Here is a 140,478-nt window from a genome sequence, read left to right on the forward strand (position 1 = left end):
CCCCAATCATATCCCCCTAGACCCATGTAATCAAGCAGTTGTTTTTCTTCGGTGTTTCTACTGCCACAGTTTTTCCTCCTCCCCAAATTAATTTACTTATTTAGTGCTATACCCATCGAACTACCAAAAAACTTTTTTACTGAATTAGAAAAAAAACATAACAAAGTTCATTTGGAAAAACAAAAGATCAAGGATATCCAGGGAAATAATGAAAAAAATGTGAAGGAAGGTGGACTTATAGTACCAGATCTCTAACTATACTATAAAGTAGTGGTCATCAAAACAATATGGTACTGGCTAAGAGACAGAAAAGAGTATCAGTGAAATAGGCTTGGGGTAAGTGACCTCAGCAAGACAGTATATGATAATCCCCCAAATCCCAGCTTTTGGGACAAAAAATCTATGAAAATTTAAGAAAGGAAGAGGCAGTATTTTTGTTGATGATTCTCCATTACATAGCACAGTCACATAATTGACTAAAATTTACAGAGAAAACAAAATCTTGCTAAGTGTAAAAGAGAAATAAAAGCTAAAGGTTCTACTCCAATGAAATGCCTTCCATGCCCATATAATAAGTCACCTTGTCATTAATTAGAGCTCAACCACATAGTTTCAAGTACCCATGGTCATGGGTTTAGGAGCAGTTAATGAAAGATCTTCTTTAAAGAAGACTTCTTTAAAACTTTGTTTGGACTTGTAATCTATCAGATGAATTGAACTGATAAGTTAAAAACATGTTACCAAAACCATAGGAATGAGTAGGAATGGTTGGTGCAGCTACAGATTGTAGTAAGAATTTGAGTAGGAGTGAGGAGAGTGGTTGGAGGGATGTCAAGAAAATCAACATGGAGTTGATTTCATGAGATCTCTGACTCTAGAACTGAATTGAGAAACTTCAGCAATTTCCAGCTGTCCTGAATAATGAGAAGATCTTCATGCAGGTTTCTAAGAGTATTCTGAGAGGAGACAAGGTAGTTAGTTGCTACTCATATCACACATATGTTCAAATTTTATAAGCTCATTTATATACTTATTTTCATTATTAGTCAAAGGTTAATCAGGTTAACCAAGGGTAATGTTTGTTATTCAAGTCCCTTTCCCTTGTGTGACCAAAGATGCCTTGTGTAGAGTCCAAATAGAAGATGAAAATGGTGAAATCCTTCAGCTGTTCCTATTTGCAGATGATTTTATATTGATGTAGGGACTCCTATGAAATCTATAATCACTCAAAAGAAAAAATCTTAGTGATACTCACAGGAAAAATCAAATAGATCAAGCCCTTATACTGCCCATATTGCTACATGTGGTTATATGAGCATCCCATTGAGTTAGTTCATCAAATGAACTACAAATAAACAATGATCAAGGCCTAAAATTTAGAAAGAAGAGACAGAAGACAGAATTTTATTGGGGAATTTTTAAAGCATTTTAAAAGTATTGGGGGATTTTTTACACAAAAACATATTTTTTGAAAACTAATATTCTCCTGGTTATTATATGAATCACAAATAATAGAACATCATGATTTTAAAAAATAAAAATAGAACATTACCAAAAGGTCAATTGAGATACTTATGATAAGTAAAAATATATAACAGCATAATCATTAGCATGATTTGTATGTAAGAAATTACAGAAAGAATATCATTAATGAATATATATGTATGAAACATATAAACATAATGAAATGTATGTACAGAAAAAGAACCAGGCCAAGAGTAGCACAATAAAGGGATAACAAAGAGTCCAAGTCCGCATTGGTTTCTCTGAAATATTAGTCCATAAGAAGGCCTCTATCATGTTGAGTAAGGTTATCTAGGGAAGATTTAAGGGAGACCATGGACAAGCATTGCATGGGATCAGAAGCTGTGAATGGGTTACAATCTCTAAGATGCGCTGAAATATCAGAATAAATTGCATGGGCTAAAGAATATCTACAAGTTTCTGGTTTACCCAGGTAAATGACTAAATACTGTAAAAACTAACCTTAAAAGAAGATGAGTGAGGAGAAATACTAAAGAGAAACAAAAGAAAGGTGCCTTTACCAGAAATGGGCTTATCTTTCAAAGAGCAAAAAGTAGGAGGACATTTCATGAATTTCTTTAAAGGGCATTGATTTTAAGCTTATACTATAATATCTAGGAAAAAGAATAGAACCACAACTGGATTTTGTGCTTAACATTTTCTAATAATCTGTACAATGGAGTTTATAAGATGTTTTGATACTGGAAGATGACCTTATAGTCATTTTAATAGTCAGTGGTCATAAATTAATACACCATCCAATGAGATTTATAGCAAGAATTAAATCAGATTTCAACTGAAAGACAAACAGTAGGCATTAAACACTTACTGTTGTAAAATTGTACTAGGCCTGAGAATACAGATGAAAAGAAAAAAACATCTTTTCCATCTAAAGAATAATGTGTTAATTTAATTCATTTTATTATATATATATTTTTAATTTGCCAGTGAAAATGGCTTGAGCTGACAAAAAAATGTAAATGCATCTGTCCATAATTCTAAGGGGAAGTTTTATTTTGCTTTAATTTATCTAGGAACAAAAATCATCAAAATCCTATCAATGTGAAAGTAATTTTCATGCCAGATAGTTCTCCACAATGGTAAAATTACAAATAAATAAAACTATTGGAATAATAGCATTAATATCAATTACTAGCCTTGCATTTAATTAATATTACATAAAGTCCTTCAATCCATTTACAGATATTTTTTGAGAGGAATTCAATCTTTTTAACATTCTTGTCAGGCATGTTGTAATTCGAAAGAGTTTGAGGATTATTTTTTTTCCCTTGCAAGGCTATTTTTAGACACAAACCAACTGCCAAGATAATCAGGGATCATAAGTAGTTCCTTACATCCATCCTTTGAAAGTCAACATTCTTGTGGAACATCATAATCTGTAAAGAATAAAAAAATTGAGAGGGATGAAAACCACAACAGAAATTCATGATTATTGCAAATGAGCTACAATATATCTACCACAAGCATGATTTTTGTGCAAAAAAGATAGAAAATTATTAATAAAATTTTAATAGAGCAGGAGATGGACTAAGAGTAACAAGAGAAGGATAATAAGTAGTCAGTTCAAGTCTGCAATATGCCTAGAGGAAGACCACCAGCATATTTGGGTTTTGCTTAACTCTACTATTTTTTTTTTTTTTGGTAAGGAAGAGTTCCATAGAGCTAGAAGAGATCTTAGAGTAAGAGAGAGAAAATTCAAACCTAGATTTTCAGACTTTGAATTCAGTATTCTTTCCACAACATCTCTCTCAAATTCCATTATTATATCTTATTTATTTCCTATCAACCAAAATGTTTTGTTCTTATTCTGCCTAAGAGAAAGAGACCTTACATCATTAAAGGAGATAAATTTATTCATAGCCATTATCTTAAACTGATCATTTTCAAGAGACTTTCAAATGGATTTCTATTGAGGCACCCTTACTTCTTCAAAACTGTCTTATTTTCTATTCTACTTTTTTCCATGTCAGGCAATTAGCTCAAGTGATGGCAAAAAAAAAAAGCAAAAATAAGACTGTGTTCCAAGGATAGGAGGTATTTTTAGATCCTGAGGAAGAAACTTTTTTATTTAACTGAAGTAAAGGATGTCAATGCCATTCAAAGTCCCAGAAATGCAAGGGAGCAAATACCTGGCACAGCTTGAGAAGCATACTTCTAATGTAATGTGAACCAAATGTCAGAGTGGCTGTGAAGTCAAATGCTATGCATGTTAAAGTCATTCTTCTAATCTACAAGAAAAATTAGAGGACAAATCTAAGGATGAAAGTTATTATTTTTCTATTCCTTTTGCCTTGCTTTCCTTACAGTTCCAGATTGCATTCAGACTATTTGATTCCTATGCCATGTCCCTTCAGTTAGAAAGGGTGAATAAAATAAGTTTAAAACCATAAATTATTATGTAATTTTGTAAAAATGAGGTTGTCTGGCAAATATTGAACAAAAGACAAAGATTCATATGTAGAAATACTTGGATTTCAATACTAAAAAATCCAGCATTGAAATTCAACTTGAAGGGAAGTCAAAAGGATTTGAAGGGACCTCATCTTACCTGGTATCCCTGCTTTACAAATAAAGGAAATTGAGAACCAGAGATATTAAGTAACTTGTCCAAGGGTCAACAATAGCAAAATATATCTGTGTTACATATATCAACAAATAATTGTTTATTGAGACTGCAAAAAAATTTTAAAGTATCTAGATTTTGATAGGCAAATTAAATTTCAACACCATTATAAATATTTTTACTAAAAATATAATCATGAAACATCTATCTATAAATTACTATATGGACAAAAAATCAAAATAACTCTTGAAAATTCATTAATAAAATTTTCCAATTAATTATTTATTTTAAATATTCTATTTTTAAACCCTTACCTTCAATTCTATTTTTTCTTTTATTTCTTTTTTTAAATTTTTATTTAGTCAATTTAGCCCATTTTTCCTTGATTACAAGAATCATATTCTTTCCCTCCCCTCTGACACCTCTTTCCCATAGCCAATGTGCAATTCCACTGGGTTTTACATGTGTCCTTGATCAAAACCCATTTCCATGTTGTTGATGTTGGCACTAGGGTGATCATTTAGAGTCTACATTCCCAATTGTATCCCCCTTGTCCCATGAAATCAAGCAGTTGTTTTTCTTCTATGTTTCTACTCCCACAGTTTTTCCTTTAAATGTGGGTAGTGTTCTTTCTTGTAAATCCCTCTGAGATGTTCTGGAAAAATGCATTGCCACTAATGAAGAAGTCCATTACATTTGATTGTACCACAGTGTATTGGTCTCTGATTATAATGTTCTCCTGGTTCTGCTCCTTTCACTCTACCTTAATTCCTGGAGGTCATTACAGTTCACATGGAATTCCTCTAGTTCATTATTGCTTGGGCACAAGCAATATTCCATCACCAACATCTACCACAATTTCTTCAGCCATTCCCCAACTAGAGGGCATCCCCTCATTTTACAATTTTTTGCTACCACAAAGAGCACAACTATGAATATTCTTGTACAAGTCTTTTTCCTTATTACCTCTTTGAGGTACAAACCCAGCAGTACTATGGCTGGATCAAAAGGCAGACAGTCTTTTAGGCACCCTTTGGGTATAGTTCCAAATTGCCCTCCAGAATGGTTGGATCAATTCACAACTCCATCAACAATGCATTAATGTCCCAACTTTGCCACATTCCCTCCAACATTCATAACTTTCTTTGCTGTCCTGTTAGTCAATCTGCTAGGTGTAAGGTGATACCTCAGAGTTGTTTTGATTTCCATCTCTCCAATTATTAGAAATTTAAAACACTATTTTCATGTGATTATTAATAGTTTTGATTTCTTTATCTGAAAAATTGCCTATTCATGTCCATTGCCCATTTATCAATTGGGGAAGGGCTTGATTTTATTGTACAATTGATTTAGATTCTTATAAATTTGAGTAAATAGACCTTTGTCAGAGGTTTTTGTTATGAAGATAATTTCTCAATTTGTAGCTTCCCTTCTAATTTTGGTTGCATTGGTTTTGTTTGTACAAAAGAACATTTTAATTTAATGTAATCATAATTATTTATTTTACATATTGTAATTTTTTCTAACTCTTGCTTGGTCTTAAAATATTTCCTTTACCAAAAATCTGACAAGTATACTATTCTGTGTTCACCTAATTTACTTACATTTCCTTCTTTATATTCAAGTCATTTACCCATTCTGAGTTTATCTTGGTGTAGGGTGTGAGATGTTGATCCAAACCCAACCTCTCCCATACTGTCTTCCAATTTTCCCAGCAGTTTTTATTAAATACTGAATTTTTACCCTCAAAGCTGGGACCTTTGGGTTTATCATAGACTGTTTTGCTGAGGTCACTTACCACAAGTCTATTCCACTGATCTTCCTTTCTATCTCTTACCAGTACCATATTGTTTTGATGACTATTCTAATTCATATAGTATAGTGTGAGATCTGGTACTGTTAGGCCCCCTTCTTTCACATTTTTTTTCATTATTTCCCTAGATATCCTTGATCTTTTGTCATTCCAAATAAACTTTGTTACGGTTTTATCTAATTCAGTAAAAAGTTTTTTGGTAGTTTGATGGACATGGCACTAAATAAGAAAATTAGTTTGGGTAGGAATGATTTTTATTATGTTAGCTGGTCCCACGCATGAGCACTTAATATTTTTCCAATTATTTAGATCTAGGTTTAATTGGGAGGAAAGTGTTTTATAGTTGTACTCATATACTTCCTGCATTTGTCTAGGCAGATAGATTCCTAAGTATTTTATATTGTCTAGGGTAATTTTAAATGGAATTTCTCTTTCTATTTCTTTTCTTTTCTTTTTTTTAATAATATTTTATTTGATCATTTCCAAGCATTATTCATTAAAGACAAAGATCATTTTCTTTTCTTCCCCCCCCAACCCCCCATAGCTGACGCGTGATTCCACTGGGTATCACATGTGTTCTTGATTCAAACCCATTGTCATGTTCTTAGTATTTGCATTAGAGTGTTCGTTTAGAGTCTCTCTTCTGTCATGTCCCCTCAACCACTGTAGTTGGGCAGTTGCTTTTCCTTGGTGTTTTTACTCCGACAGTTTGTCCTCTGCTTATGAATAGTGTTTTTTCTCCTAGATCCCTGCAGATTGTTCAGGGACATTACACCGCTACTAATGGAGAAGTCCATTACGTTCGATTATACCACAGTGTATTAGTCTCTGTGTACAATGTTCTCCTGGTTCTGCTCCTCTCGCTCTGCATCACTTCCTGGAGGTCATTCCAGTCTCCATGGAATTCCTTCACTTTATTATTCCTTTTTGCACAATAGTATTCCATCACCAACATATACCACAATTTGTTCAGCCATTCCCCAATTGAAGGGCATCCCCTCGTTTTCCAATTTTTGGCAACCACAAAGAGCGCAGCTATGAATATTTTTGTACAAGTCTTTTTGTCCATTATCTCTTTGGGGTACAAACCCAGCCATGTTATGGCTGGATCAAAGGGTAGACATTCTTTTATTGTCCTTTGGGCAGAGTTCCAAATTGCCCTCCAGAATGGTTGGATCAGTTCACAACTCCACCAGCAATGAATTAATATCCCTACTTTGCCACATCCCCTCCAGCATTCATTACTTTCCTTTGCTATCATGATAGCCAATCTGCTAGGTGTGAGGTGATACCTCAGAGTTGTTTTGATTTACATCTCTCTGATTATAAGAGATTTGGAACACTTCTTCATGTGCTTATTGATAGTTTTGATTTCTTCATCTGAAAACTGCCTATCCATGTCCCTTGCCCATTTATCAATTGGAGAATGGTTTGAATTTTTGTACAATAGATTTAGCTCTTTATAAATTTGAGTAATTAAACCTTTGTCAGGGGTTTTTATGAAGATTTTTTCCCAATTTGTTGTTTCCCTTCTGATTTTAGTTACATTGGCTTTGTTTGTATAAAAGCTTTTTAATTTGATGTAATCAAAATTATTTATTTTACATTTTGTGACTCTTTCTATGTCTTGCTTGGTTTTAAAGTCTTTCCCCTCCCAAAGGTCTGACATGTATACTATTCTGTGTTTACCCAATTTACTTATGGTTTCCTTCTTTATGTTTAAGTCATTCACCCATTTTGAATTTATCTTGGTGTAGGGTGTGGGGCTTTTGTGCTTTTGTAGAGTTTGCCATCTCTATCTGAGTGGGGAGGACTAGTTTTTCTTATCTCTGTCTGGTGTTCAGAGGTTTTAGCCCTAGGCAGATTGTCCATTCTATGCAGTTGTTGTTCTGTCTTCCCAGGGAATTCAGGAATTGTTGGTGTTTCCCTGTTACTGCCCTTCTCAGTTCCCTCCCGATGCTTCTCTGTTGCCTTACTTCCATGCTCTGAGCCTGGCTTGGCCCTTTCCTCGGGGTGTTTGTTTCTGTGCCTTAGCTGGCCAGGAGAGCCACCACTCTGAGGGGGGGAGGGGCTGCAGCTTCCCGGAGCTCAGAGGGCTCCTGATAAGATTAGCTTTCTCTGGATTGAACTGAGTATGGTTTGAGGTAGGGACCTTGAGACTCGGATGGAAGGATCCAGCCAGGGGGCTGCAGGCTCCCCCATCTCTTTCTGTTTCCCTGCTGTCTGGGTGCCCCCTTGACTGGGTCAGGTTGTTTTCAGGATGTGGCCTTCAGAATAGCCGGCTCCTGAGGCCCTTTTGCCCGCCCTGAGGGTTACTGTTGTTTCAGAGGACCCTGCTCTCTGAGGGGGGAGGGGCCATGGCTTCCTGGAGCTCTGAGGGCTGGTGATAGGATTAACCTCAGACTGAGTATGCCCTGAGGCAGGAACCTTCAGTGAGACTCAGATGGAAGGATCTGGTCAGGAGGTTACAGGCTCCCCTGTCTCTCTCTGTTTCCCTGCTGTCTGGGTGCCCCCTGGACTGGGTCAGATTGTTTTAAGGAAGTGGCCTTCAGGATAGCCAGCCCTGAGGCTCTGAGGTTCCCTCTGCTGCCTCGGACTCAGAGCTCTGGGTTGGGGGGATGGGTCCTGGGACCTTCCTTCTGCCTACCCCTTAGGTCCAAGTGATCTCGTGTTCTGGCTTTTGGGGGGGGGTGTACCTTTTGATCCAGGTCCAGGCCCAGGAGGAGGATTCCTGGGGTCTATGTTGTTGTTTGTTTTGAATTTTGGTGCCTTAGGAGCATATAGTTTGAGTTCGGTAGGGAAGGGTTTCTGGAGATCTGAACTTTAGCTTTCTCTAAGCTGCCATCTTGACCGGAAGTCTCCGGAATTTTTTTTTCTAATTCTTGCTCCTAAAATGTGTTGGAGATATATAGAAATGCTGATGAGTTATGTGGGTTTATTTTGTATCCTGCAACTTTGCTAAAGTTGCTGATTGTTTCAACTAGCTTTTTAGTTGATTCTCTAGGATTCTTTAAGTAGATGATCATATCATCTGCAAAGAGGGATAGCTCAGTCTCTTCATTGCCTATTTTAATATCTTCAATTCCTTTTTCTTCTCTAATTGCTACTGCTAGTGTTTCTAGTACAATGTTGAATAATAGAGGTGATAATGGGAATCCTTGCTTCACTCCTGATCTTATTGGGAATGCTTCTAGTTTATCCCCACTGCAGATGATGTTTGCTGATGGTTTTAGATATATACTGTTTATTATTTTTAGAAAAGGCCCTTCTATTCCTATGCTTTCAAGTGTTTTCAATAGGAATGAATATTGTATTATGTCAAAGGCTTTTTCTGCATCTATTGAGATAATCATGTAATTTTTGTTGGTTTCCTTGCTAATAGGGTCAATTATGTCAATGATTTTCCTAATATTGAACCCTCCTTGTATTCCTGATATAAATCCCACCTGGTCTTAGGTAATAACCCTCGTAATTTCTTGCTGAAGTCTTTTTGCTAGTATCCTATTTAAGATTTTTGCATCTATATTGTGAATCTTAAAAACTGCTCAGACTGTACCTTAGAAGATTTGGTTAAGCTATACCCTTATTGTAACAAATGGAGGTACTTGATCAGGAATGTAGTGAGAACTTTAAAATTACTCCATCCTGCTCAGACAGTGCCTATGGGGAAGATAATGTTGCAAATTCCGGATTGAACAATGAAAAGTCCCCAACTCATACTTATAGTGAAGCAAAAACCCTAAGCTAGGTGGTCTATTTTTAGATCTAATACAAAAGGGTGCTAAGTATCTATAAAGGTTAAATTAATCACTAAAAGGTCAAGCAACTTACTAAGGGCAAGCTTAGCAAAGAGATGTGAAATACTTAAAAGATATAATCTAATCAGAGAAGGTGATAACAAAATAAGATGTGAACTAAAAATGGACAATCCTGGGGAAAACCATCTACTGTGATTGGTAGATGTGAAAATTTAGGGGAGATGACATAAGAGATAATTCTCTTTAAAAGAGATCAGGAGTTCAGAGCTGGCTCTCTGAACTTAGTTGGAGTTTGGAGTTAGTTTGGAGGAGCTAGGTCTCTGAACTGAGTTCAAGAGTTGAGGATTTCAGGGAAGGACTGGAGTTTTGCTTTAGGATGATCTTGTGGTGAGTGATAAAAGACTAACTAGTCTCTCTTAAGGCTCAGTCCTTGGCCATTTGGCCTAGGCCCTTCCTATTATTTTCTCTTTCTCTCTCTCTCTCCCTTCCCTTAATTCCTTAATTTGTATTAATTAAAATCTCCATAAAACCCAGGTGACTTGGGTATTTTCATATTTGGGAATTTTTTCCCATGGCGACCACTTATTTTTTTATTTAAATCAAGACACTAAAAATTATCTTTACAGTTTTGGCAATTCAAAGTCTTGAAACCCACATTTTGACAGTTACAATATTCATTAAGGAGATTGGTCTGTAGTTTTCTTTCTCAGAAAGGTGGGGGGAGACAATATAGAGTGTCTCTGCTGTGATTGGGCTACCTTCTTTGAGGTTCTCCTCCAGCTTCCTCCATGCCGCCTGTATTCAAACCCCTGAGCCTGGCACAGCTTTGCCCACAAGGTACTCCCTCTAGACTAGTGCTCTTGCCTGGATTCCAGCCGCTGCTGGAGGCTCGGTACTATAGATGAGAAAAGGGGTCCTGGGACCTTCTTTCTTCCTTCCCCTTAAACTTGAGTGTTCTCAAATTCAGGCTTTTGGTGGGGCATACCTTTTAAGTTAGTCCAGAAGGAGGGCTCCTTAGCTCTGTCCTGTTGTTAAATTTGGTTTTCAGTCCCCTAGGAGCATTTGGTTTTTAATTGGTAAGGAAGGGTTTTCAGATGTCTGAATTTTTGCTGCCTCTAAGCCACCATCTTGACTCTGCCTCCTAGTTTCACATTTTTAATTACTTATTAGATATCTCAAACTAGATATAACTTAGTTATGTCCAAAACGGAACTCATTATATTTTCCTAAACCTTTCTCTCTTCCTAATTTCCCAATCACTGACAAGTTCATTATCATCCTCTTAGTCCCCCAACCTAGGTGTCACTTTTGGCTCCTCATTCCCTCTCACCTTCCATGTCCAATCAATTGCCAAGTCTTATTGTTTCTATCTTTGTATACCTCTTGTATACTCCCCCTTCTCTCTTATGTCACTGCTACTACTTTGGGTAGTACTTCATTACTTCATGCTTAGACTATTGCAATAGTATTCTGGTTGATCTCCTAAGCCTCAGTTCTGGTTCCATGCCACTCCATCCTCCACTGAACAGTCAATGTGATCCTTCCCAAAGTGCAGGTAAAACCATGCAATATTTTGCTCCCACCCCTGTCCATCCCCATTCAAATGGGTCACTATAACCTCCATGATCAAATGTAAAATCCTCTGTTTGCCTTTTAGAGTCCATAATAACTGGATCTCTTCCTTATTTTCCCTACTCTTTCATTATTTATTCTTTTACTTACTTACTCTCTTGTTATTTTTGTTTTGTTTTGTTTTACTTCCCCTTCCTTTCTCATAATACTCCATCTCTGTACTCCAGACATTTTTCCTCTCTATCTCCAATGCTAAGAATTCTCTCCCTGTTCATCTCTGTCTCCTGGCTTACTTCAAGTCTTAGTTAAAATCCTAAATTTGACAAGATGCCTATCCTAATCTCTTTAGTTTTAGTGCCTTCAATTTAAGAATCACTTCAATTTATCCTGCATATATTCTATTTATACATAATTTTTTGCATGTTATGTCTTCAGTTGTATTGTAAGCTCATTCAGAACAGGGATTAGTTTTTGTTGTTTGCCTTTCTTTGTATCTTCTGTACTTGGCATGCACACAGTAGGTACTTAATAAATGTTGATTCGAGTTACCTAAAATTCTGCTTATCAGTGTAGGATACCTTATTGAAATTTAGATTCAGCCCTTTATTGATTGGTTATATTACTTCAGAATTTTAGGTGACTCAAATTTTACTTATTGTTTTCTGGGCCTATATGTTCTATGTGGTAGGAATGGAGTTTGGAGGCTGGCTAGAGGATTGGTAATTCTAGAAGTATGAATATTTGTCAACAGCCACTATATGTAGAACTTTTGCATCTGACTTATAGTGGTATAATCATAAAGATTATGCTATTTGGTCACTGCCAGAAACCATCATTTTGAGACTATGTGACTATATGCTTTTTCTTTGATAGTTTCAAAATGTTTGAGGAAATGACTTTATTCACGCAAAAAAAGTTTATTGGAAAGGTTTTATTTCTATTGAGTTTAGCTACAAATGCAAGCAACTTAGTCTATACATTTATCTTTGTCAGGCAGCAGAGTGGTATGGTGCAAAGGGAGCTGGATTTAGGACCAGAGAATATGGGTTTGAGTTTCAGCTCCGCTTCTTGTTAGGTGTGACCTTAGGCAAGTGATACATAATCTTTCTGTATCTGAGTATCCATATCTGTAAAATAAAACACAAGGATGTCCTTTCATATTGCTTTACTTAGACCTAAAAAGCAACAAATAATAATCAGTTAAAATTGCAAAATGGCAAATTTTTATGTGATTTAAAGGAAAATTTCCTAATAATTAGAGCTATTCAAAAGATGAATTTCAAAAATTACTTAATTTCTGCATGGTTTCCATTATTTGAATTACATCATTTCACCTAGCCTTCCTGAGGTGAATGAATTTTGCATGATACCTATAGAAAAAAATGAATAAGCTCTAAAAGTAGTCTGAAAACCTTGATCCTAGTGTTGAATCTATTATTGCCAACATATGTCACCTTGAAGAAAACTGAGACTCAGTTTGCTCATTTATAAATTGGATATTATAATTCTTACACAGTTTGTTTCAGAGAAAATACTATTAAATTTATCAGCCGTTTATCAAGTGCTTCCTGCATGCAAGTCTCTGCCCTTTCTTTTCAACTCTGGCTAGGTCAGCTCCCTGTCAGACTATCATTTGGAGAAAATTATTTGTGTGTGTGTGTGTGTGTGTGTGTGTGTTTATGTGTCCACAGTCACATATACATATATATTATGACTAAAGGCAAAATATTTGCCAAAGTTGACATTCGGTCAGTGAATATCTATAAAAAACAAAATGATCTAGTTAATGACATATTCTAATTCCACAACAAATCATAGAATAAATTTTAGAGTTAGAGGAATATAAGATAACTAGTGCAATCTCTTTTTTTTCTTCTTTTTTATCAGTAAGGAAATTGAAATCTAGATAGAGGTAATTTGACTAAAGTCCTGTACGTGGTACATAGCAGATGAGAATTCAAACTTTGGTGTTTTGATTAACAATCCAAACCTCTTTCTTGCATATTAAATTGTAGGTAAAAATCACTAGTTTCTATTGAAGAACTACATGGAAAGTGAGAAGAGACACCAAGAGAAAAATTGAGGAGGGAAAAATAGGTGGAAAAGGTGTGATTGAAATGAAAGGAAGAGGGAAGAGTTGTAGGGGAAATGGGCAAGGTGGATGGATATTTACCCATTAAAGTTTCTGAAATGCTATTCATTTATTAATTCCAAATGCCTCAGATGGTTTTCTTTTCTTTCTTGGAGGTAGGCTAGCATAGCACCTAAGAAACTGACAGGTTGGTGGTAGCATAGCAATGTGCTTCGTGCTAAGCAGTAGTCTATTACTTTGGACCTAAGCATATAGCCCTGGGAATAACATATCTAGAAGATTATCTGGTATTTGGCAGATCCCTTAGCAAATTTCTAAGTCACCACACTACTAGCCTCAGTGTTCTAGATATGGTTATTCAGTTGAAGGAACCTACTGGTTCTTAAAGGGCATACTGTTACGTAGTTTACATATGTATAAGAACATAGATCGAACAACAAGAATTTATACTATGTCCCAGGAACCATTTTAGACTGATTTAAATTTAGATGAAGGTAAAAATTAGAGAATCTTTTCTTTCAAAGAGACTGCACTCTATTGTAAGGGTTAAAAATTAAGGTTGGACTAAATATATAAGAATGTGGTCACTGAAATTAATATATCTCAAGTCAAAATGACTTTATAGTAGTTTATTTATAAAATAGACAGAAAGAGTGAAAGTAGAGAAATGAGAAAGAGGGCGGAGTAAAAAATCTAGCTTAATGAGATAGATTAGTTACTCTGGCCCTGGCTTTACTCTTAGCCTTTACTCTTTACTCTTTACTCTTAGCCCTGGCAGGGCTCCAGAAGCCCCAGCCAGAGGGTCTAAGGGTAAATTAAGCAAGGGCTCCAGCCATGCAGCCTCCTCCTCCAAGAAGGGGTATGGGGCCCTCTCTAGACACTATTCCCTCCAGGAGCCAGGAAAGGAGTCAGCCTTTTCACTTATCCACGTGGTAGTCCTAAAGGAAGATCCAAGAGCAGTCCAAGGTCCCGAGCCAGTGTTCCTCAAAGGTCAAGTTTGAAAGAGAAATAGATGGTCACAGGAAGTTGTAACTATTTTTAAAGACTTCTTTGCATCATTTCCTGTGTCTTCCTTCCATTTTACATGGACCAATCACAGTTTTAGGATTTTCTTAGGACTGCCCAAGAGGAAGTCAGTAGTTTCTAAGTTGTCACCTAGGTTAGCATGTGGGTTGCAGACCTCCCCTCACTTAAGGAAATGTTTGGGTGTATATACTTCTGGTAATTAAATATAAACATGGGCAAGGGAGAGTTAATCCCATCTTCACAATCCTCCCTATGATCCTTTCAGAGACTAGTCTCCCCAATGGATCTTGTATCCCTAAAAATCTTTAACTACAGGAACATACAATATTGCACCTTCTAAGAGGAAAATACAATAGTTAGAGATAAGAGGGAAATAGAAGAGAGAGAAAGAAAACCTATTGTTTGCTAGGTACATTGACCCTTTGGCATAAAAGTTTACATTCAAAATAAATGTGTTCAACCCCCTTCAGTTCAGTCAATTTCACCCCAGAGTTCATTCTGGTTCTTCTGATACAATGTAGGTTTCTGCAGGCATCTTTCTCCAAACAGTTCATTTTCTGGATTCAAGGAGTTGGCAAGCTTCTTTTCCTGAAATTTTTCTCAAATAAAATTTTAAATCTTGGATTTTATGAAAAATACACTATCAGTGAAGAAAACATATGTATAGATGTTTTCTTTTATGTTTATATAAAAACAGACTAAATACAAATCACACACAAGTCTTTTTTCCATTTTCCAAAATATATACAATGCTCAAGATAATGATGATAATCTAGAAAAGAAATTGATATTAGGTATGTAGTAACACAATATTCATAGATCACCCATTTAACCCACATTGCCTCTGGCAGGTTGGGTCCCAGAAGAATAACAGTTATTACTCTCAAGGTACTCTTAGTAGCTTTGTAAATGACTATCCTTTAAAATCTTTCTCATGAGCCCCCTTGTGTGTTTCACCTGCAAGTCATTCAGAAGACTCAGTTCTTTAACAAAGGCATTAATTACTCAAATAGCATAGCAAAACCACAGTTATAAAATATTTTCCCCACCTAATGCCCATCATCCAAGGAAGAAAAGTGGCCATGAACTTAAAGTATATTGGTAGTGACATACACATGTAGGGGAAACATGTAGCCAAGGAAACTCATTCAGGACATTCAGGACACGGTGTCCTATTGTGAATCTTAAAACTGCTCAGACTCTACTTCAGAAGATTTGATTAAGCTATTCCCCATTCTCTACAATGGAGGTACTTGGTCAGGAATGTAGTGAGAACTTTAAAATTACTCCATCCTGCTCAGACAGTGCCTATGGGGAAGATAATGTTGCAAATTCCGGATTGAACAATGGAAAGTCTCTAACTCATACTTATAGTGAAGCCAAAGCCTTAAACTAGGTGGTCTATTTTTAGATCTAATACAAAAGGATGCTAAGTACCTATAAAGATTAAATTAATTACTAAAAGGTCAAGCAACTTGCAAAAGGCAAGCTTAACAAAAGAGGTGTGAAGTTTTAGTCTACCCAGAGAAGGTGAGAACTAAAAAATGGTGAGAACTAAGAATGGACAGTCCTGGGAAAAAGCATCTACTGTGATTGGTAGATGTGAAAGTTTGGGGGAGGTGACATAAGAGAAAAATCTCTTTAAAAGGAAGCGAAGGAACAAGTTCAGGGCAATTGAATTCGGTTACAATTTGAATTCAGTTTGGAGGCTAATTTCAGTTCGGAGTGGAAGAACCCAGTTTGGAGACGGTCTTGTGGTGAGTGATAAAGACTGACTTGCTCTCCCTTAGGCTCAGGCTAAATGGCCTAGGCCCTTTCCTACTACTTGGCTTCTATTTTCTCTTTTCTTTCTCTCTCTCTCTTCCCTTAATTCCTTCATTTATATTAATTAAAATCCCCATAAAACCCAACTGACTTGGGTATTTTCATATTTTGGAATGTTCCCATGGCTACCACTTATTTTTTATTTAAATTAAGACACTAAAAATTATCTTTAGAGTTTGGCTGAACCTTTACAGTTTGGGCAATTCACAGTCTTAGTAACCACATTTTCATGGTTACACTTTTTTTCTCCAGAGGACCCGCACAAAGTTTGTTACAAGTTGATAATGTGACTGCTGTCTTCTTACTAGGCTCAGCTATTGCTAGACTGAACAGGATTGATAATTCAGTGACTCCTCACGAGGCTTCACTACTTACTGTTGGCCTCTGCATGACAATGAAACAATTCTCCTTCTGAGTAGTGGCTACCAGTCTAGGCTAAGCTTGAACACTGGACTTTTCTCAAAAATGATCTGAATGGATCAAACCATTGGTTTCCCAAGCTTGCACTTTGATGGAAAGTTGCAGTCCTTTTTTTTTTTTTACTCCACATTCACTCACTATTTGGATTAGATGGCACTGAGCTCTTTTCGCTAAGGCTGAAATTACCCTTAGCTTGGGCTTGGCAGGAACTTCTTTTCCTTTGAATTCCTCAGAGTTGAAGCTCTGAGGTTGTTTGTCACTTCCTGCCATGGAATTGAAGAAAGCTTGCCCCTCATTAACAAATTCTTCATAATGTTCAAAAGCCTCAGAAAGTCACTTCTTATTTTGTAAAAGTGATCAATTTCACTTTGGTCTTTTTTAACTCCCCAGTGCCTTTGGGAATCTTGTATGGATGAATATTGTGAATCTTAAAATTTCTCAGACTAGTGAATCTTAAAAATTCTCAGACTCTACCTTAGAACATTTGGTTAGGACCATTCCCCATTTTAAAACAATGAAGGGACTTTGGTCAGGGATGTATTGGGAACTTTAAAATTACTCCACCCATACTTAGACATACTTTAGGGGAAGATAAAGTTGTAAACTCCTTACTGAACAATGAAAAAGTACTTAACCCATACTTACAGTGAGGCAAAAGCCCTTAAGCTAGGTATATTTTTAGATCTAATACAAAAGGGTGCTAAGTACCTATGAAGGTCAAATTAATCATTAAAAGGTCAGGCAACTTGCAAACTTGCAAGGGGCAAAGAGGTGTGCACTTACTCAGAAGTTTTAGTCTACCCAGAGAAGTTGAGAACTAAAGAAGATGTGAATTAAGAATGATCAGTCCTGTGAAAATGTCTACTGTGATTGGTAGATGTGAGAATTTAGGGGAGGTGACATAGGAGAAAATACTCTTTAAAAGGAGGTCAGAAAGGCCGCTGAAGGAATTCGGCCTTGGAGCTGAATTGGAGGCTGGTCTCTCTCTTGGTGGCTGAACTTAAGTTCAGCTTCCTGAGCTGGAGGGTCTCTCTGAACACTAGAATCTTGCTTGGGACAAATCTTGTGGTGAGTGGATTAAAGACTGACTGGTCTCTTTTAAAACTCAGGCCTAGGCCAATGGCCTAGGTCCCTTTCCCATTATTTCCTCTTACTCTGTCTCTCTCCCTTTCCTTAATTCCTTAATTTATATTAATTAAAATCTCCATAAAACCCAGCTGATTTGGGTATTTGATATTTGGGAATTTTTCCCATGGTGACCACTTATTTTTTATATAAATTCAAGACACTAAAATTATCTTTACAGTTTTGGCAATTCAAAGTCTTGAACCCATATTTTCATGGTCACAGTTTATGGCAACCACTCTTTTAACTGTAACAATATACAAAAGTGTGAATATAATCTATGTTTTTAATGTGCATTCATTTTCTTGCTGACCTCTTTCTATGAAATTAAGGTATTCACAGCATCTACTCTTTTCCTTTTCCTTTCAAAGTCTGCCTTTGCAGACTTTCAGTTTCTTTTAAGTCTCACTGTGGCACTCCCTCCTTTACACATACACACATATAAATAATCAATAATGTACATGTGTACATAAAAACATATTTTGAGTACATATGCATATTGTGTATGTAAATATATATTTACATGCATATATAATACATTGTGGGTGTATGTACATGTGTATACATTGCATAAATGCACACAAAACCCACCTTAGGGAGCATGAAAAACATTTGAAATTAGAGTACCTGAGTTACATTCCTGGCTCTACCACATATCTGACCCTAGGCAGATGATTTCACCCAGCTAAATTTCAGTTTCCTAATCTATAAAACCAATGGGTTAGACTAGATTATTTCCCAAATCCCTTCTAGTTCTAAATCTATAACACTATGATTTTTAAAGAGGGTAAGCATAAGAGGTTGGACTAAGATGACCCTAGAATTCCTTCCTAAATTTCTAAATCAACATCTTAGAGATTCTGCTTACATCTTGATATTTTCATACATGATAAATGCTATTAGTAATATATTTTGGGAATTGTGCTTTGCTGATTGACCACAAAAAAGAAAATAAAAACAAAAGCAGTAGTGTAATATATCCTCTTCAGATAGATAGAAAACATAGACTTGCCACCATGACTGCTAAGACAAAGTAGTTTAATGGGTCACATTGAAAGATGGGTGGTGATCCCGTTTTGAGAAAGAGTTTTAGAAGCAGAACTAACAGTAAATATCTAAATTTGTAGAGGGGAACTCAAATTTGTACAAAAGGAAGTATCTATATTACCTTGAACAAATGACAAACCTCTGGAGTCCTCAGATTCCTCCTCTGAAAAATGAGGAGGTTAATCTGCATGACGATTAAGGTTTCTTCCAGCTCTCAGTCTATCATTTTATGAATTTAACTTGACAAACATTTTTTATTGCCTACTTTCTGCAAAGTATCATTCAAAGTGTTGGTGATACAAAGGAGAAAAATAAAAAAGCTCCTGCTGCCTTAGACATGAAAATCTGATGACTTAGAAGAGTCAGAGTTTCATATCAGTGTCATGTAGAGTGTTAAGGAATGTGCTTCTGCTCATGGAAAAGTGGAGGGGCTGACTGGTGAACGGAAAGCAATTAAAAAACAGGGAGGAGTTAAGGCAACAGTCTTTAGATAACACAGACTAAAAGGCAGCCTCCATGGGATATTACTTAGATGAAATGAGTTAAGTATTAAATAATGGGTGTATAGCATGTGGAAAGTGTAAAGGGAGAATAAGAAGCATGAACCAGAAAAGCTGTGAGATAGATTCTGAAACAAGATAGAAGAGGAGAAAATTAACAGTATTTTTCAAAGTTATAACAAGCAATATATGAACATGGAATAAAAACAGCTATGAGAGGAATATTAGTGTGGCAGGGAATAGTCTAATTGTAGGTTCAGTTGTGCTAGAAGAGGAGGCAATCCAACCTCAGACCTTACTAGGAGTAAGGAGGTAGATCGAGTCCTGAAAAAATGGGGTCACCTTGGAGGTGGGTAACCCAGAGGCAGTTATGTCTTAATGATGGGAGAGGACTCTAAGGAAAGGTGCAGGGATGCCTCTCATTGTGGGAAAAGAAATGCACCCTCTGAGGGAAGAAACATTCTCCTCTTGCATGGATTTTGGTATTCTGGACAAAGCCTCATTTATCTCATATTAGTTGAAATTCTGTTATTTTATTTTCAGATATATAAAGAAATCAAATGCCAACTTAGGGGATTGAAGGAAGAGAACTGAAATATCTGCTTTCAGGATATTCTATTCAATACTTTAAGTGTAGAATTTAATCTTCAAATAGTTTCTGACAACTTAATCAGCTTTTTTTTCCCCCACTAGTCTCAAGGATAGGGTGAAAGGCTAGTTTTCTAACTGATAGTTAAAGAGTTATTTTAATAATATTCTCTTTCCCATTTCCACTTGGCTGTAAGTTTGAGAGTTAAAGGTATCACATTTCAGTCATATCTTAAGTCAGAGTGAATCCTTAAAGCAAACTTAATTTGGACACTATCCTTATTAATTTACATAGATTTTTGGCACTCATCAATTCAGTAACAACATGTAATAATAATTGTAACTATCATTTATATACACTTTAATGTTTGCAAAACTCTGTACATGTTACTTTATTTGCATAATAAGCATCATGCTGCTTTTTAAATAAATGACTATCATGTTAGTAGGCAATAACCTTGAATGAAACAGCATTGTATTATCTTTTTCATTAAACTACCTCATTTGAAGAGTTGATTGCTACCTCATTTCACTGCTATGTGTCTTGTTCCACTAAGCTGATCTAGGCTCCTATGAAAGAGAGGAAGAACTCATAGCAAGGAATGAAAAATATATCTTCCAACATTATAGAAAAAAGAATTATCTTATTTCTTTCTGGTTTTTCAGAGCCCCTTCACCACAAACAGGCATACTCTGGGCACAGATACATAAAGAGAAAAACTGCTTTAAAGAGGTGTGTGATGAAGTTCAGAACTTGTGATGAAATGCAAACCACCTTAATCTGGAGCTCATAACTACAAGCCAGGGACACATTTATTACATTGTGACCTTCAATTGTCTCTGCCTAATTTTCTCTCTGAGATAAAAGTTTCACTTGAGACTAGTTGAGGCTGAGGTGCCCAATAACTCTAACATTCTCTCATTTAAAAATTCCTTTTCCCAAAATATACTCATTATTTTATGACATTTCCCCTTAATTATATAATTTTTCCCCTTAAATCTGAAAATCTGAAATGAAATGAGATGAAAAGGGGGCCTTTTCACTAGAATTTCAAAATTGATGGATGTTTCAGAGTCCAATTCTTTAGGGAAGAAGAATCAGAGGCATAGACCAAGACCAAGTTGTAGCTACTCATGTCTCTGGGAAAACCCCAAAATAAAAAATGTCAAGGTAACTGATTTTAGATAATTCTTCTAAATATTTCATACAACATTCTAGGACCTGTGGCATCCATTGGCAATGGATTTGAATCAGATATTTAGCTATTCTATGTATTTTATTTAATTTAGTTAATTTTAGCAAAAACTCCTTTGCTAAGTAAATTTGGATATTATATTAAATTAGATATATCCTTTCAGTCTTATTTCATATTACTTTCTTTTAAGCTCTTTCAATTTTGTTAAAATTGAACTGGAAAAGTGTTCCACATATACAACATTCTATATTCTTTCCCTATACCTTTGTATTCATGGTCTCCATTCTGAGAATGCTCATTATCCTGGGCTTTATTTTTTTAAATCCCTTTCTTCTTTGAAAGCTAAGGAAAGTCAATAATTCCTTTAGTGTGTAGCACAGTTCCTGTCCCACATTGGTACTTAATAAATGTGTATTGATTAATTGCTCCTTGACCTTAACCAGTAGTTTGGGGTCTCTCCTAAAATTATTTTGTATGTATTTTTATAAAGTCGGTATATATTTGACATGCATATGTTTGAATTCCTTGACCTTCCTATTCATAGGATGAAAGTTCATTGAGTAGAGGGACTTTTGTTATTTGTATCTCTGGTACTAGCACATTTGTACTTGACACCCGCTGAATTAAATTGAAACATTTTCAAGGAAAATATCTTGTCAAACACTATAAATCTGTTAGGATCATGAATTGTTGCCTTATAAAAGACTGTTTACTCTCAGGGAGCTTAAAAAATTAGACTTAGAGAAGGAAAAAGGAAATAGTTTAAAATAACCAAAATAATGGACATTTAAAAACCTGAATCATTTAGATTCCAGTGTTCTCCAGGAATAGAAATACAAAAATCTTCTGCTTCCCATGTGTTGCCTATATTTTTACACATCAAGGACAAAAAACTTGTTTCCTTTTCAATATTTCATCCCCATGTTTATTGTCTCCAGCTCTTGACAATCAAATAGAGCAACTATTAACATACTTTTCAAGGAACTTAAATTTCTCAAGCTCCTGGATCCAAGACCTTTCAAGAAAAAAACTGAATGCTCAAAGAATAATCAGTGTAGCAGACTTACTTAAAGATATTTGTGTATAAAAATGAAACTATAACTGGTAGGCTTTTTTATCTTTGAACTTTAGAGTTTCTGAAAAAAATTGGAAATATAGGATATGTCCATCATCATAAACCTTTCTTGGATGCTAGATACTTTAATTACATGTTCATTCCCTAGCACTTTCAACTTCATAGCTGTTCTTGGCAATCAGCTCAGAGGTTCCTAAATTTCTATGACTTGGGTCTATCCAAAATTAGAAACACAAGATCACATAGCTCTGGATTGACATCTTGAGACTGTCAGTCCTGTGACATTGACACCTTCCATCCTTAATTTTTTTGTTTACTTAAAATAACTTGAAGGGAGACTGAAGTAATCCTTTATGGGCAGTTGATTCTTTATTATTCTTATTAAATTATATTCTTGAAATGAATAATTTTGTAAATGAAGGAAGGAGAGAGAGAGGGAGGGAAAAGGATAAGGAGGAAGATAGAGAGCACAGGTAGAAGGAAGGAGAGAATTTCTACAAGTTTCAGTGATTCTTCTTTGTCTGAGAAGGTTACAGGATGTGATTTCATCAGCATGGGGAATTGCCAATATGAAAACTCCCCCTACCAATGCAGATGCTTAAGTCTTTTGTAATTTATAGTACTAGATGTCAGACATTACTTAAGCTCAGATCTTCTTGACAGAAAGACCATCTTTCTACTCATTACAACACATTCAGAGCATACTAATTAACATGTTTCTGTGTATATGATAAATATATAAACATATGTCCCATAGATATAATTTTATTTTTATATAGCTGTATTTATGTACTCTTTTCAAAAAGGTATGCTTTTCATATATCTTCTACATATGCATAGAAATATTTAAACATCATATGTTTAGGTATTAAAATATTATACTGTTTAAAACATATAGATTGTAGATGATATATGCATGGGAGTCATATGATATACACACATATGAATATGTATATATTATATATGTATTTTTACATATGTATATATATAGGAACTGGACAGTCTATCTCCTGTTTAGGTAATCATCTTGGCTAGATGTCTGCTTAATTATTTCTTATAGAAACATTGTCGGGGGCAGCTAGGTAGCTCAGTGGATTGAGAGCCAGGCCTAGAGATGGGAGGTCCTAGGCTCAAATCTGGCCTCAGACACTTCCCAGCTGTGTGACCTTGGGCAAGTCACTTGACCCCCATTGCCTAGCCCTTACCACTTTTCTGCCTTGGAGCCAATACACAGTATTGACTCCAAGACGAAAGGTAAGGGTTTAAAAAAAAAAAAAAGAAACATTGTCTTCTAGAACCAAAAGGGACCATAGAGATCTTGAGTCTAACTCTTGACATTGCTAATGATGAAACTAAGACCCACATAAACTGAGACCTTTTTCAAGGTCTTCTAGCTGGTCAACAGCAAAGTCTGACTCCCCTAAATACTGTGATATTTTAAAAATCATTTCAACACTGTAGGCCTCAGATACAAAATGCTCAGTTTCCAAAAAAAAAAAAAAACACTGAAATTTGGACTAGACTGAATAATGATTAAAAAAAAAAGATGAAAAATCCAATGAGGAAACTACAGTGATTTCTTCTACTCCTGAACTATGCAAGAGGTCAGCCTGAGAGCAATAGGAAAGTCAACACCAGTTGCAGGGTAACCTCCTAACCTAATGAGAGATGGCCAGAAACAGATGTAGTTTATAAAACTGTCTCTGAAAGCCAAAAGAGCAGAGAGATCCCCTGAGAAATCAATGGGGGTTACCAGAAAGTCCCTAAGTGTGGACTTCAGAAGCCACAGGGATTGTCAGTAAGAAGTGATCAGTGCAGAATTAGTGCCAGAGGGCTCAGATTTAGACATTCCAGGCCTAGGGGTTCTGAAATCTCTAACATGCTATCTGAGATCCCTCAGGGTCCTACAGAACCTTAAGGGATTTATCAAGTCTTTTTCCCTATTGTTCAAGGTCCCATCAGCTGTTGTCCCCCCATTGTTATAGACTCCATTACCATTTAATCACTTAACATGAATTGGATTTTACAAAGGTTTTTTTTTTACTTCATTTAAATTTTTGCACCTTTGTTAATTAAGGAAATTAGTGTATAATTTTCTTCCTCTGTTTTTTTTTCTTTGTGACTTAGGCATTAGCACCATTTTGTGTCATAAAGGGAATCTGATAAGAGTTCTTGATATTTTTACTTCAAAGATATAGCAAGAACAATTATTCAGTACCTCGGTTTAGGGAAAATGAGCCTAAAACATAGCTTAGTTCTTATGCTCCTGACCAAACTTATTTACAGACACAGCATGACTTTCAAGCAAGTCCTTCCATTGGACTGGGGTTCTGAAGTTTGTTCTTGAAAGTCATTTTTTACTTTTTGGGGTATTGGTGCTGCATTGACTGGAAAGCCATCATGATCCTGACTCCCAAATTCCCATGGCTCACTTTCCCATGGTTGTAGACTACATCTCTCATCTAGAATTAAAAAAAAAAAAGGTTAAATGACCTCAGAGATAAAAAAAAAGTCTCCAAGGTCTTTCACTTACTTCATTGTCTATCACCAGACACTACCATGAGCAAGAGTCACCAAGTTCCCCTAAATGCAAATGGAGTAAAGAGGAGAGCAAAGTTGATTAGAGCCTTTTTGAAAAAGTCAAAAGCTCTGGCTGCATAGCCAATCAAAAAAAGAAAAACTTTCTCCTAATCACATGGTTAAGAAGATTCAATTATTGTATGTCTATTTCTACTTAATAGTCATTCTAAGACTTCCCTTACATATCATCATGAAGCCAAATATCCATTGACTTCCACATGAAGAAATTTCATCAACCTAACAAGATAATGGACCCTGAGCAAGTGCCAGATAATATTTTTGCAAACCATGATTCCTTTGAATCTTTGGGAGTTGGAGGTAGGAAGAGGAAGAACATTAAATAAGGACTTCCATGAATACCTAGAAGAAATAAATCAAGAGATAAAATGAAATAAACATTATGGAGGAAGGAATCAGAAGTGGTAAACATTAGGGACTCTCTGAAAACAAGAATGGAATAAACAGAAGAAAAAAAAAAAACAAAAAATCCATGAGATGACAAGAACTATTAAAGTAAAACCAAAAGACTGGAAAAAAGAAAATACAGAATATCTGATATAAAAAAAACAACTGACCTGAAAAATTGCCTAAGGAAAGATAATTTAAGAATTATTGGATTCTCTGAAAAATTTGGCCAGCCCAGATCTATTAGAACTAAATGACAAAGTAAAGAAAGAATCCATTGATCACTTCCTAAAAGGAACTCCTTCCCCAAAAAAAGTTCCTAGAATGTTATAGTCAAAATACTGCCAGCATCCAGAAAGGAGCATTTTAAGTATCAAGAAACTACAATCAGGATAACACATGACCTAGCTGCTTCTGCTATAAAGGAGAAGATATTTTCTTTTTCTTTTTTTTGATTTGGTAACAATTTTTCCCCAGTTACATATACATACTGATATGTCTGAAATTATAAAACATTTTCTACCTGACCCCATCTATTACCCAATTCGTAATAGGTAGGTTTTTTCCACAAAAAGTTTTCTAATTATTTTGTCATTTCTTTTTTTTTTAATTTAAAAAATCTTACTTTTTTTCTCCACAGATCTATTGAACTCAATTGGTTTCAGTGACTGAGTGGTCTGGGTTATAAATAGAATTAAAATCACTCAAATATAATCATGACTATTCTAGTACTTTTCACAAAAAGGCTTAGAAAGCAATTTTAATTCTGAAAATTATAACTCAAATAATATACAGAAATAGATTATCCATACAACTATTATTCCATACTGATATTTTCATAATTTATACACGTTCATAAAAATATCAATGGGAATCTAAAGATATTTTATTTACTGTTAACCTCCTAGTCTGTTTGTTTGTTTGTTTTTTGGTAATTTATGTGATTTGAATCTATATTTCAATCAACTCTTCTATTATTCTTGGGTGTTTTTTTAAACTATATTTATGATTTAGACACTATAAAACTTGGGTTTATGTTTTTAAACTTGAGCTCAAAAACGAGTTCTATTATTTTTCTTTACCTGAGATGCCTAAATCTACAGCAATTGTTATCAAAGACAGTGTTATCTTTAAAAAACACTAAAGAAACCTCTGTAGTTTATTAAGAAGTGCATGCGTCTTTATTGAACTAAAACAGAGCTGGTTATTAGAACAGCTATTTTAGTCTGTTCTGAAAGACTGAAAGAAAACCCTAACTACATTATAGTAGGACAGTATGTACAAATTCAATTATACTGGAAATCAATGGCAGACACAGGTCATTATGCTACAATGAAATCATCCAAATTTACTTTCAGTTCATCCAACTGAAAAGGTCCCCCCTTTCCCAATACTGACAGCTCTTTGCAACAGGACTACAACTGTCTTCTGAATTATTTCTTATAAAGGCAGTATTGATTATGCTGATCCAGCAATTGTAGGTTGGGGAAAGGTGTTTAACTTTACCTAAATACTGTTTCACTAGACTTTGGGGGGCTTGGGAATACCCATGATTGTCTTCTAAAGAATTATGCCATAGGAATTCTGTTCCTGAAGTTTGAGCTACCACTCGGGATGACTCTTGTTATCTGCCCATGACTAGAGACTGGTTCTTTCCAATAAAATCTTTATATCTTGTCACAGAGACTCTTTCATTTGTCACATGGGGACTCTTTCATTTGGTGAAAGAAAGTGAATCTTTTGAAGGTCAAAGTTAAAGATGTCAACTGTAATTTTGTATACTCCTTCACAAGGTCTTTCACACACTGGACTGGGACATAAGCTTTCTTGATTATGGATTAAGTTTTTAATATTCTTAGTCACTTGGATTGCACTTGAGTCACAGAATGTAAATCAAACATTTCTTTCTTGAGTTCCCAATCGACATGCTTCATGTTATCACTTGGAATGGATTGTCTTTTTGCAACTAATCTTGTGTTAGCCTTTCTGTAGCAACAGTCTTTGACAGCTACATTCCTGTCTCATCAGCTCCAGCTCCTGTTCCAAACCATAGATCTTTAGACAACTCAACTTTTCCACCTCCCATTTAAATGAAAGTCAACTTAGATTCCTCATCGTTTCCTGAGTCTCAATCTTTGTCCTGAGCTGAAGGAGATCTACTTCCATAGCCTATAGCTGTTCTTTTAAATCTTTTAAAGATTCTTTATTAATTTTATCCAATTTGCTTTTCAAATTATCTCTTCCTAGGCAGACCTTCTAACCCTAACCCTTGTTTACTCTTTCTCATCCCATTGAGCTGGTTTCTTCATCTAATTGGATCTTGAGAAGTTTTTCTTCCAGAAATCTTACCTTTTTTTTTAAAAGGGGAGTTTTCCTTCTCTGAATCTTTAAGTCATTTTTTTTTGATGTTTTTATATTCAGTGACAAGGGCAAAATGTGAAGCTATAGGCTCATCCATGTATAAATTAACATAGAAATCGCGTTATCTTTCCTCTGAGTTTTCTCTCATTCAAAATACAGATCCCGTCTTCTTCTAGTGTATCCATGGTTTCCCTGACATGCTGATCTGAGAACACTTTCGGTCAGTGGGGTCACAGTGGTGTATTAGCTCCCCAAACCCAACCCCAGACTCCCTGGGCCTCTTGTATCTGGGCAGTGTGGTAGGGGAAGAGCAGTCCAAAAAGATATTTTCAAATACAATATTACCAAAAGCAAAATATTGTAATTTATAACCAAGAATTTTGAAAAATTGAGTATAAATTTGCAAGTTAAAAAGGGGGAATCTTTAATGTATTAAAAAACCTTTAAGCTTTTCAGATGAAAAGACCGAATCTGAATAGGGAACTTGAAGTACGAGCACAAGAGTCAGGAGAAAGCTAGAAAGGCAAACGTTTGATAAACTGGAAGGAGTTGTATAATGACAGTGCTAACAATCTATTAAGTGAAGAAACAAAAGTATCCTTTCAGAACCCCAATATCTTCAAAGGCTATTGAAGTAGTCAAATAGGAAAAATAAAGTTCTGATACTGGAATGATGCTTGTCTAAGAGTTGAAGAGGGAAAGAAGGAAGGGTAAAAGAAATACATTAGTGTAGAAAAAAAGAAATAAGGAGGTTTGCTATTTTTCAAAATTGAGTTACATGAGAATAGTATATAAACAATAAACCTGGTGAAAGGGGTAAGTGAAGTGTCATCAGATGTACACTTTTACTTGAAATAGAAAAAAGAGGGCTACACACACACACACACACACACACACGCACACACACACACGCACACACGCACACGCACACACAGAGTTTAGTTTAGAAATACATCATACCCAACAGAAAAAAAAGCAATAATGGAGAGGGAAGGAAGGAATTAAGAGGGAGAATAATACAGGAGGAAAAAGTTACAAGCAAAACAAACTTTCTGACCCTGAAGGGGACAATTAAAAGGCAGAAGGAGAAAAGCAAAAAAAAATCAAAGAGGGTGTCTTGAATTGCTTCTTAAGACAGTTGAAAAATTATTGAACAAATTGCACCATATGAATGTAACAAAATACAATTAAGACAATTTTAGAGATTCCTGGGTAATATGAACTGACACAGAAGTGAAGAGAATCAGAAGTACATTTTGTATAAAGACAACATCATGAAGAAAAACAGTGTTGAAATTCTTATGTAGTTTAAAATCAAAGCAATCCTCTACCATGTCTTCAGAGATGTTTTGATGAAACATGTATATCAAAAACAGATGATGGATTCAAAGTAGCATTTAATGCTGTTCTTAAAGCTCAAGCGATTAAATGGGTAAAATATATGAATGATTATTAGACATAATATTATATTATTAAAATTTCGTACACACGTGTATACGCAGTATTAAAGATATATTATTTAATAATTTTAAATAGGCATATAAGTCAATGATGTTTATATTATTTCCTTATTTCCAGTTCATAATCTGGTTTCCATGGGTAGATTTAGGAAATCCATGACCTACAATGAGAAATTTAAATTTTAGGTTGAAAGGAGTAGCATTCTGGGAGTCAAAAAACCTGAGTCCCTGTCTTGAACCTGCCAATAATACTTGATCTTGGTGCAAGGCATTTCCCTTCTCTCGGTTTCACATTTTTAAATCTATAAAATGAGGAATTAGAACTAAAAGACTTCTAAGGTCCCTTCTAGTTCTGAGCTCCCAAGACTAGATATTGCTGTATTCCTATTTTGGGCTCTATGATCCCTTCTTCATAGTGTGTGTCCCTGAGAAACCATAAACCCAGGCTGTTATTTTTATTAGTGTCAGCAACCCTGCTCCCTCAGATTAGATTTCTTCACAAGAAGGTAGATTTTCGCTGACATGTTAATACTTTGAAAGGGTACTGGTGATTCCTGAGGAGTGAATGAACATAGCATATGGTCAACCCAGCTACAAACAGAAGTTGATATGTGTCAAGCAAAGCTTTATGCATTTATTATAGGCATCACCAGCTTTTTTTAAGTCTTCCAAGGTCATTCTCCTTTCACATGTCCACAGGCCCTTGTATGGTGTTTTCTGGTTTCCTTAAAATAGATTTTGGGATCATAGGATCGTGTACTTAGAGCTGTAAGAGATCTTAGAGATCATTTAATCCCACCCCATCATTTTACAGATGACAAAGTACCCATGTAGTGAAAATGCTGAGGAGAAAACTTTGGGGAAGGAAATGAAATGTGTATCTCAGATTTCTCAGGCCACCTGCTTTACTCTAAACAAGACAATTAATCCAAAGGGAATCACTGAAAAATATTTCTTTTTTTCACCCTATCTGACATTTTTCACTAGACCATCTGACTAAATGACAAAGTAACTCCTTGTTAATGAATCAGTTCAATTCAATTCAACAGAAACCTACTGAGATTTTATAATGTAAAAGTCACTGCATGCTATGGGGATACAAAAATTTTGTAAACAAGCTTATATTCTAAATTGTTTTTGACTAAATTGACTACCATATGATTCTAATTGGCAAGATCAAGTGTGGTTAGGTGGGTTTTAGACTTTTTTGGTCTTGCTGAGACAATTAATTTACATAAGGAATTTACATAGGAACTGGTGATAACTTGTTTGTCAACACCTATCTTTTAATCATTTGCCTTTTTTTTTAATGAATAGATTGCTTAATTTGGTCAGATTGGAGCTGTTTTACTTGTTCATTGTGTCATCTCATAATTTTCCTATCTAATTTTGAAGTTGTTCTTTGCTCTAACATGCAAACAATCTGCAGTGCAAAATACTCCCATACCATAACTAATGGTGTATTTTCTTTCAAGATATAATCAATTTATTTCTGTGTTATAATTTGATGCTCACCAAGTCCAGCAACGTCAAAAACCTTATTAAAAGGAATATTTCTAGTCTATAGGTGTTAGGATTGCATAAGACAATGTGAGAAGCCTTGGTCTCTTTCATTTCTTAACCCCAAGCCATTTTTTCTAATATATTTTCCCCATATTCTCCTATCCTCACTGTGAACTGAAATAACCAAGGCTCTGTCATAGACCCTCTTCTCTTTTCACCCTATCTTACCTCTGGGTGATCTCTTCAGTTCTCATGGGCTCAAATATCATCAAAAGATTCCCAGGCCCATTGATAACAACCTGTTCTCCTGAACTCTTGGCCTGTATCTTCAACCAACTCAACAACTCAACATATTCAAAACAAAAACAATTATCTTTTTCATAGAACTCTTATCTTCCAAACTTTCTTATTATTGCTTAGGGCCCCACAAAATTCCTAGTCACCTAGGCTTGCAACCTTTGTGTCATCCTCAACTCCTCAATCTTATTCACCCTATATACACAATCCATCTCCAAATCTTGTCATTTCTACCTTCACAGGATTTCTCATACACAATCCCTTCTTTCCATTCAAATAGTCACTATCCTACCTCTTGCCTGCATTTTTGCAGTAATCTTCTAATTGCTCTTCCTGCTTCAGATCCCTTCTCCCTCTAATCCATTCTCCACTAAACTGCCAAAATAATTATTCTAAAGCATAAGGTTTACCATGCCACCTTCCTAATGAGTATATACTAGGAGCTCCCTGTTACTGCAAGGATCAAATATATGTATTTTGATTGGCATCTAAAGCCTTTCATTACTTGGTCTTCCTTTTCATATTTCTTACACTTTACTCCTCTACACACACTCTGTACAGTCCAGCTATATAAGTTTGCTGGTTGTTCCTTGCATCTGACACCCCTAGGCTCTCTACCATGATTTCTTTTCTTATCTCTTAGTTTTCCTGATTTCCTTTAAGATTCAGCTAAAATCCCACCTTGTACAGGAAGTCTTTCCTGTTATTGAAAGTTGCTTCCCTTCTGAAATTAATTTCCATCTATTCTGATTGTATTGACATGTTGACTCAGCCATTCTTAAGAACCCTTTATGAGTAGGGTCTGTTTTTTTGGCCTTTCTTTAGTATAATGTGGACATAATTAAGAACTTGATAAGTGCTTGTTAACTGACAGTCTGGATTATAATTCATATCGCATGTGCTCTAACTCTTTGATAAAATACACATACATATGATCACTGAATAGAGATTCTGAGAAATGCATGTTTGCAAGCTTGGTAGGTATCTTCTAAGTTTGATAATTTTTGGTTTCCTGAATTAGGGTTGACTGGCTAGTGGGAAGCACTTCCTGCTGGAATTTTAAACTTATAATAATAATATTTATATAGTTATATGTCATATTATCTGTATAAAATTTGTAAAGTGCTTTACAAAGTCCTAGCCTTTGTGAAGATTGGATTTAGCTCTCCCCTGATTATAACAATGAAGATATTTAGTTCTTTCTTTATTGAGAAGATAAAATCATAATCTCCTGATTGTAACAATGAAGGTACTTAGCTCTTCCTTCATAGTGAAGCTAGAATTGTAAGCTATAATCTATTTTTAGATTTTAACTACAAAAAGGTGTTAAGTAACTACAAAAGGTGAATTTAACAAAAGAGGTGTTAAGTAATCCAAAAAGATATAATCTAACCAAAGAAGGTGAGAACTAAAGAATGGGCAGTCCTGGAGAAAAGCGTCTGCTGTGATTGGTACACGTGAAAATTTAGAGGAGGTGATACAAGAGAAAAACCCTCTTTAAGTAGAGGGGAAAAAAAAGACTGAAGAAGGCAGTCAGTCACCTGGGCTTGGAGTGAAGGATGGAGGAGCAACTGAAAGACCAACACCCAGACTTCTTTGGACTGTTACCATTGGTGAGTAAAAAGCTGACTTAGCTGACTTAGTGACCTCCCCTTTCTGGAGGTGTGAAGCCTCCAGGAAAGACCCATCATCTTGAGACTCTCTTCCCCTGGCTGGGGCTTAGAATTTCTAACTGATATAAGAGGAAACCAGAACTCTCTCTCTCTCTCTCTCTCTCTCTCTCTCTCTCTCTGTTTCTCTCTCTCTGTCTCTCTTATTCCTTACTATCTTCCTTCTATTGAAAATATTGTAAATAAATTACCATAAATTCCATTTACTTTAGTAATTCAATTTGGGATTTAGAATTAAATCTCTGGTGACCATCTAATTAATATAATATATTATCAGTCCAACCACAATTTAAATTTAATAGATTCCAGCACTCTTTCTACTGAATTACATAGCTGTTTAGGTAAAGACTAAAGAACCATTACCTGATTGGGACTTTGTGAGTCACTTGAACAGTACAGGTCAGCCTGTTCATTAGTCCTACAAAGTATCTTTACATTTCTGGTATATAAAAAGAAAAGTGGTATTGTTATTGTTATGTATTGTTATTGTGTTATGTATTAAGAATCTGTTATTGTATATTATGAGTATCATATTTTAGGCATTTTTAAGTAAAAGAAATGAATAGTTTTCTTATTATTTTATTTATTTTTAATCATTATTATTAAATTAATATTTCATATTAATTAAAATTTAAATTATTATTTTAAATTATTTTTATAAATTTAAAATAAAATAAATTTTTATAAATTTAAAATAAAATAAATATATTAAATTATATAAATTTTTTAAATTTAAAAATTAAAAAAAATTTAAATTAATTAATTTAAAAAATAAATAAAATAAATAAATAAAATAATAATTATATTATTATCTTATTATTTCTTATTATTGGTATTTAGACTTACTTTTCTAAAAGGATCCTATAAATGTGATCATGTCTAAATTTTTAAGAGATTCTTTCTAAGGTTCTATTCCAGGGTCTGGACACAACAAGTAATAGAGATAAGTCTGGTTCATTTTCTTTGGGGGAGAAATTGCTCTCAAGGGGAATACAGTCCCAGAGCCAAAGCACTTTGAGATCCCGAAGACCTCAGAACACAATTACATGATTTAGAAAGTACCTTCAAGTTCAAAAATCTATAACATTTTCTTTGTACTATTTTTTTGTTACCAGTTTGTTCTCTCTATTTACTTATAAATAATATTTATAAATATGAATCCCAGAAATCAAGGACTATTTGAAATTTCTTTGTACCCCCTAAAGTGTAGTAGGACCTTTTTAGGCAAATTCAACACTTGCAAATTCATGTTTACACATGATTGTCAAATGAAAAAAATTAAAGGCAGAAAAACATGTAAAATAATATTTTTAAATTACATGCTAAATCCTTGCCTTTTCCCAAGTGGCATAAAATCTTGCAGCAGTTCACCCAATCATATTCATTCTAACTCTGAGAAGTGTTGGTGAGTTATTGCATTGTTTTGCTCCAAACATTAGCTCCCTCATCAGTCTTTGTCCAGAGTTTTCTTTTCTAACAAGTCATGTCCTCTAACAAAACGTTTTCATCAGAGCAGTACTTCCCTGTTTCATTAACTCTATTTAGTCATTAATAACGGCCCTAAAGAATAAGAGTATTGATATGGGTAGCTCTGATAAGCCTAAGAAAAACTATAAAGTACCTAGGTTGTTTGTATAAGAAATATTTCTTAAATAATGGGATTCACTATTATGTATGATTTTCAACTTAGTTGAGAGGTCTTCGAATGTATTTGGTTGGTTAAGATGAAGTCCTACTCTACCATAAACTTGGTATTACAGGAATTTTAGAACATATTCAGAATGTGACAAGAAATTGTTAGCTCTCATTTCTAATTCAAGTCAATTCATAAAATATGAGTGGAGTATATGTTATAATGGCAGGCACTAATAGGGCTACTAAGATATAGAACATAGTCTTTGCCCTTGGAGAAGTCACTGAACAGTTATTTCTCAAAAAATTTATAAAATTCAGTGAATTTATTGAAATAATGTATATGAAATGCTTGAAGATCTTTGGACTACTAGATAAATCTAGAGAATCAAATCACTTTGTAACAGCAAAGCTGGGTAGGAAGTCTGCACACTTACTAAAATCACATAGCATGAGTATTCCTAAGAAGAGCTACACATACAGTATGACTGATCCCTTACTCTATCACTGTAGGGGTTCCAAAGCTAATTGCTCTGTAAGCTTTTGGAATGTTGATAAAGCACTCCACCATATTACCACCCCATTAATTGGAAACTATTGTCCTGCCATCCTCAGTCATTCTTATTGTTATAATAATTCCAGGACCACAGCCAGCTACTATCTGGCATTTCTCTTACATTCTTCTGATGAGATTTCTTTTTTTTTTTTTTTTTTTTTTTTTTTTTAATATATTTTATTTGATCATTTCCAAGCATTATTCGTTAAAGACATAGATCATTTTCTTTTCCTCCCCCCACCCCCCATAGCCGACGCGTAAGTCCACTGGGCATTAGATGTTTTCTTGATTTGAACCCATTGCTTTGTTGTTAGTATTTGCATTAGAGTGTTCATTTAAAGTCTATCCTCTGTCATGTCCCCTCAACCTCTGTATTCAGGCAGTTGCTTTTTCTCGGTGTTTCCACTCCCATAGTTTATCCTTTGCTTATGAATGGTGTTTTTTTTTCTCCTGGATCCCTGAAAGTTGTTCAGGGACATTACACCGCCCCTAATGTAGAAGTCCATTACGTTCGATTATACCACAGTGTATTAGTCTCTGTGTACAATGTTCTCCTGGTTCTGCTCCTCTCGCTCTGCATCACTTCCTGGAGGTTGTTCCAGTCTCCATGGAACTTCTCCACTTTATTATTCCTTTGAGCACAATAGTATTCCATCACCAACATATACCACAGTTTGTTCAGCCATTCCCCAATTGATGGGCATCCCCTCGTTTTCCAGTTTTGGGCCACCACAAAGAGCGCAGCTATGAATATTTTTGTACAAGTCTTTGTGTCCATTATCTCTTTGGGGTACAGACCCAGCAGTGCTATGGCTGGGTCAAAGGGTAGATATTCTTTTGTCGCCCTTTGGGCATAGTTCCAAATTGCCCTCCAGAATGGTTGGATCAGTTCACAGCTCCACCAGCAATGAATTAATGTCCCTACTTTGCCACATCCCCTCCAGCATTCATTACTTTCCTTTGCTGTTATGTTAGCCAATCTGCTAGGTGTGAGGTGATACCTCAGAGTTGTTTTGATTTGCATCTCTCTGATTATAAGAGATGTAGAACACTTCTTCATGTGCTTGTTAATAGTTTTGATTTCTTTATCTGAGAACTGCCTATCCATTTCCCTTGCCCATTTATCAATTGGAGAATGGCTTGATTTTTTGTACAATTGATTTAGCTCATTATAAATATGAGTAATTAAACCTTTGTCAGAGGTTTCTATGAAGATTTTTTCCCAATTTGTTGTTTTCCTTCTGATTTTAGTTACATTGGTTTTGTTTGTACAAAAGCTTTTTAGTTTGATGTAGTCAAAATTATTTATTTTACATTTTGTGATTCTTTCTATATCTTGCTTGGTTTTAAAGCCTTTCCCCTCCCAAAGGTCTGACATGTATACTATTCTGTGTTTACCCAATTTACTTATGGTTTCCTTCTTTATGTTTAAGTCACTCACCCATTTTGAATTTATCTTGGTGTAGGGTGTGAGGTGTTGATCTATTCCTAGTCTCTCCCACACTGTCTTCCAATTTTCCCAGCAGTTTTTATCGAATAGTGGATTTTTGTCCCAAAAGCTGGGATCTTTGGGTTTATCGTATACTGTCTTGCTGAGGTCGTTTTCCCCCAGTCTATTCCACTGATCTTCCTTTCTGTTTCTTAGCCAGTACCAAATTGTTTTGATGACTGCTGCTTTGTAATATAGCTTGAGGTCTGGGACTGCAAGGCCCCCATCATATGTGTTTTTTTTCATTATTTCCCTGGATATCCTTGATCTTTTGTTCTTCCAAATGAACTTTGTTATGGTTTTTTCTAAATCAGTGAAGAAGTATTTTGGTAGTTCAATGGGTATGGCACTAAATAGATAAATAAGTTTGGGTAGGATGGTCATTTTTATTATATTGGCTCGTCCTATCCATGAGCAGTTAATGTTTTTCCAATTGTTCAAGTCTAGTTTTAGTTGTGTGGCGAGTGTTTTGTAGTTGTGTTCATATAGTTCCTGTGTTTGTCTTGGGAGATAGATTCCTAGGTATTTTATTTTGTCTAAGGTGATTTTGAATGGGATTTCTCTTTCTAGTTCTTGCTGCTGAGCTGTGTTGGAGATATATAGAAAAGCTGATGATTTATGTGGGTTTATTTTGTATCCTGCAACTTTGCTAAAGTTGTTGATTATTTCAATTAGCTTTTTGGTTGAATCTCTAGGATTCTTTAAGTAGACCATCATGTCATCCGCAAAGAGTGATAACTTGGTCTCCTCCTTGCCTATTCTGATGCCTTCAATTTCTTTATCTTCTCTAATTGCTACTGCTAGTGTTTCTAGTACAATGTCAAATAGTAGAGGTGATAATGGGCATCCTTGTTTTACTCCTGATCTTATTGGGAATGCATCTAGTTTATCCCCATTGCAGATGATATTAGCTGTTGGTTTTAGATATATACTGTTTATTATTTTTAGGAATGACCCTTCTATTCCTATGCTTTCTAGTGTTTTTAATAGGAATGGGTGTTGTATTTTATCAAAGGCTTTTTCTGCATCTATTGAGATAATCATGTGGTTCTTGCTAGTTTGCTTGTTGATGTGGTCAATTATGTGGATGGTTTTCCTAATGTTGAACCAGCCCTGCATCCCTGGTATGAATCCTACTTGATCATGGTGAATGATCCTTCTGATCACTTGCTGGAGTCTTTTTGCTAGTATCCTATTTAAAATTTTTGCATCTATATTCATTAGGGAGATTGGTCTATAGTTTTCTTTCTCTGTTTTTGACCTGCCTGGTTTTGGAATCAGTACCATGTTTGTGTCGTAAAAGGAGTTTGGTAGAACTCCCTCTTTGCTTATTATGTCAAATAGTTTGTATAGTATTGGGGTTAACTGTTCTCTGAATGTTTGATAGAATTCACAGGTGAATCCATCAGGCCCTGGGGATTTTTTCTTAGGAAGTTCTTTGATGGCTTGATGGATTTCAATTTCTGATATGGGATTATTTAAGAATTCTATTTCCTCTTCTGTTAGTCTAGGCAGTTTGTATTTTTGTATATATTCATCCATTTCTCCTAAATTGGTGTATTTATTGCCATATAATTGGGCAAAGTAATTTCTAATGATTGCCTTAATTTCCTCCTCATTGGAGGTGCTGTCCCCCTTTTCATCTTTAATGCTGTGAATTTGCTTTTCTTCCTTCCTTTTTTTAATTAGATTGACCAGTACTTTGTCTATTTTGTTTGTTTTTTCAAAGTACCAGCTTCTTGTCTTATTTATTAAATCAATAGTTCTATCACTTTCGATTTTATTAATTTCTCCCTTAATTTTTAGGATTTCTAATTTGGTTTTCTGCTGGGGGTTTTTAATTTGATCGCTTTCGAGTTTTTTCAATTGCATTTCCAATTGATTGATCTCTGCTCTCCCTTGTTTGTTAATATGAGCTTTCAGGGATATGAATTTGCCTCTGATTACCGCTTTGGCTGCATCCCAAAAGGTTTGAAAGGATGTTTCGCCATTGTCATTTTCCTTGATGAAATTATTAATTGTTTCTATGATTTCTTCTTTAGCTAAACGGTTTTGGAGTATCATATTGTTTAATTTCCAATTGGTTTTAGATTTGGTTTTCCATGTACCATTACTAATCATTATTTTTATTGCCTTGTGATCTGAGAAGGCTGCATTCATTATTTCTGCTTTTTTGCATTTGTGTGCTATGTTTCTGTGACCTAATGTATGGTCAATTTTTGTGAATGTGCCATGTGGTGCTGAGAAGAAGGTGTATTCCTTTTTATCCCTATTTATTTTTCTCCATATGTCTATTAATTCTAATTTTTCTAAGATTTCATTCACTTCTTTTACCTCTTTCTTATTTATTTTTTGATTCGATTTATCTAAATTTGATAATGGTTGGTTTAAGTCTCCCACTAGTATGGTTTTATTGTCTATTTCTTCCTTCAATTCTCCTAGTTTCTCCATTAGAAATTTGGGTGCTATATTATTTGGTGCATACATGTTGATTAATGATATTTCCTCATTGTCTAGAGTCCCTTTTAACAAAATATAATTACCTTCCCTATCCCTTTTGATCAGGTCTATTTTTGCATTGGCTTTATCAGATATCATGATTACCACTCCTGCCTTCTTTCTATCAGTTGAGGCCCAGAAGGTCTTACTCCATCCTTTAATTCTGACCTTGTGGGTGTCAGCCTGCCTCATGTGTGTTTCTTGAAGACAACATATGGTAGGGTTTTGGATTCTAATCCATTCAGCTATTCGTCTACGTTTTATGGGTGAGTTCATCCCATTCACGTTCAAAGTTATGATTGTCATTTGTGGACTCCCTGGCATTTTGATTGCCTTCCCTAATTCTAACCTTTTCTTCTTCGGCTCTACCTTTTAGTCCAGTGATTTACTTTGAATCAGTCCCCCTTGTCCCCTCCCTTGATGTTTCCCTTTTTAGTCCCTCCCTTTTTGTTCCCTCCCCCTCCCCCCTCTCTTTCTCTCCCTTTTTGTTCTCCCTCTCCCCCTCCCCCCCTTGGTTTTCCCTTCTCCTTACCCTTGTTGGGTAAGATAGAATTCAAGATCCCAATGGATCTGGATGTTTTTCCCTCTCAGAGTTGATTTCCCTGAGATTGAGGTTTAAGTAAAACCCCCCCCCCCCTCTCTTCCTCTCCTTCTTATAGGAGTTTTCTTCCCCTCCCCTTCCCCTGTGAATCTTTGTGTGAGAACCATTATTCTATTTGGTCTTTCTTTACCCCCTATTTATACATTACATTTTCCCCACATATTAGTATACATAGGTTGATATAAATGTAGTCCTTATAGAAGAGAGTTTGAGTAAAAGAAGATAACATTTTTCCCCTTTCCTTAATATTTACCTTTTCAGGTATTCCTTGCTCTTTGATTTTCGGTATCAAACTTTCCACAGAGCTCTGGTCTTTTCTTTGCAAAAAGTTGGAAGTCTTCTATTTTGTTGAATGCCCATACTTTCCCTTGGAAGTATATAGTCAGTTTTGCTGGGTAGCTGATTCTTGGTTGGAGACCCAGCTCTCTGGCCTTTCTGAAGATCATGTTCCATGCCTTACGATCATTCAGAGTAGAACTTGCAAGGTCTTGGGTGACCCTGATTGGCATTCCTTTATATCTAAATTGTCTTTTTCTGGCTTCCTGTAGGATTTTTTCTTTTGTTTGATAGCTTTGGAATTTGGCAATTACATTCCTGGGAGTTGTCTTTTGGGGGTTTAGTGTAGAAGGTGTTCTGTGAGCTCTGTCAGTGGATGTATTGCCCCCTTGTTCTAGAATCTCTGGGCAATTTTCTTTGATTATATCTTGTATCACCATGTCCAGTTTGGTGTTTATTTCTGGCTTATCTGGGAGTCCAATTATTCTTAAATTATCCCTTCTCCCCCTATTTTCCAGATCTATCACCTTGTCGGTGAGATATTTTATGTTCTCTTCTAATTTCTTGGTATTTTGGCTTTGCTTTATTGATTCTTGCTCTTTTACACGATCATTGTCTTCTAGCTGCCTGATTCTGGCCTTTAAAGCCTGGTTTTCTTTTACAGTTTGGTCAAACTGGTTTTGTAGATGCGTGAATTTCTTTTGCATTATTTCCAACTTTTCCTCCCAGAAGGCTTCCATCTTTTTGGTCATTTCTGATTCAAATTCTTCATAGGTTTGTGGAGAGTTTCCATTTCCTTTGGAAGGTTTTGGAGCATTTTCTTTTATATTATCTTCTGTCTGCTCTGTATTTTGTATTTTGGCTCCATAGAATGTGTCCAAAGTCGCCCCTTTCTTCTTATTTTTCTTGGTATTTTGGGGCTTCTGTGGTTCTGTGGAGTTTGCCATTTCTGAATGTGGAGGATTAGTTTTTCTTGTCTCTTTCTGGTGTTCAGGGGCTTTAGTCCTGGGCAGATAGTTCTATGAGCTTTCCCTGGGTTAAACTGAATATGCCTCACTGGAACTGGAATGGAAGGGTCGGACCACGAGGCCACACTCTCCCCCTGGCTCGATTTCCGGAAGTTGCCTTCAGAATCGCTGGCCGTGAGGCTGTTTCGTCGGCCTGCGGGGGGATGGGCTGCCGCTTCCCCAAGCTCCGAGAGCACAGACTTTCACTGAGACTTGGATAGCAGGATCCAGCCCGTGAGGCTGTCTTGCCCGCCCTGAGGGTTGCTGTTGTTTTGACCAGCTCTCTGCAGCGGAGGCCCCAGGCAGTAACTTTCACCCGGACTGGGACTTGGGTAGAAGACCCTGAGGGTTGTTGTTCCTCAGACCCTGCTCTCTGAGCCCGGCGCGGCTGCGGCTTCCGGGAGCCTTGGACTCTGCGCTCCTACCCCTGAGGTCCGAGGGATCTCGGGTTCTGGCTTTTAAGGGGAGCCGTACCTTTTGAACCGGGTCCAGGTCCAGGAGGAGGGTTCCCAGGGTCTGTGCTGTTGATCGTTTTGAATTTCGGCGCCTTAGGAGCTTCTAGTTTGAGATCGGTCGGGAAGGGTTTTCCGGAGATCTGAACTTCAGCTTTCTCTAAGCCGCCATCTTAACCCGATGAGATTTCTATGTAGCACTTCATCCAGAGAATTCTGCGGTAGGGTGGTTGCTTTTAATACGCAGAAGATACTAGCCATGTGCAGAAATATTGCTGAGGCACAGTTTTTGTTTAATTAGACTATCAAAGAACAGCTACTAGACCCTATGAGGCCACAGATGATGTCTTACCTAACTTTTGTATGTCCCACAATGCTTGTGCATGTAGTAGTAACTCTTAATAAATGTTTTATAAATGGATTTAACAACCTGTAAATAATAACTCAGAGCTATGCAATATTTTATAATACTCACAAAACTCTTTACTTAAAAAATGCCATCTGCTTCCAAAGAATTGATAAAATCTGAATCTAGACCAAAGCAAAATTTTTTCCACTTTCTCCACTTTTTTTATTCAAATATTCCTCCACAAAAGAATTAATATGGAGAAAATGTTTTCCATGATTGTGCATGAAATATCTATATGAAATTGCTTACCATCTCAATAGTGGGGTGGGGAAGGGAAGGAGGGAGAGAATTAGAGACTTGATATTCTTTGAAAAACATTGGAAACTATTTTTGCATGTAATTGAGAAAAGATAGAAGGGAAAATTACATTTAAAGAAAAAAACACTCTATAATACCTAACAAACCCAAGCCATTAGTGCAAATATATCTATTACCATTCAATGCATTCTAAGAAAATAAATGACTTGATTAAGATCACCTAGTTTTAGAATTATGACTTTAACACATGGTGACAGTTTAATAATAAAAATTCATGAAACAGCTTAGCAAAGTAGAGTGCACGTCTTCTGAATTAGGAGGGTCTAGGTTCAAGCACAGCCTCTGAATTTCATTAGATTTGAGAGGGTAGACTATTTAAACTCTCCTAACCTCAGGTAACACTTTGTGATTATTCAATTCATTATCTTTTCCCCAAAACCCAATCCTCTTCAGCTTCTCTGTTACTGTGGAAGATGCTATTCATCCTTTTAGTCCTAGTTAGCACTTTGGTGTCATCCCTGGCTCCTCATTCTCCCTTGGCAAATTATGTTGTTTCCATCTTCACAATTTCTCTAAAATGTTTTTTCTTCTCTGTTCAGAGAACCACTGAGTAAATTCTGGTCTTTATCATTTATAGCTTGTATCTCAAATCTCTCCCATCTATCCTCCACATAGACAACATAGTACATTTCCTAAATTATGTCACCACCACTTTCTCTTCTCTGCTCCATTAAACTCCCCTGTTTGACATTTAAATCTCTTTTACAATCTGTCTCCTTCCAATCTTTCCAAACTTTTAAAACATTATTTACCTATGCATGTATGTACATTATACATACTGGCCTACTTGGTTTTTTTCTTTCAAGAAACATTTTTAATTATATATTTCATAACTACTGCCAGCAAAAACTACTTAATTAAACAAATGCATTTAAAAATTATGTGCAAAACCACAAACTACACATTATTTATAATTTGTTTTAAAATATGTAATTATACATACATGCTAATATAAACATCCTCTGCTTTTAAGTTCCTTTTGGATTTGTTTTACTTGGATACTTTTTTTCTCTTGATTTTGTCTTTTTTTTTTATGTAGCCACGGAATGTATTATTTTATTCTCTTTTTGTCTTTTCATCTATTTCTCTTATTTTCTTATATTTCTAATATCTGCCATTTCTAATAACACAATACAATCTATTACATTCATATATCACAATCTATTCCGTCATTTCTCCCATTCATTGCATTTGTGTTATTTTCAGGTATTTTGTCATAACAAATAAAGCTTCCATGAATATGTTCATATATACACAGATTTTTACCCTCTCATTAATACCCTTAGAGCCTAACTTTAGTAATGGGATGTCTAGGTCAATGAGCATGAACAGCTTTACAGCTCTTAATATATATTTCTATCTTATTTTCTGAAAAAAAAAATCACAGCTTCTCTAGCAATGTAATAAGAGGCCTGTCTCTCTATGTTCCTATCAAGATTTAGTTTAATCACTTTGGCCTTTCTGCTTCTTAGTTAACATATATTATTACCAGGACCATATGGCCTACTTGTACACACACGCATGCACGCGCGCGCACACACACACAGACATACCACTCCATCTCTAACATTCATTCCTAGGCACCGGAATTCCCTCTTGCTGGATTACTCTCCCTCCCTCCCTCCTCTCTGTCTCTGTCTCTGTCTCTGTCTCTGTCTCTGTCTCTCTCTCTCTCTCTCTGTCTCTGTGTCTCTGTGTCTCTCTCTGTCTCTGTGTCTCTGTGTCTCTGTGTGTGTGTCTCTCTCTGTCTCTTTCTTTCTCTCTCCTAATTTCCTTCAGGACTCAATTTGTGCATAAAACCTTCTATGATCTCCCCCAGATGTCATTATCACCTTTCCTCCAAGTTTACCATGTATTCATTGTGCATATTCTTCCTATGCTAATATAGAGGTGTGTGGATTAAAATACAGCTCTATAAAGGGTGGATTCTGACCCTGGACACTTCTTGGGAAATTGTTTAGTCTTTAGGCATCTGGAGGTAAGAAAGCAATCCCCTGATAGATAGCATACTGAACTCAAGAGTGCATACTGAACCATAGTAAATATAATGGGGAAACATTTAACAAAATAAGTAAAAATACAACACAGTCTAGATAATGTGAATTTGTGGTTTTTCTAAATCAATTTGGAACTGTCAGGAATTCTAGTCTATTTGAATTTGACACTACTGCTCTACACCAATGAAATCATAGATCTGAAGATAGTGTTGTTGCTGTTGTTTGAGGTAGCATCCCAGCATCATGCATCTGGATGACAGCAGGAAAGAGGTTGCATTAGTTTTTAAAAGATTAACAGCTTCAAGTTCTTTCTCTTACTTTCTGTCTCTGGTATATAACATTCCCTTAGTAGAATTACCATGAGGAGATGTAACTACAGGAACATGGCAGCTAACTCAGGGCTTAGCTAGGCAAGCATAGCTTAAGCCTTAGCTCCTTCTTGTCTTTTCTGCTTTATGTTTCTGTCCTGATGATAGGAGACCAAATGGCTATCCAGAGATGAAAAAAATCTAATTTTAGAGACAATCTTGTGAGTTCGAAAGAGTGGAGATGCTGGGAACTTTGGTAAGTGTTGACTGGCAATGGGGTATTTCTGAATTGAAAATGATGACCATTGACAAGAAGAAAAGCTCAGGGCTTACTTGTCCTAGCAGAAGTCACATACCTGAAGGGTATGGTTAGAGTAGTGCAGAGCCAAGGTAAAATAGGAAATGTCAATTTAGAAGTCCTACAAAATACTTTATGCTTTTTGATAGTTTTAAGTATCAGCCTTCAAGATGATTAAAACACATTTATATGTTCACATGGTCTCCCTCTTTAGAAAGCAGGCTCTTGAAAAATAGGACTCACTTTTTTCTTTCTATCTTGAATTTAGCACAATGCCTGGCACATAGAAGGCACTTAATAAATGCTAGTTGCCTAATTCATTGGTTGATATACTAAGTGAAAGTTCTGCCTCAAAAGAAACCAATAGACAATATTTTCTTAATTTTTTTTCCAACTCACAAGCATCTGCCCTCCCTTCCATTTCCCTCTATTTCTTGGGGAAAGGAGGGGGATGTAATGGAAGAAGAAAAATAAAACACCTGAAAAATATCTGTGTAGTCAAGAAAAAATTAATTCTGAAAATCTAATCTACTATCTCTTTTTGAGGAGGTGGGAAGCACCTAAAGATAAAGGATGAGAGAATGTTTTATGACCTTTAGGTGCCACAACTACTTTTTCTCCTGGGAACTGGCATAAAGTGTTTCCTGGAATACTTAAAAGTTCCTGATTATTTTCTTTAGGAAGTACATTTAGGGACCTAGCTCTGACTATTGGGTCATTTTTTCCAAAAAGCTTAGAGACCAACAGCAAAACACCTTAAATGGATCTTCCAACCACAGATATAGTAGAATCTATAACTCTCTAGGACTTCCAATCTGGACTGAGGATGCCTTGGAAGATCCAAATGCTAGAGACTGCAGATGAGGTGGGGTGGGTACCTTCCGTGCATCATCTGATTGTTAATGTTCCTGATTTTCAGCAAGCTGGAGATGAAGGTCTCTGAATGTCAGGCATGACTGATAGTAATTTAAGATTGATAAAATAATTTCTATCAGTTAATCCTCACAACAATAATATAAAGTAGGTACTATCATTATCTTTATCCTTAATTTTAGGTGCAAAAACAGATTCAGAGAAATAAATTATTTAGCCACTGTCACATAGAGATCTCAGCTCCTTGACTCTTTGATAAGCAGCTAGGTGGCCCAATGCATAGAGCACTCAACCTGGGGTCAGTAAGACCTGAAGAAACAACATTACTTATCAGTTTTGATTTTGCTATTGTTGCTAATACCTTTGTGCTGGATTATATTAGTCTTACCTTGTTCTAAGAAAAGAGATTCTCATTTCCTGACAAAAACTCAGAGACTCCAAGCTTGAAAAAGCTGATTTTGATTTGGGCAATGGTGTCAAACAGAAAGGAATCCCTGCCAGCTACACACAGAAAATGACAAATTAAATCATATGTGCTGTATTACATTTTTATTTTTACATTTTAAACTGGTTAAGTCCTGCACTCAGCACAATTTGTGTGCTACTTGTTGTCAATGTTCCATGAGTTAGACACCTCTGATGCAGTGAACTCTTTTTGCCCAAGAAAATTAGGAGTCATACTGACAATTACAGTCTTAGAGAACTATCTGAGGCACAGAGTGTCTGAGGAAAATCTTGAATCCAGAGTCTTTTTTTCTCCCAGAAGTCAATTCTTCATTCACCATACTATTCTCTCAATAGATAATTAGAAAATCCAAGTTATTCTCCTTGTTAAGAATTATTTCTTCCTGCTAATGTTTTTTGTCATATTTAGATGGCATTCTAAGAAAGATCATTAGATAATTGTGGAAGACTACTATATTTTTATTCTGATTGTGAAATTTTCTGAGTAATCTCCTCCTAACCAAAAAAAAAAAGGTTGAAATTGACTGTGCAATTCCCTTTCAAGTGATCTAGCAGCAGGGCAGGTCCAAGAATGGCTGAGTGACTACAGCAATCAGTTCTTTAAAACCCCTGCGGGATTCTCAGCTTGTGCCTGTGGCTCTCTACAAAAACTCAGAGTGCCAGGAGGACATGCCTGGCAGGCTCATTGAGTCCTCAGATTACCCTCCAGGAGAGCCATCTAGAGCCTTGGATTAAATTAACATTTTTGTAACAAGTTTGTAAAGTGATCCTGCCCTTGGCATCAAACAAACAAATGCTTCTCTGGTCTGAGGCTTCTTGTGCCTGCACTTGAGGTAAGAGACTAGGGTGACCCTTTGATATATTTGCTTCTCTCTGTATCATATATGTTTAACTGATGAATTTTCAATGATCTAATTGAGCCATATCAGGTAAATATAGTCCTAGCATCCTGATGTGAAAGCTGAAAAGGGACCTTAAAAGCCATCCAGCTAGTTCAGCCTTTTTTACAGATAAGAAACCCCAGCGAGGTGAGGTGACTTCCTAATGTCTCATAACTGGTAAGTGTCAGAGATGGGATTTGAATACAAATCTTACACAATGCCTGCCCTCCTATTTACTTCATTTTAATCCATCCAAATTCTTTCCACATAGATGTACAAATATTTAAGGGTGGAAGTATGGAGCAGAGACCTTGTTGTTTCTTACCTGATTTCAAAACAATCCCATATGATAGAAGATCTTTTGAAACCAAATATTTCATGAGATGTAGGAAAATGTAAAATTAACATCAACAAATTAATTTCTGCAATGTAGATGTGATTTTTTGATCATTCTCATCATAAATGCCACTATTTTCCAGCTTCCACCTTGATTATGCTACCTTTATCTTCAGATATACCAACTTCTGAACCTTTCTCCTTTCCTAGGTGGACAGAGAGCAGGGATAGGTCTTTGTTCCTTCTACTTAAGGGCTGTTGCTCACCATATTATTCCTAGAAAAAGAAAACCATTTTCTTTAAACATAAACATAAAATCATAAAGTGTTGATAAAGAAGAGAAGGTAAATGATTAGAAATAGGAATTTTAGGGGAAAGTAAAGGAAACATTTAAATGGAATTTTAGAATGTTAAATTCTTGTAACAAATCTCAGCTTCCTGACTTTATAGTTAGATTCAATTAAAGACCTCTCTAAAGTAAATTGCAACAGAAAGAACTGAGAAAAGTTGAGAGATGTTCTTTTAACTCCTGACTCAAACAGCTGAAGAGCTCTAGTTACTAAATAGGTGAGTGACATGGAAAGTTTTCAAGGCTGGAAGAAGGGAATGAGTGGGATGAAATAGGTGAAGAAGATAAAGTTAGAGGAGAGAGATGATAATTCAAATTGCAACTTATGCTGTTCATTTTAACACATTTTAATATAATATTTCCACAAGTTAGATGGAAGATCACATAGAAAAAATGACCTATTTGCAAATGGCAAACCCACATGGGTAGAGGTGACTAAAGCCCCTCCTTTTCAGAGATCAATTTGGGTCCTTTAAAATGTTAATATTAGCAATATTTTTCTGAATTGAAAAATAATGTTTAAAGTAATTAAATCATTTTATTGATTTGGGAATTAAATAAATAAGCAAAAGGAAAATGTATTAGATTTCTCATTGGTTGGTAGGTTACAAACAGAAGATAACTGAAGAAGCATTCTCTTGCTCCTCCTTCCAATCTTACCTTCTAATCCTCCAGGTATCAGGTCTGCTGGTCTACAAAACTATAAATTCCTCTCTTTGTAAGTTTTATAACTGTTAGCTTAATAAACAGTAAACTTTCCCTAAATTGTATCAAAAGGGAATTGAACAATTAGCAGAAAATATGTTCTTGATTTCCTTCTCCAGGTCAGAAACCCAGTATTGCATTTGGGAACTGTTAAATAAAATACATAAATCTATATCTATAAATATCCATATATCAAAAGAAAAACATTCTTCCAAAATTTTTATAAAGAAATTCTGCTAGCAAAACAGAATGCTAAATTTTAGAATCCACACTTGAAAGATATGAAAATTAAATCAACTCTGAAGTCCTACCTCATTCCCCTCAAGTCAGTAAAAATGACAATAAAGAAAAATGACACAGGAGAAAACAGGTACAATAATGCATTGTTGTTGGAGGTATGATTCAGAATGGCCATTCTCAAAATCAATTCGAGTAACTAAACTGTACGCCACAAAATGATCAAAGAAAGAAATAAAAGGAAACATAATATTTAAAGCAGTTCTTTTTGTAGTGACTAAGAAATAGAAATCGAGGAGGAAATGACTGAACAAATTTATGGCATAGGAATGCAATAGAATACTATTATGCCATAAAAATAACAAAAGGGTGGTTTCAGAAAATACTAGGAAGACCTGAATGAACTAATGCAGAGTAAAGTCAATAGAACTGAGGACAATTTGTACAATAACAATATTTTAATGAAAAACAACTTTGAAATACTTAAGAATTCTGATCAATGCTAGGACCAACCATGATTCTATAGTGATCAAACATGTTACCCACCTTCTGAGAGAAAGGTGATAAAAATCAAGGAACATAGGGAGACAAATCTGTCTTGCTTGACTATTCAGAAATGATTTTTTAAAATGATCATAGGGAGAGAAATGATAGAGAGAAGGAAGCTATAAATGGAATTAGCAAAATGAAAAAGAAGAATAAGAAAGGAAGTTTATTGAAGCATTTTAAAAATGCATAGAATTTCAGTAGGGAACAAACAAGATATCTTGAAAAAATATGGAATTTGTTAATCTCTTCATAAGAAAAAACAATCATAAAACAGACTCATACCTTCATGCATAATCCTCTTTTTCTGGTTTTCTTTGCATATGGAATTGCACATCTTATTTGTAGTTAATTAAATTCAGAATTTTATAAAGTCAATAAAAATAAGATTTCAACAGGTGAGATCATAACATTTATTCTAAAAATTTTTTCCCTATGATGTTTGTCTTTGGCTTTTCTATGAGAATAGTTTTTGTTTTCCCCTACAAGAGCAATTTCAATAAGATGGTGATAGTAGTCTCTCAGAAGCCGAGAATGACGATTGTCTTTGTGCGCTTTCATCTATGATAGATGAGTGTGCACAAAGACACTTGTGCGTGAAAGAGATTTAAGTGGAAAAGTCGATGCACAGACAGTCCCTCTCTCTCGGCATTGGAAGCCTGGGTCTAGGGGCACGAAAAGTCATTACACCTGGAGACTTCCTCAGCTGCATTGGATGGCCATGTTGTCTTTTGTGCTCCAACACGCCCTAAGCACTCCACAGTGCTTTGCTGTGTCGCCCTCTCAGCCGTTGAACCTTCTTATTGGTTTCTTCCGTCTGTTCCACCGAAGCAGTCTTCACATGCTGGGTGAGCAAAGCCCTGGTTCACCAGGGGTCGATGACTCGATGGCTACCCTCACAAGGTTTAGCTGGCCTGTCGAAGCCGTTGCCCGGGGTTTGGCCGCTGCCACATGCTAGCAGCTACTGGGAGCCACAAGTGAGAGCTGGGTGTCAGGTGAGGGTCAGAGGCTGGAGAGCTGCCCTAGGAGAGCACGACAAGCCCTCCATACCAGAGATACTACCCCTCCCTGAGCACCCCATACACCCCAATTTCAATAAATTTCAATAAACTTCTACCATAACAAGGCTATTCATTTAAATGAACCTATTGATACAAAGTTTCCCTTTCATCTGTCATTCACTACAATTTCTGATATCACTAGGAATTGCCTTCTTCCATAGGCAGTTGGGGATCTTCCAGTTAGCCAGAAGCATCATTTTCAATCCCTATGCACTGAGTAGCGAATAAAGAAATAGTTATGGTCTCATTTCCTGCAAACTAACTACAGCCCTCACAAGAACTTAACTAACTCCATTTTGTGGTACTCATAAATTATGGCATAGGGAAAGCAGTACTAGATGCTAAGAACAATGGGGCTCAAATCCTGGTTCTACTACTTACAATCATAAGATCTCAACATGGAAAGAAACTCTTTGTGTTTAGTTGTTTTTCAGTCATGTCCAACTCTTCATGACTCCATTTGGGATTTTCTTGGCCTTAGCCAGAATACTGGAGTGGTTTTCCATTTCTTGCTCATTTTGCAGATGAGAAAACTGAAGCAAACCAAATTAAGTGACTTGCCCTGGATTATACAGTTAGTAAGTATCTGAGAACAGATTTGAATTTAGGTCTTCTTGAATCCAGGCCCAACACTTTCTTTATAGTATCATCTAGAAAGAAACTTAGAGTTCATTAGTTCAAACTCAGGTCTTCTGGTGAATTTCTCAAGTTTTTTTTTTTTCCCACTATCCCAAGATTCAAGAAAAGTGGTATTATGCTGATGTATTAGTAGATATCAAAATCTAGTCTCATTCAGCAAGCATTTTTTGAGTATTTACTATGTGCCAGGTACTATGCTTGCCTCTAGTGATACAATGACAAAAACAAAACAAAATTTGTCTTTGTTCTAGAGGAGTTTACATTCTTTTAGGTGATGAAACATGAGTTAAAAGACAGTAACAGAAACAAGCAAGTAATTCTACTTTTCTGAGTCTCCGTTTTTTTCATCAGTAAAATGAATGAGTTATATGTATACTGGGTACATCTGTACATAGCACACATAATGTAGAAGATGGATGATCCTGCAAGATCAAGAACTGTGTAGAAAAGTTGAAAAAGAACTAGGAGAAAAGAACATGAAAACCCAGGGAAGATTATTTAAAGAGGAAGTAATAATAAACTGGACCAAATACTTCAGGGAGGTGAAGGAGTGAAATGGTTAGGTGGAATCAAGGCACTAATCACTGGCTCCTAAAAATGAAGAAAGTTTAGCAGTAGGGGCAAGAAGGAAAGGAACTTGAACCAACAGCATTAGAGATGAGAAATACAGAGATACAGAGCACAACTTGCTTTGAATAGATAAGGCACAGTACCTACTTTCCTGTAGTTTATTTCAAATTAATTTATTTTAAAATATTATTTTAATTAATTTTAAATTATTTTTAATTAAAATTATTAAATTAAATGATTTTTAATTCTTATTTTTTATTTTTATTTAATTTAATTTTAAATAAAAAATTATTTAATTATTATACATTAAAATAAAATGATTCATTTTCTTTCCCTCCCCACTTCCCTCCCCCCTCCCAGAGGTGACAAGCAATTCCACTGGTTTCTACAAATGTTGTCACTTGATACCTATTTCCATATTATTCATTTTTGCTATAGAGTGATTTTTAAAGGCCTAAACCCCAAATCAAATACCCATACATATATATATATATATATATATATATATATATAATAAGTAATGTCATATATTTTGCTTGTGCATTTCTACTCCCATAGTTCTTTCTCTCAATGTGGATAGCATTCTTTTACAAAAGTCCTCCAGGAGTATCCTGGCTTACTGCATTGCTACTAGTAGCAAAGTCCATTACGTTGGATTGTTCCACAATGTTTTCTTTCTATGTAGAGTGTTCTTCTGGTTCTGCTCATTTCACACTTTGAGGTTTTCCTAGTTTATATGGAAAGGCTCCAGAACATCAATCTTTATAGCACAATAATATTCTATCACCATTATACACCACAATTTGTTCAGTCATTCCCCAATTAATGGACACCCACTCATTTTTCAATTCTTTGCCACCAAAAACAGCATGGCTATGAATATCTTTATACATGTATTTTTCCCTATTATCTCTTTGGGGTACAAACCCAGCAGTGGTATTGCTGAATCAAAAAGGAGGCATTCTTTTAAAGCCCTTTGGGCATAATTCCAAATTGCCTTCCAGAACGAATGGACTAATTCACAACTCCACCAGCAATGCATTAGTGTCCTGATTTTGCCACATGCCCTCCAACATTTATTATTTTCCTTTATTGGCCAATCTGCTAGGTATGAGGTGGTACCATTGTTTTGATTTGCATTTCTCTAATTATGAGAGATTTAGAACACTTCTTCATGTGCTTATTAACAGGTTTCATTTATTTATATGAAAACTGCCTATTCATATCTCTTGGCTATTTGTTAATTGGGGAATGACTTGATTTTTTGTACAATTAACTTCTTATAAATTTGAGAAATGAGACCATTGTCAGAGCTTTTTGTTACAAAAATTTTTCCAATGTGTTGCTTCTCTTCTCTTTTTGGTTGCGTTGGTATTGTTTGTACATAAACTTTTTAATTTAAAATAATCAAAATTATTCATTTTATATTTTGTAGTGTTCTCTATCTCCTGCTTGGTCTTAAATTCCTTCCTTTCCCATAGATCTGACAAATATACTATTCCATGTTCATCTAATTTATTTATGGTTTCCCTCTTTATATTTAAGTCATTTACCCTCCTGAGTTAATCTTGGTATAGGGTGTAAGATGTTGATCTAAGCATAATTTCTCCCACTAGTTTTTGTCAAATCGTGGGTTCTTGTTCCAAAATCTGGGATCTTTGAGTTTATCAAATGCTATCTTGCTATTATTATTTACTCCAAACCTATTCCAATTTTCCACCCTTTTGTCTCTAAGCCATGTGTAATTAGAATTTTGAACCCTAGAACTCTCTTTCCCAGCTTCCCCTATTCCTTTTCACATTACACGTTAATGTCGGGAGGATATAAGTTTTGTGTAGTCCTGCCGCTTGCTCTTTTCCCCTGATTGTGGGTGGGAAAACTATGCTTTACCCAGCTTTTACTTTTGTCCTTTCATTTATTTTGCTTCAAGTGATTATTAATAAATCTTATAAAATAAAATACTTGGAGTTATTGGATATTAATTTTAATCTTACATTTTTTGGTGACATGAAGTCTGGAGTTTAGGACCCTTATTCCTCTCTAAGTTGGTAGAGCAAATTTTTTAATAGACAAAAATACAGTTGAGTTTATAAAACCTCTGACGCCCTCACTGCTGCTCCTGCTCCCTCCCCTGTTGCTGACACCATTGCCACTGCCTCCCACATTTGACCAGACACTGCTTGGAGTTCTTTGCCAAGCCTGCCTCCCACTCAATGCTTCTCTTGAGCACACTGGTGGGGAGTCCTTGCAAGCTGCATTCTGGGAGGCTGGTAAAGTGAATCTTAAAACTACTCAGACTCTACTTCAGAAGATTTGATTAAGCTATTCCCCATTTTTAACAATGGAGGTACTTGATCAGGAATGTATTGAGAACTTTTAAAATTACTCCACCCTACTCGGACAGTACTTTAGGGGAAGATAAAGTTGCAAACTCCTGATTGAACAATGAAAAGTCCCTAACTCATACTTATAGTAAAGCTAGAACCTTAAGCTTGGTCTATTTTTAGATCTAATACAAAAAGGGTGCTAAATACCTATAAATGTTAAATTAATCACTAAAAGGTCAAGCAACTTACAAAAGGCAAGCTTAACAAAAGAGGTGTGAAGTATTCAGAGGATTTTATCTAGCCAGAGAAGGTAAGAACAAAAGAAGATAAGAACTAGGAATGGGCAGTCCTGGGAAAAAGCTCCTACTGTGATTGGTAAACGTGAAAATTTAGGGGAGGTGACATAAAAGAAAATTTCTTTAAAAGGAAGGTGATTCTTTAATTTAGTTAGTTGGAGTTAGTTGGAGTTTGCAGTGGGAGTTCGTGGTTGGAGTTCAGAGTTGAAGTGAGGACTGAAGCTTGCTTGGAGATGATCTTGTGGTGAGTGATAAAGACTGACTCGCTCTCCATAGGCTCAAGCCTAGGCCATTTTGGCCTAGACCCTTTTCTACTGCTTGGCTATTCCTTGTCTCTCTCTCTCCCCTTCCCTCAATTCCTTCATTTATATTAATTAAAATCTCCATAAAACCCAGCTGACTTGGGTATTTTCATATTTGGGAATTTTCCCATGGTGACCACTTATTTTTAGATTTTAAGTCAAACACTAAAATTATCCTTTACAGTTTGGCCAAAACCTTTATAGTTTTTAACATTCACAGTGTTGGCAACCACGTTTTTAACATTCATACCTTTCCATTACGTTGCTAATTCCTAAGTGCTTGCAGCCTTGGAATCCTGGGTGTTTCTCTAAGGCTTATTAGCTTCCTTAGAACTTTCATCGGGAGGCAAGCTTCCACCCTCTTAACTCCCTGCCCACATAGCTAGGGAGAGCAATCAAGGGGAGCAGCAGTCCCCTACTCAGGTGGCAGTGGAAATAAGTGATTCCCTGGGGTTTTTACTCCTGGGGGTAGGGGAAGAAAGGTTACTCTTCCAAACCTCTTAAATCCTATCCCTAGAGTAGCACCACCTATGGACAGGAAGTAGAATTGCAAACATGGCCCAGTTTCCTGTCTATCTCAAACAACTCCTGTTCCCAGAGAGCATGACAGAGTTTACACAGCTCAAAGTTTTGGGGTGACTTTTCTTACTGCCATTCCTGGAAATACTGATTGGATACCTTGCAGTTGATACCTTGAGTAATCTCAAGATTCAGAAGGAACATTCATCTCCCTACACATCCTTGCCATTTTGGCCCGCTCAGTTTCTGCAACACATTCAATATGGGATTTGTCCACACTATGCTCGGTGCAGGTATGGGAAACCCCAGAAGTGTGATCAAAGGAATCTAGATGGATGATGATACTCTGGAGGGGAAGGAACTTTAAAGAGTCCAGACGTGAATTTTTAGCCTTTTCTGATACCCTTGCCTTACTGATATTAACTGTTTCAATTTGTTTCACTCCAAATAGTGAAGAAGTCTCTGTAACACTGCTATTGGAATTATAGAAAAGGACTCTTGAATTCATTGCTCACATCTTGTCACATGTATTGTATTTGGTGATTGTTTGCTTTAAAATTCAATTTTTTAAAAATTCACATATTAATCTAATCTAATCTAATCTATTCTGCTACACTATGCCATTTTCAGCTACTGTGTTTTATCCATTAGCTATATTTTCTGTTACTCTGCCTTTATTTGTACTGTCCTATGACTGGACTGGAGAAAATACCGTTATAAAAGTCCATAAACAAGTTGGACAAACACTTTTCTGTGGCAAAAAACATTATAGATGCTGAGTTTGCCACCAGATCCATTGAGGTCACATGTTACCTTAATGGTCTTTTGCTCCTTTTTGCCTTTGTTAATTGTCACATAGATGATGATGGATAGACTGCATCAAACTCTTTACAACCTGTATACATCCTTTGGAGAATTTAATACCCTAAAATTTTAATTGATTTTAAGGGGTCTTCAGAAGTGATTTTCAGATATCTAGTAGTACCACTACCCCTGACTGATCATTTGCCTGCCTTTGAGTTGTTTATAAAAAGAGGTAAGGGTCTATTTAGTAGTTGAAGTGAAGTGTAATAGCACGATTGTATTCTCTACTTCCACATTTATTAAAAATGTAATAGATGAGACATCAGAAGTGATTTTCACTATTGTAGTCCTCACATTGCAAAGGATAGTACATATAAAGGCATGCCTTCTACACTGTTATAGTCTCATACCAGAGGATGGAGTTTTCCCAAGGGACTTGGGTACCCCATGATGGGTTATAATCTCATTTGGGAGGTGGGAAGGTTTTCCTAGGGGCATGGTAACCCCTGAATTCCTCCCAGGAGGGAGAATTTCCCATGTAGTCTAATGGCTCCTGGATGGCTTTTATATTTGTAACTCTTCAGCTTACTCTATCCTTCCACCAGAATGGTCTAGATTCTTGGTGACATTTTAGACCCAAATGGTTTTCAGCGGCAATACAGAGGATTTTTTTCCCTAGTTTCTTCTGTCAAATTTTGGAATGATGAGACTTTATTAGAGACTTTGCCAAGGTTAAAAGATTGGCTAGATCTGGCTAGAACTTGTATTCACCAGCTTAAGGGTTTTTTTTAAATGTTAGACAACAATTCATGTGAATCCTAAAGATAGTGGGTTTGTTTGCTATTGTGATTAACTGAGCTATTGTGATTTTTAGGGATTTGGGTATTTCTTTGAATGAGCATTAGTTGTTGTACTACTGTTTAAAAAAGCTGTTACTTGATGAAAATTATGTACACTCACACTGTGGATCATGGCCAAGTTAAAAAGGAAATGGATCACATTTTTGAGTGAGAAACTTTTTTATTGTGACTCTCCTTGAATAACACAGTGTGTCACTGATTATGAACTATATGTTTTTTTTTTTTTTAATTTTATTATTGTTTTTCCTTATATGTGCAACATAGTATTTGAGTTTTCTTTTTTCTCTCATTTTTTGTACTTGAAGCACATGTTACCAGTATTAATGTTTTTTTTTAATTATTTTGTACTAGGATAAGTTTAAAATGTCCATTAGCCCTAAAGACAATGCATACACAAAAGCTTTAGACTATGGAAGCTTGCCATTGATTATTAAATATTATGAAGTTTTGATAAATGATTGTGTCTGATTCCAGGAGAAGGGATCATAAAAGAACTACTGTACAGTGCCAAGGAGCACAAAGTTAACCTACACAGTGACAAGGAGCACTAGGTTGAAGAAACTAACCAATCCCAATGGGGTTGATGAGATTCTGCACCAAGACAGGGAACTTGAACTTATTTTGGGGTTTGAGGAAGTGGCTGTTTGCAAAGTCAGACTCAGGATTCCCTCATGCCATATCCAGACTTCTACACCTCAATTTGGCTGCCATTTTGGCTCCCCTATCCCTGAGAGTGAAGGTAAAATCAGACCAGGGAATAATATTTCCTTTTTTGTTTAAAATCTAGTCCTTTTTCTCTCTCTTTTATGTATTGAAATTTTCTGTATTTCTGGCTGCAAATTGGTAAGTGCTACATTGTTATAATTGCTACTACAGGCTTATGGGACATAAATCACTTAATCGAGTCCTGATTCAGGGACCTATTATGAGCTTGTTTTTCCTTACTTAGAATTTTTACACATGAGACTTTGATATTTTATATTTCATGGAGAAGTTACTTTTTCTCTTTTATTTGGATTTTTAAATTTTTTAAATTTTCTTTTGACAATTGATTCATATACCTCATAACTCATCCATGTATCCCGGGGTGATCTGTGTGTTGGTCAGCATCCTCCTTAGGGGGGATTATATTATTGTCATACAATTCTAGATTTATAAAAATTTTTCTTATTTAAGAATAATTTTAGGATAAGAAACTTGCTATCTCCCCAAATCAGGAAAGTGAACTGCTTGGAGAAGGCATCATGGATATGCCTGCAGAAACTACACACTGCAACAAAAGATCCAGAATGAACTTTGGGATTTAGTGAAATGGAACTGTGTTGAATGCATTTATTTTGAATGTACACTCTTATGCCAAAGGGGAGGATTGTTCTTTTTCTCTTTTATTTCCCCTTTGTCCCCCAATTATTGTAATTTCCCCCTAGAAACTGCAATATTGTATGTACCTCTAGTTAAAGAGCTTTAGAGATATAAATTGGTTATGTAGAGTGATTCTCTCTTTATGAAAATTATTTAAAGCTTGTAAATCTGGGAGATTTCTATATGCTTGTTTACCAATGGAATCAGAGAAGGGGACTGTGTAATTAGAATTTTGAACCCCAGAACTCTCTTTTCCACCTTCCCATGTTCCTTCTCATGTTATGTGTTAACATAGGGAGGATATAAGTTTTGTGTAGCCCTGCCTGTCACTCTTTTCCCCTGATCACAACTGGGAAAGCTGTGCTTATTGAGCATTTACTATTGTCCTTTCATTTCTTTTACTTCAAGTGATTGTTAATAAATCTTATAAAACATAATACTTGGATATTAATTTTAATCTTATAGACAGTACCATATAGTTAGAATGATCACTGCTTTAGAGTATATTTTGAGATCTGGTAAAGCTAGGCCTCCATCCTTCACATTTTCTCCCATTGTTTCCCTTGATATTCTTGATCTTTTGTTCTTCCAGATGAACTTTGTAATAATGTTTTCTAATTCTATTTTTTTAAAAGTGTTTTGGTAGTTGGATAGGTATAGAACTGAATAAATAAATTAATTTAGGTAGGATTGTCATTTTTATTATATTATATTGTCCTACCCATGAACAATTGATGTTTTGTCCAATTGTTTAGATCTACTTTTATTGTTTGAAGTGTGTTTTGTAGTTATGTTCATCTAATTCCAGAATTTGTCTTGGCAAGTAGATTCCCAAGTATTTTATCTTGTCTAGCATAGTTTTTTTTTTTAATTTAAACCCTTACCTTCTGTCTTGGAATCAATTCCAAGGCAGAAGAGTGATAAGGGGTAGGCAATGGGGGTCAAGAGGGACACCTCACTAAGATGCAGCACTGAAGGTAGGTAGGATTCCAGCATTTCCACAATATAAGGGAATGAAAAGCCGACCTACCCTCCCCCACCCACAACCCCACCACACCTTCAGAGCCAGAGTTAAAGTCAGCACTGGCCAAAATCAACAAGTGAGGGAGGGGCACCCCAAGACTGAACAATGGGCAGCCCAAGGTCTAGGGACCTGACTAAGACCACCAAGGACCTACTCCTGTGATTAGTAACACCCAAAACCCCAGCAGGCAGGCAAGGGAAACTCAGGCAGACACTCAGAACTAGTGCGCTATAATCAATGAGTGCACAAAGGGATCACCTGAAGTGAGCAAGGGGAACCCACAGGTCTTGGGAGTTAACTAAGACCACCAAAGACATACACCTGAGAGTAGTACCACCTGAAATGCAGGCAGGCAGGGGAGGGCAGACCCTGGGCTCCTCCGAGAAGTCAGCACAGCTGCAGAGAACTGAGAATTTGCCCAAGGCTAAAGCCTTGATCATTAGACCCTTACACTGAGAGCAAGCCCTCCTCACTCAGATTCCTGACTGGAAAGGGGAGAAAAAAAACATAGAGATGGAAAACAATGCTCAGGAACTGCATCCCAACATGAACTAAAGCAAGAAGAAGGGGGGTGGCTTTGGATACATTTTATGGAAGGAAAATACAGAATACAGAGGAAATAGAAGAGGAAACAAACAAATGCTCCAAAACATTCCAAAAGAAATGGAAATTGTCCACAAGCTTTTGAAGAATTTAAATTGGAATTATGAAAAAGATGGAAGCCTTCTGGCAGGAAAAATGGGAAATAAGGCAAAAGGAATTCAGCAATCTGAGGGACAAAAACACGCAATTGCAGAAACAGCTTGAAGCCTCAAAAAGCAGGACAGACTAAACTGAAAAGGAAAACCAGTCTTTAAAGGTCAGAATCAGGCAACTAGAAGACAATGATCTTGCAAAAGAGCAAGAATTAATAAAGCAAAGTCAAAAGACTAAGGAATTAGAAGATAACATAAAATATCTCACTGACAAGGAGACAGACCTGGAAAAGGAGGAAGGAGGGACAATCTGAGAATCACTGGTCTACCAGAAAAGCCATAAATAAACAGTAATCTTGATATCATAATACCAGATATCATCCAAGAAAACTGCCTGGAGATTCTAAAACAAGGGGGCAAAATAGGCATTAAACGAGTTCACAGAACACCCTCTACATTAAATCCCCAAAAGACAACTCCCAGGAATGTAATTGCCAAATTCCAAACCTTTCAAGCAAAAGAAAAAATCTTACAAGAAGCCAGAAAAAGACAATTTAGATATAAAGGAATGCCAATCAGGTCACACAAGACCTTGCAATTTCTACACTAAACGACCATAAGGCCTGGAACATGATATTCAAAAAAACAAGAGATCTGGGTCTTCAAACAAGAATCAGCTATCCATCACACCTGACTATATACTTCCAGGGGAAAGTATGGGCATTCAACAAAATAGAAGATTTCCAAGTTTTTGTAAAGAAAAGACCAGAGATCTGTGGAAAGTTTGGCATCCAAACACAAAGAGAAAGAGAAACATGAAAAGGTAAATATGAAGGAAAGGGAAAAGGAGAAAAATGTTATCTTTTTCTTTTATTCAAACTCTCTTCTATAAGGACTACATTTACATCAAACTATATATATATATATATATATATATATATATATATATATTAATATGTGGGGGAAATGTAATGTGCAACTCTCAAAAATTGTATGCATCTTTAGAGTAGTTAGAAGAATCACGCATAGGGAAAGATTGAGGTATCAAAATGATATGGAGAAGGGGTGGGGAAGTAAGAAAAAGGGAGGGGGTATTCATTGATGGTACTACGATATATTTCAAGAAATAGGAAAAAAAACTAAATAGAATAATCTTTCTCACACAAAGATACACATGGTAAGGGGAGGGGAAGAAGTCTCCTATAAGAAGGAGAGGAAAAGAGTGCTAATTGGTATTACATAAAACTTACTCTCAGTGAAATCAACTCTGAGAGGGAAGAGCATCTAGATCCATTGGGATCTTGAATCCTATCTTATTCAACAGGGTAAGAGAGAAGGGGAAATTAAGGAGAGGGAGGAGGGAGGGAGTATAAAAAGGGAGAGAAGGAGAAGGGGGAGGGAAGTTAACAGACCCTAAAAATACAAACAAAAAGAACCCCCCCCAAAACCAACCAACAAAACAAAAAGGGAACAAAAAGGGAGGGTCTAGAAAGGGAAGCATATAAAGGGAGGGGACTAGGGGGACTGATTTAAAGTAAATCACCGGTTTAAGAGGTTATAGCTAAAGAAGAAAGGTCAGAATTAGAGGAGGATATCAAAATGCCAGGGAATCCACAAGTGATCATCATAACTTTGAATGTGAATGGGATGAACTCACCCATAAAATGTAGACAAATAGCAGAATGGATTAGAATCCAAAACCCTACCATATATTGTCTTCAAGAAACACACATGAGGCAAGTAGATAATCAAAAGTCAGAATTAAAAGATGGAGTAAGACCTTTTGGGCCTCAACTGTTAGGAAGAAGGCAGGAGTTCCAATCATGATAGCTGACAAAGCCAAAGCAAAAATTGTCCTGATTAAAAGGGATAGGAAAGGTAAATATATTCTGTTAAAAGGAAGTATAGACAACAAGGAAATATCACTAATCAACATGTACGCACCAAATGGTATAGCACCCAAATTTCTAATGGAGAAACTAGGAGAATTGAAGGAGGAAATAGACAGTAAAACCATATTAGTGGGAGACTTGAACCAACCACTATCAAATTTAGATAAATCAAATCAAAAAATAAATAAGAAAGAGGTAAAAAAAGTGAAATAAATCTTAGAAAAATTAGAATTAATAGACATATGGAGAAAAATAAATAGGGACAAAAAGGAATACACCTTCTTCTCAGCACATTCACAAAGATTGACCATACACTAGGTCACAGAAACATGGCATACAAATGCAGAAAAGCAGAAATAATAAATGCAACCTTTGGGTACATGGGGAGCCAAATCAAAAATTAATTGGAAATTAAATAATATGATACACCAAAATAGGTTAGTTAGAGAAGAAATCATAGAAACAATTAATAATTTCATTGAGGAAAATGACAATGGTGAGACATCCTTTCAAACCTTATGGGATGCAGCCAAAGCAGTACTCAGAGGAAAATTCATATCCTTGAGTGCATATATTAACAAATTTGGGAGGGCAGAGATCAATGAATTGGAAATGCAAATCAAAAAACTTGAAAGTGAATAAATTAAAACCCCCCCAGAAGAAAACCAAACTAGAGATCCTAAAAATTAGGGAAGAAATTAATAAAATAAAAAGTGATAGAACTATAGAATTAATAAATAAGACTAGAAGCTGGTTCTTTGAAAAAACAAACAAAATAGACAAAGTGCTGATCAATCTAATTTAAAAAGGAAAGAAAAAACACAAATTAACAACATCACAGATGAAAAGGGGGACATCACCTCCAATGAAAAGGAAATTAAGGCAATCATTAAAAACTACTTTGCCCAACTATATGGCAATAAATATACCAATATATGTGATAAGAATGAATATTTACAAAAATATACATTACCTAGACAAACAGAAGAAGAAATAGAATACTTAAATAATCCCATATCAGAAAAAGAACTCCAACAGTCCATCAAAGAACTCCCTAAGAAGGAATCCCCAGGGCCTGATGGATTCACAAGTGAATTCTATCAAAAATTCAAAGAACAGCTAACCCCAATACTATACAAACTATTTGATACAATAAGCAAAGAGGGAGTTCTACCAAATTCCTTTTATGACACAAACATGGTACTGATTCGAAAGCCAGGCAGAGAAAGAAAACTATAGACCAATCTCCCTAATGAATATAGAATCAAAAATCTTAAATAGGATACTAGCAAAAAGACTCCAGCAAGCAATCAGGAGGGTCATTCACTATGATCAAGTAGGATTTATACCAGGAATGCAGGACTGGTTCAATATTAGGAAAACCATCCACATAATTGACCATACAACAAGCAAACCAACAAAAAATCACATGATTATCTCAATAGATGCAGAAAAAGCCTTTGATAAATACAACACCCATTCCTATTAAAAACACTAGAAAGTATAGGAATAGAAGGGTCTTTCCTAAAAATAATAAACAATATATATCTAAAAAAATCAGCTAACATCATCTGCAATAAGGATAAACCAGATACATTCCCAATAAGATCAGGAGTGAAACAAGGATGCCCATTATACATTATCACCTCTATTATTTAACATTGTACTAGAAACACTAGCAGTAGCAATTAGAGAAGAAAAAGAAATTGAAGGTATTAAAATAGGCAATGAGGAGACCAAGTTATCACTCTTTGTGGATGATATGATAGTCTACTTAAAGAATCCTAGAGAATCAACCAAAAGGCTAGTCAAAATAATCAACAACTTTAGCAAAGTTGCAGGATACAAAATAAACCCACATAAGTCATCAGCATTTCTATATATTTCCAACGTAGCTCAGCAGCAAGAATTAGAAAGAGAAATCCCATTCCATATCACCTTAGGCAAAATAAAATACTTAGGAATCTATCTCCCGAGACAAACACAGGAACTATATGAACACAACTACAAAACGCTCTCCACACAACTAAAACTAGACTTGAGCAATTGGAAAAACACTATCTGCTCATGGGGAGGACGAGCCAATATAATAAAAATGATCATCCTACCCAAACTTATTTATTTATTTAGTATAGCACTATTATTTAGTGCTATACCCATTGAACTTCCAAAAAAAATTTTTACTGACTTAGAAAAAACTATAACAAAGTTCATTTGGAAGAACAAAGGATCAAGGATATCCAGGGAAATCATGAAAAAAAAATACAAAGGAAGGGGGCCTTGCAGTCCCAGATCTCAAACTCTATTTTAAAGCAGTAGTCATCAAAACAATTTGGTACTGGCTAAGAGACAGAAAGGAGGATCAGTGGAATAGACTTGGGGTAAGTGACCTCAGCAAGACAGTATATGACAAACCGAAAGACCCCAGCTTTTGGGACAAAAACACTCTATTTGACAAAAACTGCTGGGAAAACTGGAAGACAGTGTGGGAAAGATTAGGTTTGGATCAACACCTCACATCCTACACCAAGATATACTCAGAATGGATGAATGACTTGAACATAAAGAAGGAAACCATAAGGTAAACACAGAATAGTATACATGTCAGACCTGTTGGAAGGGAAAGACTTTAAAACCAAGCGAGACATAGAAAGAGTCACAAAATGTAAAATAAACAATTTTGATTACATCAAATTAAAAAGTTTTTGTACAAACAAAACCAATGTAACCAAAATTAGAAGGGAAGCAACAAATTGGGAAACAATCTTCATATCAAAAACCTCTGACAAAGGTCTAATTACTCAAATTTATTAAGAGCTAAATCAATTGTACAAAAAAATCAAGCTATTCTCCAATTGATAAATGGGCAAGGGACATAAACAGGCAGTTTTCAGCCAAAGAAATCAAAACAATTAATAAGCACATGCAAAAGTGCTCTAAATCTCTGATAATCAGAGAGATGTAAATCAAAACAACTCTGAGGTATCACCTCACACCTAGCAGATTGGCTAACATGACAGCAAAGGAAATTAAAAGGGAATGAATGCTGGAGGGGATGTGGCAAAGTAGAGACATTAATTCATTGCTGTTAGAGTTGTGAATTGATCCAACCATTCTGGAGGGTAATTTGGAACTATGCCCAAAAGGCAAAAAAGACTGTCTGCCCTTTGATCCAGCCATAGCACTACTGGGTTTGTATCCCAAAGAGATAATAAGGAAAAAGGCTTGTACAAGAATATCCATAGCTGCGCTCTTTGTGGTGGCCAATATTTGGAAAATGAGGGGATGCCCTTCAATTTGGGAATGGTTGAACAAATTGTGGTATGTGTTGGTAATGGAATACTATTGTGCTCAAAGGAATAATAAAGTGGAGGAATTCCATGGAGACTGGAACAACCTCCAGGAGGTGATGCAGAACAAAAGGAGTAGAACCAGGAAAACACTGTACACAGAGACTAAAACACTGTGGTACAATCGAATGTAATGGACTTCTCCATTAGTGTCAGTACAATGTCCCTGAACATTCTGCAGGGATCTAGTTGAAAAAACACTATCCACAAGTAGAGGGCAAATTGTGAGAGTAAAAACACCAAGGAAAGCAACTGCTTGACTACAGGGGTTGAGGGGACATGATTGAGGAGAGAGTCTAAATGAACACCCTAATGCAAATGCCAACAACATGGAAATGGGTTTGAATCAAGGACACATGTGATACCCAGTAGAATCTCGCGTCAGTTATGGGAGGGGTGAGGGAGCGGGGGAAAGAAAATGATCTTTTTTTTCCCAAGGAATAATGTTTGAAAATGACCAAATAAAATAATGTTTAAAAGGGAAAAAAATACTCATATCCTTTGGCCACTTTTAGAAATGGCTTTTGTTCTTATATATTTGCATTAATTTACCATATATTATATAATATATGTGAAGCAAAAGTGAAGAAGATATTCTTAGACTATATAATATATGTATATATGATACTGTATAATTGCATTTTGCTCCTCAGAATTCTAAATCCTAGCAACCCACTTTCCTTCTCATGTTATATCCTTATGTTTTGGAGATAAAGTTTGTGTGTAACCCTAACCCTTGCTCATTTTCCCTGTGAATGAGTTTGGGAAAACTTTTATTTACTTAGGCTTTTATTTTGTTCTTTTTATCTCTTTTATTTCAAGTGATTATTAATAAATGTTATAAAATATTTTAAAAAGAGTGATATTTTAGTTACCTCATTGCCTACTTTGATCCCTTCAATTTCTTTTTCTTCTCTAAATGCTACTGCTAGCATTTCTGCCACAATATTAAGTAGTAGTGGTGATAATGGGCATCTCTGCTTCACTCCTGATCTTATTAGGAAGGCATCTTACCCCCATTGATACCTGCTGATGGTTTTAAATAAATACTATTTATGATTTTTTTGATTATTTATTTATTTAAGAATATTTTTCCATGTTTACATGATTCATGTTCTTTCCCTTCCCATCTCCCTCCCTCATGCTGTAGCCAAAAAGAAACTCCACTGGGTTTTACGTATATCATTGATCAAGACCTATTTCCATTTTATTAATATTTGCAATAGAGTCATCATTTAGTCTCTACATCCCAATCATATCCCCATTGAACCATGTGTTGAAGTGAATGCTTTTCTTCTGTGTTTCTACTACCACAGTTCTTTCTCTGGATGTGGATAGTGTTCTTTCTCATAAGTCCCTCAGAATTGTCCTGGATTATTGCATTGCTGCTAGTAGAGAAGTCCATTTTGTTTGATTGTGCCACAGTGTTATCACTATGTGTACAATGTTCTCCTGGTTCTGATCCTTTCATTCTGCATCAATTTTTAGAGGTTCCAATTCACATGGAATTCCTCCAATACTGTTTATTATTTTGAGGAAAGGTCCTATTCATTATGCTTTCTAGTGTTTTTAATAGGAATGGGTGTTAAATTTTGTCAAAGGCTTTTTCTGCATCTATTGAGATAATCATATGATTTCTATTAGTTTGGTTCTTGATATGGTCAATTATGAGGATGGTTTTCCTAATATTAAGCCATTCTTGCATTCCTGGTATAAAATATGACCATGGACAAATCACTTATTCTTTCTTAGCCTCAGTTTCTCCATATGTAAAATGGGAAAATATAGCAAGATCTAACTCTCAGGTTTATTTTGCAGATAAGATGAGAAAATACATGTAAAATGTTTTGTAAACCTTAAAGCTTTCTAGTTAGCCTTCTTCCCTAATCTCTGATTAACATACTCTTCTGCAGTATAATTCCTGATATTTTATAAATGAGAAAAACAACACTCAGGAAGATTAAATAACAAGGCTTCAGAGCTTCTACAGCCAACACAACTATTCTTTTTTCTACTTTACATGACCTCTGAACATCAACAACCAGCTTACTACATGGCGTCCATCCTGTTGTGCATAACTCTCATTTCCTCCCTTTTTTCCCCCATTCCTTGAGGTTTATTTGAATCAGATTTCATCTGATAAAAATATTGTTGGAGGAATAGGAGAAGAAGGCCTATATATCATGGCATAGTGATAAGAACACTAAATCTGGAATGTGAGGACCTTACTTTGAGTCCTGCTATTGACAATGAACACATCTTTTCACCTATTGGAGCCTAGATGCCTCTTTTTGTACAGGACCAATCCCTGATAGTTATTGTGAAGAAAATCCTTTGAAAATCTTGAAGACTGTAGAAATGTGAGTTAATCAGCAATATTGGATAATGATTGTCTGTGAAAACTTGGCTAGTCTCAGCATCGTAATTATCTGGGACAATTCTGAAAGATTTATGATGGGGAATGCTATCAACCTCTAGAGAAAGAACTCTTGGACTTGTCTTTCACATCAGTGTATTTTTGGTTTTATTTTGGTGTTTTGGTTATGAAACACTCTGGTCTTACAATAATGACCAATATGGAAAGTGTGTTTTGCATGATAAGAAAAAAAAAGGAAAAAAAAGGAATATGAGTTAATATAATAATTAATAGCACAGAGAATAGTTTGCTCCCAAACTCAGTCAAATGATGACTTTGCTGAGTGAGGTTACCTCTTTTGGGTGACAAACCAGAGATTTCCAAATACTAGGCAAAGATGTGGAATGCGTGCAGAGACAGCACTCAGAGATGCTTCATTCCCCCTCTTCACAAACCTGAGGACATTTTTTGTATGCCCTACCCTTCTGTCAAGCAGCCCAAAGCAAGCACTTTCTCCCTCAACTCTCTCTAGTAATTCATGGGCTCACAGACAGCTTGAATTTGCCATCTGGACACTTGTACATTGGTGTGTTTGTAAAGCAGGGTAATACTCTTTCTATCTTTCTTTTTTTTAACCTTTACCTTCCATCTAAGAATAAATATTAAGTATTGGTACTAAGGCAGAAGAACAGTAAGGGCTAGGTAATTGGGGTTGTGACTTGTCCAGGGCCACACAGCAAGGAGGTGTCCATCTGTCTACTCCTGGGTAAAACTCTTTTCATGCACCATAGTTCCTTTCCTCCTCAACACACTTTGTAGTCAGAATCAGGTGAAGCACTTTGTAGAGACTGCATGAGACCAGATGAACAAAGTAGGGATTCAATTTGTTTAGTAAAAGTGTGCATGAAAAAAAAAATTGAATTGAATTTTAGACAGGGCTTATTTACCTTGAACCCATTTCAGGCAGCCGGTGTCCCATCAAGCCAATTTGACTTGTCTAGACTTGTAACATAGCACTGCCCTCCAGTGGCAAACTTTGTTAAACACACCTTGCTTTAGGAGAGTACTCTCCAAAGATTTCACTCATCTTAGAGTTCCTACTGATCCCAGAAGTCTTTGATGGAATAGAGAGGTGGAGGAAATTGTTCTCTATCTCCTGGACTTTTCCTATGTTTGATATTCTGAATAGGCTGGAATTGAGGGTCTATTGGGCAAATAAACCTCTCTCTCATTCTTCCTCAGTATTCAACATGGCATTAGGAAACAAAAAAGTATGATAGAACAAGTGATTATTAGTGCTGGAAGGGAAGTTTTAGATTATCTAGTTCAAACTCCTCACCTTACAGAGAAGGAAATAATTTTGTGTTTATAACAAGAGATCTTCTGCCACTTAATAATAATTTGTACAGCTATAAGTTTTTCAAAGCACTTTACATATATTTTCTTATTTGATCCTCACAATGACCTTGTAAGGCAAGTGATATTATTATCCTGATATTTTACAGATAAAGAAACTGAGCTTATCATAGACTGTCTTGCTGAGATCACTTACCCCAAGTCTATTCCACTGATCCTCCTTTCTGTCTCTTAGCCAATACCAAATTGTTTTGATGACCACTGCTTTATAGTATAGCTTGAGACCTGGTACTGTGAGGCCACCTTCCTTCACATTTTTTCCCCATTATTTCCCTGGATATCCTTGATCTTTTGTTCTTCCAAATTAACTTTGTTATGGTTTTTTTCTTATTCAGTAAACAAGTTTATTGGTAGTTCAATGGTTATAGCAATAAATAAGTAAATTAATTTGGGTAGGATTGTCATTTTTATTATGTTAGCTTGTCCTACCCATGAGCAATCAATGTTTTTCCAATTGTTTAGATGTAGTTTTAATTGTGTGGAGAGTGTTTTGTAGTTGTGTTCATATAGTTCCTGTGTTTGTCTCGGGAGATAGATTCCTAAGCATTTTATATTGTCTTGGGTGATTTTAAATGGGATTTCTCTTTCTGATTCTTGCTACTGAGATGTATTGGAAATATATAGAAATACTGATGACTTACATAGGTTTATTTTGTATCCTGCAACTTTGCTAAAGTTGTTGATTATTTTGACTAGCTTTTTGGTTGATTCTCTAGGATTCTTTAAGTAGACCACCATATCATCTGCAGAGTGATAGGTTGGTCTCCTCATTGCCTATTTTAATACCTTCAATTTCTTTTTCTTCTCTAATTGCTACTGCTAGCATTTATAGTACAATGTTAAATAATAGAGGTGATAATGGGCATCCTTGTTTCACTCCTGATCTTTATACAATACAAACAAAACCAATGCAACCAAAATTAGAAGGGAAGCAACAAATTGGGAAACAATCTTCATAACAAAAACCTCTGACAAAGGTCTAATTACTCAAATTTATAAAGAGCTAAACCAATTGTACAAAAAATCAAGCCATTCCTTAACTGATAATTGGGCAAGGGACATGAATAGGCAATTTTCAGATAAAGAAATCAAAGCTATTAATAAGCACATGAAAAAGTGTTCCAAATCTCTTATAATCAGAGAGATGCAAATCAAAACAACTCTGAGATATCACCTCACACCTAACAGATTGGCTAACATAACAGCAAAGGAAAGCAATGAATGCTGGAGGGGATGAGGCCAAGTTGGAACATTAATCCACTGCTGGTGGAGTTCATCCAACCATTCTGGAGGGCAATTTGGAACTATGCCCAAAGGGAACTAAAAGACTATTTGCCCTTTGATCCAAGAGATAATAAGGAAAAAGACTTGTAGAAGAATATTCATAGCTGTCCTCTTTGTGGTGGCAAAAAAATTGGAAAATGAGGGGATGCCTTCCAATTGGGGAATGGTTGAATATATACCAACATATGGTATATGTTGGTGATGGAATACTACTGTGCTCAAAGGAATAATGAACTGGAGAAATTCCATATGAATTGGAACGACCTCTAGGAATTGATGCAGAGTGAGAGGAGCAGAACCAGGAGTACATTATACACAGAGTATACATTGTAGTACAATCAAATGTAATGGACTTCTCCATTAGTGGCAATGCAGTGATCCTGAACAACTCAGAGGGATTTATGAGGAAGAACACTATCCACATTCAGAGGAAAAACTGTGGGAGCAGAAACACCGAAGAAAAACAACTGCTTGATTACATGGGTTGAGGGGGATATGTTTGGGGATGTAGACTCCAAATGATCATCCTAGTGAAAATATCAACAACCTAAAAATAGGTTTTGACCTTGGACACATGTAAAACTCAGTGGAATTGCACATTGATTATGGGAGGGGTTTGGGGTGAATGGAGGGAAAAAATATGATTCTTGTAACCAAGAAATAATGTTCTAAATTGACTAATTAAATAAAGTTGTCCAAAAAAAATAAAGAAGAAACTGAGGCCTAAAGAAATTAAATTATTTTCCCAGGGTCAGACATTAAATTGTCTGAGTCACGATTTGAACTCGGATCTTTCTGATTGCAAGACTAAGGCTAACAGTTTCCCTTACTTGATTGACCTTGACCAAGTCCTACAGCTTCTCTAGCCCTGTTTCCTCACTTATAAAGCACAAGAATTGGTCTAGATGATTTCTAAGGCACTCTCCAGATCTGAATCTTAAGAAATCCTTTGCAGTTATTTATTAAATACAGAAGGAACATGACTCTAGACTATAGGCTATTGAGAATGCAGGATCTATTCCAGCCCCTACTGTTAATAAGTGAGGAAACTGAGGCCCAGGGGGCCAGAGAGTTGGCAGGAAAGTGGCACAGTAGATAAGAAAAAGAAAAAAAAACAACCTTTGAACTCCCAGAGATCTAGGAACAAGAATCTATAGTGGAGTCTGATATAGCTAAAGCAGCTGGGGGCTAGTAAATGGGCATAACCTGAGGATCTAACTACTTGCTCTCACCCAAAAGCCTTACAGCTAAATCATTCTATCCCTTATCTCCAAGTCCCTCCACAGGTTATTTCCCATGCCTAGAATGCATTCCTTCCTACCTCTATCTCATATTATCCCTGGCTTTAGTTTTACATTCCAATAGTATCAGCTCCTATGAGAAACCTAGCCTGGTTTCTCCCATTGTAAATTATTACATATATTTCTTGTATTTAGTTTTCTATGTACATTGAGAATCTCTCTCACACACATACAAATATATATCACCCTTCCCACCATAGAATGTAAGTTCTTTGGAATCAGGAAATGACTAATTTTTATGTCCTCAGTACCTGGCACAATGCCTGGCACATAAAAGGTAATAAATAAATAATAAATAAATAAATAATAAAGGACAAGTGAATTTAATTCAAAAGTCTCTTCTCTCAAGGAATTTATATTCACCTGGGAATAGGGGATACAATATGCACCTAAAGGATGTCCATTTTTAAATATATGTTGTCAACATGGAATCTAGAAACCCCAACCTTGTAGCCTAGTAAGGTCTGATGAACCCCAAGTTTTAGGACTAGCTTGTAGGTTTGAGACCCCAAAGCTTGTACTTGTTCCCTATTCCCATGAGAATCTATCCCAAGGAATATCAAACTAGCAGTTTCAGACTGAATAAGGTAGCCAAGTGACTCTTCTTTTCTCCAGAAACCTCTCCCACTGTATCACACCCTCCTTTTGGGGATTGAACTCAGGACCTTCAGCTTACAAGACTGACATAGACAGGATTATCATTTACCTTAGGGTCCATTATTCAGCCTGAAACTGCTAGTTTGATATTCCTTGGGATAGATTCTCATGGGAACAGGGAACAAGTACAAGCTTTGGGGTCTCCAATTTACAAGCTAGTTCTAAAACCTGGGGTTCATCAGATCTTACTAGGCTATACATTTATATATATATATATATATATATATATATATATATATATATATATATATATATATATATATATATACATATATATGTATATATGTATATATAGATGCAGATATAAACATTCCTGAAGGATGGATTAAATTATAGCATATGGGGAGGGGGGGAAATATCATACTTTAGATTCTATAGAAAGCACATTCAAATGATATTCAGGAGACCTGAGTACTAATCCTGGCACTGGGAAGTTGCCTAACCTTTGGGGGAACCTCCATTTCCCTGTCTATAAAAATAAGATAAGACAATCTTCAAGTTCCTTTCCAACCCTAATATTGCTCAAAAATAATTTGTCAGTGTGATATCCTGACAGAAGTATGGTTTTGTGGTTTGGGAGGTTTGAGGGGAAGAGAGGTAAAGAGATTTTATCTCATGTCCTTCGTCATTGAACTCTTGGAAATTTCACTCCCCAAAAAAGCCTCCAACTCTTCTTTAAGCATTCAGATGAATCATTTCAAACACAAGTATCTACTATGTGCTATGTATGTGTGTGTATACATATTATAGAATATCTAAAAAATAGATAGCTTGGGGAGGGAGGATTTTAGCATCTGGGGGGGTTCATGAAGACATGGCACTTGAAGAAAACTAGGAATCTAAGAGGCAGAGGCAATTTATTTCAGGCTTAAGGAATGGTCAGCCTATACAAAAACACAGAAACAGAAGATGGATCATTAAGAGTGAGGAATAACAAGAAGACTAATGTGGCCTAACTGGAGTGTTGGGTTAGGGGAGTGATGCTTAATGAGGTATTTTGGGGTCAGGTCATGAGGATTCTGAGAGCCAAACAGAATAATTTGTATTTTATGCTAGAGGCAATAGGGAAGTGGTATAATACACTGAGTCAGAAAGTGATATGGCCAAATCTACACTTAAGGAAAATCACTTTAGTAACTATATGGAGCGAGGATTAGATAGAGACTTAAAGCAAAAAGACTAATTAAGAGGCTTTTGCAGTAGTCCATGGCAAGAGGTAGTGAGGGCCTCACTAGAATGGTGATCCAGTGACTCAAGAGAAGGGTTAAAAGTAAAGGAAATGTTGTGGAGATACAAACAAAATTTGGAAACTGATTAGATGCTTGTGGTAAGGAATTAAAAATGACTATGTGGTTTTGAATCTGAATATAGGATTATATACGAAATAAGGATGGTGGTACCCTGGACAGAAAAGGGGAAATTAAAGAGGAGTGGATTTCAGGAGAAAGATGGTAAATTCTGAATAGAGCTCAAAATGTCCAATGAGCAGTTAAGTTATACAAGACAAGAGCTCGGGAGAGAGACTAGGGTTAGCTATATAGATTTGAGAGCAAATTGCAAAAAAATAATATGGAAGCTGATAAAGTCAGCAAGAGGGGGAGGGAAGACAGAAAGTGCCTAATATAGTTCCTTAGGGGCATATTTACAGTTAGGAGGAGGCTTATGGAAAATGACCCAACAAAAGAGATTGATAAGGGGCAGCTAGGTGGGTTGGTGGATAGAAAACTAGGCCTGGAATGGGGAAGATTGAGAGCCAGGCCTAGAGGATGGGAGGTTCTAGGTTCAAATCTGGACTCAGACATTTTCTAGCTATGTGACCCTGGGCAAGGCACTTAACTCCAATTGCCTGACTCTTACAGCTCTTCTGCCTTGGAGTCAATACTTAGTACTGACTCTTTTTAAAAATTTAATTTAATTTTTATTGTTGTGCAAAACACACTTTCATATTGGTTATTTTTGTAAGAGCAAACTCATACATAACCAAAACTCAAAAATAAAACCAAAAATACACTGATGAGAAAGCTGACACCAGCAGTTCTTTTTTCTGGACTTGGTACTGATTCTAAGACAGAAGGTAAGGGTTAAAAAAAAAAAAAAGATTGAAGAGAAGCAGTCAGACAAGTAAAGGGAGAACCAATAAACCAATGCCACAAAAAAGGAGAGGAGTGTCCAGAAACAAAGGGAAACCAATAGTGCCAAATGGGGTAGAAGGATCAAGAAGGAGGAATATTAGGAAAAGATCATCAATTAATTAATTAAGAGATCACTAGAGACTTTGAAGAGAACAGTTTCAGTTGAGTGATTAAGTTTACCAGATTGCAAAGAGTGAAGTAGTGAATGAAAAAAAAGGAAGTTAAAGTGGACCTTTTTTTTGTTTTTGTTGTTGTCATTTTCCCTATAGAGATTTGGTTATGAAAGAAAGGAAAGAGACACAGCTTGAATGGATGGCAGAGCCAAGTTAGGATTTTTTTAAGGATGGAAAAGATTTGGGCATATTTATAGGTGGTATTAAAGAAACCAAAAGATAGAGAAAATTGAAAATTACAAAGAGCATCATTGTGAAGGCAATATGCTCAAGGAGGCAGGGGAGACACAGGCTCAGTGTATATAGAGAGGACTTGGCCCTAATGAGAAGGTTTACCCTCGCAAGAAGACTAGAGTAATGAAAAGAAAATGAAGAAAGAGATTAACAAATTCTGTGCCATAGAGAAGAGGCCTCTGAAATGTGGTCCTTAGCTCAAAGGTGCTATGAGTGGGTTGAAGAAAGATAAATTTGAAATTACCACTTGTGGGGATTGTAATAGAAAGCCATTTAGTGAGGAATAAAATGATTGTTTTGCTGCAGTGGGAACATAGTTTATATAAGATAATCTATATTTTCAGTGGACCCAATCAGCATTGTTTTTATTATTTTCTCCAGCTCAATTTAGGAGAGCATGTGTATGAGTAAACAAGATAGATCATGGAAACTAACCAGAATTAGAGTTTGGCAAGGCATGAATGACAGAGCATGGGCACAAGGGATTCAAGAGTAGAGGACCATGTAGATTTGAATTAGTTAGAAATGGAATTATTAGAATTAGGATGAGTAGGGGTGATGTCTGAGAAAGTACTGAGGGTAGAAGTACTTGGATGTGACAGCGAGAATGAAGAATGTCTTCAGGGGGACTGAGTCATAAAATTAGTACAGGGAGTTTGCTCACCTGGAAGTCCCTACACTAATAAAATTAGAGCTCCTGAATCCCCACAAATGTCCATCAGATAGTTCCTTCCTTCCATACCATTTAGCAGTCAATTTGGGTTGAGAGTTTGGGCTGAGGCTTTACTCAGCCCCTCTCCCCTCCCTTTCATATCTATAACAATAAGGGCAGATCATACTCAGGCTCTGGTAGTACCTGCTGCAGTTGTGAGCACTGGTGACAAATTTTAGGGTAACCCAGCTGTTGATGCCACTTTGACCCTCCATAATATGCTGAATGCAGAAAGGAAGCAACAGGTGATTTGAAGGCATCCTATTTAAATCTACTCTGCTGAGGGACATAGAAATAACAGCTGAAATACTTATCTTCCCAAGGGGAGTGGCACTTAGCTAGGCAGCACATTAAATATCACAAAAGCAAAATAATTCATCATATTAAGATAAATTCTTGTAATGGGACTAAATTTGTTACCAGGTCAAATTCAATGAACAAATGTTAACATTAAAAACATGGCATTATACTAGGTTCCACACCTTATGTTAAGACAGAGTACTTTAGATTTCTGGTCCTAAATTACTGGCATTACTGGACAAAGGTACAAGCTATCTCTTCTATTTAGGAGCTTATCTATACAGCTTGAAATTATCCTCATTATAACTGATTCTTATTTTCCCTTCTAGGGAAAAAAAAAAACATAAATCCTTATAGTTTGTCTTACAAATCAACTTGGGCTAAAATGTAGGGTACAGGGAAGAAAGTATGAAAAACTAGAGTGGCATCAGAATTAAAAGCTTAAATGATAGCAAAAAAATCTTTAAGATTATATTCAGAAAATGGGAGAGAACTCACAAGTCATCTAGTTCACCTCCTGCCTCATTTTAGAGATGAGGAAACTGAAACTGAAAAAATGTTTTGCCTAAAGTTACACACATACATCAGAAGGAGGGTTTCTTTTTTTTCTTTCTCTTTCTTTCTTTCTTTCTTTCTTTCTTTCTTTCTTTCTTTCTTTCTTTCTTTCTTTCTTTCTTTCTTTCTTTCTTTCTTTCTTTCTTTCTTTCTTTCTTTCTTTCTTTCTTTCTTTCTTTCTTTCTTTCTTTCTTTCTTTCTTTCCTCCTTTCTTTCTTTCTTTCTTTCCTCCTTTCTTTCTTTCTATCTTTCTTTCTTGCTTGCTTTCTTTCTTTCTTTCTTTCTTTCTTGCTTGCTTGCTTTCTTTCTTTCCTCCTTTCTTTCTTTCTTTCTTTCTTTCTTTCTTTCTTTCTTTCTTTCTTTCTTTCTTTCTTTCTTCCTTCCTTTCTTCCTTCCTTCCTTTCTTTCTTTCTTTCTTTCTTTCTTTCTTTCTTTCTTTCTTTCTTTCTTTCTTTCTTTCTTTCTTTCTTTCTTTCTTTCTTTCTTTCTTTCTTTCTTTCTTTCTTTCTTTCTTTCTTTCTTTCCTCCTTTCTTTCTTTCTTTCTTTGTTTCCTCCTTTCTTTCTTTCTTTCTTTGTTTCCTCCTTTCTTTCTTTCTATCTTTCTTTCTTGCTTGCTTGCTTTCTTTCTTTCTTTCCTCCTTTCTTTCTTTCTTTCTTTCTTGCTTTCTTTCTTTCTTTCTTTCTTTCTTTCTTTCTTTCTTTCTTTCCTCCTTTCTCTTTCCTCCTTTCTTTCTTTCTTTCTTTCTTTTTTCCATTTTTATTGTCATGCAAAATATACTTCTATATTGTAAGAGCACATTCATACAAAAACAAAACCCTGATGCAAAACCTAAGCTACATTGATGTGAAAAATGACTCCAACAGTTCTTTCTCTGGATGTGAATAGCATTCCCTGTCATAAGTCTTTCAGAATAGTCCCAGATCATTGCACTGCTGAGAGTACCCAAGTTTTCACAATCCAGTTCAGTTTTGCTGTTATTGTGTAGTGTTCTCAGAGGGAGGATTTCAAATGAATGACACTATCTCCAGAGCCAGTGTTCGTTCAACTCTTCCATAATGAAGCAATAAAACAGTTCTAAATATCACCATGGCATCATAAAAAAAAAAAAACCGCTGTATTTGGAAAACCTGGGTTTGAATTCTGGCTGTTACTTACTACTCTGTGATTTTAGGCATGTCATTTCCTTTCTCTGGGCCTCAGTTTTGTTATCTATAAAGGAAATTGTTGCTCTGTAACAGATTTAGAGCTAGAAGGAATGTTAGACCTCCTCTATTTCAACTTTCTGTAGCTGAGATCTGATGAATATACAGAACCCTAGTAGAAGAGTTAGCTTCCTAGCTTGCTTCTGGGTAAATTGTGATGGCATGGAAGGGAAATAAAGACCAGAGCATTCATAGACACTCTGTAATTAACTACCTGCATGGTTGGGAGAAGCCTTTCCCAAACTGCACCATAGTCAGAATGGTTGGTGCCTTCATAAAGTCCTTAGTCAAGGGGGCAGCTAGGTGGTACAATGGATAGAAAGCAAGGCCTGGAATCAGTAGGACCTGGGTACAAATCTAGCCTCAGATACTTCCTAGCTGTATGACCCTAGGCAAATCACTTAACCCCATTGACCTAGCCTGTCTTAGAGTTGTTAAACAAAAAGGAAGGATTTTTAAAATCTCTTTAGTCAATTTCATCTGCTTTCTCTTGCCTCTTCCTTCTGATTCCTTCACTTCTGATGTCTGGTTAGAGACCGTGGTATACAGGAATGTCTCTAAGGCCTGAGGTAATTTGTTTCTGAGTAAAATTCCTTGATCTTTGGACTTTTTGTTTGTTCTTTTCCATTTTAGGTGAAAGTAGTTTCCAACCTTGGAGGTTTCAAAGGTCAGTAAAGTGAGACAAAGGTATCTAGGTCACATTTTTCAGTTAATGAAAGATTGATAAAATGAGGAATGGGGATAGAACTTTAGGAGTGACCTTCAGTAACCCAGACAAACAGAAATCATGCAGTAGTCATGCTGCATCTGTACATGAACTCAGTGGGACTATTATGTAGAAATTGAACTAATTTTTGAACCTACTCTCCCAGAGATGTAGAGCATTGGAGGTATTGGAGAAATGCTTTTACATTTGTATAAGAATTCTATCTTTGAAGTAAAGAAAAAATCTATTAAAAAAAAAAGAAAAAATCTTCTAATTGATTGTGTTTAAATGGAATTGGAACACTATTAATGATCCTTTAGTCATTAGTAAGGGAGAAAGATAGCCCATGATCTTCTCTACTGAAGGGAGAAATACACCAATCCCTTAGAGAATCCCAAAACTCTGGGATGGTGCCTCCTATAAATAATTCATGAGTCTTCCAAGTCTAAATTTTATGATCCCATAACCAAGTCTGCATATTCAAGACTAGTTTGACAGTCTTGGCAAGTGACAAGGAAAAACAGGAAGAAAAAGAAAAGGAAAAGATCTGAATTCTTGGCTTGAAAGCACAATTTGGCCTTTTGCTACCTATGTGACATGGGGCAAGTTGTTTTCATTTGGGGGCCTGTTCCCTCATCCGTAAAATGTTATACATTATATTGTGTTAGTTATGTTGTGTCATGTTATATCATATCATATCATATCATATCATATCACATCATATTAGGTAACCTCTAAGTTCTCTTTTTACCAAGAATGACAAAGCTCCTTGACTGATATCAGAATAATAAATGCAGATCTTTAAGAAGTGAGAAATAAAAGCCTTTTTCCTTCATTTTGAAGAGTACAACAACATTCTTCCAACTGCCCTTAATAGTACCCAATTATTCAAAATACAACAAAATTAAATCAATAGTATTCCTTGAGCTATTATAACTATTTCAAGGCATATTTTAAGTCAAGAGTAATTACAAAAGGCCCCAATACAATATGAAATAAAGACTCAAGGTTAAGAGTGAAGCATATTCCATTTTTACATTTTACTAGAATTGTACATGTTCAATTCATGATTTAAAATCTTTAGGTTTTCTTTTCTCCAAACTGTCTGTAGACAGTATGCCACAGACTTAAGAATTCTGTTTCTCCCTCTATTTTCTTCAAACAGAAACACTTGACAAGTGTCTACATGTTCTAGAAAGGGAATTTTTTTCAGAGTTGGCCACTTCTTCGAAATAGTCAGATCTTGTCAAGCCTCTGAAGCAAGGGGGGAAGGAGAGAAAAAGTTGAAACACAAGGTTCATCTGGTAAGTTTTACATTAAGCATTACAAGCTGGACAGTATAAGAATGTGGCTTTTTTGAGTCAAAACGTCTGAGTCTTGGTGTGGAAATGAGTCTCTAAGTTTTCTTTTAATTTTAAATCCTATGATCTTTGCTTTCTTCCTGCTAAACAAGAAAGGAGAAGAATCTTAACCAGTTCAGAAATAAATGTAGGAAACAGATGATAAAACAAATGATGACAGTAAAAAAAAATCGGGGGAAACTAAAAGGATCAATCTCTGGAGTCCAGAGACAAAAGGTAAGATGTCTACTAGTTGTAACTTTATTCCTTATGACCATGAAAGCACAAAACATCTTAGATAAAAATAGACGTTGCCATTTGGGAGTTACTGTCTCATGGTGACATGCAGACTGGTGGCAGGATAGCTCCTGGGAATGTCTCAGCATTGCTGAGGGTAATCAGATCACAGTTCAAGCCCAGAAAAGAGCCATCAAATCCCCTCAGCACCAGGTTGTTTTTAGAAACAGACCATTTGTAGAGGTATAAACAGACTCCTGCATGTTAGACAGATTCTTTGCTCCACATTCTCAGCTGCTGCAATGATCCAGTCTAAGAGAAACTGAAGGTTGTATTCCCTGGCTGGTGGAAAACTTCAAACATTAGTTTTCTTCTCATAAGGACTTGTTACTTTTTTAGAACCAGTGTCCCACATGTGAACACAGCTGTCAATTAAAAAAAAGGGCATCACAAACTACTCCCAATAAAGAAGTAATTCAGACTCTTGGTCTCCATCTCTCTAAAACTGTGGTTCTCAATTTTTTTTTAACCCAGTGCTCTATATCTCTCCAACATCAAAAAAAGTATCTTTGTTTTAAATATAGCTATTAAGTAGTTAACAGAAAAAGGTTTTATATGGAGAATAGATTGAAATCAATATGTTCAAAAATAGGCATTAAATTTTACCTAGGACTCATCTTTACTCATTCCTTTTCCTAACTCTCATTTCAAGGATTTTCTGCTTCTTGATCATTCCATTAACTATTATCTATTAATCCTTTGTTTTTAAGAGTTTCCAAGACAGCTTATCTTCTATTTTAAGGACCACACGTAGGTCCTTATTTAAGGTTAGTACAGTATCTTTCCCCACTTAAAAATAGTGTAATGTCTTGTTACTCTATACTGGGAATCTTTAGAAAAAGTGAATTCTAGCAGAGTGATCTATAAAGGAAATTTCTTAAAATTAATTTTTCATTGACTTCAATATAATTGAGCAATATTTCTAAAGGATGTTTTTTTTCCAGTAGACATATGAACAGCTTCTAGAATTTAATCCCCTTCCTTTTCTTTCATTTTGAACATTTATAATATGTAAATCACTGATAATAATAGCACACTGAACTATTATGTGCTATATGTGCCAGTTTGAAACTTGTTTGAGGCTTCCAGTTTTGTAAAAGTTGTATGTTATGTTATCAATTTTTAAATTCTCCAAGATGAGTTAATTTTATTAATTGGAAGCAAGAAGGTGATCTGTACTATTGTCTTTTATATACAGATCCTCCTTAAAATGAAGGTAGTTTTTTTTTTTTAATCACCATTTTGGCCATGACAATACCTGAGGGGCCATTAACTCTTTCAATTTGATTTCCAATCTCTGAGAACCAGTGATTATCAATCACAGGTCTGGAATCAATTTCAGTTCTTTTTTTTTTTAATCATGATTTTCTCTCTTAGTATCATTTTTAAGAAAGAAGAATGGCAAGGGCTGGGCAATTAGGGTTAAGTGACTTGCCCTAGGTCACACAGCTGGGAAATTTTGGAGGCTAGATTTGAAGTCAGGTCCTCCTGACTCCAGACCTGGTGTCCTGCCTACTGTGCTATCTAGCTGCCCCCTTCCACTTCATAATTATTTATCACTTTTAACTGAGATTCAGTTGTAGACATGTGGTATGTATATAGAATTGATAATTCAGAAGGCCTGAGTTCTAATCCCTTCAATGCCACTTACTAATCATATGGATAGAGGATAGGGATTGGACCTATGATTTCATTGTCATAAGATGTTCCCTTGTTGAAGAAATTCCCTCTAACAATGCAGGATGGCACTTTCTTTGCAATTTAGAGTCTTGGAGAGCTACTTAAAACATTTCCAGATTAAATTACTTCCCCAGGGTTATACAGTTTAGATATGTTCTCAGTAGGACTTAAACCCAAGTATCCTTGGTACTCAGGATGGCTTTTTATCCACTATACCATTGTCTTCCCATAAATACTTCTGCTGAATCACTATATTTTTATGCTCCTCCATTTCCTCATTTTCAAAGTAGAGATAATAACAATTACTTTATCTTATGTACCAGGACTATATGAGAATCAAATGAGAAGGGATAGAAAGATATTTTGAAAACTACAATGCGCTAATATCATTGTTATTACAGACACCTTGCAATCATCAATATGTAGATTCATGTACATAATGGTGTCATTCCTATCCTGAAAGAATACTAAGAGAGAGTAAACTGGGTGGTTGCTTCCATGGATTTTCCAATGTGCTCTCCACCCCTGCCTTCTCTAAGTGAGAGTACCTTGGTGCTACCCCCAAAAGACTTAAATTTAGGCTTTTATATTCATTTTCTCCCCCACCCTTATTCCCCCTTTGTAAAGTTCTCTAACAGAGGAGAACAAGACTGATACAAAACTCAGTGGAAGTGCTAGGGGAGATACTGAGTCAAAAGAAGCAATTGACTCATCAGCACAATCACCAGCTTCAGGTACTTATCCCCTCCTCCCTCTTACCTTCTGGTTTAGTCTGAGTGGTTACAGGCAGTTCTCCAGGATGCAAGGATGAGAGTTAAGAGTTTGAGTTCAAGTGTATACATGTTCTAAGGTCTCTTACTTGCCAGACATATTCTTACCAATAGAAGGCGATATTGGAAAGGTTGCCTTCAATTTTGCTGGATTTGAAACAGTCCAAACCTACTCAAGTTAATAAGATTCCATGTGATCCTAATATTTTTTAATTGATGGAAAATCTAATACAATTTAAAATTTTAATTAAGTTGCTATTCTGCCCAAGGGCTAAGGGAGATATTTAAGTGAAATAGATTCAGGCCCTTTCCTTAAGAAACTTGCAATCTAGTTGATAATTACTCAGAAAAAATAAATTCTAGAACACATAGGGATTCAGAGAGAGAAGAAGAGGCTGCTCCTGTCTCTTTTCCATCCTGCTTTTTCTAGGACTCTAATGTTCCCAAAAGAATGAAGAGAGATAAGAGAACATGGTTCATCACTGATGACAAAATATTCTATCAACTTCATTTTAAGGATAGACCCATAAATATCTAAAGAAGAATCCCCTATAACTGAGAGAGTAATTGCTCTGAAAACTTCAGAAAAGAAGCATCCATGTAGGCCTCAAAAAAATAGAAGAGGTGGGTTAGATGAACTCTAAAGTCTCTCCCCACTCTCACATTCTATAGTTTTCTGATCCCATATATACACTGTCATCTTCACTTGCTGACCTAGGTTATATAGTTTTCTAAGGAAAAGAGGAGGATCTGACAGGGAAGATAAGAAGACTATGGCTGAGGGGAAATGCCTGAAACTAAATCAAGATTGGGTTAAAGAGAGAGGTATAAAGCTAATATTATGTTTTTCCTTCAAGAAAAAAAAATAAGGTCACTATTTATGAAATTCTAAGAATCAGCAATTCTTTTTAGTTTCCCAAAACTGTGACAAATAGGTAATGTAGTTGTTATCCCCTCACAGTTGATAGAAGCACCTTTGACTCAAAAAATTATCAAAGCACAGAGACATCAACATAAACACAAAGGTATCTACATTATTCAGCACTGGGTGGAAGAAGAGGATAGAGTGAAGCTGCTCCAGAGTGAAAGCAGAGAAAAGTTTATTGTGTGTGTGTATGTACAGATGAGACAAAGTCACATGGCAGCTACAAGCACACATGGTTAGGAACCAAGGAAATATACATTTTGCATATTTTCTGCCCAGCTCCCAGAAGTAGATCACTCTTCATTTTCATGTACCACCTGGGAATGGAAAAAAAAAATTAAGCTGTTTTAATTCACATTAGATATGATTGCATCTATCTCCTGTTAGCCCCTTACACAAGGCATCTTCATTTATTTGCCTGTCTGTATTTCCATGAAAACTCAAGTACATTTTATGGCCCTAATGTCAATGAACAATAATATACACAACCCCACTTTATAATCTGGAAATTCTGGCCCTAAAACTTCTTTAGGAAGAGAATAAAGTAGGCCAAGAAATAAATGAAAGTGAATTTTAGCAAAAATGGCTAACAGCAAATGTTTTTCAAATAAATTTTTCCATTAACTTCAATTATACATTTAAACAGCTCTTTTTGTGTAGTGATACAAAATTGGAAATTGAGGAGATGCTCGTCAATTGAAGAATAGCTGGACAGACTGGTACAAGTTGGTGATAAAATACCATTGTGCTCTAAGAAATGACAAATAAGCAAGATGATTTCAGAAAAAGCTGGAAAGATCTACAGGAGTTGATGCAGAGTGAAGTAAGCAGAACAGTGAAACATTATACACATGATCAACTGTGAAAACTTGGCTACTCAGTGTTGTAATGATCTGAGACAATCCTAAAAGACTTATGATGGGGAATGCTACCCACCTCCGGAGAAAGAACTTTTGGAGTCTGATGGATATGGATCAAAGCATATCTTTCACATCAGTGTATTTATGGTTTTATTTTGGGGTTTGAGGTAAGTATGAATGTGTTCTTATAACAACAACCAATTTGGAAGTGTGTTTTGCATGTTAATAAAAATAAAATTAATTTAAAAATCTTTAATTATAAGATTGGTCATGTTTCAATAGGGAAAAAAAAAACCCAAGAAGCACTTTATTGTTACCTGCCCATTCCTCCTACTATCAGAGACACTCCCGTCTCCCTGGGCTAAGGTCTGAGTACACAATATCTGAGATGAATGAATTGTTAGAAATGTGTAAAATCAGACCCTCAATTCCTTGTCTTGATAAATCCTCACAGAAGACTGGTCTCCTGTTCTTTCCCTTTGGGAAGACTTCAAGATAGTATCTTATCTTTTGCCTTCCTCACTCATTTCATTTCCTTTCATCTAACTCAATTCAGCTAGTCTTCCCTAGTAGTAAAAGTTTTCTTCAGTATTCAATGCCAACTTACTCTGGTAGAAGTAATATCTCGGGTTTTAGCTCTCAGCTTATTGACTTGAGATTCTGCAATATCTGCTCGTTCTTCAGCCTCCTCCAGCTCGTGTTGAGCTTTTCTGAATTTGGTGAGATGAACATTAGCTTGTTCATCCTGAAACAAAGCAATCAGAAGAGGTAAAGATTATAGAGAGAATTTTATCACATCTTTCATGAGAAATAAAGATGGCTTGTCAATTTCTTAATATCTGTGTTGTATGACTTACAGCTTCCTCAGCTTGTCTCTTGTAGGATTTGACCTTTACTTGGAGTTTATCCACTAAATCCTGTAACCTTTGGACATTCTTCCTATCTTCTTCACTCTAAAAAGATAAGATAACTATATTAAACTTAATGAGGTGGTAGAACAACAGTGAACACTAATTGAAAAAAATATACATTAGAGGCATCAGTGCCGATTCTCTCCAGCTCCAATTGCCAGAATACCCACCATAGGAAGATTATCCCCATCTGGTTCTAGTGTCTCTGACAACTCTAACATCAGATTGGACCCAATATAATTTGGGCTGTATTGGCAAAGCATTGAACTGACTATTAGCTCTCTGTTACCATCCAATCAATCAAAGTCATTTTTAAGTCTCTATTTGTGTCACATTGCTAGGCAATGAGAATACCAAGACAGAAATTAAACAGGACTTCTCTTGAGGTGCTTACAATCTATAAAGGAAGAAAATATGTTTATGTCTGTCTGTGTCTATATCTGTTTCTCTCTGTATATTTGTATACAAAGAATATACAATATAAATACAAGGTAACTTGGTAAAAAAATCACTAACTGCTAGCACTATATAGGAAGTCCTCACATGGGAGATAGTGTTTGAGCTGAGTTTTTGAGGAAGCTAGGAATGCTAAGGTTCTAAGATAAGGATTCATATAAAAGTTGGTGTCTCTCCTGTGACTTATTTTTGGAACACAGTAATATCATACAAATCCTTATTTTCTTTTTGTTTTTAAACTCTCACCTTTGTTGATACTAAGTATGAGTTCCAAGGCAGAAGAGCAGGAAGAGTTAGGCAATTGGGTTTAAATGACTTGCCCAGCTAGGAAGTATCTAAGGCCAGATTTGACCCAGGACTTTCTGTCTCTAGACCTAAATCTCTATCCATTAAACAACCTAGATGCCCCAAACCCTTATTTTCTATACACCTGTAGGCATTTCTTCTTCCTCTGACCTCCTTTTTTCTTATTTCTGACTTTTTCTAAAGCAAACAAATTACTAGTTTCAGTATTTTTGGAGAGAAAATGCTGAGATTCAAACATATCAGAAAGGGCAAAGCAGAAAAATATTTGCTTTCCCTTTTACTTGCCTGATAAGTCAGCTCTTTGACTCGCCGTTCATATTTCCTGAGTCCCTTAACTGACTCTGTATTTCTTTTCTGTTCTCCTTCAAGTTCAAATTCTAACTCTCGAATCTGAAAAAATAATTAAGAATAGTTTGCAGTTAAAATATAGACAAGGAGAAAGTGTCCAGAAGTCATAGCCTTCTACTCCTTTACACCTAAAAGGAAAAGTTCTATTTTGCTCTGAGAAGTACCCGTGTCTCCAGTTTCTGAATCTGCTTCTTTCCTCCTTTCAGGGCCAGCTGCTCAGCCTCATCCAGGCGGTGTTGCAAGTCTTTCACAGTCTGTTCCAGATTCTTCTTCATTCGCTCCAGGTGGGCGCTGGTATCCTGCTCCTTCTTCAGCTCCTCAGCCATTATGGCCGCCTGGAAACATAAATTACATTTACTTAATATCACATACTTAAGAAGAATTCCAAGTTTTACAAAATTTTCCTCACTAGTTCTGTTAGGCATAGATGTGTACTATATCTGAGAAGAGAAAAAAAGAATAAAATAAATGGGGTGACACCAGACCTAAGAATAAGTCCCAGTGAAATAGGAGATAATTGCAATGAAAAATAGATAATAGAAATTTAAACATACATATTTTAATATGGACCTGTGAGTTCATTTGTGAAAGGAAATTCAGAAGAGGAGGCTCCCTCTCACAATAAAGTTAGCAACTATTTTACAATGTAGACTAATAGAGGAAGGCAGGGATGCTGAAGGCATCTTGTTTAGGGTCACACAGCCCTATTTCTGAGGTAAGACTTGAAGTCAGATCTTCTTGATTCCAAGATTAGTACTCTCTAGGCACCTTTCAATGTTTTCTCTCAACAAAAAAGCAAGAATTGAATACTAATTAGAATATTAAATATTATCAGAGAAAACTTTTATAATTTTAAAACATTTTAAAATAATTAACTCTGAAGTATATTGAAAAGAATAAAATATTCAGTTCCTGAAGTAGTAATCCTCACTTTAAAGACAGCTTTTTCCTTTCCTTAGGTTCCTTTAAGTATATTCAGAGCATTTATTATTCAATATTAATCATTGCTCAGTAGAAGTAGTGAAAAGAAATGCAATTTTATAAAGGAGACTGAAATATGAAGAGGTCAATTTCTGTTAACATTACATTACCATTACCAAATAACTGTTAAATTATAAAATTCTGGAAGAAACAGGATTATAGAATAAAAGGGAACTTAGAGATCATTTAGCCTAACCTCTCATTGTATAGATGAATATGCTGAGTCCCAGGAGAGAGAAATTATTTGCTCAAATTCACAAGTCTAGTGGAGAAGATAGAAATGGTGACTAGTCTAGCGTTCCATGGGATTATTAGTGAATATTAATGCTATTTTACGCCCCTTTTGATGGTTTTTCAGGAAGCCTGATAACTTTCTGGGTCCATCCTAATCAGCAGCCATTTAAACACCTACTGAGTGCCAGTCACTGTGCTATTCAAAGTTTCAGAGTTCTGAGCTATAGTATGCAAAGCCAACTAGGTAGGTATCTACCACAACCTGAGTTGCAGGTAAACAGAACAAAAAATTGTCTATAACAAAATGCAACTGACTGCCAATGTATTTATATATCTTAGACAGATTATTAAGAACAAGTCCTAGTGATGCCTTAATAATCTTGGCAGCTATTTTAGTGAAATTTTAGAAATTTGGACTTGGAGATAGGAAGAGATGGGTTCAAATCCTATCTCAGAAGCTTACCAGCTATATAAGCCTGTGCTAGCTTAACCATTTTCACACTTGGTTTGAAAAAAATAGAGATAATAATAGCACCTACCTTTATAGGGTATTTATGAGAATGGACTGATATGTAAAATGCTTTGCAAGCTAGCATAATAAATGGTAGCTAATATTAGAGCCCTTGGCCATTGAACAGAGAATAAAAATATACAGCTATGAAAGAAAAAAAACTTACATCTGTTATTGCTTTCTTTGCTTTCTCTTCAGCATTTCTTGCATCCCTACTGGCATCCTCAACCTCACTTTGGAGTTGTGAAACATCTGCTTCAAGCTTCTTCTTTGTATGAATGAGGCTGGTATTCTAAAATAAAGAAAAAGAATAAAGTTAGCCTTGTGTCTATGGTTCCATCTCTTCTCTCTCCTCACTTTTACTTACCTGGGTGTGCAACAGTTGCACTCTTTCATTAGAATCCAAGAGCTCCTGTTCAGCCAGTTTCCGCGCTCTTTCAGTCTGTTCTAAAGCAGCTCGGAGTTCTTCAACTTCCACCTGCAACAAGTTTGCTCTGCGCTCCACAATAGCAAGCTGTTCTTTCAGGTCCTCTTGGCCTCGGAGAGCATCATCCAGATGCAGTTGGCTATCCTGTTTAAAAAGAAAAGAAAGATGCTCTTAGGAGCAGAAATATTATGATTGTCACCCATATAACCCAGAATCCATAGTATTATACCCTCTGATGGCTGTCACTGACCTTAAGCTGTCCTTGAACATTCCTGAGGTGTTTTAGAGTCTCAGCAGCCTGGCGGTTGGCATGACTCAGCTGGATCTCTATTTCATTTAAATCTCCTTCCATCTTCTTCTTTATTCGGATGGCCTCATTCCTGCTTCGCACTTCTGAATCTAGGGCACTCTGCATGGTCTCCACAGTTCTCTGGTAGTTTCTCTTTAGCTGCTCAATCTCTTCATCTTTCTCTGCAATCTTTCTATCAATTTCTGATTTTACTTGAGTCATTTCAAGCTGGATACGGAGGATCTTAGCCTCTTCATGTTCAAGAGCTGCCTTTAAAAAGGAAAAAGAAAAAAAATTGTACCAGGGTCAATTAAGAGAATACTACATTTTAGGCCAGTTAAGGCCCAGCTAAATATGCCATCTGCCATTTCTATAATTCTTGAAACTAAATTTCTTAGTTTATCTTCTGTATATATACATGTTTGTGAATAGTTACTAACAACAAAAATAAGTCTCATGTTTGAGATCTTATATTTATGCAATAATTTTCTTAAAGACCTTCAACAGCAATTCTTAGACATTATTACACCTTACAATAATGCTATGCAATGGGTAAGAAAGGTATTATCACTACTGTTTTATAAAGGAGAAGTTAAGACAAAAAAGGGAAAAAGAAGATAATGAAAAAAAATCAAGAAATAAAAAAAATCAGCTATGCCAAACCTAGGCTAGGGCTATATCCATTCTCACCCTTTCCCCCTCTGTTTTTCTTAGCACAAAAACCTACCTCTGCTTCCTCAAGAGCAAGTTGTGTATCAGCTTTTTCCAACTCAATCTGCTTTCTTGATTTCTCAAGTTCATGGATGGTTTTGCCATTTTCAGCAATTTGTTCAGTAAGATCTGCAATTTCCTCTATAAAGCAAAAAGCGGACATTGTTTAAAATACTTAGAACACAGAAGATTTTCTCAACCACTAAATTTGAAATTCTCAAGGACAGCTAGGTGGCACAGTGGATAGAATGCCAGGCCTGTAGTCAGGAAGCCATCTCCTGAGTTTAAATCTGGTCTCAGACATTTAGTAGCTGTATGATCCTGGCAAAGTCACTTAACTCTGCTTACCTTCATTTTCTCATCAGTAAAATAAGCTGGAGAAGGAAATGAAAAGCCACTCCAGTATCTTTGCCAAGAAAACCTCATAAAAGAGCCAAGAAGGGTCAGATAGAACTGAACAATAACAAATCTGAAATCCTATCAATGTAGTTTTATACTGTTATCAACATAAATATCAATAATGTTCTATCAACACAGCTATATGTAAAATGGCATATGCCTCACTGAGGACCCTGTCATGTCTCCTCTACTAGCACTTTGCTTTTCTTTTCTGTTTTCCAGGAAAAAAAACAAAAAAGTGAATTATCAAGATACTGATATATATGTCATACTAAAAGGTTTTTAAAGGAAGAGAACATGTTTTAAATTATTTTGATATTCTCCACTAGCAGCTGGTAAAGACTCTGCATACAACTAAGCAGCAATAAATGGTTGATTAATTAGTATACCAGAAACTTCTCAAAGTCAAGATACTATGTATGTAAGAACTTCATTGATGGTAATTACAACCTATCTGTATAGTGGTAGCTAAAGGGACTGGGGGCAGCTGGGTAGCTCAGTGGATTGAGAACCAGGCCTAGAGACAGGAGGTCCTAGGTTCAAATCTGGCCTCAGACACTTCCCAGCTGTGTGACCCTGGGCAAGTCACTTAACCCCCATTGTCTAGCCCTTAACACTCTTCTTACTTGGAACCAATACACAGTATTGATTCCAAGATGGAAGATAAGAGTTTTAATAAACAAAAAAACAAGTAAATAAATAAATAAACAAAAAAGTTAAACAAATGAATAAATGAATGAAGGGACTGCTGTTTTCCTTCCAAAGGTGGCAAAATTGCCTTTTTGGCATCCCTGGAACTGCTAAATGGGTCTGAGGGAGTAGGGAGTATGTCACTCTAGAAAAGGAATGCAGCAAAAGCACAGAAGCAAGAATTTTCACAAAATTTCTAAGCTAACTACTAGAACTTACGCTCTAGGTTCTTGTTTTCTCGTTTCACAGTTTCCAATTGATCTAAGGCTTCCTCATAAGCATTTTTCAATTTGAAGAGTTCAGTGCTGAGAGAGCGAGACTCCTTTAGAGCTGCTTCCAACTCAACCTGACTTTCCTCACACTTTGTCTTCCATTCAGCCAGGACCTGAAAAAACAAAGGCATACTGGGTTATTCACTGCATTATCTAGCCTATAGACTTTTCTGCTTTGCTCTTCCAAACTCTGCAGTCATTAGTATAGAGAAGCTATGTTAGAATCAGACTCTATTTTTCTGTTTCCTGCTTCTCCTTTCCTTTTATTTCATTCTGTGGAGGAGTATAATCCATAAAGTCACTATCTCAGACAGGTCAAGCCTTTGCTCCCTCCCATCTCTCCAAATATTTATATAAGTAATCAATGATTTTTGGTACATTTCACATATTTTAAATGATTGTATGGGCCTTAGGTATAGATATGGATATGGAGGGAATTGATTGGCTTTGGGTATTCTTTCATTATTGTAGAAATTGGTTCTGACCTATAAAATGTTTAATTAAAACATAGGCTTTAAATTGGTATATTTGGTCCAGTTGAAGGGGAGCTTTCCACGTGAAGCTTCCTGTCAGACTTTCCACATGTCTTTACATGTCTTTATCTCTTTAGCTTCAAGTAGATCAGCAATAAGATGTAGAAAAATCATGGGACCTAGATGAGACCTTAGAAGTCATATAGGTAAACTTCATAAAGATGAGGAAACTGTGACCAATTAAGTAAAATACCCAAAGACAAATAAGTTGAAAGCGCAGAGCCAGGATGTGAAGTTGGGTTCTTCAACTATGAATCAAGCTCTCTTTCCACCACTGCTTTACAAAGTTGTTTTGAACTGAACAGTGCAATAGTTTAGAAACGTCCACATGTGTTCATTTAGAAGCGTGGAATATCAGTTGGAAGGAATTTTAAAGACTGTTTCATCAAAACTGAAGACTGAAGGAAAGATATGATTTGTCCAAGGCCATGTAGCTCAGTTGGCAGCAGGAGCTGTGGTAAGAACCCAAACATTCTGGCACCCAGCCCAGGTCATTTTTCCACTATACCCTCTACTTAATCACCATGTGTTATAATTTACCTTATCAAAATTCCTCTGTTTTTTGTCCAGAGCAGCTGCCAGGGAGTTGGCTCTTTCAACATCTATTATAAGGTCCTCCACTTCTCCTTGTAGCCGCTGCTTTGTCTTTTCCAAAGAAGCACACTTAGCATTCACTGCTTCAACCTGCTCTTCAGCATCTTGAAGGCGCTGAGCAAGTTTTTTCCTTAAAGAATAAGAGATAGAAGCAAATTCTAATTGAATTTCAATACTTTTTCAACATAGCCATCTAAGTCAAGTAGAAGAATGTTTTTAAAATGCTTACAACTGTGCTAACCACTAAGAATTCAAAGAAAGGCAAATTTAGTCACTGCCTTCAAGGTACTCACAATCTCATAGATTAATATTTAAATGGGGGGGAGGGGTCTTGGAAGCTATCTAGTACAATGTTCTCATTTTACAGATGAGGAAACCATGGTCCATAGAGAGTGAGTGACTGACCTAAGGTCTCATAGGAAGAAAATGACAGAAGTTTGAACTCAAGCCCTTAACTCTAAAGTCAGTGATCTTTCCACTGTAACACATCACCTCTCATTCACCTAGTGCTGATGTTTCTTTTCAGAATGTCCACTTATTCCCATTATCCTTAAAGTATTTATCATCTTCAAAAGATGACTGTGAATAGATAAGTTTCACAGTCATTTGTCTCCAGAGATGATTAAAGTTCTTTATCTTATTGATAGAACCTTATGAACTAACAGGAATCATTTTATAGCATAGCAGAATAGGCAGCAAAGTGAAACAGTGGATAGATAGAGCAGCTGGAGTATAGTCAAAAGACCTGAATTCAAATTCATCCTCGGACATTTTATTAGCAATATGACTCTGGACTTAACCTGGTCTGCCTCAGTTTCTTCATCTATAAAATGAGCTGGAGAAATAAATGACAATCCACTTCAGTATCTTTGCCAAGGAAACCCCAAATGGGGACACAGTCAGACACAACTGAAACATGTGAACAACAGAGTAGAACAGAAAAAAGATATATTTCATTAGAGCTCCTAATTTCTAAAATCAAAAAATTTTATGCACAAGTAATTCTAAATTCAACATAATCATAAAAGATTTATGCAGTGCTTTGAGATTTGAGAAGCGCTTTATTTCATGTGGACTGCACAATAATCCTGTGAAAAAGGTGCTATTTTTAAGTGATTTGCCCAGAGTTACACACTTAGGGAGTTCCTAAGGCAAGATCCAATCAGGTCCTCCTAACACCACTAATTTTCAGTCCTCTGTGTACTAGAAACTTAATCTGCCTGGGAAGGACTCTAATGTGATAGGTGGGTGTGTCGGAACTAGTATCTACCAGTTTCCTCTAATTCTTGCTCCCCCTTTCCAAAAGATGAGTTAGGCTAGATTTTCTCTATAAAGCCAACAAGGCCATGATTCAATTGGCCCCAGGTTGGAGCAAAGCTCTATCTTCTTGATGGTCCCTGGCTCTGTTGAAGGGGCTTACTTGTTGTTTATGAGCATAGAAGGTCCCATTCATATGGGATTCTTGCCCTTCAAACTTGGTAGAATGTCTGAAACCATGACCCTATTCTGCTGACAAAATCCTGGAGACAAAGAAAGCCATTTTTACCTGAGATAAGTGCTACTGAGTAAACCTCTTTTTGTTAACTGGTCAATGAATCAGGTATACTTTATTTAATTGCACTTAACTTGATCAAACAGGATGGCCAGCATCCATCCATTTTAGATGTGGAAAAACCCTGTGGGCATTGGTCATAGTGCTGTGGGAATTTTAGAATGTTAATCCCCTCCAAAAACAAGCATTATTTCATACTTGGCTTCCTCCAGTTCCTCTGTGCGCTGAATGGCATCTGTTTCATATTTGGTCCTCCATTGAGCAACCTCACTGTTAGCCTTGGACAGTGCTCTTTGAAGTTCAGCCTTGGCTTCTTGTTCTTCTTCATATTGTTCCCGTAACAAATCGCAGTCATGACGGGAAGACTGTAATCCATGGGCCAGTGCATTCTTGGCCTAGGAAGGAAAAAACAAAGAGAATATGGACTGATTAAATATTAGTACTACCTGCAGAAATCAAAACAAAGAGAATATGGACTGATTAAATATTAGTACTACCTGCAGAAATCAATATTAGAGGTTTCAGTTAGCTATAGAATTTTCTTATTCTTCTGATGGTTATAGAATCTGTAGAGCATGAGGCAGTATTACCACAGTATATAGTATTTACCTTGGTTTCTTCTTCTAACTGCCTCTTGAGTTCTTCAATTTGTTGAGTAAATGCTTGCTTGCTCCTAGAAAGCTGGGATACAATGCTTTCTTTTTCTTCTAATTGACGACTTAATTCACCTGTGATCCAAGAAGGGAGAGGGGTGAAACTCTAACATCATCAATGAACTCCCACATGTGTAACTTTGCTGTTTACTGAATATACAGAAGCATATGACATGGTCTCTGAACTTATTAGATTTATGATTTTGATAGGGAGAAAGGATAAATCATAAATAACATATGCCAAATGCCATACTACTTTATAAAAGCCATTGGAGGGGCTTCAATGAATCTTCAATTCTTGTAATTTACCCATGTAACAATGGGTAGAAGAGTTATATTTTCCCAGTCAAAGGTGCTAAAAGCATTTGCTTGCTATTTCAAGCCCAAGACCCTTAAAATTGATCACATTTTTCTAAATTACCTTTTTCTGCAATGATTAAATCAACTGACAATTTAAGCATCTAACTATGTTCTAGGCACTATACTAGGCACTGGGAATATGGCACAAAAAAACTAAATCATTTGCTTTTACTATGGTAAAGTAGAGGAGTGCTGAGGTCTCAGAACTAAAAATCAGAAGGGCTATATTTTAGTACCAGCTCTATAAATTCACTACATGATTTAGGACATGTCCCTTAATCTCTCTGGGCTTCAAGCTTCCCAGGTGTAAAATGAAGAAGTTGGACTAAATGATCTTTAAGCTCTAAAACTTTATGCTGTTGTGATTTGGGGCGCAATTGTTCTTTCCTATCTTCTCCAGTTATTCTTCTTTATGATAAATCAGCAAACATACCTTTGTAAGCGATTTCATTTGTTGTTCCTAAAAATAAACTTTCTTAGATATTCCCTTAAGGGTTCTTGTTCTTAGTGAGAATCAGCTCTGCCTTTGATACTCTCATCTTTCATCATCTGTGGGTGGTTTTCATTGATGCTTTGCACCATTCAGGCACAAAAATACTTACTTTGGGGGAGGGTGGGGGCAGAATCAACCCTCTCTCAGATTTGTTATTTTCTTTTCCACTTTCTGTCATACCCTCACCTGACTCAGTCTGTAAACGAGCTTTTTGAGCAGTCAGCTCATTCAGACTCCTTTGGGTTTCTTCTGTCTTGCTCCGTGACTCACTTATCTGGTCCTCCAAGGTCCGACATATCTTCTCTAGATTTGCCTGTAAAGTTGAGAAACCACAGTGTCATTATTCACTTAAAATAGAATCAACATTTCTGTTTCTGGTTAGTTGAGAGCTTTTGATCATGACATTTGCAACAAAAGCACCTTAGATTTAGATACGCTTTCCACATTACTAGCAAGGTCATCAATCTCCAGCTTGAGTTCACTCTTTTCCTTCTCCAGTTTCTGTTTGACCCTCTGCAGGTTGTCAATTTGCTCACTGAGTTCAGCTGTGCTATCTGCATGCTTCTTCCTCAAGGTGGCAACCATAGCTTCGTGCTGCAATGTGGCCTCTTCAAGGTCCCGTCGCAACTTCAGGAATTCTGCCTCTCGCTTCTTATTGAGTTCAATCTGGGTTGAGGTGACACCTCCAGCTTCCTCCAGTCTTTCACTCAGCTCCTCTAGTTCACGGGCATAATCACTACGTTGTTTCTCTGTCTTGGCCCGAGTAGCCCTCTCTGCTTCAATCTCCTCTTCCAGCTCTTCAATTCGAGCCTGCATAAAATAATCATGCTGTGATCACTATATCAAGAATGACTCTAAATATATGTATACATAAATATATATGTATAGATATAAAGTTAATTATTGAATGTGGAAAGCATTACATTCCATGAAATGAAGACATAAGTGATTTGTTTTTCTTATTTTGTGGACAGTACTTTCCAAAGTACTTTCTTACTTTCCAAAAGCAGAAAGAAAAAAGAATTTGGAGGAATAAGTAAGCTGTGGGCCCCTACCCATTTGCCATATCATTACAACTCCCCAAACTGCCATCTCCAGCAGATCATTTTATTTTACAGGGGCAGTTTATTTTACAGGACAGGTTACCTCAAATTCTACATCAAGCCCATGATACTTCTTACTTGTAGTTCTTTGATTTTCTTTTGGAATTGAAGACCCAAAGTCTGCTCATCTTCTAATTTGCTTTGCAACTGACTATATTCAAAATCCTTCCTATGGAAGAAAAAAATGTATTTAAAATATAAAGAAAACAAGTCAGAATGACAAACTTTTAGATACAGAAGGAATATCATCCAGACTCCTAATTTTATAATCAAGGAGACTGAGGGCCAAATAATTTTTTTAAATATGTAGTTTTATGTCATACTTCTTCAGTCTTTCATCCAATTGCTGTTTGTCATTTTCTAAATCTAATATGGATTCCTGGGCAAGTTTCAAATCTCCTTCGAGCTTTCGCTTATTCCTTTCAAGGTCTACACGAACTTTCTTTTCTTGTTCCAAGGAGCTTTCAAGCTGAAAGAAAAATAATTTTAGATTATAACATGGCATTTGTGAATCTTAAAAACTACTCAGATTGTACCTTAGAAGATTTGGTTAAGCTAGTCCCCTATTGTAACAATGGAGATACTTGATCAGGAATGTATTGGGAACTTTAAAATTATTCCACCCTACTCAGACAGTGTCTTAGGGGAAGATAAATTTGTAAACTCCTGATTGAACAATGAAAGTCCCTAACTCATAGTAAAGCTAAAACCTTAAGATAGGCCTATTTTTAGATCTAATACAAAAAAGTATTAAGTACCTGTAAATGTTAAATTAGTACCTAAAAAGGTCAAGTAACTTACAAAAGGCAAGCTTAACAAAGAGGTGTGAAGTACTCAGAAGATTTAATCTAACCAGAGAAGGTGAAAACCAAAGAAGATGAAAACTAAGAATGGGCAGTCCTGGAAAAAAAGGTGTCTACTGTGATTGGTAGATGTGAAAATTTAAAGGAGGTAACATAAGAGAAAAATCTCTTTAAAAGGAGGTGAAGGAACAGTTCAGGGACAATTGAATTCAATTTGAGTTCAATGGAGTGCAGTTCAGAATCAAGTTAGATTCTAATTGGTGTTCAGGAGATTCAGTGGAGGACTGAATTGCTTGGAGACAGTCTTGTGGTGAGTGATAAAGACTGACTAGCTCTCCCTTAGGCTCATGCCTAGGCCATTTTGGCTACTTGGCTCAGCCTGAGCCAGAACAGTTTAAATTCTCTCTCTCTCTCTCTCTCTCTCTCTCTCTCTCTCTCTCTCTCTCTCTCTCTCTCTCTCTCTCTCTCTCTCTCTTTCCCTTAATTCCTTCTCTCTTTATTAATTAAAATCTCCATAAATCCCAGCTGACTTGGGTATTTTTCATATTTGGGAATTTCTCATGGCAACTAATTATTTTAGATTTTAAGTCAAAACACTAAAATTATCCTTACACATTTCAATTATGATCATTTGTTAAGCTGGCCATAACTTACATCATCAACTTGTTGTTCCAGTTTGCTCTTGGTTTTTGTTAATGTGTTGACTTTGTCTTCTTCAGCTTGGAGGTCATCCAAAGTTTGTTGATGGGCCTCTTGGAGAGCCTTTTTCTCCTTTGTTAGCTTTGCAATTGTTTCATCCAGGCCTGCCAATTCCTCAGTTAGGTTTTTAACCTATAAATAGGAAGGCACAGTAAATTATTGAGCAACCACCCTAACTCCCTTAATGACTTACAGTCAGAAAGAAATAGCCACAAGGAACATACCTTGTTCTCTGTAGCATGTTTTTCCTTTTCAACCTTGGCTAGTGTCAGCTCAAGGTCATCAATGTCTTTCTTGAGTTCTGAACATTCATCCTCTAGTTTCCTCTTCTTGGCTGTCAGTTCTGCATTGATCTCTTCTTCATCTTCAGCCCTTTCAGTCACTTCTTTGATTTTGGCTTCAAGTTGAAACTTCGCTTTAATCAGTTGGTCACATCTTTCCTCAGCATCCAACAAATTTTCACTTTCCTTTGGAAGAAAGTTATTTTCTTTAAGGAGAAAAGTTCTGACATGTCTTACAGTCTAATTATTCAGTAAGCACTATGTAATAGTCTCCAACTGGTGAGTCAGCATTTAAATTGAAAAAGTATCATCAATTAATTAGGTGCCTCAATTTAATTTTTAGAAATCATAATTTAAAAATAGAAAGGGACCTTAGAAGTCAACTGGTCCAACATCCTCATTTTACAGAGGATACCAAAGCCTAGAAAGGTTAAGTGACTTGTCCACAGTCATATAACAATAGATAACAGAAGAATTTAAAACCAAATTCTTTCACTTCATGTCTATCAGTTTTCATTGTATCATTCTATCTACTAAAGGAAAATGATAGAAAGGATTACAAAACACATACAGATTGCACTTGGAGCTGAAGGTCATTTTTTTCTTGTAACAAAGTCACCATTTTTTCCTCAAGCTCCTTTCTTTTTGCTTCTGACTTGGCAAGTTCATCTTTAGTTTTCTGGAATTCTTCCTTGATGGTGGCCATCTCCTTTTCTGTTTCAGCACTCTTAAGGAGGGGTTTAATCTTGAAAAACAACTTCATCCAAGGCCAGTGTTTGACATTCATGAATGAGCGAATGTTGTATTGAATACAAAAGATGGACTCCCTGCAAGAAAACCTAGGTTACTCTGAAAAGAATCTTTTCCCTTCAGTGTGTGTGTGTGTGTGTGTGTGTGTGTGTGTGTGTGTGTGTGTGTGTGTGTGTGTGTGTGTGTGTAAGTACTCTACCTTCTCTGCACCATCTTTTGGAATTCCACTCTCATTAGAAACCCTCTGCATACAGCTTGAGTCCGTGTAATCAATTTAGCCAAACGATCATCTCTCATTTCTTCAAGAGTTCCCAGTAAGCCAGCTTTAAAGAACACCTCAAAGAAGAAAAATCAAATCAATGCTTGGTTTTTTGGGGAGTTATAAGTAAAGAAGTAAGTGTCTATCTTAGTAAATATGTTAGAAATTACTTTGGTATGTCCAAATTTGTACTGAGTGTGGTCAATATCAATGGATGCCAACAGTTTTTCACAAGCTTTCTTGCTGTCAATAAACTGCCCCTCTGGGATAGCACTGGCATTCAATACACGGTACCTGCAAATTTAAACATAAGGAAAAATTCTTGGAATGTTGAAGTCGTAGGAATCTTCAAGATGATCTAGTCCAAGCAATAGTGATGGAAAGACCTGAAGCGATTTGCCTGAAGTCATACAACTACTTAATGGCAGAACCACAACCAGGTCTGACTCTCCAGTACAGTGTCATTTCTATAAAAACAGGTAAGAAAGGCAGCTAGGTAGCACAGTGGACAAAGACCTGAAGGCCTGGATATAGGAGGGCCTGTGTTCAAATTTGGCCTCAGACATGCACTAGCTGTATGGCCCTGGGGGAGTCACTTAATCTGGATTACCTACCCCTTTTGCTTTCAGGCAAATACTTAGAGCCAATTCTAAGACAGAAGGCAAGGATTTAGAAACAAACAAACAAAAAAAACAAAAACAGATTATGATACATAGGTTCAATCTCCAGAAAAAAAATGTCCATCTCATTCAAGTGGAAAATTAAAAATGCCAGAAGGCAGTCCATCAGTTTTCATTTGAAAGTTATCTCCTATCAGTACTTCTCCATTTCAGCTAACAAAGAAATCATACTAAATCGCAGGTCTAAGCATCTCATTCTTCTGCTTAATAAATTCCAGTGGCTCCCTATTACTTTAAAAATTCCTCTGACATTTAGAGCCCCAGCCTTGTGATAAATTACTCAATTTTACTTACTCTATAGTCAAGCCAAACTGATATTCTTCATTTTTCTCAAGGATGGCATTTCTTCTGTCTCTGTGCCATACCTTTGCTTGGAGTACACACCCTCCTTATATTCACTTTTTAGAATTTTTGGTTTCCTTCAAAGCTCAGATCAGGTGTCATTTCTTACATAAGACTTTCTAGATCCTCTCAACTACTGATGTTTCCCACCACCAAATTATTGTGTACTTATTTTGTATATGTATATGGATAGATGTGGTCTCCTTTGATAGAAGGACTTGAATTTTAATGTCAGAAACTATTTTATTCTTGTTTTTATAACCTGAGTGTCTAAAAAAGTCTAGCAAATAGTAGTAGTCTCTTAATACTCAATTGTGTAGGGATTAAATTTATGGTTGTTTTAGATATAAGAGAATGTGGTCACTGATTGAAAAATAATTAATACAGCTTGTCAAAATGACTTTTAGCAACTTTATTTACAAAAAAAAAAGGAGGAAAGAGTGAAAGTAGAGAAATGTGAAAGAGGGTAGAATAAGCTATCTTATTATAACCTAACACAGTAAATATTTTCTCTGGTCCCTGGCTCAACCCAAGCAGGCCTAGTTAGCCCTCTACCAGAGGGTCCTCAGCCAGAGGGCCCAGTAGTGAATAAAACAAGGGTTCTACCCACACAGTCTCCTCCAAGAAAGGGAGGCCTCTCCAGAAGCCAGGAAAGAAGTCAGCCTTTCACTCACCCAAGTCAAAGCTCCACATTGCAGTTCCAGTCCAAGATCCTCCAAGAGCTCAAAGACCTCACAAAGACCTCCTGACAGGAAGTTTAGGCCCTTTTAAAATACATTTTTATGTCACTTCCTGTCCCTTCCTCCACTTTATGGGGACCAATTGCAGTCTTTAAATTTGCTTGATGTTTCTGGAGGTATAAACCACTTTAGTAAGTGGTTTGTGAATCTCCCCTACTGAGGTGTCTTCTCTTTTGGTTGATTAAATTTAAAAGTAGGCAAGGGAAGAGTCAATCCCATCTTTAGATGCCAGCATTATCACCTCTCATTAAAAGGATAAGACATGAATTTTTAATCCCATACCTTTGTTTAAAATCTCCATAAAGGATCCTATTTGGGAATCCCTTTCTGCAAATCCTGATACCTTCCAGGACACCATTACAGCGTAGTTGATGTAAGACAAGGCTATGTTCCATGGCCCCTAAATTATAGAAACAAAAACAAGAAATCAGATAAACACCAAATTATCTGACACAGATCATGGCTTGAAGATTAATAGTGTAAATTACCTGGAGTTTTGGTTTCATTGGGAATTATACAACGCACGAAATGAGGGTGAGTTGTTCTTAAATTTGACATCAATTTGTTCAGATTTTCCTAAAAAAATACAAGGTAAGCTTGTCACAAAGCTTTAAAAGTACATACACTTTCCTCTGATTTATCTCTTCTTACTGAGCAGATCTAGATATGTGGAAGAATAGGAAATGTCCTCTAAAGTTATGTATAAATATAAATGAGTAAAAACTTATACTTTTTATTTTCATGATAGATGTACAGAAGCATAGAGAATATTTTGGCAGTGCATATACAATTACAACATCCTTTGAACCCAGTTAATGACTCAAAGTTATCATTTAAATAGTATTTTGAGGTTTGCAAAGTACTTCACAAATATTCTTTCATTTGATTCTCAAAAGAATCGTATGAAGTAGATACTATTATTTATCTTCACTTTACAGATGTGAAAGCTGAGTTTCAGAAAGGCTAAATGACTTTTCATAGGGTCACACAGTAAGTTTCTGATATATACTTTAACCTGGATCATCTTGACCTCAAGTCAATGAGACTAAACACCCTGAAATATTTATTAGTGCTTACTGAGGTCATGAATTGGGTAATGAATCACGATCCTACTGTGTACAGTGTAACTAGCCCCCCACTTAGTTGTATTAATAACAGTAAGAAATAACAATTAGTTTCTGCAACCAGGTGGTACAGTGGATAGAGTACCAAGCCCACATTCAGGGAGACTCATCTATCCAAGTTCAAATCTAGCCTCTGATACTTACTAGCTGTATGACCCTGGGCAAATCACTCAACCTTATTTACTTCAGTTTCCTTATCTGTAAAATGAAACTTGTGCAGAAAATGGCAAACCACTGCAATATCTTTATCAAGAGAACCCCAAATGAGGTCATTAAGAGTCAGACACAACTGAAGTGACAAGGAAAAAAAATATCCCCTACCCTGAAAAGAGCTGAGACAGTTTGGAATGAAGAACCTTTCTTCTTGGCTACCTTCTTCTTTCCACCATCTGCTGAAAGAAATTAACACTATAATTCCCAGGTACATAAAAACAAATTAAGACAAAAGAAAGATAATTCCTCATTTTTATTACCATCTACAGCAGAAAAAGTGGCATAAAGATGAGCCAAAAGCTTGTTAGATGATTTTTGGTATAATCCAACAACAGTCTCATTCAGAGGATCTTTGTTCTTCTCCAGCCAACCAGTGACACTGTAGTCCACAGTACCAGCATAGTGTACAAGGGAGAAGTGGGCCTCAGCCTTCCCTTTGACTGGCTTGGGTTTCTGGAAGTTGCTGGATTTGCCAAGATGCTGGTCATACAACTTGTTCTTGAAAGAAGCATCTGTTGCTTTGGGGAACATACACTCTTCTTCCAGGATGGAGAAAATGCCCATTGGCTGTATTTAAATAAAGTCAAGTTAATAAAAATATATGTAAACCTTGGTGTCATATTGTACAGAAGGACTTCATTACAGCAGATTGATACCTTCTCAATGAGCTCAATGCAGGCAGCCAGGTCCATCCCAAAGTCAATGAACTCCCATTCTATGCCTTCCTTCTTATATTCCTCCTGCTCCAGCACGAACATGTGGTGGTTGAAAAACTGTTGCAGTTTCTCATTGGTGAAATTGATGCACAGCTGCTCCAGGCTGTTATACTAATGCCAAAGTATAATTTTAGTTTGAAACATTCAAATCAAAATTTAAAAGCTCACTAAAGACTTTATTCATTGCCTCAAGCTCTTGACTTTTCTGCAATCTCAGCCTCCATTCTGTTTCCCAAACATCATCAGTATCATACTCAAAGTGGAAGGGGTTGGACCTGATAGTGATCTATCTTAGCAGATTTGAGTAGATCACTTATGCATTTACATTTAATTCCCTTCCAAACATCCCAACAAAGAGGATACTGAGCATCTGATGTTAGACCATCTAATTGTTGATTTCTAAACATTATTATAAATCATTATAATAATTATAATATTAATATTAAAAAACATGACATTAATATACAATATGTACTATAATAATATATGTAATATTATATTATAATCATTATTGACTTCTAAACATTTTTCTAAGCTAATTTGTAGTGTTATTTCTTGATAGATTTGTTTTCTTTTCTAATTTTAACTTATAATTCATTGTTCAAAATTCTAATTAACTATCATTCCATCTTTTAAAAATAACTGCAAATCCACCAATTTTGGTGTTTCTCTTCTACTTAACCCATCTCACTTTAGTTTTGCATAAAGAATTTCATGAATGGTTAAAATTAGTTTTATATGGTGTCAACATGGAAATATAGAAATCCCCAGTTTACTTAGTTTAAAGGTATAAACCCCAGGTTTTGACCTTGTCACAAGAGAGGTTTCCTCCTGAGGGAAGGTCCTACTTCACCAGACAATAGACATTCACTTCATGTGGGGAGGTAAATCCCATTCGAAGTCAAGTAGCTCTTTTGTCTCCAGAAGCTTCTCCCAGTATATCACACCCTCCTTACTGAGGACCTTCAGCTTGTGAGACTGACACACTACCTACTGCGCCAAACATCAAAGCCATAGAAAAATTCACTGCTAGAGACAAACCTCAAATATTTCAAAGCCTGCAATGTCTAAGACACCAATGAAGTGTTGTCTTGGTAGTTTAGTATCTAGTTGCTGGTTGATACGTGTTACCATCCACAAGAACAATTTTTCATACACTGATTTGGAAAGAGCATTCACGGCATGGTGTACCTAGAAAGAAAAAAGAAAAAAAAACAAATAAGAAGATTGGGTTAAGGCCAATTGTTAAGTCCGATTACCTATTTGGCTCTGAAATAGATACTTACTTGATCTACAGTTTGACCTTTGGTAACATATTCATTTCCAACTTTCACCCTGGGGAAGCACAAGGCTTTCAGCAGATCAGATGAGTTCAAGCCCATCAGATATGCTGTTTTATCAGCCACTGCCAGAAAGAAAAAGACAAATTACATGTGAAATCACATGAGAATTAATCAAATGGAAAACATAATTCAAGTACTCTGAGAAGCTAAGTTTTCAAATGTGTAAATTCCCCCTCGGCCCCCAATAGTTCTTAGCTTTTCTATTTGATCTTTCAAAAGAATACTAATTCAATTCAAATCTGGCCTCGGAGAGTTCTGGGCTGTGTGACCCCAGGGCAAGTCATTTAAACCCAATTGCCTAATCTTTATTGCCCTTCTACCTTAGAACCAATGCTTAGGGTGGATTCTGTAAGCCTTAAAATTTCACAGACTTATGAATGTTAAAAATTTTACTCCACATTGAGGAATCCTCCAATTCCCTACTTGAAATAATTCCCTATCAGAGAGTGAGAACTCTACTTGAATGTGAAAACTCCTTGCTATGGGAGTATCCCTACTCCACCCGTACTTAAGACTGCTTTAGGGCAGAAAACTCCTTGCTAAACAATGAAAGTACTTGAAAACCATACTTATAAAGGAAAGGAGTTCTTTGAGCCATGCCTGTTTTTGGAATTGATACAATGGGATGCTAGGTGCCTATAAAGGTGGGGCAACTTGTAAACTACTTAGACCTAAAAGGTGAAAACTTACTCAGAGGTTTTCTCTTAATGAAATTAGTCGACACAGCAGCATTTTTTTTCTGACTTACTAAAGAGATTAATCATCTCATCTGTGAATTCAAAATGGGCTGTCTTTTGGAAAACATCTACAGTGATTGGAAGATGGAAGAACTTAGGGGAGGTGACATAGGAGATTTTGCCCTTAAAAATAAGAGCTCAGAGAAGAGCTGGAGATTTTCTGAAACATTCAGATTGAGGAGGACTCATTCTGAAACATTCAGATTGAGGAAGGACTGATTCTGAAACATTCAGATGGAGGAGGGAGCTGGTGAAAGCAGCTGAGATGATGCTGGCCTGGTGTCACTAGAATCCTTGCTTAGGTAGACCTTGTGGTGAGTGTTAAAAACTGACTGACTGATCTCTTTCTCTTAAGACTCAGGTCTAGGCCATGTTAGCTTAAGGCCCTTCATACTTATTTCCTTTTTTCTCTCTTTCTCTCTTTTCTTTAATTCCACATTTGTATTAATTAAAATCTCTATAAAACTCAGTTGACTTGGGTATTTGAATAATTGGGAATATTTCCCTGGCAACCACCTTATATTTGATTTAAAAACCAAGACACTGTAGTGAAACATATTTTCTGTGGTCAAATTTACTCACCCTCTCTTATATCTATCACAATTTATATCTTCCATTTTAACTCACTACAGTTTATGCTCTTCACTATTTTAAATCTCACAATTCTAAAGCAGAAAGTAAAGATTTTTTAAATACTGATTTCATTAGTGTAGGGAACATCCTTCACCAATACCCCTAGCAACTTTGGTTTTATTCATTGCTATGCTAAAAAAAGAAAGAAAGAAAAGAAAAGAAAAAAAAAGCCAGTGATCAATATTTTGGGGATGAGTCTCTCTGAACATAGAGAGGTTCCTGAACAACCAAATACAGTCTATTACTAAGTATAAGACACAGGAATAACCTTGTAGAAATCAAAGCCAATTTCATGTCAGAGGTCAACGATGGTCAATAGAGCAACAATGATCAGCAATGAAAGAATAAAATACTTGGAATCAAATTTTACCTCTCAAGGAACATGACACATTTTTTGAAAAAGCAAGATACAAGACTAGAGTGTCTCTAAATCTTAATGGTACCTGCCAACATGGAATCTAGAAATCCCAAACTTGTGGCCTAGTGGGATCTGTTGAACCCCAAGTTTCAGGACTAGCTTATAGGTTGGAAACCCCAAAGTTGTACTTGTTCCCTTTTTCCTATGGGAATCTACCCTGAAGGGAATCTCAGACTGGCAGTTTCAGACTGAGTGGGAGACCCTCAGGGGAATGACAATCCTAGTTGAGTGAGACTAAGTAAATGCTAAGGACCCTCTTTGTTTTAGGTAGTCTCCCCTATTGTATCAGAGACCCTTTCCCAAGAAGATCCACACCAGGGCAAGAACCTTCCTTTAGTATCCATTGTAAGCAGCCCCTTTCCTTACACCCTAGCCTCTAGCTATGATTCCTTTCCTAAGCTTGATTGTATCAGTCAATGCAGTTTGAACACTCCCATTTTCTTTGTAGCTATAGTGATGTCAATCATCTTTCCCTACTCCTGTATTCCCCAAATGGTATATAAAGGTTCCCCAAATTCTTTTGTTCTCTGGAGTCCATCTTTTGTGTGGTGGTACTTCCAGGGGTCAGTGACCAGATCCACCAGAGTTCAATCCCTGGACTCTGTGCAGTCATATGTGGCACACAGCTCTGTCGTCGAGGCCTCCTAGCCCCGAACCCCTTTTTGCCCTTGATTAAAGAGTGATTTTGACTATTTAATAGTTCTGTGTTTTTTTCCCAGTTGACATACCCAAATTAAATGGAAGTGCCTCAATAAATATGGATAAGATCCCCCAATCTTTGCAAGTATGGCGAAGGAGAAAGAGTGTTAGTTTTAGAATCAGAGGACCTGGGTTTGAACCCTTGCTATGACACTTAATATTTATCTGTATGAATTTAGGCTAGTCATATGTTCTTTGTACTAAAGTATCCTTATTTGTAAAATGAGAACATTAGAATTCTAGCTCCTAAGTTAGGATGGCAGCTCCCAAAGAAACATTTTCAGGCTATTTTCAAAAAAATTACCTAGAGAATTACCACAGTAGGGTTCTTCCCTGGACTATGGTTGATTGTTATGGCTTTTACCTTCAGTGCCATCTGGCTCTGCTTGTTCTTCTCGTTGTTTCTGCTTGAACTTCATGGTTCCATAATGCATCACAGCCCCTGTTAGCTTGTAGATTCCTGACTTCTCATCTGGACTGAAGCCCAGGATGTCAATGGCACTCTAGCATTTAAAGAACAACAAAGAAGTTGACCTGAGTGGTAGATGATAAATCTTCTGTATCTCTTGTTACATTCTACTTACATCTGTAGCTAATAATTCCTCTGTATCGTCAATGCTTGCCACCAAGATTTCACCCTGGCTAATAAATGGGTAATCATAAGGATTTGTGGTAATAAGCAGCAACTCTGAAATAAGATAAGAATTTTTAAAAATTACCTAGGTGGAAGAAAGAACAGTTCTACTTTAGAATTCATATGTGAATTTTAACCATTATATTTTGCTCTAGAAATGGAAAGTCTCCCCCTGGAAACAAAGTTAAATTTGATGCATAAGATCCTTTAAAGTGGAATATCAAGGTTCACTGGTAGTGTTAGGGTCCGGGTTTTCGCCCACCACCATGGAAGACCAATAGACAATGCAATTAGCAGGAGGGCCGTTTATTGAACTGGTGTACACCAGCAACACAACCAGGGGAGCTCCGCCATAGAGTTCCAACCGTAGTCTGGGGATGCTGGGATATATATCCCCTACATCATGCATGGCCCCTAAGTCCCTATCTTGTACATACCATTGTTGGAATGTTTGCCAGCATTTATGGTCCCTAAGCTCTTATCTGGGACCTACTACTGCTGGGACCTTTGACATATTAACTTCCAAGGTCCAGCAGTTTCCGCTCAGGCCCCTAAGTTATCTGGTACCTACTGCTGGGATCTTTGACATATTAACTTCCAAGACCCAGCAGTTCCTTCTCCTCGGTAGCTTTTGTGGACCTCCAGCAGTTATTACTAGGTAAAAGATTTGAAAGAGAATTCTTGAGGGAGGAGAGGAAAGGGGAGGGGAATAGAGAGAAAGAGAGGGAAAGGGAAGGGAGGGAAGGATCCCAAGAATATCATAGCCAAAGCCCACAACTCCCATGTCAAAGAAAAAATATTTCAAACATACAGAAAGAAATAATTCAAGTACCAAAGGATCATAGTCAGTATAACATAAGACCCAGTAATTTCTCCTAAAACCCAGAGATCATTGGGTACAATATTTCAAAAGGCAAAAGATATAGGTTTATGACCATAAAAACTAACTTTCCTTAAAAGTTTAGTAAAATCCTACAGGGTTTAGTTGATTGGAAGACTTTTCAAGCACTTCTGTTAAAAAATCCAAAGCTTTTTAGGAACTTTGAAATATGCAAGTGAAGAGAAATCTAGAAAGGTAAATTTATTTGAGCAAATTAAAGGCATTATAATGATGATGTAGTGTTAACATTCCAATAACGGAAGATGAATAAGTGTTGTTTCAGAACCTTAATGTCTTCAGAGGATATTTTTAAAACCCTTACTTTCTGTTTTAGTAACAACTCTAGGACAGAAGGGCAAAGGTTAAGCCAATCAGATTAAGTGACTTGCCCAAGGTCACACAGCTAGGAATTATCTGAGGTCAGAGTTAAACCCAGATCCTCCCACCTGGTGCTCTATCCACAGTACCACCTAGCTGTCACCTGCCTTCAAAGTATATCCATGGAGTTAAATAAGGAAAAGAGAACCTTGAAATAGATTAGCTGAATTCTGAGGGTTTGAACAAAGTAAATAGAAGAAAGCATAAAAAGAGGATTCTAGCAGCATAAAAAGGAGGAAGAAAGAGATGGAGATTGTTATTATAATTGAGGTTTGTATGAAAAAGAGTGTTTTCAGGGGGGGAAAGGGTATCAGAGAGGATGGGCATCAAATGAACTCTGCTCCTAACTGAAATTGAACAAAGGTGTATTGAACACAAATAAAAACATGAATAGTTTGGGGTAGAAATACATCAAATTCAATAGAGAAACAATCAGAGATGGAGTAGAGAGAATTAAAGAATGGATAATACTAAGGAGGAATAGGAACAAGCAAAACAAATTTTCCAGTTTTGATGAGGCATTAAAAGGGTAGGGGGAAAAAACGAAAGAACTAGAATCTATGGGGGTACCCATCAATTGGGGAATGGTTCAATTGTTATAGTATAAGAATGGAATAGAATGGCATAAAAAAGGTTTCAAAGAATTCTAGATAGTATGAACTAATACAGAATGAAGAGAAGAACCAGGAGGAAAATTTATATAAGGACAACAACATTATAAAAGAAAATAATTCTGAAAGACTTTAAGAACTCTGATCAGTGCAGTGACTAATATCTACAGTGAAGAAGAAAATGGCAAACCACTCCAATATCTCTGCCAAGAAGACTCCAAATGGGGTCACAAAGAGTCAGACATGACTAAAAATAACAATAACAACAACAAAAATGTCTACAGAGAATTCAGAGCTTATCCTGGAACGTTACTAGATAATTTGACTTAACCTGAAATTTCAACAAAGAGATGATGAACTCAAGATACAGAGTCATACAGTTTTGGACATGGCCATTATATGTTATTTTTTTGTTTGACTATATTTATTTGTTGTAAGGATTTTTCTTTCTTTTGGATTTTAATTTGAATTGAAATGAAGAAGAGAAGAATGTTGAGCAATAAGGATGGTAAAAAAAATGTGTGGGAGCAGAGCCACTAAAACATTCTGAAAACTGCACAGAGAGCAAACCCAGAACATTATATACAGTAATAGCAACATTATATAATGATCAACTGTAAATGATTTAGCAATACTATGATCTAAGACAATTCAGGAGGACTCATAAAGAAAAATGTCATCCATCTCCTGAAAAAGAACTGATGATGTCTAAATGGAGATCAAAGCATACTTAAAAAAAAAAAAACTATTTCTCTTGTGTTTTTTTTTCTTTTTGGTCTGTTTTCTTTCATAATATGGCTAATTTGGAATTATGTTTTGCATGATTACATAGGTATAATCTATATCAAATTTCTTGCCTTCTCAAGGGAGGGGAAGGGAGAGAGGAAGATAATTTTGAACTTGAAATTTTATAAAACAAATGTTACAATTTTATACATGTAACTAGAAAAAAGAAAACTGCATAGAAGTGAACAAAAAAAAAATCCAGAAGGGAATAGACATGCAGGACAGTCTTCACCTGCAGGGAACACTAATGCACTATCAATAAATCTATGAATTGATACAATCATTCTGGAAAGCAAATTCTGAGCTATACCATAAAAATCATTCAACTGTGCATACCCAACGAAATTGTCCTGAGTCCTAAATCCCAAAGAGAGAAGAAAGGGACTCATATGTACAATAAATATTTATATGTACAAGACTATTTAGAGTAGCTCTTTTTGTAATATCAAAAGACTAGAAACTAAGGGGGTGCTTGCTTATTGGGAAATGGCTAAACACATTTTAATTTATGAATGTAATGGAATATTTGAATTGTAAGATTTAACAAAAAGCACAGTTTTAGAGGAAACTGGGAAGACCCATATGAATGATACAGAGGGAAGCAAGCAGAACCAAGAGAAATAACTTGAGAATTATAATCAATATATTGATAAACCGTAATTCCAGAGAATGAAAGATGAAACATGCTACTCATTTCCTGCCAAAAAAGGTAATGGACTCAAAAGAAAAAATGAGAAATGCATTTTTTAGATTTAGCCAGTGAGGTAATTTGCTTTATTATTAGTAAGACTTGTCTTTTTAAGTGAATATCTTCTTTTTTCTTTAATTACTAAAAAATTTAATATAGTGACTTGAAGAAATAGGAGGTAGAAAGAATAAAAGTTGATTGAAAAAACTTTTTGAAATAAGAAAGTACTTTGCGGAATTATGTGTGTGTGTGTGTGTGTGTGTGTGTGTGTGTGTGTGTGTGTGTGTGTGTGTGTAGTACCATGGTTTCAAAATAAAGTCCATTTTTTTTTGGTGTTTTGCTATGTTTAAGTTTATGTTTAAGTTCTCGATTTTAAAAATAAGTAAATAAAGTATACCAGAAGTTGAATTTTTGAGTTGAGTCTTGAGCTATTTGAATGTTTCTACATTGGCCCAGTGAAATGAATTCATTAAAATTTTGAAAACATCATAAGCTTTCTCCATTAAAAACCTATTGGTGAATTTCCACTCCAATGTGCATTACAAAGACTTTTTCCAAATTATTAAATTGTGTGTGAGGACAAAAGGTGGTGCTAAAGGATAGATAAATTATTTCTTCAGGGTAGGAAATGGATGACTTATCTAGAGGAGTTGAGGTTTAAAATATGTTTTTAGCCTTTCTGCTTCATAAGTCTCATAAGTACATTGACTCTATCAGCTTGCTATAGCCCCCATTGCCACAAAGGTTTTTGAAGGAAGGTTTTTGAAAATGTGTTTTCTAACTGGCGTGACTATGTCAAAATGGCCATACTCCCAGAGCAATTTAACAAAAGGTAGTGGCCTCCATTGTGATACAGTGGAAAAAGCAAAGAATGAAAAGTCAAACAACTCCAAGTTTCAATCCTAGTTCTGCCTGGGCAAGTCACTTACCCTCTCTGGGCCTCATTCCTCATCTGTAAAACAAGGAGGTTGGACTAGATGGCTTTTAAGATTCCTTCCTGATCTTAATCTATTGACTTTTAAAGTATATGCAAAGGACTACTTATGGACAAAGCAATTTGATTGACCTCATAAACCAAGTCTGGAGTATGTAGGAGCCAGAAATAAAAGCTTTTTCTTACCAATGAGCTCAGGCTTCTTATTTGAAAGAATTTGGTAGAAGATATGGTAGCTTCTTTCAGCCTTTAACTGGAAGGTAACTCTTGACTTTTCCAGCAAATCTATAACACAAATGCATGTTTATTTGCCAAACTACCTATTGTCAGTGTGAGCTGCAACCTGACCCTAGTTACTTACTTACAGGTCTCAATATCTGCAGAGGCAAGTTTTCCAGTGGTTCCAAAGTGAATTCGAATGAACTTGCCCTATGAGAACAAAGGGAAACCAGAGTTGTCCACAAATATAATTCACAAGTCAGATTGACTAGAATGCTAACATTTCTCATTTGGAAATAGTGTCCATTTAGAAAATGAATAAAAGTTTATCAACCAAAATTTTTTTCTTTTTTTTCTTATTGAAAATATGTGGCCTTCCTCTTTTCACTTCTCGTCTTCTTCCCTCAATTCAATTAAACAAATATTTATTAAGCACCTACTATATGCTTAATCATATACTCTTGAAGGCCCTGGTATTCTAAAAGTCACAAAAAAACAGTACTTCCCCTTGATAAGTTTACACATCACATAAGAAGATAAATATAAAGCCTATAAAAATGTATTCACTCCTGTTTCCTTTCATTCATTCTCCTTTTTTTCTTTTTATATATCTTTACTTTTTCTCAGGTTAATCAGTGATGTGTCAAACAGGACTAGAAAATGACCAAGACTGACCACTTGCTGGAGAGACAAAATAATGGATGAGAAAAATATCTTTGCCTGTGTTACAAATTTTCCCGGTGCTGAGAATAGTCCTGAGAGTTCTAAGCCATCATGATTTATATCTTTGGAATGAAGACAGTGTTAACTTTGTTCCTCTGAAATTCCTCATTTTTTTTTCTCACATCACACCTCTCTTTGCATTTGCTTAATCCTCATAATAATCTGACTTACAAAACGGGATGAGTTGTCATTCCTCACTGTTTTGGCATTACCAAAGGCTTCCAGCAGGGGGTTGGCACTGATAATCTGGTCTTCAAGTGTTCCCTGGCACCAAAATTTAAAAATAAGGGAATAAAATAAAATAAAACAGAAAGGAAAGTTTCTTCATATCTCAAGTTAAAAAACTACACGAACAAAATAAGCATATAATGTTATTTGTGATAACAATTTATTACACTAACCTAGAACATATCCTCAGTTCTTGAGATAAGCAACTTCTCAGTCTTTTTCCCAATTTGAAATTCTAATATTTAGGGGCATATACTTAAGATGATTTTGCCTTTTGTTATATTTAATTATAATTATGAAATTGTTTTCATAATATTTTTGTCAAAAGGTATCACATATACAAAGGTATCTAAAAATTTCTAAATTCTGTCCATCTGAGAGATTTCTACCACGGGAGTTGCTATACAGAGCTATCTTTTTGTATTGGATTTTTTTTCCCCTTTCTTTCATAGAATCATAGCATTAGAGGTCATGTTATTTTATGGATGAAAAGACCAACTCTGGAAGAACATAAGTGAATTATTCAAGATCAAACAGTAATTGACAAAACTAGGACTTGAAACCAGGACCTCTGATTTCAAATACAATATAATTTCTACTGCATTGCTTTGGGGTCTTAAAAATTGAAGGGTTTTGGTTGTAACATCAGACAATTCAAAAAAGTTGACAAAACAGTTCTAAATTTGAAACTAGAAGAGTTCAAATTCTGATTCTACCACATATCAGAAATATGAGAAAGTTCCTTCTCCTCTTGTCTAAATGACTTCTAAGGTCCCCTCCAGCTCTAAATCTTATTTTGATAGATCCCTTGTTGAAACAGGACTTCAGAGGCCATCCAACATAACTTATATTGTTGAAAGGGACTTCAGAGGCCATTCAACATAACTTACTCTTATTTTACAGATAAGAGAACTGAACCCTAAGGAATTTAAATGGCATGCAAGGTATATCTAGGTAAAAATAACCTAGAAGAAAAGCAAAAGAGGTGGCGTTTTAACCAAAATTCTAACTCCAGTGCCAGCGTTCTTTCTAATGTATCAAGCTGCCTCCTATGAGATTCTCATCCTTGCTCTACTAATATAGGTAGTTTTCTTTTCTTTATTACATATAAAATTCTCTCTTTTTCTTTCAAACTGAAACTAAAACACATTTTCAATGAGGAAAAATAAAATATGATTTACTGATTGTAGAGGAAGAAGCAAAGTTGTAACCCTTCTCATAAAAGTAAAACTATCGCATCTTATATTCAGATTTCATTCTTCATTCTTCCATGCAGGAAATCATCCTACCTTCATCTTGCCTTCCTTTTTCTTGGCAAGGTCTCCAGTAGCAGCAATTGTTGCAAAGTACTGGATAACCCGCTTGGTGTTAACAGTCTTTCCTGCACCAGATTCTCCACTACCCAGGACAATAAGATGGGGACAAAAAAAAGAAGATACAATTGATAGATCTGTTTACTAGGATGGCTTTAACAGGAGATATCATGTCCAGTCTGCTTTGTTAGTATACCACAAATTTGACATGGCCATCTCTTTATCATATTCATACGTGATCTGGCCTGAATTACAAAGCTCAAGGTAAATACTAGTATGGAAATATATTTATTTCAGCAAAGTACAGCTTAATATAGGTTTCTTAAGCCTCATTTGTCACTCCACCTATGCCCCATTCTCACTTTCACACATACATAGAGACAGATGTAAAGATCTATATATGAAATTTCTACCCTTTACCACCCACACACTGTTTATTTAAAAATTATCATGCCATAGTATATGACACATTTGTTTTCTACATTAAAAAAAAGACCCATATTCACTTAAAGTAAAAATTATTTCACTACTTACGTGATCAGAATTGACTGGTTTTCCCGATCTGTCAACAGAAAGCATAGTCACCATCACCAGTGCTACCTAGAGTGCTATATAGGTTCTCATCCCTTCTAATTTGCATCTCACCAGCACTGTGACTGTTCTTACTCAATCACCTTTTAACTTTTCATTTCCTTAGTTCTTTTACTCAATCATACTGCCTGGAAGCATTTAGCATTGAAAATTCTAAATAGGCAAATTATCACAAGACTTTAGAGAAATCCATTGATGTTCCAAGAAATCCTGGGCTCTCATGAGTCTATTTTGAAGTTAAGAAAAGGTAAGGGAAATTAGCCTAAAATTCTTGCTTTGGTAGCTTAGGTCTTAGAGATCATCTTTTTTAATACATCAATCAATCAATACACATCTACTATTTGTTTGTACTGCAGATACAAAGACAAAAATGAAATAACTCTGCCCTCAGTAAATTTACATTCTAGTAGGAAAGAGAATATATACATATGTAAGTGTATATAAAATACGTTTTAAAGAAAAAGTAAACCAAAGCCAGGAGGGGTAAGTGATTTGCCAAGGTCACAAAGATAACTAGGGGCAGGGCCAGGATTTGGAACTACATCTCAGACTTCAAATCCAATACTCTGATTACAACTCAGACTTTAGAGTTCATCAAAACCCTTCCATTTTGCATAGACAGAGACCAAAGCCCAAAGATGGGAAGTGACATCCCCTCAGGCTACCTAACTAGTTATTGGAAAAGGCAAGACCAGAACCCAGGTCCCTGACTGCTTTTCTTATGTTTTTTCCACTGCAACAAGCTTCCTTATCTGAAACATACCAGTCAGCATAAACTGATAGGCATTGTCAGAGATGGAGAAGATGTGGGGAGGAGCCTCCTGGCGCTTTTTGCCTCGATAGGCATTCACCACCTCTGGATTATACACTGGTAGCCACTTATAAGGGTTGACAGTGACACAGAAGAGGCCAGAGTAGGTCTGAAAGAAAAAAAAATAACACTATAATCAGGATTTCTGTACACCTTTTCTCTTAAAACCCAATAAAGACTTTACATATGTTTTGAATTTAACTTTAAAATAGCCCTCTAAGAGAAAAAAAGTAGAATGAATTATATCTACAACTTGCAGAATTAAGTGTGTGGCCTTCCCAATATGATATAGACTAACTTTTTATCTTAAGGAGAGAAAGAGAGAGGTAGCTAGGTGGTTCAGTGGACCTGGGCCTGAAGTCAGGAAGCCTTAAGTTCAAATCCTTCCACAGACACTTACTGGCTGTGTGACACTGGGCAAATCAATTAACCTCTGTTTGCTTCAGTAATTGGAGAATAAAATGGAAAATCACTTCATATTTTTGCCAAGAAAACCCTATGGACAGTATGGACAGAGGATCACAGACACAACTGAACAGTGAAAAACAACTTCTTATCTGGCACTCATATCTATTAGATTATGTTTCCTGACATGGAAAGGAATAGAATAAGCATTTTTTAAAATCTTTACTTTCTCACTTAGTATGAGTTCTATGACAGAAAAGCAGCAAGTGCTAGGCAATTGGGATTAAGTGACCTGCCCAGGATCACATAGTTAGGAAGTATCTGAGGTCATATTTGAACCCAGGTCCTCTTGAATCCAAGCTTGGCTCTCTATGCATTGTACTGTCCAATTACCCTTTATATTAAGCATTTATAGAGCACCTACTTCATGCTAGACAATGCCAAGTGCTTCACAAATATTATCTTATTTGATATTCATACTCATTGCTTTATCAGAGGATCATAAGATTAGGAATCAACCAGATAAAGAAACTGAGATTAAGTGACCTGTCCAATGTCCAACAGGTTGTTGGAGTGTTGGAGTGTTGGAGGTAAAATTTGAACCCAAGTACTGTGAGTACAAATGAGTGCTTTTCCTCTGCAACATACTATACCCATGACTTGACCCAGTGATCCCATCAATATATTAAGAGCTAGAAGTCCTTGATTCCTTGCTTGGGTCCCTTAATTCATTAAAACTCTGATTCAAGATAAACTGATTTCTAATCTATAAAATGGCAAGAAAGTCAGCCTTGATGGCAGAATCTATGCCTTTAACCCCACAGTTTCTTTTTATTTTTTGCACTGTAATTTTTAAAAATTTAAATTTTTTTTTTATTACTTTTGAAGTACTCCCAAAACTCTGAAATTATTCCAAAGCTGATGGCATCTCTGCTATTTATTAATGACAGTGTAAATCTAGAACACAAGAGCAGCTAAATGATTGTGTAGGGATTTCCAGTGAAAATGCCAGGAAGGTTTCTGAATTAGTCAATCCAGTGAGAGGCTCCACACATGCACTAGAACCACTTTGTAAGGTCCCTGTCTTTCCCCCAGACATAGCTGGTTGCCCAGTGCACAATTCTGAAAGCCCTAGACTTCAGGAAGTTTTTTCAGAGTGAACTTTCAGATACTTATTTACTATAAGTTGTATTTTAAAAGTATGTGCCCAAACTGAGGAGAGAGTAAAGAATAATTCAAACTATTTATAATTTTGTAATACCAAAAGAAAATATTTGCCTTAGCCCAAAGATTACTCTTATCCTTTATTAGTTATTGTTAAACAGCTTTCTTCCCCCTGGCCTCAAAGAAATGAAGTATTTTCTTAGACATGGCTTTGACTTACAAAGAGAGATGAAGGAGGCAATTGTCCTAGAGATCTGTTTGTTTTATAACTAATCTGCTATCAGAGATCTGTTTTTATAACTAATCAACTAATATAACTATTTGAAATGATAGCTTTACAGCTCAGAGACTAGGGCTTTAAATTTATATAACTGAGCTAATCTTTTTTTCTTAGCATTTTTCATAATATTCTCTAAAACTAAAGTTCCTCCTTATCTATTATGATGGCATGAAATTGAACCTGGAATAGTACAGTACAAGTACTTTATAGCAAGTTGGAGAGGTTTTGATGATAGATTGTTTCTGAAGACCACCCTACCAAAATTTGGACAGGCTCATAACCAGTCAGGTTGGCTATGATACAGAGAAAAGTTGTGATTTTTATTGGTAGAGGGAGTTACCCCAAAAGATGTTTTTTTTAAAAACTACTAAAGTAATTTTTAAGTAACTAATGAATCTATACTGTGAGCAAGTCCCTACTAAGATAGCCTTTGCTGAATTCCATCTAAGAAAGAGCTTAGCAATAGCACTCTAGGATACCCTTACCTTTAGGGATCTCGGTTCTATTTTTCAATCAGCCACAATCATCAGACTCAATAATATGAAGCCAGAATACACAAATCATCACAAAGCCAAATAGAGTATGGGATAACCTCAGGTGATAGGTCTGACTATCTTTACCAAACTTTGTGAGAAGGAATGGCATCTCCTTCCCCCATTCTTCTTTTTTTATCTCTCTTCATTTTCCTTTACCTGATTCTTTCATTTTCTTCTTCAATATTCTTTAATTTCTCTCATGCTAACCTTTCCTTTCTTTTACCTTTTTTTTCTTTCCTCAGTTTCCATTTTAATCTTTCAAATACAATCCACACATGTACACACACCAGTCCCCTGTCCCTAATCAGAGTCCATGGTCTTGCATGGAAATATAAAACACCTAAAGAAACAATCCCAGAATTGACCAAAAGGTTACTGACATAGATCATCCAAGAAGTATAACGATCCTTGAGGTTATAGAGGACAGCTGGCTCATTCAGATGTGTCAGCATTGCCATGTCTTCAATCTTATCAAACTTAGGAGGGTTCATTGAATACACGTCTTCTGGTTTAACAATCAGTGTCTGCAGAAAGGAAGAAAATCAGGATTATTAGTCAACATTTGCAACATGACAAAGGCTGAGTTAAGGAACTCAGATCTCCTTGTAGCCCTTATTCTATCTCATCATGCTGTGAAACTACTGACTTCTGGGACTCCAAAGATTAGGGTCACTGGAAAACAGAACTTGGGTAGAGTGGTTGGATTAGGAAGTCATACTATCATAAATCTTGAGCTAGAAGAGACATCAGTAACCATCTAGTCTAACTACTTTATTTTATAGATGACAAAACTTGCGCCCAGCAAGATTAAGTGGCTTTCCAAAGGTAGTAAACATCTAAGGTTAATGATGAACCTGGTTCTTTTGACTCCAAAGCCAGTACCATTTCTACAGAGCTCCTTTGCTTCCATACCACTTGTCTAGATTACTATCTAGCTCAAAGGATTGATCTGGTCTTTTTTGTCTTCATGGAAAAAACCATCATAACCCTCAATCATGAGGTCTATTTCTATACATGAGACAGAGACCAGAGTATAAAGGGGAAGGTCCCCTTGGAACCTGTGATTCAGGCCAGGATCATCAGCATGATTCCCAGAGTGACCCTCTGCAATTGAAAAGTAGCTGTCCAGTTTACCACCTACACTTCCATTCAGTATCCTTATGTAGCAATTCAATATTACTTTATTACCCTGGGAGACGCTGAGATAACATGTGAAAAAGGGTATAAGTGAATAATAATAACTCACATTTATACAGCACAATAAAATTTACAAGACACTTTCCTTGCAACAGCTTTGTACGGTGAAGTGTGACAGTGCAGCCATTTAACTTATTTCTTGGGCTTCAGTTTTCTCTTTCGTTAGGTGGAAATACTAATACCAAGCTGAGAAGTTTAATATAAGGATTTAATAAGACAGTACTTACCCTGTTATCTTCAGTTTCCACTGTTACCTTCCCATCTTGGGAACTCTTAATTCTCCCTTTGGCATATTCTTCCTTTGCATCAGCCACAAAGCAGTAGGTTTTAGCATCAAATGGCTGATTTTGAGCTTCTATCCGCTCCTTTTCTGACTTACGGAGGAAAGGAGCAGCTATGCCGAACACTTCCATCTCAGCATCACTACTCATGGTGCCAACTAGAAAGCAAGCGCATTAATGTCAATTTGATCATCCATGGATCTGGATCCCACTAGGAAATAGTGATTTTTAGAGCTCTTTCTCTCCAGCAACTACAAAGCAACATTGACAACCTAAAGAATGGCAGGCACTAACTCCTTGACCATGGCAGACTTGGGTGGTCCATTTAAGGTCTCCATTCTCACACCTTCAGGTTCCAAGACTGAGTACCCCAGAACCAAGACAATTCTTATTAACAACAGTCCCTCCAAGTTCAGGTGAGCTATCTAGAACTTGGAGATTATAATTATTGCTTTACACATCTATAAGGGACTAAGGATTCTGAGGCAGATCATCACCTTTAGGCCCCTAATCTTAGAAGAGTTACTAAATCTCATGCTTTCCAGTTACCTCTTAATCAGTTGGATTTGGCAGACATTGCCAACCCCTGGGCTCCCAGAGTTTATCCCAGAAAAATATCTGGTCCTACCAAGCTGAAATACTTCAATATTCAATAATACCAAATGAGACAACTTGTCCACAGCCATACTTGAGCAATTTATTGCAACCAAGACAGGGCTCAGTTACTTGCTGAATCAGCAATAGATTTAATCTAGCTAAAGGGTTTACCATATATTATGGTCAGAACTCTCACCTTACAATTACAGCAACAGGAAGAAGAAAATAACTGGTGGAAATATCTGACCTGCAATGGATAAAGCGAAAGGAAAATTCAGAAAGACCTAAGAAATAGTTACCCTACTTAGTCAATTCTTGGCAGACACCAAAGTTGTCTAGAGAAACTTGTTGATCAAAGTGAATGAGGAATGTTGAAATCACAGGTTGGTGAGAGCTCTAAGTAGGCTCTACCTAGCAGGATTTGAACCACAGTAAAAGTCCTCACCTGCTTCCCTCTACCAACTTTCTATGGTAATAGCTCCCTCCCTCCTTCTACTTGACCTGAAATTCTCATTTCTCTTGATTGAACAACAAAGATGGAATACTGTCACAAGAAAGCCTTTATGAAGAAAAATACAAGAAACATATGTAAGTTTTAATTAGCATCAATTAGTTATATCAAGCAAGTGATCACCTAGAAATCACCATAAGCCTGACTTTGAGCTAAGCTTTTGAGAGGGTGAGCTACAGGTTGGGGAAATTTTTTTAAGTGAATGAAGGCAGAAGGAGAAGATGGCAGCAATAAACTCTGGGTCACCAGGGAGCAGCACTGGGTGGAGAGAATTGCCCTGCACAATTGGCATCATAGCTAACATTTATATTAGGCTTTAAGGTTTGCAAAATACCTTACATATATTATCTCATTTGATCCTCACAACAGCTACGAACAGATAATATTATTCTCATTGTTCAAATGAGGCAACTAAGGACTACAAATTAACTTAACCTACCCAGGATTCTATAGCTAGTAGGCAGGATGGAAGAAGGGTCCAGGATAGTTTTTTGGGTGAGGAATCTCCCTTTGTGGTATTAACTAAGGACTAGTAGGCAGCTTAAATTTTCATACACACATACACACACACACTCTTGAAATTATACCATTACAGGTTCATTCTGCTGGATTAAGGCATTGTCCTTTTATGAAATATAAAGTACCCTTGAGAGGAGTAATTCATAAAAAGGTCATAAGACATTAAAACCCTTGCATAAATTTATCAGGATAGACATGCAAATGAAAGCAGCTCTATAAATGAGATACATGCTAAGTAAGTTTTGTTGGGAGGAAGGTAGAAAAAGAGGCCCAAAGATAGGATATTGTCCTGGGCCAAGGGTTAATTTAAGATGAGTACAAGATTTCTGGATTTGAATAGCAATAGCTTAAAGGAAACAATAAAAAATGCCAACTTCATAATTTTGCATGTTAGATCCTCTGGATAGGTGAATGTAAGGATCAATATGTGGACATTGGTACACATAGGAAATTGGGGTACACATATGGGACCCTGTACTGTTGAGGGCAGGGTTAGGGAGAGAAGTGAAATATAAAAAAAGAGTAGGGATATATTTTTTTACTTTTTATTTTTCTCCCAACTAGCTTTGTTGGTAGGGAGGGCTTTATAAGTTTGAGTGAAAATAGAAAGAATAAAAAATGTTATACTTGGATGATTCTATGAAAATCCAAGATAATAGAAATAAAATGCTAGAAAATCTCTATCCCCACTAGATATGCATCTGCCCAGAAGAGAAAGACACAGTTGAGTTAGTGACATTCCCAGCAACTTAAACAGAAGAGATACATGCAAGCATCCAACTTACCTTAACCCTCCCGAATAACTACCAAGTACCTGTTCATCTCACTGCTTTTATAGGTTCACAAATTCTTTCTTGGTTCAACCCCTTTCCATATTTGGAAGACAGCTGCCCAACAATAGAGGCTGAACACCATCCTCTACTCCCCCCACCCCCCAGATTTTTTTTTTTGGTTGTTGCCAGGAAAAACATATATGGAAAGGAGAGGGATCCATGGCAATTTTTTCCAAATGCAGAAGACTCACATGATAGGTTTAGAATTCCTTTCCCTGAAGCACAGGCAGACTCTTCATTTTACATATGATATGTGAGCCTTTGCTCTCTCTCCCAAGAATCAGAGTGTAAAGCATACCTAGATGTAGGGGGCATGGAAATTCAGGATTAATGATCTCAGTGTCAGTCTAAACTGGGCAAACCATGGCATAAAGCAGAGGGACATTAAAATCAGAGAAACTGCCTCCCATTCCCTCACTCATAAGGATGTAGCCAACAAAAAAGTATTTGGAGTTAGGAAATTTTAAAGTTCAAATCAAAACTTGAATTAACCTATAAATAATGTGAAAGTCATAAGGTCATCTAGTCTTGCATTTCCCTGACTGTGTTCCTTCTTATGGTAGGATATAAATAGTGACTACATGAAAAAAAAATTTTATACCATCAATACTTTTCCCTGTGAAATATTTAATAGGAAATCACATATAATTCAATTATACATAATTTTCAAGTTCTTGTAGGATTCTAGATTCTAGATCAGGATGGGAAATTAGAGATCATCTAGCTGAACAATCTAATTTTACAAATGAAGTAACAGAAGGCCATGGAGGTAAAGTTACTTGCTCAAGAGCTCACAAGGAGTAAAGACAGCAAAGTCAAAATTTAAATGCAGGCAAGCAACATTATAAGCAACAATTTTTGGTTTGAAAATGAGTTTAATTTTCTCTATCTTGTCTCCAGTTCTCATTAACACACATTTATCCCAGAGCTATTGCATGCTCCCAGATCACTCTGTCTGGCTTCTATTATTTCTTACAATATAAATCACTTTGGTATGTTTCCATGGGTCATATTCATTTCAAAAACACTGAGCTAGTCCAACATTTTAATTTTAAAGTTGAGAAAAACAAGCCCCTAATAGAAGAAGAAGTCTTGTTCACACTAGTATTAAGTTTTTATTATTATTAAGTGGCTTGTCCAAAATCACTTGGCAAGTTAGGGAAACAGTTCTAGGAAGAGTATCCTTAGCTTTGCCACCTTTGGCAAGTCATTTATTCTGTCTCTTTTCTCATCTGAAAATAGAAAAATTAATACTTATGCATGGAATTTGTTATAAATATTAAATGAATTCATTTGGAAATGTTTTGAAAATTATGAATTTTTTAGATTGTAAATTCCCTATTAAATTATAAACCAGCTGAGATCAGAGACTGTCTTGTCTTATATTTGCATCACCAATATTTAATACAGTGACATACATGTAATGGGTATTTGATAATTGTTGGATTAAATTTAATTAAATGACAGTACTATATTTATGTAAACTATGATTATTAACAAAAAAAATCTGAATATTATAGGAAGGAAAGGAATTCTAAGTCAGGTCAACTTTCATCTCATAGCTAAAGATGATCCAGAAGTCATGCTCTTTAATTGTCTAGCATTCCTTCTAATTAGATTTCTATCAACTTGTTCTTTTTCTAATCACCAGTAGGACCAACGAACTAATACTCAGTGACATGCAACTATTAGATTTGTCAGTGTTCTCAGCAACAGCTGCTTCTAGGAGTTTTTGTTATTAATATATGTGACTAATTAGGAAAGACCAGCTGTCAGGGAAGGGGAATGGGGGAGAGGAGTGGGTGTGGCAAGGGGAAGGCAAATTTAGGGCATTTCCTATATACCATAAAAAATATTTCTCAGGTTTCTCTTAAGATTGCAGGTAAGACTGGATTTAAAGATTTCAATGACCCCCCAATTTTGTTTTAAAGAAGGAAACGTATCCAATGACTACAGCCAAATAGAAAACAATTCAGAATTTACAGCCCTACTTCAGTGACAGAGGATGTGCCCTTCCCTGATACACCTCCAAACTGTGCCTAGAGATAGGAGATTGGTCTACAAGGTGCAATACCTAGGTGCCAGAAGTCTCATAGTCCACTTTTAAAGTCTACTTTTAAATAACTTTAATTTTTGGAAGCTTTTCCTGACATTAGGATGAAATTTACTTCTTTGTAATATCCATGTATTGGGTCTACTCTCTAGCCAAGCAGAACAAGTCTAATCCTTCTTCCACAGCCTTTTGACTAGTCAATTCTACTATAACATGGTTTGGGAACAGGAATTTGTTCTGAGGTTGATATATTTATCAAGGAACACTTTAAGCTTAACTTAAATTTTGAGTTTTCTTCTGCAGGGTTTCTTCTCAGAAATATCAGGAACATGGAAATGGTACCATGCCACAATATTCATTTTTTAATTGAAAATTTTTATTTAATTAATTAATTTAGAATATTTTTCCATTTTTACATGATTCTTCTTCTTTCCCTTACCTCCCCCACTTCCACACCACACCCATCCTGCCAATGCTCAATTCCACTGGGTTTTACTTCTGTCATTGGTCAAGACCTATTTCCATATTATTATATTAATAATTGTATTAGGGTGATCATTTAGAGTATACATCCCTAGTCATATCCCCACCAACCCATGTAATCCAGCAGTTGTTTTTCTTTTGTGTTTGTACTCCCATAGTTCTTTTTCTGGATGTGGATAGTGTTCTTTCTCATAAGTCCTTCAGAATTGTCCTGGATCATTGCATTACTGCTTGTAGAAAAATCTATTACATTAGATTGTACCATAGTGTATAGGTCTCTGTGTATAAGGTTCTCCTGGTTCTGCTCCTTTCACTCTGTATCAATTCCTTGAGGTTGTTCCAGTCTCCATGGAATTCCTCCACTTTATTATTCCTTTTAGCACAATAGTATTCCATCACCAAAATATACCACAATTTGTTCAGTCATTCCCTAATTGGAGGGCATCCCCTCATTTTCCAATTTTTTGCCATCACAAAGAACGCAGCTATGAATATTCTTATACATGTATTTTGCCTTATTATCTCTTTGGGGCACAAACCCAGCAGTGCTATGGCTGGATCAAAGGGCAGACAGTCTTTTAGCTCCCTTTGGGCATAGTTCCAAGTTGGCATCCAGAATGGTTGGATGCCACAACTCCACCAGCAATGCATTAATGTCCCAATTTTGCCACATTCTCTCCAACATTTATTATTTGCCTTTGCTGTCATGTTAGCTAATCTGCTAGGTGTGAGGTGGTACCTCAGAATTGTTTTGATTTGCATTTCTCCAATTATAAGAGATTTAGAACATTTTTTCATGTGCAGACATTCACAAGTAAACATCAGTTCTTTTTCAAGGTAAAGTGCCATGTTTATTATATCTTCTGATGAAGTAGGAGCTTGTGAGTAGAGAAGGGCTAATCCATACCACCTACCCCCACACCCTACTCCCTTTTGCTAAGACCTCCTGCCTGAGGCTGCCCAACTTGTTCATACCAGGATCAGACTGAGCAGAAACCAGAGGACAAGGTTAGAGTCACGATTTATTCTGGAATTTATGTATTGCTTAAGCATTTGACATGTATGGAACTGCCAGTTTTGATTAATTTCTTATCTTTTTTTATGTCACTGACAAAATTTTAAGCATTATGCCCCAGACCCATTTCCCCCATAAGTACTGAGGTTTTTTATTAGGATTTTACACAATACATTGCTTTCTGGGAAAACCTATGTCAAATTTTAGTGGAACTCAAAAATAACAAACTTGTCCCTCGAGTCTTTTTTACCTCATGTTAAACATGCCTAGTTCCTTTAAATGATTATCATATGTAAAGAAATTAAAGTCTGTGTCACCATTCAAGCACCCTTCCTTAATCCTCTCAATGCAACAGAAGATCCCATTTTTGACTGCTATATCACACTGTTGACTCAAATTGACCATGCAATCCATGTAAACCCTCAGCTCTTTTTCAGATTTCTGTCTAACCATACTTTTCCCCATGTTGTGTTTATGAAGTCAGTTTCTTAAAGCAACATATGTCCTTATATTTATCCTTATTATATACTTTTATCATATACAATTTGACCTAAAGATCTAGCCTGGGGCACCTATGTGACTCAGTAGATAGAAAACCAGTCCTAGAGTCAGGAAGACCTGGGTTCAAATTTGACTTCAGATAGACCCTTCCTAGCTGTGTGACTCCTTGGCAAGTCAATTAATTCCAATTGTCTAGTCCATACTGCTCTTCTGCCTTGGAATAGATACTTAGTATCAATTCTAAAACAGAAGGTAAGAATTTAAAATATAAATAAAGATCTGACTTTTTAAGAAAGGAAAATTTATTTAAATGTTGTTATTATTTGATTATTAATATAAATTTCTTCTCTGTCATTCCTTACCCTAAATTTAAAATTGAATTCCTTCTCTTGAAACATTTGTTCTCAAGAGGATTAAGCTGGGCTCTACTCAACTGGAAATCTGTAAAGACCCTGTAAACAAGGTCTAGATTAAGTTGGATCCCTCCCCAGGGGTTGTTGAGCTTCTGCCTTTGTCCCCTTTTCATTGAGGTTTGGGGCAACTTGGATCATGAAGGAGAACATTCAAAATAGCAAATGAACAAGGTGGAATCACAACATAACCAAAAGAGTTCAAAAGAATTATCAGAACCTACAATGCACATGCCAGCAAAACTGAGAACACAAAAGAAAAAGTGCTTTCAATACCTGAACAACAAAATACAGTTCTTAAATGATCCAATATCAGAAATGGAAATAGAATTACCTACAAAGAAACTTACAAGAGGAGAAAAAAAATCTGGTCCTGATGAAAATATGAGTATATTTATAGCTAGATCTAATTATGTAAAGAAAAATTCTATCAAACCTTTAAAGAAAAACGTGAACAAATACACAAATAATTTATAAAAATTGAGGAATAAATCTTTCTATGCTATTTTGGAAAAAATAATTCATAATAGCCAAACCAGAAAATGAAAGGCAAAGAAGAAACATAGACCAATAACATTAATGTATATTAATTTTAAAATTCTGAATAAAAGCTTATCAAACTACAATTCATCTAAAAATTATTTATTATTACCATGTTGGATTTATATTGGGAATTCAAAGATGGCTCAGAATCAGGAAAACAATTACCATAATTAAAAAGTATAAAAAATTAAAATATCCAAACATACATGATTATCTCAAGAGATACAGAAAAAGTTTTTGACAAAGTATGACATTCTCCTGTATTAAAAATTCTAAAAACTAAAAGCACAGAGCAACCTTTTTCAAAATTTATGTAATTATATTTCTGTAGCAGTCCACACCTAGCTATGGGCAAGGGAAACAGTATGTACAGAGTGGCTTAGAAGAGAGCATGCTCAGTCTTGCACATGACTAGGAAAGCCTCTGACCCTTGACCCCAGTTTCTCCCAGGTGAGGAGGAAAAACAGGTTTCTTTGTGCTCACCTGGCTAAGATAAATCACACCTATACCTTGTCGTTAACCAATGATAATCATCCCTATATATTGTGTATATTTGCATATCAAAGACATTAAAAGCAGCCACAGCAATCTCCGCCCTCTCTTGGATCTCAGCTCTCACTGATGCCTGTCCTTGCTGTATGGCCAAGTTCCATCTTTAATTCCTTTCCTTCTCTATCTCTCTCACCTGGGACCTGGCCTTTGGCCAGGCACTTTCTTTTCTCTATCATGTCTCCGACCTGTGTGGTATTAAATTTGGATCTTTGGACGGAATTAGCCTTCTGAGAGGTCCACTGATCGAAGTTTCACTGTGGCTCCATTATAATCAATGAGGCCTGGTTTTCTGACTCATTTCTGCCATCTCATATCTTTAACTTGGCTCCACCATGCCCCTCGCGGTATCCTAAAATCCTATCCTTTCTCTATCTTTCTACCTTGTGGCTTCTCTCGCCCGCAAGGCCGCAATTTCAAAAACTAATATTACTCCATTCTTCCACTTTAAATTCCTTCAGGTATAAGGGAAAGGATCTATTTGTATAAAAATATTTATAACAGCTCTTTTTGTATTACAAAGAATTGGAAACTGGGGAGTGTTTATCAATTGACGAATGACTGAACAAGTTGTAATGGAGTACTACTGCACCATAAGAAATGATAAATAGACTGAGTTCAGAAAAAACTAAAAGACTTATATAACCTGATGCAAACTGAAGTGAACAGAACAGAAGGACAAAATATACAGTAACAGAAATACTGTATAATAATCAATTGTAAAGGACTTAACTATTATCAGCAAAACAAGGTTCCGAGATAACCCCAAGAGACTCAGGATAAAAAAAAGTTCTCCATAGCCAAAAAAGAACTGTTGAAGTCTGATTTCAGCTTAACACATGCCATCTTTTCTTTTATTTACTCCACAAAACTTTTATTGTATGTGTGGTATGTGTCTTCTGTCATAGTATGAGGAATATGGAAATACATATTGCATAATAGTACTGGAATAACCTACCTCAGACTACTGCGTTGGGGAGGTAAAGAGGAAGGAGAGATTGAAGGAATAGGAATTGCACAATGTCAGAAAACAATTGTCAAAAATTGTTTCTATATATAATTGAACATTTTAAAAGTTTTTTTTTTTAAGTTTAGGAATTAAGAGCGAATACCACTTCCAGTCCTCAAACTACATTACAAGTCACCAGCCAACAAAACTTAATTATTCGCTGTCTGAATATATAAATTTACTTGGAAAGAATTTACTATTTAAATTCTAAAATAACTGATAGAAAACAGTTGCAGAAAATAGCCATAGTCTTATGCCATATTCCACAATAAATTCAAACTAGATATGACCGTAATATTTTAAAAATCATGCTATAAAAAATTAGAAGAGAAATAGATTCTATACTTTTAGCAGATACAAATAGGAGGCATATTCTTTACCATTCAAGAGATAGGGGCAATTATGAAAGACAAAATGTAAAACTTTTACTACATTAAATACAAAAAGCTTTTGCCGAAACAAAATTAATGCTTCTGGATTAAGAAGGGAAGAGATCAAATGAGAAAAACTATGTACTAAATCTCTCAGATAAAGGTTTGATATCCAAGGTATATAAGACCACTAACACATAGTGTGTATATGCATAAACTATGTGTGTGTGTGTATAGATACAGATTTAGATATAATCAAAAGCCATTTCCTAATAAGTTTTTTACAGATATGCATAAATAGTTCTCAAAAGAATTGCAAACTATGAACAACCATATGAAAAAATGCTTTAAATTACTAATAAGACAAATCAAATTTTAAAATATCACCCTAAAATTTTACTTCACACCTAGTAAACCTGAAAGGACAACACAAGCATGGGATAGTCAATGTTAGAGATATTGTAGGAAAATAGGCACATTAGTGTATTGCTGGTGTAGTGCATGTAGTGAGTAAATCAGTACTACCACTTTGCAAATCATTTTGGAATTATGCAAAGAGGGTAACCAAAATGTCCACATTTCTTGACCAATATTCCACTACCTGAAATATACCACTATTAATATGGTAATCGGTAAGCAAAAAGCCTCTGTATATACGAAAATATTCATAGCAGCAGTTTTTGTTGTAGTAAAGAACTAGAAATAAAATAGATGCCCATCAAATAGGGAATAAACAACTTTTTGTACATGGATGCAATGGATTATTACTTTAATTTAAGGAATGAACCAAAAGAAACAAAAAAGATCTTTAGCTGGAGGCAAAGTATGATCTAAACTCAAACCAGGAAAGAGAGAAAATTCTTACCTTGGGAAGGCCCACCCTTAGCAGTATTTAGAGTAATAAACTCTGCAGCTCAATGGACTTGATGGGGCATGTCCCCATAATTTGAAACTTAATTCCCATATTTGTTCAAGTCTACCTGGGCTCTGGTCTGGCACACTGCTATGTGAATGTAACAGAATAGTTCTGTGCTGTATAAAATGAAGAAAATGATTAATGCAAAGAAGCATGGAAAGACATAAATTGACATAAAGTGAAGTAAGCAGAGATAGGAAAACAGCATATATAATGGCTAAAATAATGTAAAAGGAAAGAACAATAAGCATGAAATAACAGCATGTCCCTAAAGAACACATACTGAAAAGACACTACCATTCCATCCTTTTGTTGAGTTGGGAGGTTCACAGTTCTGAAACTGCATATATTTTCAGACTTTATGATGTATGGATTGATTTTGCTGATTTTCTTCTTTTTTTATCCTCTAAAAATTTAGGGTTTTTTTAGGGTCACTCTTTGAGATAGAAAAAGGAAAGTAATATTGAAATAAATTTTGGTGATAGAAAAAGAAATAATATCAATACAAATTTATTTTTAAAAATAAGAATCCCAATGGGACCTAAACAAGGCTATACTATTCACACATTTCTTGGTTTTAACACAAAGTCTCGATTCAGGGTAAAATGGTAAAACAGAAGAAACTAATAATAAAGAAGTATTTTGATAAGAGGCCTTCAAAGTCACAAATCTAGAAGAATAAAAATATGTCTACAGCCTCTATAAGAAATATTTAAACAAGCAAAGCCTGACTGTAAGGCCTACTAGGATTCCTTAATGAAAGGAAGCAGGTGCTAAAAAATAAAGAATGCTTTAGAAGGAGAATAAATAGTGAAGTACAGAAGGCATACAACTTTATCCAAGTAACAGATCCCCTAAAAGTTAAAATGAATCATACAAAAATCAATGATGTCATGACACAATCAAAAACAAAATCAAAAGATAAGAGAAATAGAATACCAAATAATGTATCATCTACCGAAAAGAAAAACTGACTTGGAAAATAGATCAAGGAGAGATAACCTAAGAATTTAGAGAAAAAAAACCCTGAATATTATATTTTTATTATTTTTTAACCTTCTATCTTAGAATTGATACAAGTATCACTTCCAAGGCAGAAGACTTAGGCAAATGGGGTTAAGTGACTTGTCCAAGGAAACATAGTTAGGAAGTGTCTGAGGTCAGATTTTATCCAGGGACTTCTTGTATTTAGGCCTAACTCTCTGTGTCACATATTTTTTTAAAATCCTTACCTTTTGTCTTAGAATCAATACTGTGTATTGGTTACAAGGCAGAAGAGTGGTAAGGGCTAGGCAATGGGGGTTAAGTGACTTGCCTAGGGTCACACAGCTAGGAAGTATTTGAGGCCATTTTTGAAACTAAGACTAAGTGGGTCTCAGTTCACTGAGCTATCCAGCTGACCGCCACCTTATTTTTTTAAATCATGAAAATTCACATATATTCAAAGAAGATGGCAAAGTGAAAATTGAAACAATCCATTGAGAAAATTTCTCTCATCTTATACAGTTTTTTAATCTTACTCCTTCAATCTCTGATATGCACTGATACCTACTTGGCTTCCTCCTAAAGACATTGTACCCCTACCTTTTCTAAGGCTGGTTGCACTTTCATTCATACCCTTTACTCACTGCTCTTGATCAGGAAGTTCCAGTTCTCCTTGCTCTCTTTTATTGCTTCTAGATTCTCCCTTAGCTTCCATCATTCACCAATCTCTCTTCTTCTGAGGTTCATTTGATTAAAAATTATCTTTCAGATACTTAAAGCTGTTGTTTATTGACACCATGGGACTCACTCTATCTTTTTTTTTTCTCTCTCACACTTTTCTTTTTTAATCTGGTCATTTCCAAACATTATTCACTGGAAACAAAGATTATTTTCTTTTCCTCCCCCGCCCCCACCACCTTTCCCTCTCCCATAGCCAACGCACGATTCCACTGGTATCACATGTGTTCCTGTTTCTAACCCATTTCCATGTTGTCTTGGTATTTACATTAGAGTTTTCATTTAGAGTCTCTCCTCAGTCCTATCACCTCCACCCCTGTAGTCAGGCAGTTGCTTTTCCTCATTGATTTTACTCTCACAGTTTATCCTCTGCTTGTGGATAATATTTTTTAGATACCTGCAGATTGTTCAGGGACATTGCATTGACACTAATGGAGAAGTCCATTACCTTCGATTGTACCACAGTGTATCAGTCTCTGTGTATAATGATTTCCTGGTTCTGCTCCTTTCTCTCTGCATCACTTCTTAGAGGTTGTTCCATTCTCCATGGAATTCCTCTACTTTATTATTCCTTTTAGCACAATAGTATTCCATCATCAACATATACCACAATTTGTTAAGCCATTCCCCAATAGATGGGCATCTCCTTGTTTTCCAATTTTTGGCCACCACAGAGAGTGCAGCTATGAATATTCTTGTACAAGTCTTTTTCCTTATTATCTCTTTGGGATACAAACTATACTATAAACCAGTGCTATTGCTGGATCAAAGGGCAGACAGTCTTTTATCACCCTTTGGGCATAGTTCCAAATTGCCCTCCAGAATGGTTGAATCAATTCACAACTCCACCAGCAATGCATTAGTGTCCCTACTTTGCTACATCCCCTCCAGCATTCATTACTTTCCATAGCTGTCATGTTAGCCAATCTGCTAGGTGTGAGGTGATACCTCAGAGTTGTTTTGATTTGCATCTCTCTGATTATAAGAGATGTAGAGCATTTTTTCATGTGTTTATTAATAGTTTTGATTTCTTTGGCTGAGAACTGCCTGTTCATGTCCCTTGTCCATTTATCAATTGGAGAATGGCTTGATTTTTTTCTACAATTGATTTAGTTCTTTGTAAATTTGAGTAATTAAACCTTTGACAGAGGTTTTTATGAAGATTGTTTCCCAATTTGTTGCTTCCCTTCTGATTTTAGTTACATTGGTTTTGTTTGTACAAAACCTTTTTAATTTGATGTATTCCAGATTATTTATTTTGTATTTTGTAATTCTTTCTAAGTCTTGCTTGGTTTTAAAGCCTTTCCCTTCCCAAAGGTCTGACATGTATACTATTCTGTGTTCGCCTAATTTTCTTATAGTTTCTTTCTTTATGTTCAAATCATTCACCCATTTTGAATTTATCTTGGTGTAGGGTGTGAGGTATTGATCTAAACCTAACCTTTCCCACACTGTCCTCCAATTTTCCCAGCAGTTTTTATGAAATAGTGGATTTTTGTCCCCAAAGCTGGGATCTTTGGGTTTGTCATATACTGTCTTGCTGAGGTTGCTTGCCCCCAGTCTATTCCACTGATCCTCGTTTCTGTCTCTTAGCCAGTACCAGATTGTTTTGGTGACCGCTGCTTTGTAATATAGTCTGAGATCTGGGACTGCAAGGCCCCCTTCCTTTGTATTTTTTTCCCATTATTTCCCTGGATATCCTTGATCTTTTGTTCTTCCAAATGAACTTTGTCATGGTTTTTTCTAAATCAGTAAAAAAATTTTTTGGAAGTTCCATGGGTATGGCACTAAATAGATAGATGAGTTTGGGTACGATGGTCATTTTTATTATATTGGCTCGTCCTACCCATGAGCAGTTAATATTCTTCCAATTGTTCAAGTATAGTTTTAGTTGTGTGGAAAGTGTTTTGTAGTTGTGTTCATATAGTTCCTGTGTTTGCCTCAGGAGATAGATTCCTAAGTATTTTATTTTGTCTAAGGTAATTTTGAATGGGATTTCTCTTTCTAGTTCTTGCTGCTGAGCTGTTTTGGAATTATATAGAAATGCTGATGAATTATGTGGGTTTATTTTGTATCCTGCAACTTTGCTAAAGTTGTTGATTATTTTGACTAGCTTTTTGGTTTATTCTCTAGGATTCTTTAAGTAGACCATCATATCATCTGCAAAGAGTGATAGCTTGGTTTCCTCCTTGCCTATTTTAATGCCTTCAATTTCTTTTTCTTCTCTAATTGCTACTGCTAGTGTTTCTAGTACAATGTCAAATATTAGAGGTGATAATGGGCATCCTTGTTTCACTCCTGATCTTAATGGGAATGGATCTAGTTTATCCCCATTGCAGATGATTATTAGTTTTTGGTTTTAGATATATACTGTTTATTATTTTTAGGAAAGGCCCTTCTATTCGTATGCTTTACAGTGTTTTTAATAGGAATGGGTGTTGTATTTTATCAAAGGCTTTTTCTGCATCTATTGAAATAATCGTGTGATTTTTGTTGGTTTGCTTGTTGATGTGGTCAATTATGTGGATGGTTTTCCTAATATTGAACAAGCCTTGCATCCCTGGTATGAATCCTACTTGATCATGGTGAATGATTCTTCTGATCACTTGCTGGAGTCTTTTTGCTATTATCCTATTTAAGATTTTTACATCTATATTCATTAGGGAGATTAGTCTATAATTTTCTTTCTCTGTTTTTGGCCTGCCTGGCTTTGGAATTAGTACCATGTTTCTGTCATAAAAGGAGTTTGGTAGAACTCCCTCTTTGCTTATTATATCAAATAGTTTGTATAGTATTAGAGTTAGCTGTTATTTGAATGTTTGATAGAATTCACTGGTGAATCCATCAGGCCCTGGGGATTTTTCTTAGGAAGTTCTTTGATAGCCTGTTGGATTTCTTTTTCTGATATGGGATTATTTAAGAAATTTATTTCTTCTTCTGTTAGTCTAGGCAATTTATATTTTTGTAAATATTCATCCATATCACCTAGGTTGGTATATTTATTGCCATATAGTTGGGCAAAGTAGTTTTTAATGATTGCCTTAATTTCCTCTTCATTGGAGGTGATGTCCCCCTTTTCATCCTTGATGCTGTTAATTTGCCTTTCTTCTTTCCTTTTTTTAATTAGATTGACCAGTACTTTGTCTATTTTGTCTGTTTTTTCAAAGTCCCAGCTTCTAGTCTTGTTTATTAGCTCAATAGTTCCATCACTTTCGATTTTATTAATTTCTCCCTTAATTTTTAGTATCTCTAGTTTGGTTTTCTTCTGGGGGTTTTTAATTTGTTTGTTCTCAAGTTTTTTGATTTGCATTTCCAATTCCTTGATCTCTGTCCTCCCTAATTTGTTAATATATGCACTCAGGGATATGAATTTTCCTCTAAGTACTGCCTTGATTGCATCCATAAGGTTTGAAAGGATGTCTCGCCGTTGTCATTTTCCTCAACGAAATTATTAATTGTTTCTATGATTTCTTCTGTAACTAACCAATTTTGGAGTATCATATTATTTAATTTCCAATTAATTTTTGATTTTGCTCTCTATGTACCCTTACCAATCAATATTTTTATTGCCTTGTGATCTGAAAAGGCTGCATATATGATTTCTGCTTTTCTGCATTTGAGTGCCATGTTTCTGTGACCTAGTGTATGATCTATTTTTGTGAATGTGCCATGTAGTGCTGAAAAGAAGGTGTATTCCTTTTTGTCCCTATTTATTTTTCTCCATATGTCTATTAACTCTAATTTTTCTAAGATTTCATTCACCTCTTTTACCTCTTTCTTGTTTATTTTTTGGTTTGATTTATCTAAATTTGATAGTGGTTGGTTCAAGTCTCCCACTAATATGGTTTTACTGTCTATTTCTTCCTTCAATTCTCCTAGTTTCTCTATTAAAAATTTGTATGCTATACCATTTGGTGCATACATGTTGATTAGTGATATTTCCTCATTGTCTATACTCCCTTTTAACAGAATATATTTACCTTCCCTATCCCTTTTGATCAGGTCTATTTTTGCTTTGGCTTTGTTTGCAACTCCTGCCTTTTTTCTATCAGTTGAGGCCCCAAAGGTCTTACTCCAACCTTTAATTCTAACCTTGTGAGTATCAACCCGCCTCATATGTGTTTCTTGAAGACAACAAATGGTAGGGTTTGGGGTTCTAATCCAATCTGCTATTTGTATACGTTTTATGGGTGAGTTCATCCCATTCACGTTCAAAGTTATGATTGTCACTTGTGGATTCGCTGGCATTTTGTTATCTTCCCCTAGTTCTGACCTTTCTTCTTTAGCTATATCCTTTTGAACCAGTAATTTACTTTAGGTCAGTCCCCCTAGTCCCCTCCCTTGATATGCTTCCCTTTCTAGCCCCTCCATTTTTATGCTCCCTTCCCCTCCCCTCTATCCTTCCCTCCCCTTTTATACTCCCTCCCCTCTCCCCCTCCTTATTTTTCCTATCTTTCTTACCCTGTTGGATAAGATAGAATTCAGGATCCCACTAGATCTAGATGTTCTTCCCTCTCAGATTTGATTTCATTGAGAGTAAGGTTTAAGTAATTCCACTTCACACTCTCTTCCTCTCCTTCTCATATGTGAGTTCTTCCCCTCCCCTTCCCATGTGTATCTTTATATGGGAAAGATTATTCTATTAAGTCCTCCCATATTTCTTGAAGTAAATCTTAGTATTACTGACGGTTCCCCCCCTCCCTTTTCCTTTCTTTGTTCCCACTTTCACCAAATCTTCTTGATGCCCCAATCTTTCCCTATGCATGTTTCTTCTAACTACTTTTATGATGCATACAATTTTTGAGAGTTACACAAACATTTTCCCCACATATTAATAAATATAATTTGATGTAAATGTAGTCCTTATAGAAGAGGGTTTGACTTTAAAAAAAAGATAAGATTTATCTCCTTTTCCCTTTCTTTCATATTTACCTTTTCATGTTTCTCTTGCTTTCTGTGCTTGGATATCAAATTTTCCACTAAGTTCTGGTCTTTTCTTAGCAAATGCTTGGAAATCTTCTATTTTATTGAATGCCCATACTTTCCCCTGGAAGTATATAGTCAGTTTTGCTGGGTAGTTGATTCTTGGTTGGAGACCCAGCTCTCTTGCCTTTCTAAATATTGTGTTCCATGCTTTGAGGTTTCTTAGTGTGTTAGCCGCTAAGTCATGTGTGATCCTTATGAGAGCCCCCCTATATCTGAAGCTCCTCTTCTTGGCTTCTAGTAGGATTTTCTCCTTTTCTTGGAAGCTCTTGAATTTGGCAATTACATTCCTGGAGGTTGTCTTTTGGGGATTTAGTATAGGGGGTGTTCTATGAACCCTTTCTATTTCTATTTTGACCCCTTGCTCCAGAATGTGTGGGTAATTTTTTTCTATAATCTCCTGTAGAATAAGATCAAGGTTATTGTTTATCTCTGGTTTTTCGGGGAGACCGATAATTCGGAGGTTGTCTCTTCTTCCTCTGTTTTCCAAGTCTGTGACCTTTTCAGTGAGATATTTTATGTTTTCTTCTAATTCATTAATTTTTTGGCTTTGCTTTATTGATTCTTGCTGTTTTATGATCTCACTTTCCTCGAGTTGCTTAATTCTGGTCGTTAGGGACTGGTTTTGCTTTTCAGCTTTGTCTGCCCTTCTACTGGATGCTTCCAGCTCTTTCTCCAATTGTGCAGTCTTATCTATCAGACTGCTGATCTCTTTCTCCCATTTTTCTTTCCAGAAGGTTTCCATCTTTTGGGTAATCTCCAGTTTTAGATCTTCCAGAGCTTGTTGATAGTTTCCATTTTGGGAGGCATGTTCTGATTTTTTTTGGATTTCATACTCATTCTCTTCTTTTCCTTGGGTACTCCCACCATAAAAGTTTTCAATAGTCACCTTTTTCCCTTTCTTCCTGGAGGCTTGATTTTGGGCCATGTGAGCCATCCCTTTGGTAGTTTTATTCTCTTTTCCTTTTTGGTCTGGTGTCTGGGTGATATGGGTGGGTTTTCTGTGAATTTAGGTTGCCTCAGACTAGTTCTTCCCAGCCTCCAAGGTTTCTTAGAGCGCGGGGCCCCTGATCACAGCCCAACTGCCCAGGTGTTCAGCTCCGCCCAGATAATCAGCGTGTAGTCTGCCCCTGGTGTTTAGCTCCGCCCTGGTGCTCAGCGCAACCGCCCCAAGTACAGCTCTGTGGGTCCCCTCTGCTCAGCGCAGGATTCTCCTGTGAAACTGCCCTGACACGTTGTTTCCTGGCAGTCCCCAGATCTCAAGGACCCTGGAGTGCACCCCCCCCCCCAGACAGAGATGTTCCCCACTCACTCTCTGTCCCAGTGAGCGCTCCGGTAGCTCACTCTGGTTTGTTGGGGAAGGTGGGGGGGGGGGGGAAGTGCGGCTCAGTTCATGTTTCTGTGCAAGCTTTTCCTTTTTATTATAGTGTGGAAATGTTCAAACCCCACGTACCTTCGCCTCTGTGGGGTACTGGGGAGTCCTTCGGTTCCTCCAAAGGTGATTTTTATGCTCCTTTGATATAGTCTATTTTGTTCAGTGCCGGGGAGAGGAAGCATGTGGCGTCTAGATTGCAGCCATGTTTACCTGGAAGTCTCGGGACTCTATCTTATATCAATGCATTCATTTTCTGGATCACAATCTTCCTCTCCATGCCAATTCCTGTTTTCATTTTGAGAATTCACTATAACATGTTGATTTTCTTTCAAATACCCTAACTTCCATGTTTCTTAATCTATTCAGCTACAATGGCTCCTCCATTCCACTATACGGATAGGCATACTCTTAAGTTTTGCCATTATTTACACTCAAAAATTCTGAATTACCTTTACTTTATTAGGTCTTTAATTTTTTCTTATCTTCCAAAAACCATACTCCTCTCCTAGTCCTTACTATAATTAATCCCAGTTCATCAGTATTATCACAAGCCATTATCCTGGCTCTAATCATACTTCTTTCTATCTAATTTTGACATTTTGGTGAACCAGTTCCATACTAAAGTTCATCAATCAATAAGCATTTATTAAATTCCTACTTTGTGTCAGTCATTATGCTAAATTCTGGGATACAAAGAAAGACCAAAGATGGTCCTCAAGTGTTTCACAATGTAGTGCAGGAGACAAGAAAATAAGCAACCATGTGCAGGATTACTAAGAAATGATCTATAAAGGGAAGATGCTAGAATTAAGAAGGATTGGGAAAAGTTTCCTATAGAAGATGATATTTTATCTGGAATTTGAAGGAATCCAGGAAGTGAATATGAAGAAGAAGAATATTCCAGGCATGGAGAACAGCCAGTGAAAATGTCCACAGCCAAGAAGTGAAACAGCAAGGTCAATGTCACTGGAAGAGTATGTGGTGGGAAGATGGCATAAGGTGTAAAAAGCCTGGAAAATGGAAGAGGGAATAGGAATGAAGACATTTTTTAAATGTCTAGCAGGATTTTATATTTAATATTGAAGATGAAAGGGAACGACTGGGCTTCATTAAGGAGTAAGGTGACATGGTTGTACATGCCCTTCAGAAAACTTATTTTGGCAGCTGAAAGGAGGATGGACTGGAATGAGAGAGACTTGGGGCAGGTGAACCCACAAGGAGGGTATTTCAATAGTCTAAGTGTGAGGAAATGAGAGCCTGCACCTAGGTGGTGTGACTGTCAGAAAAGGGAAAGAAGAGTATTCAAAATATGTTGCAAAGGGGAAATTAACAGGTCTTGTCCACAGATTGGATATTGTGGGTGAGGGATAATGAGCAGTTGAGGATGACATCTAATTTGCAAGCTTAGGCATTGAACAATGGAGGTACCCTTTAGAGTAAAAGGTAAGTTTGACACTGGATAGGTGTATATATTAATATCATTCCTACCAAGTATTGGCATTTCTAGTTTCTCTGTCCCAGAACCTTCTCTCTTTTCATTCACTTGTTGACCTCGTCAGCACCCTTAGGTTTAATGATCATTCTATGCAGATGATTTCCATATCCATTTGTCCAGGCCTAGTTGGATGCCCCATAGGCATCTCAAACTCAACATGTTCAAAACAGAACTCATTATATTGTTTACAAAACCTATCTCTTCTTACTCCTATCCATCCATCTTCCATGTAATGTAGCCAAATTGATTTTTCTGATCACATCACCCCACCTCCAATCCCACAAACACATATTCAGTTAGCTTCTTATTTCCACCAAGATCAAACATAATTTTAGACTGACCTTTAAAACTCTTCACAACCTAGCAACATAGTGTAGCGGATAAACTATTGGGCTTCAAGTCAGGGTTCTAATCCAACTTTTAGTGCCTTCTCCACTGAAATTACCTTATATCTACTCTGTATTTATCTTGTACATTTGATTGAGGTTATTTCACCCCAACCATTAAACTGCAATTTCCTTGAAGGCAGGAACTACTTTTGCTTTTTTCTTTGTATTTACAGATTGTAGAATAGTGGCTAATACATAGTAAGTAAATAAAAGTTCCTGGTTAATTGAATGAGTCTGATAATACTTGGAGACTAGACTTTTATAGGTCAAGAGAAGGTGAGGGTTGAGGCTATTACGTGACTTAACCTCCTGTCAATTTTTGTCATTCTTGTTTTTCAAGCAAAATGTGTGTATGTGAAATATCAAATATTGCACATGGAATAATTTCTAATACCACATGTCTAGGCAAATAGCATATGGCTGCTGTGTAGTTAATTCCTAATTGCTTCCCTAATTCAGGGAGGCAGCCAGGGAGTTTCCCTACCAGATAAAAAAGACTCAAGGTTCATATAAATCTGTCCATGTAACATCCACTCCTTTCCAGACAAGGTGGGGAAGTGTAGACTATGCTTCTTGCTGGGAGGAAGGAAAGGGAAGAAGGAACAAGGAATCCTGATTATGGAAAGAGATTTATTTCATTTGTTTACAGGGGCACATTAAGAGAGGAGTTTGAATGAATTCTAGTCAAAAGAGAGAGTCAATACATAAACTTTTTAAAAAAATAGATCTCTTAAAACAAAAAAAAATTAAAAATAGAAAAAGATAAAGATAAAAATAATTCAGGAAAAATCAATTAATATATTGAAAAAAATCTGTCATTAAATGTAGTACTCCATGCACTCCACAAAAGAATGTTGGAAGGTTTCTTCTTTGCCTGCACTTCATAATTTTAGAATATTCTTGTGCTTGTTCTTCCCCTTTACATTATTGTAATCATTGTACATGTTGTTTTCTGGCTCTGCTTATTTCACTTTGCAACAATTGTTATGTCTTTCCTTGCTTCTCTTTATTTATCATTTTCATCATTTCTTATAGCATAGTAATAATCCTTTACATTCATGTAGAGGTATAAATTTTTGAATGTCACACTGGAAACCTTAGAACCTCACATTTGTATGGAAGTGAATTTCAGCATGCCCCTTGACTTCTAGCACTTATTACTCTAGACCAGTGATGGCAAAACTTTTAGAGACTATGCTATGCCCCATCTCCCCCAAGAGACTGAGGGCAACCCCTCATCCCCACCCTACCACCTTACCCCAGACAGGGGAGGGAGGAAGAGACCCCATTGGGCTGCTGGGCAGAGGGGCAGGTGAAATAAGGAATGGCCTCAGACACAGTTAAGAGGGGGAAGGGAGCAGCTTGGCTGGAGTCCCTCTCCCTTTATAGTAACACACTCTGGCTGGCGATGGTATGCATGCCCATAGAGAGGGTTCTACATGCCCTCTCTGGCACATATGCCATAGATTCGCTACCACAGCTCTAGACACTGAGAATGGTTCTCCCCAAGATGAAACTCTTCTTTTGTGGTCTGAGTTGAGATCTTATTTTGCCTTCACTTTAAGATCTCATTTACTCTTTTATTTTCTTTGATAAATTCTAATATGAAGAATTTCTCTGATTTCAGTTTGCTATTTTGCTTCAAATAAATGGATTTACTCAACATTCACTATTAGTGATTTTGCTGTGTGTAATTAGCATTTGGTGGGAAGGGGCTAAACTAGTGATAAGGGAAGCAACTTTTCTTTTTTTAAAAAATATCTCATTTACACCCCTATGCTAGAGATATTTGAGGAATCATAGATAAATACAGTTCTATTTAATAACTGCTTTTGGAGGCTAAAGGGAGATCACTAAGCATCAATGGTTCTAGTCCTTGAGTGACCCTCCTCCACGCTGCTGTTAGTGATGGAAAAGAGGACTCTCTTTTTGACCTATGGAAGAAAGGGATAGACCTCATAATTATCCATATCATGTAAGAATTACATCTTTATATGGGTAAAGAGTTTTTCTGTTAATTAGAAGGAA

At 36.1% G+C, this 140,478-nt stretch overlaps 1 protein-coding gene, 1 long non-coding RNA gene and 1 pseudogene across 3 annotated transcripts; 1 reads left to right on the forward strand and 2 right to left on the reverse strand.

The window, feature by feature from the left end:
* Positions 1-26,820: 26,820 nt before the first annotated feature.
* Positions 26,821-27,675, reverse strand: LOC100619442 (5-azacytidine-induced protein 2-like; annotated as a pseudogene).
* Positions 27,676-46,074: 18,399 nt separating this feature from the next.
* On the forward strand, positions 46,075-87,338 carry LOC103099154 (uncharacterized). The gene is made up of 7 exons (XR_462300.2): positions 46,075-46,433; positions 78,551-78,689; positions 78,839-78,962; positions 83,044-83,424; positions 85,485-85,562; positions 86,618-86,737; positions 87,203-87,338. It is a non-coding gene; the product is annotated as an uncharacterized LOC103099154 (long non-coding RNA).
* LOC100027388 (myosin-3) lies at positions 82,551-119,099 on the reverse strand. 2 transcript variants are annotated; one of them, XM_007482986.3, is made up of 40 exons: positions 118,970-119,099; positions 118,123-118,334; positions 117,079-117,222; positions 114,266-114,422; positions 113,446-113,473; positions 112,888-112,996; positions 111,542-111,634; positions 110,794-110,857; positions 110,615-110,713; positions 106,102-106,205; positions 105,882-106,020; positions 102,974-103,092; positions 102,729-102,878; positions 101,628-101,798; positions 101,232-101,538; positions 101,080-101,147; positions 100,123-100,210; positions 99,917-100,034; positions 98,043-98,166; positions 97,813-97,949; positions 97,435-97,690; positions 96,807-97,049; positions 96,538-96,714; positions 95,404-95,549; positions 95,159-95,249; positions 94,398-94,787; positions 94,164-94,290; positions 93,081-93,199; positions 92,670-92,866; positions 90,866-91,049; positions 89,740-89,905; positions 88,448-88,572; positions 87,682-87,990; positions 87,372-87,575; positions 87,171-87,296; positions 85,443-85,613; positions 85,216-85,320; positions 84,115-84,210; positions 83,865-84,002; positions 82,551-82,714 (listed from the first exon to the last, which is right to left on the reverse strand). In XM_007482986.3, the coding sequence occupies exons 2-40, from the start codon at positions 118,324-118,326 to the stop codon at positions 82,691-82,693; spliced, it is 5,817 nt and encodes a 1,938-aa protein (XP_007483048.1). In that variant the 5' UTR covers positions 118,327-118,334; positions 118,970-119,099; the 3' UTR covers positions 82,551-82,690. The 2 variants fall into 2 exon arrangements, with proteins under 2 accessions (XP_007483048.1, XP_001371653.1); XM_001371616.4 differs by having other exon boundaries at positions 101,080-101,150.
* Positions 119,100-140,478: the final 21,379 nt, after the last annotated feature.

This window comes from Monodelphis domestica, chromosome 2, assembly GCF_027887165.1.
Source record: "Monodelphis domestica isolate mMonDom1 chromosome 2, mMonDom1.pri, whole genome shotgun sequence".
Lineage (NCBI taxonomy): Eukaryota > Metazoa > Chordata > Mammalia > Didelphimorphia > Didelphidae > Monodelphis > Monodelphis domestica.

What these genes read in the sequence shown, in the direction of transcription:
- LOC100027388 (XM_001371616.4), bottom strand. Translation starts at nt 118,326, where the DNA reads ATGAGTAGTGATGCTGAGATGGAAGTGTTCGGCATAGCTGCTCCTTTC. An exon ending in ACAAATTTGGACATACCAAA is followed by an intron (nt 97,950 to 98,042) that starts GTAATTTCTAAC and finishes TTCTTCTTTGAG; the next exon opens with GTGTTCTTTAAAGCTGGCTT. An exon ending in AGAAAATCAAAGAACTACAA is followed by an intron (nt 94,788 to 95,158) that starts GTAAGAAGTATC and finishes TATTTTATGCAG; the next exon opens with GCTCGAATTGAAGAGCTGGA.